The 121,896-nt window shown below is 39.5% G+C and overlaps 2 protein-coding genes across 2 annotated transcripts; both read right to left on the bottom strand.

The window, feature by feature from the left end:
• Nucleotides 1-239: 239 nt before the first annotated feature.
• Nucleotides 240-45,537, bottom strand: TGFBR2 (transforming growth factor beta receptor 2). Its single transcript, XM_032237398.1, has 8 exons — nt 45,448-45,537; nt 44,462-44,774; nt 26,735-26,900; nt 24,113-24,303; nt 11,903-12,702; nt 11,336-11,477; nt 5,382-5,509; nt 240-3,230 (listed from the first exon to the last, which is right to left on the bottom strand). The coding sequence occupies exons 1-8, from the start codon at nt 45,487-45,489 to the stop codon at nt 3,051-3,053; spliced, it is 1,962 nt and encodes a 653-aa protein (XP_032093289.1). The 5' UTR covers nt 45,490-45,537; the 3' UTR covers nt 240-3,050.
• Nucleotides 45,538-63,697: 18,160 nt separating this feature from the next.
• Nucleotides 63,698-64,581, bottom strand: LOC116521152 (ras-related protein Rab-2A-like). Its single transcript, XM_032235849.1, is given in 5 exon segments — nt 63,698-63,792; nt 63,795-63,870; nt 63,872-64,218; nt 64,221-64,298; nt 64,518-64,581. Coding segments are annotated over 5 exon segments (660 nt in total).
• Nucleotides 64,582-121,896: the final 57,315 nt, after the last annotated feature.

The following is a 121,896-nucleotide window of genomic DNA, read 5'->3' as shown; positions in this document are numbered from 1 at the left end:
AAAGGCCTTTTTAGGTACGAAGTTGATATTGAAAGCTAGTATTGTATAAGCCTATTTGCTTATTTCTTAATTAAAATAATCTAAGACATATTAACCCACAAGGCAGAAAGCTTGGTAAGCATCAGAAATGGTTTCTATGAGAGCGTCATTACTGCACTCACAGGGATCATGCTGTTTGAATTATGTTGTTAATCTGGAAATGCACAGTATTTTAATATGAATAAAACTTTAAACAAAAGCATTGAGTACAATATTTATTTATACAAAAATATGGTAAGTGCTTTAAAAAATCTGATAAAGAGATTAGATATGCAAACATTTCTATGTTCATATATATTGTACTTTAAAAATCTTTCATGGAATTTTTTTAAAAAAAATCTCTTTAAATATACTAATACAAAAAAGGTAAAGGATTGTCAGGAGTTTAGTCATCTCTCAGATTTTTGCCAGTGCATGATAGACAAAAACCACACCCCAGTTTCAGTTGGAAGACCTAGCCATGTCTAGGCTGCCAATTTAAATACTGACCTTACTTGAATCTCCTAAGCAAATAGGTATAGAATCAGATGGCCTTTTCAGGAGGCTAATTATCTATGAAAGCCTCCCATGCTGCTTCTTATTTAGGACTGAATTAGAGAAATCAGAGAAATCATCAAAGAAAGCAGATTACTGTATGCACTATGACTCACCACCAAATGGTTTTTAAGATTATTCTGAATCTTGAAATAACATATAGCCATGACTCTCCATTAATAGACTTCTTCCCATAATTTGGTCTAGCCCTCTTTTAGATCAATGTACCTCATCACTGGGAAAGTTCATTTTAAGAGGGGCAGATCTCAACTCTTCAATGGGTTGGGGAATTCTGGAGTCCACACTGCTTAAAGTTGCCTTAATCAGGATACACTGATTTCATTTATATTTAAATGAAGTAAAATTATTTATCTTCAACATATTTGACAGCCCATTCATTCTGTCCTTTGAAACAATACTATTTGGTGACAACTTTAGAAGAACAACAACTTCAGGGAGTTCCGCTGAAGGCCTTTAGGCTGAACACCTGAAATACTGAGGTAAATGGTAAATTTACATTTACTACTAAGATAAATGGCAACAATGTGCTGTAACATTTAAAGTAGGCCACAAAATTAGCAATTTAGGTATGCGACACAGATGTACCTCCCATCCCGTTTGAAAGAAACCTCCTTTGTGAACTGTTTTTCATTCTGCTATTCTAGGCAACCACCACTAGAGGCCGTCAGATCCCATCACTATTCAACATTACACTTTTCTAAAGCCATGTTACTAGTAACTCCCCTTTAGTAGATTGCCTGTTACTTTAAAATCTGGTTTCTTTTTGTTGAGTCTCTGTCCACTTAATGCTTAAATATTTATAAAATGTTTAATACAAATGACAGATGCATAATTATTTTTAAACGTATTTTTTCTCCATAAAGTTTTAAAAATTCCTATATGATTTTTTTCTCTCTATTGGATACACAAAAAAGGAGTTCTTAGAAAAACACCTATCTCCTACATGAAAAAAAATTGCACTTGTAATATATCTTTCAACTCAAAAGAATTGTTTCTGGCTGGCATGGACTAATTCTAATGAAAAACAAAAGGAAAGAATGTGTCCTGTTACAAAATAGTAGCTAACTTTCAAAAATGGCCCATTACCAAAAATATCCCCATTCCAGTGTTCTGTTGAACTCCTGCTGCCATCACAGGTTTGCAGTCCAATACATCTGGAGGACACTAGGTTGGAGAATGCATATCTTGCAAGAAAGCACAAACAATTCAAATCCTGCCATTTAAAATTCCTGATGAAGCCAGCTCCAACACTAAATATTTTGGAAGACTAAAAGAATGTAAGCCTTGCCTGTGGGGAATCAGTTTAGGAATGTATAGCATTTCTAAGTATTAACTGCAGGCAGCGTTGGCTATGATGCATGTTACAAGGACCAAAAGCAATGCATGCCCAGAGTGCGGAACAAATTTTTGCCAAAACATCATAGAAACTCAGGAAGGAATTCATCTGCTATTCCTTCTGGGCACAACATCAAGTGTGAATTTAAGGGCTTAAGAAACTAGACATGATGTTATTGATCCAAAAAAAGATGGAGGAAAAGAGAGAGGAATCTACTTTTTCCAGAATGCATGGCAAATGCAAAACATCTGTTGCAATTATAATTGGTGCTGCCCAATTCCAGGGGGAAGTTGGGGGGGAGAGAAACCTGTAATCAGTATGAAGACTGAGAACATGATGTGCTGGTTGAAAGAAGGGGAGGAATATTAATAATTTTTTGTTGACATTAAAGAACAAAAAGAAAGAAAGAAAACCATTGCAAATTCTTCATTTGAACAGAAAAACAAAGCAACCAAAACTCCTGACTGTGAATGGTCCAACAATTTATAAGTTCTAAATTTTAAACATTCAGGAACCAGCTGAATACCATTGCATAATGTCGTCGTTTTTCTTTTTTCTTTAAAGCTCAAATATATCCAAAAGGTTCTAGTTGCCATTTGGTTTTTTTTTGCCCCTCATCTGGAAAAAAAAGATGTAGCAATTGATACTATTTGTAGTGTAGTTAGCTATAAGTTTTTATGGTTTGAGCGAAGTGAATAATGCAATACTGCTGTCAGCATCATAGCAAAAATTTGCAATTTTCTATCTATTAGACATTTCCTGGAAGACTCTCGGCACAGCTTTGTGTATTTATATTTAGTACTGAGCTTCCATAGTTTTATATACAAATCTTGATAAAGTGCAATTGTTATTGGCATTGTAATATAGTCCTATTTTCTCAGGAAGCACCAATGTAACTTATCTTATGGCACACTTAGGAAAGCAACAACTATGCCTTGGCACTGCACATGGCCCATTATGGTTGCCCCATAAAGTCATTCCTGTTCCCTGGAGCTGCAGGATGGAGGAAAAAGCAGCTATTCATGGTCATAGAAAATAGGTCCAATGGTAAATGTTCCTCTTATTCCAAGGCCAAGCACAGAGAACCTAAAAGTGAACATTCTCTGATTCTTGCCAGCTGTTACTTGGTGCTGTTGCCCGAGCTTTCTTCAGGGATCTTCTCTTCTGAGTTGCTTCTTCCCGAGAGTCCGTCTTGGTAATCAAAATCATTGAACCTCTCAGCTACACACTGTGCTGTCAGCCGGGCCTCAGGATCATGGTCCCAACACTCAACAATAGTCTCACACACCTTCTGGATACCCTGAAAAGAGCATAGAAAGCAATGCCTTTGAATTCTGGAAGACTCAATAAAAAGCAGTCTACAAAGGGTACAAATGTATAAAAAAAATCTCATGTACTTTTCATGTTACAAATAGTAATAATTGTGAAAATATATAATTCTAATTTATACCATATATCCGTGTTATCTTATGTGTTTGCAATATTTAAAGAAGATATGGACAAATTAACTGATGCCTGCTGAATTGTCTAGAATGTTTTGAAGACGTTTTCCTAGCTTGGCTAAAGCAACAGTTACCACAATATACATAACATAGAAGCAACCAAGTTATTTAGATGTTTGAGCAAAAAATCCACCAAACATTTTTGCTGACAATACATAAAAAATTAACAAAATAAGTAACCATCATGTCCATTCATGCTGCCTGCAATTAATATATCCAGGCAGCTCCCACTAATAGTTAACCGTAGAATATGCTCTGGCTATTATTAATTTTGTCAATAATTATGGTATAAAAAAATAAAGCAAACTAAAAGACATGAATTTCAAAATAATCTGACTGAAGAAAAAAGTTCTATCTTTCATGAAAACAAATGAATGAGATTTGCCTGTTTTTTCCACATCTACTTGCCTTGAACTCCTCTGAATCAGCTTTTTTGTGAAATGGTGACCAGAACTTTTTTTCACCTATCCGCCTTCCATTCTTTAGAATTTTAATTGGCAGTATACAACTATGGATTAATAAATCCATAGTTATATACTGCCAATTAAAATTTGGGGTGAATTTTCCTGTATAACATAGAATGATGGTCCATATGGATTCTGTTTTGTATGTGATTATGGAGAGATTCCTCTATCTATTCTTCTCTGAGATACAGAAGGATTCCAAAATATTCAATTGAAGCAGGAATTGATAAAGTGGAAGACCAGAAGGACGTTAGCCCAAACTTTTTTGTGTGCTACAAACGTCAAGTCTTAATGTGATATTTAAGTTATTATGATATTATTTATAATTATACCATAATGGGAATTCTACAATGGATGTTCCATTCTAGAAAAGAATGGCTAATTTCAGCCTTGTCAAAATTAAGTATCGGGAAGATATTACTCATATGAACATTTATGTAATGTTTTGTCTGTAGCTCGTGCATATTAATCAATTAAATCCTATGATAAAAAAATTTGGCCTTTTATTTCAATGGATAATTTTCTTGGCGATAAGAAAGAATGAAAACTAGTCTATCTTTTTTTAATGCCAAATGTAATTGTATGATTTACTTCATAGCTGATTTTGGCAATTGTCAACAGTAGAATTGAAATTATACAAATTATAGTTTTTCTGCATTCTGAAGCTAAATTTAACATTAAGCTAAATTAAATATTAACTTGAAATCAGTAATGTCAACAAATTTCATTATAGACAGGAAAGAGAAAATATGTAGCGTTCATTTCAAATGTATTATGAAAAAGAGGTATATAACAACAATGAAATTTCATGGAAAAACAGAAGGGATAAATAAAGCAGTAATAATTGTTTTAGGTTTAGAATTTTATAAAAGAATTGAAAACCTTAGCAGTAACGTAAAAATACCACAGGCAGATTTTTAGTATAATTTTGACTGAAATCTAATAAAAATGATTATTCCACTAAATATGATCTATGGCAATAAGATGTCCTGGTGAAAGAATAAAAATGAAACCAGTTCCATATTAAGGAAATTGTATCAACTTGACAAACAGAGTTCAGAGAAATAATGCAGCAGAAAATGAATACAATGGAACAGAGCTGCAATCCCTATTATCCCTTTGCTGGAGCAGTGCTTCTAATATCATCACAATAAGTAGCACTCATTTTGAAAGATCTTTTTACAACTCTGATAAATATTAAGGCACAATGTTTATTTGCTTTCCTTTTTATTTTTATCCCCCCCACCTTTGTTTTTATCCCTTACATACAATTGTCCAGTAAAAAGGACTTCAAGGGGAAGCACAACATATAGAAATAATAGTTGGAATTATATTTTAATATTAATTTTAGTGTCTTGAATAAAAGGCATCTACTGAATTATTTAAAAAACTGTAATTATTTTCTATGGTGACATCTATATGTGACATCTAGCCAGTTTTGCCATGAATTATCTTCCTCCAAAAATAATTGAGACACTGTCTTACCTGATGGTTGAGCCATGAACAAGGAATTTCAGGCCGTCCTCTATCCCTCAAAACATTGTCCTTCATGCTTTCTACACAAGGATGTTCTCGCACTTTTGAACCAAATGGTGGCTCATAGTCTTTCACCTCTATTAGAAAAATAAGCAAAAATGAAGACAATTGGTTAGACTAAGAAGATTAAAATCAAGATGTTTGTATTGGCCCCTCCTTGATAAAGTAGAATCTGATCTGGCACCTGCTCTTTATGATCTGAATTCAGCATTGCATTACATTTTCTGTTTCTGAGTCTCACATTTTGCCAATATTGCTACACTATCTATCACTGTCATTTATCTACTATTGAAAAAGACAGTGGGAGGTGTGGGTGCATTTCCTGAAATTTAAAGCTCTGTCCTAGAAGCCTTAAATTATTCCAAGGATTTAAAAACAAGATCAATAGATAGATAAACCACCAAAACCTTCAAGAATCTGAGAGGGTTGTTTTTCTAATTCCTATTTGCTGAGAAGTTAAAAAGATATTTTAAAAAATCAAATAAAACTAAATTCTAACACTAGAGCAAGTCAAGGCACAATTCTGAACAGATTTAAAAAAAAATTCAATCCAAACTCATTGCCCATCCATAACTCATTATAATTCTCAAACTGTGAGGTCCTAAATGATTTGGGGTATATGCTGAAGTTTTTTTTCTTCTTCAAGTTTTCTGAAGATAATTCTGGAACAGACATGAAGACTGAACTAAGACAGATAGAACCACAGGAAGGCAAGGGTGTGCTGTATACAAGAATGTACATTTACATATATTCTAAAAGCTGTTCTGCATTATATTGTATGCTTCAGGTGTAAAAAAAAGCATGAGAGTTTTGAAAACAAAACTTCACTGCAAGTCTTAGAATAGATTTCTTTAAAAGCCAGAGCTTCATTTGTTTGCTGCTTAAATTTTCCCCAACAAAAAAATAATAATGAGGAAACAGAATGGAAAAATGGGAAGAAAAATTAAAAGCAACACCAGTGGCAATCCAGATTTCATTTATGTTGTTTCTGTTGGTGAAGTCTGACAAATTTAGACAAACGTTTTAGCCAGCTACATGACAAACTTAGATACTTTCATATCACATGCAAATGTTGACTAGCTTCAACCCTGTTTTTTTCGTTGTTGTTATTATTTGTATGCTTTGTGAAAACAAGGCGTATTTTGTTAATTTATATTTTAATTGTTGTGTGGATCAAAAAATGTTAAATTCAAAAATCAAGTACAGCACTGTGGCACTGTTGGTTAAAATGCATCATTCATATACCTGGAATGATATAAAAATGCAGCTCAGTATTATTTTATTTATTTAATATCTTGTCTGTATTAATTTTACAAATAACTCAAGGTGGACAACACACGCCTTTTTCCTGACGGTACCTACTTAGTATTTTAGATATGTTTTTTCCCTAGTCCATTTATAAATGGTAGGATTTGAATCAGGGAACTTATGTTTATTAACATAGATGATTTTATATAGAATCCTGCAATATACACGCACCATCTAGGAGGGAAATGACTTGTTTTTCATCCAATGCATGGCAGAGTTTTATTTATTTTTAACATTTAAAATAATTATATATTTATAGCAACAAAAGTCTATTTACAGAGTGCTGTTTCAGAATTTTGTGGGTTGTCATGTGATTGCTCCTGCCAAATTGTAAAACAGGAGTATGGACTCAGAGCCCTGTTCATAAATTTGAGAGGTGTGTTCTAAACAGCATGAAGTTGTACTTAAAATATTTATAGACAAGCACAAACTCATACATTCATATACACACTCATAGTCATTTCTTCTGGGCCTGTGAGAGCTGGACTGATTCTTGTGTTGGGAGAGAAGACTAAGAAAAAGGAGAGCTGGATTCTGGGTTCAGCATTGAAGAAAAAGATGAAAGCAAGCAGGAACTGAAATGGAGAGATGCATGATGGCACAGTTCAAGCAGAAAAATGAAAAGAAAGGAAGAGGGTCAACAAAGGAAAAAGCAGAAATGTGGTGGGAGAAGTAGCCAATGAGGCAAAAGCAAAGGGATGTGGAAGAAACAGTTGGGCAAACAAAAAGAGCGATCCAGAGAGGAGCAAACAGTGCAAGAAGATAAGGAAGAACCATGCTTCGTCTTATAAAAACTCATAAATATTCCAAATATAAGTGAAATGTCTCCACTTGTGCCCTACAGTGGGGAAATTTGCCAGATCAGAAAATAGTTCTCAGAATTAAAAATAAAAGCACACAGTGAACTTTTCTTGGTCTATCTGCCTAGCTGCATAACTCTACCAGTAAGCTACAAATGCTCTACAATTATGCCTGAAACATGTTTTGCAAGTATTTATTTTGGAAATTTTTATTTTCTTGCTTTCCCACGACAAATAGTGCTTGAAATAGCCTTATTTTTTTAAAATAAAACCATATCAAAGCAGAGAAATACGGGAAAATAACATCTATTTAAACCAGATCATGATGGTTTTAGAATTGGTTTCTGCAGGCAATAAAGCGCTTTAGATTAGACCAATATGCTGAACTGAACTGACAAAGACCCAAATCATTGTGGTTTCTCTGAGGAATGATGTTTATTGCATTTAAATGTCCACTTCATATTTGCACATTTTCATGAAGAATCAAGGTCCATCCTAAGGGACCTCATCCAACATACAATTTGTTTTCAGGACACCAATAGGCTGAATAAGATAATTCCCCGAAATCTATTTTTGACATGAAAGGATGCAGGACAAAACTGAAACATGTTCCAATTAACAGACACAAAGTATATTTCCTGGAGCCAGTGTAAGGAAACAAGTGTGACCTGAAGCACAATAGAGGGCATTTTAAAAACGCCAAGCTTTCTTTCGTAGAGAAAAAAAGGAAGAAGCCAATGACTCAATTTAAAGGGAAAGCAGCATGCTTGCATGATAGTATAGTAGTATTATTTCTGCAGAACTCTCATTTAAAACAGTGGAGGCTACAATTCATATGCTTAAGTTTAATTTTAATGCACAACAGTTCATCAAGTAGGCTTATTCTTTAAACAAAACTGTTTGGGATGGGAGGGAGAAATAGCAGCTTTGCCTTCTTTTGTCATGTCTCATCATTTAAATACCGATGTTAAAATAGAGAAAGCCAGTTTGGTGTAGTGGTTAACAGGCTGGAAACCAGGTGATCTTAAATTCTAATCTTGTCTTAGGCACAAAACCAACTAGGGGACCTTGGGCTGGTCACTTTGTCTCAGTCTTAGGAAAGAAGGAATGGCAAATTACTTTTGAAAAATCTTGCCAATAAAACTGCAGGGACTTGTGCAGGTAGCCTCTGAAAATTAGACATGATTGAACCAAAGTCAATTTTAATGAAGTGGGAGAGTAAAAATGTAGCTGCATTTTGTTCTACTACATTTAATGTTTGACTGCTGTAGGCAATGAGAAATTGGTCATGGATTTGTATCTGAATACCAAAAGTTTTGGAGCACTTGAAAAACTGAGTGTAGACTACTTTTCTTCCAAAATATTTAGATTTGTTTTTCCTGCCAAATACCAAAGTCCCAAACCTTTCAACATACCAGTTTTCTATACTTTCTTCCTTAATCCAAATGTATTGTTTCAGACAAAGCCAGAAAACATTTCAAGTAATCCAGCATTGCTTAAAGAAGCTTAAAGAGCATAAGTTTTTTAGAATCGTATTTTTCAAAGGTATCTTTTTGTAACTTGGCTGATTCTGAGTAATGTCATATACAGACAACAAAAATATTGAAAAGAAGTGACTTTGGGAGGGCTGTCAGAACACTTAAGGCTCGCTGTGCTTTCCTTTCTCAGAGTATCCATGTCAGTTGAAAAGGCAAATTGTTTGGATGGAAATGATATTTGTCACAATGCATAACATCTGGTGTACAGCTGTTGTGCTGACTAAACTTTCAAGCAGCCACTTCAAGCTTTCCTAAAAGCAGTATTGCTTTCTAAAGCAATTTTTAAATATGGCTTCTAAACTACTCTCTAGTGAAAAATTGGAAAAGCTATAACTTCTTTCCACATTTTGTCAAACAACCAATTGAATGGTCTTTCCTAAAGTTGTTTCTTCATTTACAAGTATATTGATATTCATATCTTATGTTTAGAGATAAGGCCAGCTCAAAAAAATTAAAATGTACTGAGAATCTATATGGAAAATATATTCATCTCAACTGCATCTCATAGGAACCCACTCTCTTTATTAATACTGTCATAAAATGATTGAAAAATTGAATTTGGTCACGTTGTGACTCAATTTATGACTGCAACAACTTATAATCAAAATTCTGGACTCAATTCTGGTTGTAAGTCAAAGACTACCTGTGTATTATAGACAACAATTGTAACTTGTAACTTTTCAGAAATCCATCCCATTTTCTTAGATTTATTTGACATAAGTCTCCTTGTATTACTTCTTATGTATGTATCTATCATCATAACCATTTGTTATAGATGGCAATTTCTTTGATTTAACAAATTCTAAGCTCACTGTAATTCCAAGCTCACTCTATTGTTCTTCAAGCATATGCCTACTGTGACTACATTTGCATGGTTCATTGTGATGCCTAAGGACCCATTTCTTTAAAGAGATAGATAAAGGATTCTATATTTCTTGATCTAAAATAGTACATTGTATCAGTTTTAGGCAGCTCTGAAACTTTCTCAGTGTAGCTGCAATGAGGGTGGTTCTTTATCTAGGCACTATTCCAGGGTACTTAAACAGAAACAGAAACAGGAAAAGATCTCAGGAATCAGCTATGATGCAAGAGTATTCCTGAATAAACAGTTCATTCATGCCTCACAACAGAGAAACCGTGAAATGCTGTTAGGTAGAGCTCTAAGAGCAATGCCCTTCCCTTGTCCCAACCCTATCAACTTTTCATTTTCTCTATCAGAATGGATGAAACCACAAAGGTCTAACTTGGGTCCTCATACTTTCTGGTACTTTGGTCCCTTGAGATGATAAATGTTTTTTTTATAAACTATAAAATAGATAAAATGAATAATTACGTAACAAATAAATACACCCTTGGCTTTCTATAACTACAGTATGGTTTTAATTTTAATCTCTGGATCTCAAAATCCATATTATTAAATTACTTCCTGTGACTATGCCCAACTGAAGTAGAAGAGTTTTGAGAGTGCTCCTTGTAGAGAACAGTTGAAATTCACTCCATGTTTCTCTTTTCCCTTTAACCGTTGTGTAGTTGCCTAGGCAAAGCAAGCACAAATTTTATCACCAATGTCTGTGCAAGTATGATTAGATTTAAAAAGATGATTAGATCTTATTCTATGCTGATCATACAGCTTCAAAGAATTGTGGGTACAATTCAAGAGCCCCTGGTCTAACTACAAATTACAAACTAAACTTTGATGCTCAAAAGTGTTTAATGGTCTGTATATATAATCTCTCTCAACAAACTAATGTGTTCAGGTCAATTGAATGGGGTTACAGAATGAGCACTGGTACTGCAGTAGAGAATTGTGGGGACAGAGAAGTCAGAATTTTCACAAAAGCCAGCATTGATGAAACCAACTTTGTTGAATAAAACTGCTGGAAGGGAGGAGATCTATTTTCCCATGTCCCAATAAACCCATTCAAAAAAGCTTATTTCCTGCTACCTATGACCTGGAATCTTCCCCCCTACACAAGATGACTTTGCTCAAGATTGATGAGAACAAGGAATGCACAATATGTGCAGATGTTTGCTTGCTAATCCCTGTGCCAGTAAGACTGTCTGCTCTTGGTTTCAAACTTGCTAAATAAGATAGCTTGATGGCTAGCTCAGTAAGTGCTAAAACTGCTTGAAAGGGAAATCTATGAACAACACCACAAGCCTCTGTAACTTGGTAATAAATGTAGCACCAACATAATAGACAATGAGTTATAATAAAATCTGCTTAAAAATACTTAATCTATGGGATCTAGCATACCTCCAACACCATTGCAGCGAGATATCATTTCCCACAGAACCAAAGCCATGGAATACACATCAGTCTGCTTAAAGGATTCAACATTATCCAAGTTCATTCTGGATTCCAGAACTTCAGGAGCCATGTATCTTGCTGTACCAACCTGTCAGCATTTACAAAAATTAAAATGCTTTAAATGGAAGTATCTATTTAGAAAGCAAAACCACCACTAAATATTTTTTCTCAAAAACAAAGTCAGCTGTGTAGATGATAGGAGATTACTGGGTAGGTGAAAGCAGATTCAGTTTTCATGTCTTTAATCCCCACTTAAGCAATACCTCAAAGTGTAATGATTAGGATTTCCTCCATAAGTGGAAACAGGTGCCAGGAAAAAGGCATCACTGGGGATATTAATGCAGTCTGAGTTAAAGTTGCCACCCACTTTCAATTCTCCAGATTTTATTGAAGAGACACTACATGGAATTGCATGCAGTTATTCAAGCCTGTCTCTAGTGACAATAAATCTATCACAAAGCTTGATACTTCAACAAAGGACATTATTTATCAAAATCATCTGTGTCAGCTTACCTGCCCACTATTAGCCAGGTCATCAACAGACAGAGTAGGATCCAGCCTTAGTGATAACCCAAAGTCACAGAGACAGCAAGCCAGGTCATTCTTTACCAGGATATTAGAGCTCTTCAGATCTCTGTGGACAATTGGTGTCTTGGGCCGACCACATGGTGTGTGATCACTATGGAGGTGGGCAATCCCACGAGCCAAAGAGCCACCCAGTTTCCACAGATCCTCCCAGCTAATTATGTGTTTTATGAGATATTCCTGTAAGTTGCCTCTTGAATGGAAAGCAGTGATCAACCAGTATTGTTTGCCTAGATCTGTCTTGCGCTCCTCTGCTGTAAGGAACTGTAGGATGTTCTCATGTTTTAGATTTATATCAGAAAAGATATCTTTCTCAGTCTTCCAGGAGGCATATTCTTCATAGGAGAAGATCTTCACAGCCACAGTTTCAAATTGTTCTGATGTGTTTTGTTTCAGTTTAGCCTTATAGACTTCTGCAAATCGTCCTTTGCCTACCAAAGTGTCCAATTCAATAGGCAGCAATTCGGTATTATGGTTAATATTATTAGCACAAGTAGAACTGATGTCAGAGCGATCATCATCCAGCATAATGGCACAAACGTCACTACAGTCTTTGTGCTTCCTGGACTTCACATTTTTCTCCCATGCCTTGTTGAGTTTCCTCCTCCTCTGAACTCGATAGAAGTAAAAGATAATGACCACAGCAATGGCGATCACCAGCAATGGGACAAGGCATATAACTGCGACCAAAGCAATCACATATTTTACTTCTGTACTTGAGGTGGTATCTGGAAAAAAGATATAAAGCATTAGGTGGATCTGCAACAAAATATAATAAAATGTCATTAAGATAATTGAAGTCTTATAATTATAAAACTGAGCCAATTTTGTTTTGTGGTTAAAGGCAGAAAGCTGGAAACTGGGATATTTTCAATTCTAGCACTGCCCTAGACACGAAGCCACGTCGATGATCTTGACCAGTTACTTTCTCTAGGACCTGGGAATGAGACTCTGGAAGAATAATATTTTAAGTATTTAAGTATTATTAAACTACTTGTAGTATAAATAGTGTAATAAGTATAATAATACTTAAAATTAAGATTAAACACCACAAAACAAAATATATTGGGCCCCAGGTTCCACGAAATCAGGTTTTCAAGGCCTTAGGAAAAGCCAGTAGATTTGGGGCAAATCTGATCTCCGGGGGAATGATGTTGTGGGGAGGGGGGAGCTGAGTGCCAGAACAAAGAAGGCTTTCCTCGTGGGCCCTAACAAATGACACACCCTAAGAAATGGAAGCATGCCACTCCCGATGACATAAGTTTCAGATGTAAAAGAAAATGAATTGAGCAATCAATTTTCTTTGCTGCTGATAGGCAAACTACATTTCATATTCAAGTTCAATAACATTCAGTTTTTTTCTATAGCGAATCTGCTCTCCCATTGCAAGGGTTGATAGAATAGAGAGCCAACTTCTTATTTTTCTATGGGACAGACCTATAGAAGTCTCCAGTGTATGGATTTATATGCATATCACAATTGATTGGTTAGCATTGTTGTTCTTGGAAAATATGAAGCATTTGGGTACAGAGGAGGATCAGAGATTTTCATTAAAATTAAAATGAAAGCAATGTTGTGCCACTCATTCATATGTGTATCAAAGTAGAGATGGGGTGTGTGTCTATCACAGAAACACAATACAGATAGACAAGTCCCCCATACACACATACATTTTTCAATGAAAGAATCATTAAGCAACATCCTATTATTTCTATTTCTATCCCAAAAATATATTTTTGTTGTGCAAAAATGTTTGCTCAGTTGTTGAACATGCTTGCCTACTGAAAATACAGCTCTGCTATTCTGAGTGAAGCATTTAAAAAATAAATAAAGGGGGGGGATTTTGCTCTGGAAATTGACTGGAATCTGAAAATAGGAGCGTTCCATACCACAGCTTTTTGTTGCAGATCCAACTTCTTTAGCAATAGCAATAGCAGTTAGACTAATATACCACTTCATAGGGCTTTCAGCCCTCTCTAAGCGGTTTACAGGATCAGCATATTACCCCCAACAACAATCCGGGTCCTCATTTTACCCACCTCGGAAGGATGGAAGGCTGAGTCAACCCTGAGCCGGTGAGATTTGAACAGCCGAACTGCAGAACAGCAGTCAGCTGAAGTAGCCTACAGTGCTGCATTTAACCACTGCGCCACCTCGGCTCTATCTTTGACTTCTCTACATCTAGAATTCTCAAATGAAAACAAAAAGCTACAAAATACAAACAGCTAAAACAGAGATAAGAGACAACACTGACAGGTGATGTAATAAATTTAAAAAATCATTGGGAACAGAGAAACAAGGATGCCAAAGGGTAAAACTAGACTACAGCTGATATGTAAACGTTCCTATAAAATATCTATAATCTGTGAGATTGTAGATTCAGTATGATTTATCATATCCTCTTGTGATATTCTGAAACCTACTGATTGTCTCTGGAAAATGGTGAATGCTAATGGATTGGAGACACTCAACAGAATACTTCAGTGATATAAATTGGCCTGCAAGAGATTCCAGCATGCCATCTGCTTGATAGCTCTCCATTTGTCAAGCAGCAGATTGGTCTCAATACTTAGTCTATTGCAAATTTCTCAGGATTGCTTGCTGTCCAATTCTGATAGACAATATCAGACACCATTTAGAGTTCATAACGAAGGCGTTTCCTTGCCAACAGCAGTCTTTTCCCTTTCCCTTTCAGCAATGGATCATTGGCATTAAAGAATACACTGAGGTTAAACATCTACTATTTATGCAGTACACATTTATAATGCAGAATAGATATTTATCTCAATGTACTGCTTTAAAAATGTACTTAAAAACTCAATTGCCATTTTAAAAGGAAATCTTAGAGAAAGTGAGAGCTAGAAAGCTATTTGGGTTTGCAAGCAAGGACAGAACAAAGTTAAATGTCTGAAACTATTTAAGCATTTGAGTATGTTTATAAGGTATACTATAATGCTTTCTAGTACAAAGTCTATGGGTCTAATCAGGATTTCAGAACACATGGATAGAACCCTATAGGAGTCCAATTTACAGGAGCCATCACAACCAGGCTTGGACTTTTGAATACCATTCAGTTAAGAAATTTGTTTCATATGATAATTAAGGCATCAAGCTGGAAATCAAAAGGCTCTGAGTTCTAATTTCACTTTGGTACAAATACAGCTGGGTGACCTTTCACTAGTCACTTTCTCTCAGCTACAGGAAGGAGGCAACAGCAAACCACTTCTGAAAAATCGTGCTGTCAGGAACTTATCCTGACCGTCTCCAAGAATTGTCCACAATTGGATGGAATAAAAAACGAAGCTTATGAATCCATTTTGAGCTGCTTCATTTATTTATGAGGCACAAACAATACTGTTTTCTTTAAATCATTATTCAAGGTATGAAACACTGTTTTGACAACTTATTCGACAAATTGGTTATATTTATCATTATGACAAAAATGGCAATGAAATTGTTGCCACTTGCTTTGATTAAAGTATAATGTATTTTCCAGATTGGGGTTATGAATATAAATGAAAGTGACAAAACTCTTTCCTCCACTATGGACTCTGATGTGACTATTATCAGATATTCATTGACACCGATCACAAGATAGCCTGAATTGTCTTCTCTGCTGGCACTGCTGTGTAATATATCCATATAGTTTCAACTTCAAGGATTGTAATTTTATTTTATTTGAAGTAAGTTAAATTATTAAAAGTAAGTGCTATGTTTTTTCTAGATCCAATGAAATTATTAGATTTATTCATAGGGAAGAGGTGAATGCACATTCATTTATCAGAGTTAGATGGTCATAGTATCACAAGATTTGAAAATACTTGACGGTTGGGTTTTTAGAATTATTAGCAACTAACAGTGGTTGTTGCTGTTGTACTGAATTTTTAACATGCTGTTGTCTTATTAAATATTGGACTAGGAGACTTAAGATGATCGGCGACTTAGAACTGGGGCACTTTGTTACTTTACAGTCTATTCTGAAGAAGCACTTTACTTGAACCCTCAACAACAACAAAAGCCTTTTGAAAATCCAAGCAGCCTTAATGGACACATCAGAGCTGCACAGCATGATTTTTCCACTCAGGTTTGCAACTTTAAGTTACTATAGATCTTATATTTATACTCCTTCAAGCTCCAAAATATTTTTTTTAAACTAAAAACCTATGCAGCTCTAATACACATACTTAGGAATAAGGTTTAAGTATTAAGCAGATAAGATTTATTAATCCATGGGAAACTGCTATTCTGAAGCATCATTGTGAAGTGTAGCAATCCAGAGCACAAATGATCTTTTATCAGGATAAGGTCTATCTGCTGGTGTTTCAGTTGTGGCTTCATTGCCTCTAATCGCTTGAAGATGCCATTCCTCACCCAGAAGTCTCTCAAAGTTTACTCATTTCTCACTATGTTTTCATTTCACTGTGTTCCTATTAGCCTATACTTTCCATTCTGCACTATTCTATTATTCATGAAGACACTGCAAAGCATTTCAATATGGGTGTATTGTTTTCATCTGAACATACAATTTTTATCTTCTTAGTAATAATATATTTGGATAGGTTAAACTATAATCTAAAGCTGAACTCTAAAGCCATATAAGCCACTGGACAGGAAATTATTTAAATTCCTTACCTTTTGCCCTTTGCTTTTGAAATGCTTTCTTTATGTTTATCTATCTGTACCCTTTTAAGCTTTTAAGCCTTAAACGAGTTCACATTTGCTGTTTCCAAAGTTTATATTAATTAATAAAGAAAACTATGCTATTGTGGAAATGAAGTACATTCTTTGAAATTACACCTATTCACAGTATAAATCTATTCACAGTGTCTTCATTAATTAATTGGCTCAATATCTTCAAAGAAACAGAACATTTGGTTAATTGTGTTTAGGCAACTATACTAGCATTCAGCACCATATATAAAAATCATTTAAAAAAATAATGTATATGTGAAAAATCAATCTGTTGACAATTCGGACTTTACACATTCAGAAAATGCACATGCTTTATCTTCCTCTGACTGAGTCAATTGAGACAGTACACTAGAAATTACAAATGAATTGTGTCCATATTATTCTTTATGTAGAAAAACTAAGGTAACCCAAAACTCTACTAAGTATATAATGCAAAAGAAATGTAAAGGTTTTGTGCTCATGGTAAAAATATTCATTAAATGACTAAGTACTTCCGTTTACTTAAAACAGACTATTTCCCATATTCAAGTTTATGTTATTACCCTAATTTCAAAATAAGTAAACATACTAATGAATATTGAAGCAAATAAATAAAAATCTTATGCAACATATACAGTCTATCACAGAAGTGAGTATACAATACACCCTCACATTTTGTAAATATTTCTTTTCATGTGACAACACTGAAGAAATGACACTTGGCTATAATGTAAAGTAGTGCATATACAGTTTGTATAACAATGTAAATGTGCTGTTCCCTCAAAATAATGCAACACAAAACCATTAATGTTTAAATTGTTGGCAACAAAAGTGAGTACACCCCTACATGATACTGTCCAAATGGAGCCCAAGTAGCTGTTCCCCCTCCCTGGTGTCATGTGGTTTGGCTATTATAACCTCTACTGACACCTTCCCTGACAATCTTTTCTGAAAAATCATTTTTGAAGCAAACATTGACTGCAGTGTACATATATTTAAAATATACACAATTAAAACATAATTAAATGCTTAAAACTACAGTACTTCTACAATAATAAAAATTTAATAATCCATCTATGCCAGGGGTGGGCAATTAATTTTCTTAATGAACTACATGAGAAACTTTTGTGTGTGTGGTGCTGTCCTACCATTACTGCCTCAATCCCTGCTGCTGCTCCCCACCATTGTGGCCTCTGCAGCAGGCCAGATAGGAAGAGCCCAAGCAGCTAGATATGGGCCACAAGCCATAAAATGTCCAGGTTAGATCTATGCCATTCCATAAAATTCTACAGTGATTATCTTTAATTCACAGTGACTTATTTTTTGTCAGGAAAGATCTTATTGACTAGAATGACCTACTAATTTAGCTAAAAATATACCTAATAATTTAGCTAAAACAGGGATATATACTTCTTAAAGATAATGTGAATATTGATCTGTGAATAATGATCTGGTTATGTCTATATCTTTTATTTCAACAGTACATTTCCCTACACCTTTAATCATTAAAAAAAATGAAAATGTTCTCTTATTCCAAATAGAAGTTGTTTTCTTGTGATTAAATATTTACATAAAGACTGAAAACATATTGGCAGGGTAATTTGCTTTTAGGCATTTTTCCACCAAGATGCCACCACAAAGTTCTAGTTTGTGCCTGCCAGCTTTTCCAATTTTATTTGACAAACAGAATCCATGACCTAACTATCATATGTCTCTCATTTTCAAATCCAGTCCCTGCAAACATCACAGAGACCCACCCTGCCTCAAGTGATTGTGCAAGTGACTCTCTGAGTCAAAAAATGATTCAAAAATTTGGCTTTTCAAAATCAGTAAGTTTGATTAATTTGATTAGTTACAAACTCATTGTTTCTTCACCTACCCAAATGTATGCTAGCTGAAAAATAAAAATTCACCTGAGATCTGGGCTTCATTCTATCAATTTTAAGTAATTTAAAATGAAACCTCCTTGGAGGCTCTCAATAACTGGCATTACTGACCAATCATATTTAAATGGGTAGAAATAAGCCTTTAGTATAGCAAAGCTGACTTCCAAAATATTAAGGATGAGTTATTTAAACTAAATTGTCTGTACTTAAAAACTATTTCATTAGAAGCTAGTGTCTAGCCTCTTAAAATTAGATCCTGCTTTTGGATTCATAATTTTTTTTCTTTAGCCCCAAACAAATATGTGTTTCGGATGTTTGTAATAAATAAGGGTTTTAATATATCTTCAACACTTAAACATTTTCAGTTGATAGAAAATTAAGGGAAATAAAGATAAAAATAATTCAGTGTACTAGGACTTTGATTTAACATTCATTTGTGATACTGTAGGGCCCGTCCCTGATTTCTCTAAGCTGTACCTGGAACAAATGGACCACTTTTATCTGAATTAAACAGAACGAAAAAAATCTATATAAACACACAACACAATCTGCACTCATTAAGCAAACAGGAGCAGGCGCCTGTAATGGTTGGGGCAAGGGTACATATGGATGACAGTCCAACAGACAAAATTATTGCAGGATATTCTCTAGCTGTCTGGGGAGCCGTGGACCAGCTGGCCATTATGTTCTGTTCAGTGTTAAACACAGACAGGAAACCACATGTCTGATACTGTAAAAATAATTTGTCTTCCTGCCAGAGCTAAGAAGACAAGAACCCAAAGGGGATCATTTTCATTTAAAAAAACACTAATCCACAACAATAAAAACCAAATGACAACACATCAATTGTGTAAGGAGTGTAAATGTTACAAAAGGAACCTTTGGATTTTAGCTGAATGTACTCCTAATAGTCTCATGGATTCTAAATTTTTCATCAGTTTCATTGTACAAATATTTTTGAATTTTTCCAATAAAAAGCAACAGTGAAGAGGAAGAATGCTGGGTTCTATAAGGAAGAATTCAGTTCATGGGTCAATCAAAGAAACATCTGCCATTATATATTCACAAATAAGTCCTCATTCAATAGCAGAATAGCATGACACAGTTTCCAAAGACTAGTAGCTGGGCCTATGGCGAGCTAATAGAGTTTTAAGAGGACTTTTTAAAATCAAGATTCTAGATTCCAGTTGCTTAGAAGTCTGGTTGTTGCCCTTACCTAATCATTTACCTGTTACTTAACAAGTCTGTTCATGCCTGCCTGACTACTAGATTTTATTTCTATTAACCTAAGTTTCATTTTAAATTTTACAGACTCAAATGGAACTCTTTATAGGCATACTTTTTTCATTAAAACTGTATTAAGCCTTTAAAAAGTTATACAGATTATCACTCTAAAATATCACTATCAGTTCTTTGGCATTTTTGCAGAACAAAATGCTCTTACTGAAGGCCAAAGCTTTTGATTCCTTCATTTTAAGCAATGAAGCAGGAAATAACTCTACCATGCCAACTGTATTATCTCCAACAGCTTAAGGGGCAATAAATACAATGAAATATTTATAAAAAGTCATTCAACCTCTATAGTAATGTGGATTCTTTGGAATGCAGATTATTCATTACTATATTATTAAACTTACTATTAATTATGAGACACAGATATGTCACAGCACTATAAAATGTTAAGAATATTAATAATCATTCATTTATTTTCATACACACACACACACACACACACACATACACAAACACACACACGTTAACCCTGAAGCTGGCCTAATTGTGGCCATTTTCTTTTCTGTAGCTTACTTCTAAGGAGGTTTCTTTTCGCATTGCTTCGGGGCTGTCACTGCCTGAAGCTAAGGGGCTAGGAGGGGTGTAGAGATAGCTGGGGTGTTATAGCCAAAATAAAATTCTTTCTCTTGGAAACCAAGGGCGTTCATGCAGGTGATCAAAAGATGGAGATTGAACTCACCTAACAACTGGATTATATAAGTTGATTGGACCAGGAGGGACTGGTCAAATCCACAGGGCAGCTGAACTACCAGACCTCCACCACTGCTATCAGTTTGGTTGAGTCTCAATTCTTATGACAGCCCACCCAGGTGCAGAAGATCAGCCAGTCCACAGGATCAACCCCAGTGGCCAACGGGTGGGGAGGTGCCCCCTGGATGGGTCTACTATCCTGGACAAGGCTGGTTCCAGGTCCAGGCACAGTGGATTCTGTCCCACCAGCTGCACCACAACCATGGGAGCTAACACAAATTGGCTTTCTTTCTAAACTGAGCATGGGCTAATATAGACCACTATGGAGATGACTACCAAGATGACAGAGAAATTGTTTCCACTCTCACTGAAAACCGGGATGGGAAAGCATTTGAATAAGTGACCTAACTTCATGTCTTTGCTGGGAAGTTCCAGATTGCATCCATCACTTGTTTTGGATGGCTGTATCAATGCACCTTTGGTGACACCAAAGGAGACCCCAGAGAAGAAATCTAAGAAGCAATTGGGATGGCGATCTAGCCCACACCAAGTGGAGGAGGCATTAAGAGAGACCTCCACAATGCCCATCAAATGCCCCGATGCCCTGGTGTGAATGCTTGGCCCTAGCCTCCATGCCACAAGCAAGAGGTCAAACTCCTGTGAAGCCAAATAGACCAAAGCAAAAGACCATAGGGAAGGGGAAGTTTGCCTGATAAGCCATTGGGGTTTCTCCTCCCCAAAAAGGGGAAGAGGGAATTCTGACCCCTGAGGTCCCATCATTGATGATCAGTGACAGCAGCAACAATAGTGAGGTTGACCTGATGGTAAGTGAAACCATCCATCCCTTCACAATTAAGTAAAAATAAGTGGTGCCAGAGACAGGAGGCCAAGGGGAAGTAGAAGCCATCATAGACATGGCTGCACCCATTGCTTTAGTCCCTCCCTAGTCACTAAGATGAACATAAAGATGAGACCCCTAATAAGCCCTATATGATTCGAGCAGGTCAATGAGTCACTAATAGGGGAGAGCCCAGCTACACTTGTCACTAAACCAGTCAAACTAGAAATGAGACCCCACTGGGAGGTGATTCAGTTTGTAGTGATGCCAAAAATGGCAGACGTCTGCCATATTGGGACTGTGTTGGCTAGACAAATGGAGCCCAGTGATCACCTGGGAAGGGTGCTACTGAAAATTTACTGAGTGACACTAACCGAAAAGAGAAAGCTGTTGCAATGTCAGAGCCGCTCCCAAGACTTCCCAGATCCCAAGAGAGTACCAGGACTTAGCAGAGGTGTTTAGTAAAGAGGAATGCAATGCTCTGTCCCTCCCCCACTGACCAACAGAATGTAAATTGAGTTCATGCTAGGGGCTAAACTACCAAAACCAAATCTGTATTCCATGACTCTTAAAGAAATGAAAGAGCTAAGAGAACATACTGATGCCAACCTAGCCCAGGGATTCATACAATCAGCAAAATCTAGGGTGGCCACTCCTGTCTTGTTTAAAGAAAAGAAAGATGGGTTGATAAGGCTCTGTACTGATTTTAGGGAAATAAATGCAGTGAGCATGGAAAAAATCTACTCACTGCCACTAATGAAGGACATGCTGTCCCACCTAACCAAGAGGAAGGTATTCACCAAGCTAGACCTGTGGGAGGCATACTCCCAGGTGCAGATCAGAGGAGGAGATGAATGGAAAACCACTTTTAACTGCCCACTAGGCAGCTTCCAAATCAAAGTAATGCTGTTTGGATTACAAGGGGTCCCTGCTGACTTCATGAAATTAATCAAGTAGGTGCTACATACATACACAAGGCGTTCTCATCTATTTGGATGACATTCTTATATTTAGTGAAACCATAGAAGAAAATGTAAAGTTAGTGTGCCAAGTGCTGAAAAAATTACCCGCAGCAAAGCTGTATGTTAAGCTGTCAAAATGCGAGTTCCATAAGACCGCTCTAGATTACCGAGGGGGTAGAAATGGACCCAGCAAAATTCAAAGCAGTACTAGATTGGCAGCCCCCTCATACTAGCAGACAATTCCAAAGCTTTCTAGGGTTTGCCAACTTCTATGCACAATTCAGCCCTTCCTTCACCAAAATAGTCTTGCCCATCACAGAACTACTAAAACCCAGGGGGGGGGAACCAGAAACCCCAGGCCAGTCCACCCATAAACTGAACTTTGGAATGTCATCAGGTGTTTGAGACACGAAAAAGACTGTTTGCTGAGGAACCCACCCTCAAACACCCTGACCCTGGCCAGCTTTTTGTAGTGCAAGCAGACAGCAATGATGTTGCAGTCACTGCTGTACTACTCCAGGGATAGTGCTTCCAAAAAACTGACTGACACCAAAAGGAGGTGGGCAGTATGGGAGAAAGAGGCATATGCAGTCCGATGGGCATTGCTAAAGTAGAGACACTTTCTGGAGAGCAGTCAAGAATCGTTTGAAGTTTGGACTGGCCAAAAAAACTTAGAACTGCTCAAAAAGCCAGGAAACTCTTCCCAAAGCATGTTCACTGGACACAATACTTCAAATGAGTTAACTTTAAACTAAAGTACATTTGTTGATGCCATGTCCAGAAAACCACAATTCAACAGCAAACCACAGAAAGTAATCTATGTGATGATTCCTCCCTTCCAACCAGCAGCGCAAGCCACTACTCAGTCACAAACCAAAGGATAAAAACCCAAGGCTGGGGGTGGGGGGAATGATCCAAAACCTCAAGAATGAACTACTAACAGACCCCTGGTACAAAGATAATAAAAGGGGCACTAACTCTCAAAGACAGGCTGGCATGCAAGGCACCCAAAACCTATGTGCCCCATAGTCTACGGCTTCATGTACTTCAAAAAGCCATGACTCTAAACCAACTAGACATTCTGGCTATTTAAAAACACTGAAACAATTTTGGTGGCCAGAAATTAAGAGGACTATGTAAAAAGGTGTGCTACTTGTGCAACCATGAAAAAGAGTCTAAGGAAGATTCCAGATCTCCTCCAACAAGTCCTGACCATGGGAGGAAATTGCTGTGGATTTTCTTGTGAAGCTTCCTGACACCAGAGGGAACACAGTCATCTGGACCATAGATTTGTTTTCAAAACAACCCCAATTCACCACCTGCCCAGGGCTCCCATCAGCAAAAAAGCTAAGCTTTATTATTTATCAAGCAGATCTATAGGCTACATGGAATCCCCCACAGAATCATATCAGATAGGGAAGTCCAATTTACAGCAAAATTGAAGGCAGTTTATAAAGTCCATTGGGTCATCGCAGGGACTTAGTTTAGCTTTTCATCCAAGTATGATTTGGGCAGCAGAAGAAATCAATGCAATGAATGGGAATGTTTCTTTCAATTATTATTTTATGAATAATTCTACTATTGCTACTTTGGAAGAAAATATAATAATCAGAACTCTTTTGATCTATAAGTTTATTATGTAAGTTGCATGGAATATTTCAAAATTTTATTGACTTGTTAAAGCAACCATTCTCTCTCTTCAGGATTGAAAGGCTTCCATGCAAGGTTTCTTTATCAACTGGACAGTCCTGGTCAAAAAGTGGACCCATGTATAAAATGAAATACCATGCACACTTACTTTCTGAAAAAATAATTTCATCATTGCATTCATCATCTTTGCAGGAACACATATATAGCAATCCTCCAGCTCCTTTCTTCTCTTTCATGAAGCATTTTTTTGAATTGAAATCATCCAATTTGTATCCATGGAGCTCTAGTGTAGGATCATGGCATATTGTTTCCAGAGTTATATTCCCATTATTCTTTCTCCTAAAAATGGTAGAAAATAAAAAAGCACAAATTTATTTCTAAATAGGGTTATTACAGAATTTAAAAAATTGCACCAAAATTAAATTTCAGGCAAGGTTCAAGGTACTATAATTATGTAATGATAGTATAATCATTTCTATAATGATTACTGCAGTAATTTAAACTGCATTAAATTATCTAAAACATTAAATACAATATTATCTTCCATCACAAATACAAATATGTATTAACTGAAATAGTGGTCTTGAATAGATTTGTGTAGTGTTGAATCAACTTGGGAATCATTTTGAGGAATGGCTAGTTATACACAATAAAAAATAACAGAAATAGCTTGTATTTATCCAGTTTATTAAATAATTCAAATAAGACTAATAAATGAACCATCAAGACAAAAGCAGTTTAATAACCAGTTTGTCAGGCCTGCAATAATATTCCTTTTAGAATTTTGGCCTGCCACACTTTCTCTTATTTCGTTATGCTGTTTCTTTAAGTATAGTCGATGGAAGGGGGGAATAGAAGGAGTAGGATTGTGGAGTAGGAGTAGGCCAAGGTCATCCTTTGACTCCGCACCAGTACACCTGACCGGAAGAAGTTGGGTATGCCAGCGTGGAAGAAGAATATTGGACCATGTGATGGATTGTGGGTGTGGGGACAAGATGATGAACTTTTAACTGGGTGGAATTCTGATGTCATTTGGAATTCCACAGCAATGTGCCAACATGTCTGTCTTATTCGATTGGAACCTTAAGGGTAGCTCTGCCTTGGACTCTGATTTAATTCTGTATGATATTTGGAACGCTGACACAGTCATTTATAGTCTTCACTGTAATTTATTGGATGGTCATTTAGATGAAAGCAGATGAAAGGGTTAGTAAATGGATACAGGCAATATCCACCTTGGTGAACTATAATATGTACATCCTAATATATTCAACATTGATGTAATACCTCCATAGGCACATTCTTTATACATGAGTTGTTGTACTGTGAAATGAATTTAGCCACAATCACCTTAGTTTATCATAATGAACCTTAGTTAGCACTATGAAAGCCAACAACTGAACTGAGGATGTGAATTTGAAATCACTAGTTATGCACCAATAGTTATAATATGTATGTCAGTGCCATAAGTTGTTGGAATAAAAATCTAAAACAAAGATTGTCCCAGATGCTTGGAGGAATATCTTCTGGTATCTAAGATACACAAATGTGTATCTACAGAATTTTATTTGTGTTAGGAAGATAGCATAACGAACGTGGTAGAAATGGCAGATAGGGAGAGTAAGGCCCTAATAGACTACCCATCTTAATCTTCTATCTTTACATCAGGGGTGGATTTCAACCGGTTCGCGGCGGTCCCTGCGAACTGGTTGGTCGGCGAACCCAGAAGTAAGTAACTTCCGGGAACGGCGAAGGGTCCACCCGCCCGCCCGCGCTCCTTACCGGTCTTTGAAGGCTTCTGCGCTTCCACACAGGTGCATGGCACATACAGCGCCTGCATGATTCTCCGCGAGCAGCTGGATGGCACATACAGCACCTGCGCGAGTCTCCGCGAGCAGCTGGAGCATCGCGCAGGCGCTAAGACGCATGCGTGAACTGCGCGCGTGCACGAGGACACCGCCGGCCTCGTTCCAACCAAACCGGTTGGAACGGGATTAGCAACCCACCCCTGCTTTACATGAATAATCATACTATAAAACTTATTATCAAAGATCTTCTTAATGTACACATTGGAGAACTAATCAACACTGAAGCAACAAGCCAGTATTTTAAAGACAATTTAATATCCTTGGCTTGTTTCAAATCTCTTAACAATCTGGATGGAAGCAAACCTTGATACTATTTAGAAATTCCCAATTTAATTATGTTGTGAGAATTGTAGAAATCATCAAAAATACTTCCTCATACATTATTAAACCACAATATGATAATCTAAACCAGGTAAATAAGTTTTAATTAAATTTTGTTGAGTATCTTTTAAACTTCCATTTTTCAAGCCATGGAATCTATTATAGCTTGTACAGTTCTGTGTTTATAGTAAACAATACTAGAGTGAATTTAAATAGGCATAACTTAATATACTTTAATCAAATCTAATCTATAGTGACCATCTTCTGAAGAGATTGTATCCTAACTCATCTGCTTTACTTCTGTTTCCCAAAGGACTAGAACTTGTTACAGATGTACTGTAAATATCTGAATTTCATAACTACATAGGCCCCCATTTTGCAAAATCTCATGTAATATAAGAAATAAGAATTTCAATATATTACATTGAAATGAATTGAAACAAAGTTTGGTTTTATTCTGAAAACTGTCTTAATAATCAAAAGGTATAGTGGAAGTTGTAGACAAATTTAAAACCAAACCAAACAAAACCCAACCCTATGAATCAAATGCCAATTCTTGCACATAGATAAAATGTACTTACCAAACAGCTGCACAGATTTCATTTTTGTGTTCACAAATAGAAGTGAGGTTGCACTTACTGCAACAATGACCTTCATTGGTGCATGTTGTCAATTTAACATCACAAAATTTGCAGAGTTTCCCCATTTTGAATCCACCACTGAAGAGGTTATGTTCACGATATTCAGCTACGGAAGAAATATATAGATTATAATAGACATAAATATTTTATAAAGAATATAGTTCCCATAAAATACACTTTATTTGCAAATTATATTTTAACATGTATTATTATGAACAATATTTTGTATCATAAACATATACAATAAATATAGTTTGTTTCCATTTGACAAAATAAGAAAGTTGTACTTGTACATTTGATTTTAGCTATTACAGATTTGCATAGATGTTGTCCTGAACAATAACATACTTTAAAACTTATATTAATCTATTTCTTTAATAAACCTACTCTTCCCAATAAAAATTATATATACATATACACACATACATGCATGTACATGCATGGACGCACACGAGAGCACACACACGTGCGCGCGCGCACACACACACACGTGAAAATATTTGGGAAATACTACATAACTGAACTTTTTTTGACCATTTGTTTAGAATTTGTGTTAAATTTTGAGTACTAAGAAGCTCAGTTATGTAGTACTTTAGAAAATGTTATTATAACTTTTGCTCTTTTCACAATAATATTTTGGCTTCATAAATAAGCATCAGCATTCAAGGTCAAACCCCTATAATTAATAGTCTCAATATACAGAACAGCTGAAGAGAATAAATATGAATAGTAATAACATACAATTTTTTTAGCAAATCTAATGGTTTATGTATTTCCTCTTCAGTTGCTAAATAAAGTATGGCAGAACTTCAAAATATGATGAATATTTATTTTCAGGGCAAATAATACACAGTTAAGCTTTTCGACATACAGTATTAGAAAGCAGATTTGATTTTCTAAAGGATAAGAAATTATTTTATTCTACAGTTGTTTCTTTTAAATAATTTGACACCCTCCTCAGAAACTTATCAGCGTGGAACAAAAAAATCAAAGTGCAAAAAAAAAAAAAAAAGAACCAAAGAAGCAGATATCGGGCAAATAAAACTGTAAGAACATGAATTATTAAGAACCATATCTTTTTGCATTCTATTCATTAAAATAGGAACCCATAAGAAACATGGGTTTAGACTTCAGCATTAATGCAAATAATGTAAAAATCTGATATTGTAACTGGTAATCTACACATGTTTTGCCAGACGTTAAATAACTTAAATTGTAGAACTCTACATACTAAAATTTGTTAAGTGATCTGTCTTTGACAGTTACTGAGGACAATTAAATATGACATTCTTCCACAAAGCATCCCCACAATGCTGTTTTGGAAAAAAAGATAATAATTAAAAAATCATTTGATTAGTAATTTTATCAAGCCATTTGAAGACATTATTTTGCTGTTTGGTAACATGACAATAATGATTATTTTATTACTAACTGATAACAGAGAAATATTAATCTAATATACTGGCAGAAAACTGCCTATTATTTTTTGGGAGGGAAAACTAGCCACACATTTAATTTTTATTGGAAGAGATACAAATAAGGGAAGAATCTTCCTGAAAACAACCACTGTAATCATAATATCTACAGGAAACTTAATTATTCATTTGGAAATTATATGTTGTTTTCTTTATCACATTTTTCCTTAGATATTACATGCATTATTATCATAGCAATGATATTTTAAAACTAGTTTTAAACACTCCTATTGTCATGGCAACAGACATTTATTTATAAATGCAAAGAGAACAGAAACCACAAACATATTTTAAAGTTAATTTTGCTAGTTTTTCTAATATTTGTAGTATATATTCATGAACCTCAATCATTTTTAAAAAGAAATGTGTCTACAGATCTTTAAACACAAGTAAGCAATAATGATAAGACTTACCAAAGGCTGCGCCTATTGAAGAAAGGACAATATGTAGTACTAGCTGAATACCCATGCTTCGTTTTGAAACTATGTGATCGGGCTTGATACTTTAAGTTTGAAAATTAATGTAGAATGTTAACTCCTTAACTTGTTAATATAAGGCAACTGGCAGTTGGAAAATGGTTCTTTCAGGTGGATTGAGGTAGCAGAATGTCAAAACTCCCAGCCTGCAGGCCGGATGGGTCACACACTGGCCATGCTCAAACCTGATCTAACGAAGGGGATAGTATCAGAATGTGTTAATATAAGGCAACTGGCAGTTGGAACAGAGTTCCTTTCCGGTGAGGAGGGGTAGTAGAATGTCTAACTTCTTAGTATCAACATATGTTAATATAAACTGTATAAACTGTCTAAAAATACTGATGATCTGATGGTCATTTTGACAAATCCTTTCTTAGCGAGCACCTAGCAGCCAAGAGGAACATACATGCTGAATTTCAACTTTATAGACTTTACAGTTTTGGAGATTTTATGGTGAGTGAATGGTATTTGGTTTTTATATAGAGAGATTTCTTCAAAACTATGTGATTTCCCTATGTTGATGAACATATCATTAAAAGAAAACTACACTCACTTAGTAAATAATGCAATACATTTTTGTGTGTTCCTGCTTTTATGTATAAAAAGTATAAGCAATTTTGCTGATTTATCAACCTGCTGACATTATTCACACATATCTAGATAAAGTGGAATGCAAAATAAGAAAGCATTCTTGGTTTTACCCAAACATGTTTATAGTAAGACATGAATGTCAAAGAACCTTCCATTACAAAGTAGATTTTTCACTCTTCTATTTAATTATCTAATTGTCAGAGATTCTCTGGATAAGTCCCTGCAATTTCCTTAGCAAGGTTTTTCAGAGGTGGTTTGCCATTGCTTCCTTCCTAGGGTTGAGAGAAAATTAGTGGTCCAATATCTCTCAGTTGGCTTTATGCAGGAACTTACATTTTTTGGTTTCTAGCCTGATATCTTAAACAGTGCACCAAACTGACTTGCACAAATTGGGTATACGTTTTTAAAAAATAAATTCAAATAACAAATTTTATTAATCATTTAAAAGGGCTTGCTGATCACAAAATGTTAAATTTGACAATGATAAAAACACGTAAAATGCTTTTATATTAATAGTATACAATAATTTCAAAATGAATTAACAGTATAAATTTCTGAGTGTCCACCTTATAGAGCAGTGGTTCCCAAAGGGGATGGTACCGCCCCCAGGGGGAGGTGGAATGGCTTAGGGGGGCGCTAAGAGGCAAGGGGGTGGCAGAGGAGTGCTGGAGGGCCCCCCTCTAGCAAGCCTTTTAGAACCAGTTTGCTTACTCACCCCCACTCATCCAGAAGCTGCTTGATCACTTGCTCCCCCGCCCATCCGTACTATGCTAGCCCTGCCCACCGCTCACTGATTGGCTGGCTCACCAATCACCCTGCCTGCCTCTAAGATCCCTATTTAAACCCAGTTACCCTTTTTTTCTGTTTGGCTTTCTATAGATAGGGCTCTTAGAGGCGGGCGGGGTGATTGGTGAGCCAGCCAATCAGTGAGCGGTGAGCAGGGCTAGCATAGTGCAGACAGGCATGGAGAGCGACAGATCAAAGGAAGGCCCCTTCGCCTCCCTTCGCTCCCACTTGTGTCTTGATGAGGTCGCCGCAGCTGCCGGGCGCGGACAGATGGAGATAGCCAGAGCGGCAGGGCAGCCCAGGCAGGCGGGCGAGTGAACTGCCTGATCCTCCATCACTCGCCCACTTGCCCGCCCAGGCCACTCTGGCTACCTCCGTCATCCGTGCATGGCAGCTACAGTGATCTCATCAAGACAAAGTGGGAGCGAAGGGAGGTGAAGGGGCCTCGATGCCCTGGCTGATCCTTCTTTGCTCTCTTGCTATTTTGCCTGCAGGGGGCGTCTCGGCGGAAGCCCTTTGCTGGTGGCCAGACCTCCCCTCCCCGGGGTGACGGGCAGTTATTTGCGTGGTGCGGCCAGCACCTAGGAGGTAAGCTCCCACTGCTGTCCCCACCCCCGCACCCATTCTTGCAGGCGGCCATGCAGCCCTGCATAATAATAATTTGTGCAAAAATTATAATATTAAAACAGCAACAAACTGGTGGGAACATCAGCCTGAAAAAGTCACCGAAAATCAGATGGTCAAGATCTTGTGGGATTTCCGTATACAAACCGACAAAATACTGGTGCATAATACACCAGACATCACACTGGTTGAGAAAAATAAGGTCACAATCATAGACATCGCAATACCACCATATTTGGTGGAACGTGGCTTCAGTGGGGTCATCTAACTTCTCTCCAAGCAAAGAAATCGACTCCAGATTACTGAATGTGGTGATTTAAGACTCCTGCTAAGTGACTTAAAACCAGACATTGGGAAACTGGTATCACTTCATCAAGCCCACCCATCATATTAAGAATTTACTGAACAGAGAAGTAGATACAAAATTTTACTAAGTTTACTAAGTTACTAGTTACTAAGGTTCTTGATAAATGATTATCAGACTTTGAAAACCTGTTATCACTGGATCATGTTCAACAATTTTGTTGAATTAACATTAACTACGAAGGTTTTTAAATTGGATTTTGAATAAATGTGCAATTAATTGTTACAGTTTTGAATTTTACTGTTACTATCTTCCTTCCATCGTGCAAATCGCCCAGTCATATGACTCCCCCAGCCACGCCCACCAAGCCACGCCCACTGAACCGGTCATAAAAAAACCTGAATTCCACCACTGAGTGGGGGGGCACTGAGGATCAGTTTGTAGCACCAAGGGGGCAATGGACTGAAAAAGTTTGGGAACCACTGTTATAGAGTAATACTATAACAAAGGAAAATACTTCTGTTCTTATAGTTCATGACTTCATTGTAAGTGGCAGGGGTCAAGCAATATAATAAAATCTTTTGCCTAGAACGTGGGGTAGAATTAGTCCTCACTAAGAAGAAAATTTAAATCAAACATCCAGTTTTACCACTGCAACCATTCAGCCTACCTGATGGTGGCACAACAGTGTTGAATATCAGAAGGCAAAGCGGCACTAATATGCTTGCTTGAAAGGGTATATTCCTGGGAAATAAAGATCTCCTTGACATTAATTTAGCATATCTGGATGATTTTGCATCCAGATCAGACTTAAGGAACACAAGCTAGGGCTGTTACCTCAATTGTTATCTTCACTTTATGTTTGCTTGGGAATACTGACTCATTTAGATTGGTCTGGTGTTTTTTTCTGTGCTGACTGGACCACAAGTATTATTTCCTTGAATTAGACTTTGCACTCTATAACTATGCTTTGTGGCTCCTAATGCCAACCTTTGACAAGACATTATTACAAATATATAGTACCAGCAGTGTCCCCAAATATATATTAAAGGGACACAAAACTACTTCTTAATTAAAGTGAACCATTAAGATTTTACTAGAAATAAGTCTCATATGCTTCATAGGACAATGGAAATTATTCATAGAACTCAAATGTTTAGAATTTGGATCCTCTCTTTGAACCTGGACTTCGAAAAACAGCTAATGGTGGTGAATTTCCAGAATGGTGAATTAAGTAGTTAATCAAAGAAAAGTCATAAAAGGCATACAATTTATATTTCTAACTCTAAAAATGGTTTGACAATTCTGGCAATTGAAAATTGTTATCCAGAAAAATGTCTACTGGAAATCTGTTACATAACTTGCTTAACCAGCTAAATATATTTTCTAATCTTGGCGTATCAAAAATTTTCTCTTAAGCCTTTAAAAATGTATATAATACTCTTTAGTACAACATTTCAAGATGATATGAAACAAGGATTGTAGAAATAAACGATATCAACATGTGTTATTATTCTTTTATTCTTTTTTAGGATTATTTCATCATTTACCCAATACTACACTTTTAACACAAGCTTATTTAAATCTGCTCCTTGGTCAATTTATATACAATTGCACCTGTTTTCTAGGGACACTCAAATAAATCAAAGATGTTTCTTCATGAGAAAGTTTGCCCAACTCACTAGTATAACTATTTCACTAGAACCATTAATTGCATAGACATAATTGTAAAGTAAGCTTGTAAAAATAATATCTGGAGTATAGTATATTATTAGAGCTGTGGTAGAGTAGTGATTAGAATACAGTATTGCAGGCTAATTCTGCCAACTGCCAGCAGTTTGATTCTCACTGGCTCAAGGTTGACTCAGCCTTCCTATCTTTCCAAAGCTGGTAAAATGAGGACCCAGGTTGTTGGGGTCAATATGCTGACCCTGTAAACCGCTTAGAGAGGGCTGCAAAGCAGTAAGAGTCTAAGTGCTATTGCTATTATATTTACAGAAAATATTTGGGATATAAAAATTGGATATCTTCATAACTAAATTGAAACACATACACAATTATCTGATTAGTAAAATACAACTTAAACCAGTGGAATAAACGTCTGCCAGAATATTTTTTGGATTAAACATTTGATATATGCTATACATTTCCTGACTAAGAAACCAAATAAATATTTTATTGTTTCTTAAAAGAAACTGTTCGAATTATTGGAAAATATTGTATATATCCTGAGTTTGACTTATCCTGTGTTTACATCCTGGGTGGTATATTAATCATTACCTACATATATGAGAAAAGAAGCTTGGAGAGGCCTGAAGGTAGTCTTTCTCTTTCCTGATCTCTATTTGTGGAACAGCCAGAACATGGTTGGCAAAAGTGCTGGAATTCTTGGTAACTAAAACAGAGCTTTTTGTGAAGGTCTTTTAAGTTATAATTTGCAGCCATGTAGACTACGATTGGATCGTAGTTATAAATATTTTATTAATTATTAATATTAATGTTTTTTCATCTTGGACTGATGTGAAAAAAATACACTTAATTTGGATTTTTATCAAATTTTTAGTTTTATTATACTGCTATAAATCAGTTTGACTTGGCAGTGTATCAGTAAAATATGATAACTACCATATCTATGGTTTCTAAACAGCCTATGAGACACAAATTGTGGATTTATAAAACTAAATGTAAGTGATAAATATGCCGAGCCATAAAGATTACTATTCTTATTTGGTCCTGTCTTCAAATTACTAAAACAAGGAAACAGGCTTTTCTGTAATCTTTTATTCTTCAGAATTCAGTCATGATTTGTATATTTGCAAGAAATTGGACATCAAAACTGATTTATAACCTTCGCTTCCAGTAACACAATAAACCATAGTCTTTGGCTCTCCTTTTATTTGTTTCTACAAATTAAAGTGTGAAATTAGAAAAAAAAACGATGGTTAGGGTCATATTTGATCTATATATTATTTTCCAATTTTGTTTTCAGGTCCAGTTCAAGCTGGTGGCATAAGATGAGAAACTTTTTCCTTGCTTAAGATTACAGAATCTAAATGACCATCTACTCTGTTAACTCGATTAATTACAGAAACTCAGAATTTTCCTTGGAGGCCTTGTTCAGTTTGTGTTCGCATACAGGAGAAGAGCAGGTGGCTGACTAGTAACACCCTCATTATTTGTAGGTTCTCTAAAATAGGAACTGACTTTTTTGTGCTAGACAACACTTTTCTACTTTTGTTTTTTTAACATTCATCTTTATTATGCTGCAAAAGTGTTTTAAACCCTTTTAAACAAACTGCTGTCTAGAGACAGTTTCAATTATTTTAATTGCTTGCTTCGTTTGTTGTTTATCTTTTATGTTTTGCTGCTGCATCATTTTAACATTTCTAAACTGAGAAAAGAATGTAGGAAGTTTTCAAACGTAAGACAAAGACACTATGAAATAACCTACATTTATTGCCATTTTATTTATATAAGCCATGATGTATGTCTTTGTATGTATGTATCTTAAGTAATCATTTCTAAGTTTTACAATAATACTTTCAAGTAAAAACATTTTATACCTTTAGAAAAAGTCTATCCAAATTCTTAACATAAAATGTACAGTAATTTTACTATGCCTTTACTTCACATGTTCCAATGTCTATAAGAAAACATATATATTTACATTCCTTGCAGAGCTAACACCTTTTGTTTCCTGTTAAAGTGATTTGTTGAGCAACATTTTATCAAAAAGGTCCATTTTGGTGTAAAATTGCAATATAAAATAATACAAATATAATATGTCTCAATGTGGTGCAGGAAAGTTCCAAAATAGTAACACTTCCTAGATGGAATATGAACAATATTTAAGAATGATCGGAAGGAGTGAAGTAGAATAATAGCTCTCACCAGATTACTAGTTTAGCATACACTGTACTTTTCCAGAGTTTTTTGTAATGTAAAATGTATCCCATGTATTCAAACAAATTCAGAAAGTCTGAAATTCCATTTTAGAGATTACTGATGATCTGTGACATTGATTTAAAAGGTATGTAAAAGTACTGGGAAAATCTGTGATGTTTTTCCCATGTAGATGTTTTTCTACCTTCCTATGATAGTAGATTTTTTAAAAAATAGACTCTTCAAAAAAAAAAAGATTACCTTTTTTGCTTTTATTCACCTATCTCAAAAAATGGGGGAATTTTAGGGTTATTCTTATCTGGCGATTTTGTGTTTAAGAAACAGATACGTCCAAATAACTAATATCTAATCTATTCCAGTTTACTAGGCACATACTTGTTTGCTATTTTGAACTGTTTCTAGAGTTCAGACTGAAACATTTTTGTTGTATTTTCTAATCAACTTTACAGCGAGCCTCCCGAATGCTAATAGCTGCTTATCTGCCTTGCATGAAAGAGAGGGAGGGAAGAAAGGAAGGAAGTTGCTCCTACTTCTAATATTTTTTTGGCTGACGTTTATCATTTTTTTCTCTATTTAGGTAAGGAGGTTTCTCTGAAACAATGACCCAATACAGCAACTTTTTGAAAGTGGGAAGGCATCCTGAGATTAATAAAATTAAAACACAGATCTAAAGTCTCCACTTCTGGTATATATGGAACAATATCCATACATTTACATAAATATACAAAAAAACTCAAAATGGGAAGCAAACAAGAAAATGCATCTAGCTCTGTAACCATCTTTCTCCAGTTCTTGAAGTAAGAAATGCAGCTGTTCCAATGCTGCCTTTAGAATGAGAACAATATTATTTGGCCCATGGAATATGAACAGCTGAGGTTGATTGTCAATGTTTATAGAGTGACAAGAGATAGATGCAGTACTGTATGAATGCTTCTGTCTTCTAACTTTTCTGAGTTCTGGAATTGAGCATCAAACAGAACTTGAGATTTTAAGGAATATTGGGTTGTTGTTGTATGCTTTACCAGTAACATATTTATATTTTTGTCATCTTAATGTAACTTAAGGTTTCATCTTAATGTTGCCTTTTAACTAAGAACTAAGCTCAAGAAATTCATGCTGTAATTTACAAGACTTGAAGATATAAAACAAAATAAGTCCTGGAGAAATTGGAGAAAAGTCTTGACTTACTATATTCATTTGAAATTTTGAGCATGATCAATATTACCTTAACCAGCCCCAAAGCTCAGAAGGAAATGACAGTAGCTAATTATTGGACCAGATAATTATATAACATGGGAATCATGTCCACTTCTAAATCTTATATTGCAAGGGAATGTTTTAAGGGAATCCTTTCCACTGGTAATAAAAATTACAGATTATATAAATTATATAATAGATTAGTTAATTAATACAAGCAAATGCACTATATTATGTAGTTGGAGATTACTATTTGATTTTAGCTTTTTGATGACCCATCTAACATTACAACAACCAGCCTGTTTTACTTAGTTGCTTCCATAACAGAGAGAGATAAATTACTAGGCTGAACAACTCTAAAAATACCCTCATAAATGTAGGTTTCTAACAGTTTTTTAATCTCAATATCTATTTAAATAGCTCAACAATTTTTTAGAAAAAAAATCTTAATTACGGCATATTATAGAGCATCCAGTAAGTTTTTTTTCAAATAGCTTCATGAGGCTACTTTGCCTCTGTACATTATATCATTACACAAACTTTCCAATTAATAATGAACTATTCCCTGTGTTTCTAAAATCAGCCATTTCTGTTTATAGTTATAATGATAATTCAGAATACAGAAGTTTAAAACAAGAAATTTCAGGAAGTGTTCTGTCTTCTTAGAAAAACGCTTTCCCATACGGACAAAAATATTTCCATTTTATTTTTAAGAAAAAAACAACTCATAGCAATTATGATTCCTAATTTAATTGTCCATTCCAATTATTGCATGATTCATTTATTGCAAATTTAGACAGTTGTCTACTGCAATTTATTCTACAAAAAAAATCTACAAGAGATGCCCCAAATAAGAATGCTACAAGGCTTTAAATGTTTCTGCACGGTTGCATAGTTCCCCATTTTTATTTGCAGTAGGTAAATGTAAAGGTTCACCTCACACATACTGTATTTTTGGACTATAAGACGCACTGGAGTATAAGACATACCATGGTTTTGAAAGGTAAATTAAAAAAAAGGTTTTGCACTCTGCAGGCCTCCCAAACTCTCTGCATGCCTTATTTTTGCAAAAAAAAGGGGGAGGGGGGCATGCAGAGCTTGGGGAGGCTTGTAGAGTGCTCTCAAAGGCTGGGGAAGCAAAAACGAGCAAAAAGAGTCCATTTTTTTTGCAAGAATGGATCACCCCCCCCCCAAAAAAAAGGGCATGCAGAGGTTTTGGGAGGCTTGTAGAGTGTTCCTGGGGGCTGCAGGAGGGAACTAGCAAAAACTGCCTGTTTTTTGCTCATTTTGCCCTCCCCAGCCCCCAGGAGCACTTTGCAAGCCTCCCAAACCTTCTGCACGTCCATTTTTGCAAAAGGGGCAGGATTTCAGTAGACCAAAAATGCTGTATTCTGTGTATAAGATGCACCCAATTTTTCACCATCTTTTTTGGAGGGAAAGGCGCGTCTTATACTCCGAAAAATAAGGTATGTGCTAGTCATTCCCAACTCTAGGGGGCGGTGCCCATCTCCGTTTCAAAGCCAAAGATCCAGCGCTGTCTGAAGACGTCTCCATGGTCATGTGGCCAGTATGACTAAATGCCAAAGACACATGGGATGCTGTTACCTTCCCACCAAAGGTGTCCCTAATTTTCTTCTTGCATTTTTACATGCTTTCAAACTGCTAGGTTGACAGAAGCTGGGACAAGTAACAGGAGCTCACTCCATTACACAACACTAGGGATTCGAACTGTCGAACTGCCAATCTTTCTGATCGAAAAGTTCAGCATGTTAGCCACTGAACCACTGCATCCCTGTTTATTTGCAATACACCATACCAAAACAAAGGTAGACAAATAATGACTTATTTGGGATTAATTAGATCTAAGGTTCTAAATAATGAAAACTATATCTTTTACAATCTCTATTATTATATTAATTTCAGAATAATGATACTATGAACTGATCTTATAACATTTTAATGTCATTGATATTTTCATTGATTTGGTCTCTAGAGATAAGAATTTATTATTTTAGAGAGCCTCATAAAAGCTTCCTTATTCCTATGCAAATCAACATACATTTCTTGAAGATGTGATAAAATTACATATATATTCCACATTAAATTAGCAATACAGCAATTGTCTTCATTATAAAATCATGGTAACAGAACTATCTGGATCCAGTGAGTGTCTCTTTCCTCTCAAGAACTTTCCCCATAACAGTTATCTCTGAAATATATTTGTATTTGCTCCTTATTTCCCTCATTTTATTATGGCAGATCTTAATGGGACAGCCAATGTGTGAGGTTCTTCATAGCTTCTCTGAGGCATCCCATGATGGTTCCTAGTGACTTTGTGCTCTACACAGCTGTTTATCAATCTCAGCAGAGGGATTCTTGACCCCGTTACTGGGCACTACTGCCCAGTACCGCCTACAGACTATTCAAGGTGATCTCTCAGTCATGCCCTGGATACTAGTAGCATTGCCTATAAATAGATCCAATCTGTGTCTAGTGATATAATCAAGGTATCCCTGTAACTGTTCTGTGGGTAATTCTAGCAGACAACAGTATAATCAAAAAGCCAATCCACTGACATCATAAAAAACAGCCATGCAGAACTGAGAGGTCAGCATAAACCCTGTTGCAGTAGTCGACCTCTGAAGAAGTCAGTCTAACATATGTCAGTCTATATTTATAAGTCTTATAATATAAGTCAGTCTAATATTTACAGTCAGGCCAGTAAAAAAAGTCATGTCAAGTATCATGAGTTCATAAGAATCACCATGACCTAGTGAAGCAAGACAGCAACTAATAGAGGAATATTACACAGACAATCTAACTTCTTAAAAAGCACACTTTACACATGCACAAAAGCCTGGATATTTAAGTCATGGATAATAAGACCACAAACAGGCGGAATAATTTATACTGCAATTTTTGGTTACTCATGACTGTTCATTAATTTTCATTAGGACACTTAATTCTATAGTGCCTCTTTTATACTGCAACATTGAAAAACAATAATGCAAATGTTTTTCCACCCAATTTTAGATAGGAGCAATTAAGATAATTATCTGGTCTAAAGTAATAATATATTATTTTACACAGGTATTTTTAAAGCGAAGACCCATAATAGCCTAATGGAGTCTACTTTATTTCCAGCATTATTAGTAGAATGTACTCAACAATAGAGGTGAGACGTAAGGCTGTCTATCATGTCAGCAAAGTGTCTAATTCATAAAATTACAATCACTTTGTTTATTGCTCCTGCATTCAACTACAATTTTACAATTCTCTGGCTGGTCATAGATTACAGGAGTGTGTGTGTGTGTGTGTGTGTGTGTATCTTATCAGATAAAAATATTCCTAAACCCAGAGGTATTTATAGCAGGCTTTCAAAAAGTTTTCTGATTGTAATGTATTATGTCAGGGTCTCATTTTTTTCTAGTTGCATGAATATCTGCCTCCAATTATTGATTGAATCTATATCTTGACTTGATTGTGTGACCCTTGGTGGTTTACATGATGTGGGGGGGAAATATTAGACCACAAAAATAAACTAAATAATAAAATTACTGACCAATGCATGACATAAAAGCAACAATAAAAACCCCAAGAAACAAAACTAGAAAAGTCTAAAGCAGCACAACAGGTAAGCAATGGAAATACTGTCTTGAAAAGCTAAACAATCTTTTTAAAGTCATGAAGGAGGAAATCAGCCTGATCTCCATGAGAGAACATTCCACAAATCCAGCTCTGAATCAACAGTAACACTTTCTAGCTTAAATGGCCCTGACTATATGGACCACAGTGAGTTTTAATAATCTAGTAGGTTGAACTGGTACAGTTTAGAGGAGATTCTTCACGTACTTACGTACCAAATCATAAAACACTTTATAAGTAAATACTGTAGTAACCATAGAGTGAAAGTGCGTCAATTCAAGGATCAAAATTATGGCACACCAGTCATGAAATTATTACTTAATTTTTATTAAATGTTTATCTTGCCTTTATTATTTTATAAGTAATTACTTCTGTAAGAGTGTAAAGTGGGGGGGGGGCATTCTAATCTCTGGGAAATGATGTACCAAAGAGAGGGAGCCACCATGGAGAAGCCCCTTGTTCTGGGTCCCACAGATGTATCTCCCTAGAGATGGAACCTGCAACATTCCTTGCCTCCCCTCTTTAGTGGGTCAGGTAGATGTAACTGGCAAGAGATGGTCCCTCCGACAACCTAGTCCCAAGCCATGAAGGGCTTTAAAGATGACAACCAGCATCTTGAATTGTACCCGGAAGCAAATCAGCAACCAATGCAGCTCCCGGAGGAGAAGTGATAAGAGAGTGCACCACAGCTTGTTAAAGTGCTGGGGCACTACCCCCGCCTATAGGGAAGCATTAATCACTGTCAGAGTCCACCTACCTGTAACATTCAGGGAAGCTTTCAAAAGCTAGGAGGGACATGGTCTAAAACATAGGTTCTTGTGCGCATACTCCCTAGGATCCTGACCACTTCCTCAGGAGCAACAGGTCAAGCCCTTCCCACATAGCAAGGCAAGAACCTGCCTTGGGAGCTTCCATCTCACCAGCAACGAAGTTGAGCAATTTTGTTTTCCAGAAGATCTGCAAATTCCCCAGGGCACCCCTTTAGGTGGAGTTCAATCTCCTGCTTCACCAGCAGGAGGTAGAACTTGCAATGTTCCAGAGTTCCAGTGTACTTGCATGCTATTCCACATTTTTTCTCATACAGAACCAGGAAAAGGATTGCTAACTATCTTAAGAAAGCAGACTTATATTTAACTTCAGAAACTGATTTGTTTTACAATAACTACAGTCATCATCAGTGTTTCATTACCTGGGATAATAGACACAAAAATATTCCAATCTCCTTTCAGCTATGCTTGAAATACATGTCATTTAGCATGATATTAATGTAAAATATTGTCACTGATTTGTTATGCAAAATTTCACATGGCTAGTAGTTACTTTTGGATTGCAAAAAAAATTAATTTTCTTTGTAAAGACATTCTACATGCTTTTCCTTAACTCTATATCAGGCATTTCTGACTTCATGTTGTTTTGAAATCTGGAAAGGTTGACATGTAGTCAAATCAGACTGAATCTGAACAAGTTACCATCTACTTCCTTATCCATGAATTATCTTACACTGCAAGTAATTGAAGGTGACTATCTCACAGAAAATTGCTGGGTGGTGCCATCCCATTATAAGTTACTGAAGACAATTTCAAACAAAGGCATTCCACTGAATATCCAACAAGTATTTAAATGATATCTGAATCATTTTCATTAGTTTAAACTAGTCCCTGTAAAAAATAAAAATGATGGACCGAAGAACTTTCATATATGTTTCAAAGAACACAAAGCAACTTTTATTAACAAACTGCAGCTTTCATACATGCTTACCCTTTCAAAAATAGCAACCTCAAAATTTAAACTGCTATTTTGCACTGTTTTTTCAATTAATTTACTTTTCTTAATAAAGATTATTTAATGATCTAAACCATTTTACATATGTAATTTACACTTGATATATGTTTTGAATTCATTGTTAGTAATGTTAGGCAGCTATAACAAATGTATATAAATGAAGAAAATATAACCACCCAAAATATAACCAAATAAACATTTCAAAATTACTTGATGCTTTTGAAGTCAGCCTCCATGTTACATATCTGTTAAGTACTTTAAATTACTTTAGTTTAAATTAGTGACATAAGGAAAACAGGAAGACAGACGAAAACAAAAGTGTGCATGCCAAATAATTGTTAACTAAACTTTTCACATATCCCAATCATATCCTATGAATTTTCAATAGAAAATTATCAGTTATCATTTATAACTGATAACTGATAACTGATAACTGATAACTGGTAGTTGGAATGGTAACTGGTAACTGGTAGTTGGATAACTGGTAGTTGGAACTGGTAGTTGGAACCCATTCCAACTACAATTTGGGGAGAAAGGCAAGCTTGTTTATTATTTGGTCATGGGCACTTAATTTTAAACTATCCAGCTACATAGGCCAAAACTCAAACAGGTTTGTGTATGGTACTATAGGTGTCCTGAATCCTGCTCCAGAAACTCTTCAATTTTCAGGAGTAACAGCAAAATACGGTAACTATTATTTTAACCTTTTGATTTATTACCTCTTTAAAGCTCAATTAACTTAATTAATACATTCTAGTTCTCTAGCAAGACAAGCAATGTATACATTACTATAAGCGTTTTTTTTTCTTAATAAGATGCATATATTTTACACCATAATATGAAGTCTTCAGTGAGCCTTATACTTTAAAATTCAACCACATGACAATACCACCTACTGTGGTGACATACTCTACATTATCATTATAGGAATAATATATTGAGCTATGCGAGACGTTGATCAATTACAATAACACAAGTAATCTATGATTATGATTTGTCCACATACATTTTCTGCTCTAGTAAGAATAAAACATTTAATGTTCTAAAAATAACTTGCAGGATGCTTAGTATTATTACTGGTATTAATTTAAATATTAATAACACAATTTTCCAGCAGATTAATTTGTATTAATCATCAGTTTTCAAGAATCATAAAAGCCTCATTACGGATGAGGAAAAGCCTCATGTGGAATGTCGTAATATGATTTCATTTATAAAATATATAGGGAATGGTTGCAGTATAGCATGACAGTATTGTATAGGTGAGATACTTGCTCTGCTCTAAAGAACTTGAAGTCTGAATTTTTAGATTAGTAAGGAAAAATGAAAGTAATCAAATGAATATGCATGAATGTGTGTTCAAACTTTTGAAGTGGGTCTGAAGGCGGGGGCAAGGGAAAAGTGGTTTTAGCAAGGTATTTCAGATATAAAATGAAGGAAACGAAAACAAGCATAGTAGAAACTTTCAAGAGGATGGCAAGGCTTCTAGACAGTTATTGTACTATTATATAATACAGCTCCAGAACAATTTTTCCTTAGCTAGACTTTAAGATGAATGGATCACAACTTCCATAATGCTGGGCAATGATGATAATGGTTGTAATTCTATTCATCTACAGGACACCAAATTAGGAAATACAGTAGGTTTTTTTCAGCCTAAAATATATCTAACCTCATACATTCTTACTGTTCTCCAATCTAACCTAATTACAATTTTGTTTCCATAAACAATGAGATAACACAATCAGCATATACCACAAACATGATAAAAACTCAAAATCTTAGCTTCTGTGGAAAGTAAATACTCTTTATTCATTTTATCCCTACCGTAATTCACAGAACTAATACAACTATCGCATTTTATATATCAAAAACTTTAAATATTTATCTCTGAAGTGATACTGTACTGAAGTATATTGTATGAATGCAAAGATCTGCTTCTGAAAAAGACAGAAAGCAAAATGGAGAACATAGAGATGCCTTAGATCCGAGACCAAACTCTCATACACTACTTTGATATGTATTTAGCATCAGTATTTCAGAAATGAACTTACCAGACTCGTGCTTTCAGTAACAAAACTGCCACATATTTTTTCATGGGGAGAGGGGGAATTACTGCTAACAACTAGCTGTGCAGCCTTTATATTTGTATAGGACCAGTTTTCTGTACAGATTACTGTGTGTGTTTGCAAAATTAAGGCAACTTGAAAACTTACTTCGAAACAAATTTGGGGATTTCTGAATTAGACAACATTAGCACATAATACAGTTCCTCTATTTTTGTTGCACTGCACCCCAACTCATCAATTATTGCCAAAACTGGAAAAACTGACCTATGCATAAACAGCAACTCATCCACCCTAGGTGTGGCAACAGCTAGAGTGCAAAATAAGGCAGCTGTCTCTGATAACCAAAGGCCAAGATTAAAACTTGTGAACAACATTTTACTGAAATGCCAGCCCCAAATATATGCCCAGTTAGAAAAACAATGGTGGTACTAAGGATGGTGCCTCTGGAGTTCTTTAGGATTAAGAAAAGAACGTGGGGTGGGGTGGGGAGTTAACATTAGAATAAATTTGGACAAGAGACAGATTAACCCCAAATAAAGACTGTCTAGAACAGACTCTCTAAACCTGTTATGTTCCAGATATGCTCGACTGTGACTTTGATAATGAACCCAATAGACATGCTGACTACTGGTGATGGGACTTCACACACATCCAGGGGTGCTAAGTCAGGGGTAGAGACTTAACCAGTTCTTTAGAAGTGCGGTGTTAATGTTAGGAGGATATTAAGAGAAATGTGCTGAGAGCAAAAGGGATGGGGAGGAGAGACCATCCAAACAGACAGACATCTCAGGGAGGAAATCAAAGTCCACGTTTACCTGTTACCCGTCCCAGTGGGTGAGCCGTACTGTGCAGAAGAGTCCACAACAAAATGTGTTTAGGAATCCAGCTCATTGTATCTCCCTCCACTCTGAGGCGGCCTTCAGACTCGGGATAAAAAACAGCCTGGCCGAGACAACCCTCGGGAACGAGGAGAGGCGGGCGGAATTCAGGACTAGGGCGAAATATGACGAAGCGGCTCTGAAGTAAACGTGGGATGGTGGGGGAAAAAGAGGCCCCAGCGGAGGCAGCGGTAGTAGTTGCGGCTTGGGTACTTCTGACGTGCGTGTGCGAGTCGCTCCCTTTCTCTAGCTGTAGGGGAAACAGGAAATCTTAAAAGTTCGCAAACAGCTGGGCAGGACTTTCTTAACTCTTACAGTAGTTTCTTTTCTGGCCCTCCCTCTTCCCAGCTTCTCCCCACTCCCCGCCCGTTTCAGTATGAAGCCTCTTTAGCTCGCTCTGCGTGTCAATCATCGGCCCTCTCTTGTCTCAAGCCGTTTCTCCACAAGCTGAAGAGAGGGAAAAATAATAAATGTATGAGAAGCCTTGCCTCGGGGTTAACCCGCCGCCTGGTTCATAAAGGCGTTTCAACCCACAATTATCTCGCCCATGCTTTTCTCTCCCCGACTCAGGAAAGCTCAGATCACTATACGCCCAGGCTCAGAACCCTGTTATTAGTTCTAATATCCGCAATACATTTTGGTATTGCGCCACATGTGATACAAAAGAGAATGATCGAAAACTCCTACCTTAACGCGTATTTCCGGAGCTCAGTATTTGCTCGGTTCAAAATGGTTTGCATCAAGGTATGTTAACCCCAGATGCCATGTAGCCTAATCTGCAAGCAATTTTCCACATTTTACTCTGCCCTAGTTTCTGTATCTAATATTTATAAATCATGTTAAAGGTTTAGCAACACAATAAAATTAACATGTCTGTATAGTTAATAAAACCAATGTTGCAAATGTTGACCAAACTTGCTTACCTGTTGTAAGAAACCTGATGGTAAAAGAAATAGAAGCACCATTCATTTTCATGTATGTGCTTTGGAAATGCATCTGTGTACTCTAGTAAAGTTTTTAAGTCATGTTCGGTTTCCTGGTTTTTTTACAGTCGCAGCTATTTAGTTTACTTAGCCACCACACAATACAGAAATAGCCTGCTATTGCCTTTTTCAGGGATTTTTCTCTCGTCTAGACTATATTCCTATTTCCTAGTGTCCCTCATCAAAATATTAAATAAAATGGAACCTGTTGCAGTTTTGTTCTCTTTTTGCTTCTTCTTTTGCAGACATTTCATTAGGCTAGGTAATATTTATTGCAAATATTGAAAAACGTAACAATTCAACCCAGAGTTATTTACATTCTCTACTGTAGCAAGATTTGACTTTGCCCAGGTTTTTGAGGCAAGTCAAGATAGGTCAGCTTTCAATATATATAATTCAGATAGTCAGTGGCTGTTTACCTACTGATTCACTTACAATTTTTGTTATGCTTCCTTATGGTGCAAATGTAGACATGAAACATAGTAACTTGTAAATAAAGACTGTACTGGCTGCCAGTTTGGCTTATGATTTAAAGTATTGGGTTAGGGGCAGACAGGCCCAGGATCAAGTATATTTTCAATTGTTAAACATAGGTGGTTCCACATTTTCCTCACTGCAACACATGGGTACTTCGTAGATCTGTGCATTAAAACTGGCCTAATGTTCCTTTTTAGTTGTTGATTGTTAAAAGGAGACCTGAGTGCCAGGAAGTGGTGAGTTTGGGATGGATGGATGGAAAGACAGAACGAAGACTGAATAAAACTCATACTATGTTGAGGGTTCAATAGTGCATTAGTCAGAATAAGTTGTACTATGCTTAACATTATCCTGGAGTTAGTAATAAAGTGGATGAGGACGAAATCTAAATCCAGAAATAGTTCTTGGGTCCAGAGAAGCATACAAATCAGTGGTGGGTTATGACCGATACGCTCCGATACGGGCATACCGGTGCCTGCAGGAGCACTGGGTACCATTCTGGTACGGTGCTCCAGAGCCCCCCCCCCCGCCGTCCATATCTGTATTTGAGCTTTTCAGGGCTTCCGCGCACGTGCATGGAGTATACAACTCTTGCACGACGCTCCGCCAAGCAGCTGGAGTGTTGCAGAAATGTTATGGAGCATTGCAAATGGTAATACGCATGCAAGCACTGCACGTGTGCGCATATGAACTACATGTGTTCATGTGGTGGACGCCAGGCTCAGTTGCACCGTAGCGATTGCAACAGGATCCGGAACCCACCACTGATACAAATGCTATAATATAAATTATACCTAAACACCATATGATGTATATAATTCCTGCTATGGCAATGGAAATATAGTTTGGAGCTTCTTTTTGATTCCAATGTGGCAGTAGAGGAATCAGATGGTTTCAGTGGCAAAGAGAGTTGGTGCTGATACATTAGTTATAATTCTATCTGGACTCTATAACCTTTCCTCAGTTATCCATACCCTCATAACTTCGCAACTTAATTATTGGAATTTATGAGACCACCAGAAGCTAAAATTGCTGAAGAAGCAGCTGTGTAATTGTAAGTGAGGTGGTTATTGCTTAAAGAGCTGCATAGGTTGGTTAGTCATAAGATCCAATAATATATTCTGACATTTGTCTAAATGAGTGTGTTTATCAAGTCTTAAATAATATTGCTTTCCCAGTATTACCCAATCCTGTTTATGATTTAATTGGGGCTTCAGCTCACAGTCCAATGGCCATAATGTGCTCTTTTCAGTGGCAGAATTCCAAGTACTATATGAAACGCTCCCCAGAGTACACCTAAGTAAGCTGATTCCCTCCCACCCTTTAGTGCCTGATTAATTTTGGAAGTTTAAGTCCATATATTTTAAAGTTGCCAAATTTGAAAATCATTGGTTTAAAGTATGTATGTTTATTTACATATTTATGGGAGAAACAAATCTAGTTCTAGATCAGGCTGTCTTTTAGATTGCCTCTTATACTGCTTTTTAAAAGGAAATTCTGTTTTGATGTTTGTATTAATAAATTGTATGGATTGTTGACTTTATTATGAAGGTTTTAATTAAGTCTGCTTTCATTTTTTGCTTTGTTTTGTAAATTGATCTGACTGTTCTAAAAGGAAGAAGGAATACAAATATAAAATAAAATGTTAACTTTCTGTTCTTATACCTTGGTGTAAGTGGAAAAATAGAGGAATAATAATCTAAAATCAATTAATTAGAAGCAGAATTCCGGAAAAAAAGATAAATGCAGCACTGATAAATATTGCAATACTATTGCTCTTGTAATAGCATTTCTACATACTATAAATAGAAACCTAGCTGGGTGATATTATACTGTCAACTTCTGTTTCATTTACTTTCCTCTTTTTCAGAAGAAGAGGTAGTTCAAGGAAGTGTTTACATATCTTCCAAGGCTGAGGTCTTGGACCATAACTTCCTATTTCTCAGCCAGCATAGTATTCGGTAGCTGAGAATTGTAACATCTGTAGTCTAACAAAACTGGAAGACACATCTAGGGGGAAGGATGCTTTATAGACTTAATTTTGTTGATTTGCTTTGATACTTGGGAAGAAAACTGCCCTATAAATGTGGAATATGCAGAGGCCATAAAGGCAAACTAAAATAGCATCTGTAGGGTGAAAACTCTATATCCAATTCACAGCAGTATTAGCTCAGTTTACAGTGAACTCTCAAATCCTCAAAAAAAAAAAAACTTGTAGAACTCTTGCATTGTATCTCTAAAAGTACTCTGACTTATGACCACAATTGAGATTAAAATTTCCATTGCTAAGCAAGACAGTTGTTAAATGACTTTTGTCCCATTTAAAAACTTTTCCTGCCACAGTTGTTAAGTGAATCACTGCAGTTGTTAAGTTAGTAACATGGTTGTTAAGTGAATCTGGCTTCCCCATTGACTTTGCTTGTCAGTTGCTTGTCAATATCATATGACTCTGGGACACTGTAACCATATAAATATAAACCAGTTGTCAAAGTGTCTGAATTTTGATCATGTGACACAGGAATGGTGATAAGTGTTAAAAATGGTCATAAGTCACTTTTTCAGTGTCATTGTAATTTCAGTCACTAAATGAATGGTTGTAAGTCAATTTCTACAATACTGTTGTTGCCCTCCAGCGGCCAACAGAGCTGGCAACAGATTCAGACAGTGAGGAGGTTGTGGAGAAACATGGGCCAGTCCTGGAATCTAGAGAAGTCTCTGATGAAGGCTCTGTGTTGGAGGAAGGGGGGGGGGGGCAGAGCCGTGTGCCAGTTATCAGCTGCCTTCAGAGTCAGACATCAGTGAGGCAGACGAACAGCTGGAGCCAATTCCCAATATGCACACGTGCAGAGTTGCCAGACGAAGGGAACAGCTAAAGAACAGGGGTTGACTTGGGAGTTTGGACCACAGGTGGATGATGAATGGCCCTCCCAGAGGAAATAAAAGAGGAGCAAAAGGGGAGCGGAGTTTGCAGGAGACAATTAGTTCACTTAATTGGTTTGTGACTCTCCAAGACTCCTTACCAAGTTTTGCAGATAACAGCCTATAAGCTCTCCAAGCCAGATAAGGTCTGTGATTGTAAATCCTCCCTTGAAAGCCTTTGCGTGGAATGAATGAGCAGAATTCACAGTAACTTAATAAAAAGGGTTGGTTTTTTTTGTCAGGACAAGGAATTGCTTCATGGTTTGGGGAAGCCAAGGTCCAAACAAATACCTATACCATATATAGGTATCAATACCTATACCATATGCCATCCATCTCTCTCTGCAGATAACCTTCCACTTCAAACTGGTTTCTGACAATGACAATCATGACTTTCATTCTGGGAGTCAGGATCTGGGGAAGAAACCAAATGAAGTATCATTTATATCCCTAGTGAGAGAAAAAGCAATCAAAAACCTTGAAGTTTTGCAAAATAATGTCATCTTACAAGGAAGCCTTACTGAAGCCTGGCACCATTGATATTTTGGGAGACTTTAACTCATGCTGCAAATAGTACAGCAATCAGTTAAATGTTCAAATGTGATGAATGGGCGCATCTCTCTTATTTCTTTTTAAGTTAATGGAAGTTGTAACAGATAGATTTAAAAGGGTGTGTCCTAAGTGCTAGCACAAGGCTGTCTTTGTATTTTTAATTACATGTCTCCTATCGTATTAGAACTATTGTGTCATCTTGTTCTGCACTTACTGATAACTGTAACAATTGAGTGGTGATCCTATCCTGACTCATGTAATGGGATTAATGATGTAATTTCATAGGAGAGGATAAAAAGATTTACTTTTAATACAGTGGTTATTTATTGGAACATTGATTGGGATGTTGTGTTAGACAAATGGTATACTTTTGTAACAAGAGATTGAGCCGGGGGCACCAAGTGCCTCCTCCACTGAGTGCTATTGCAGAAGTGGTAGGGGGCCCAGGCCTATCTCCCGTCCTAGAATGGTTGAGATAAATGTCCTGTCGGAGAGAGCGGAGGCTATGGGAGGGGAAATAGGGTCTACGGGTACGGGAGTGGACCGGAACATTATGGTCATGATGGGGAGGGGCAGGTACGGTGGGAACAACCAAAAACACAAACTGATGAGGAGGCACGACCCAGAACCAGAAGCCAGACTGCTAAAGCACAATCAGCCTCTTCAAAACCCCTCCTACCCTCACAGGAAACACAACCCCCCAAACAATCAGAACAGAACACCCCTCCACCAAATAAGGACACACTTCCACCTAATCAAGACACACCCAAGCCCCCATTCAATCAGTTTTAATCCCCTACTGGCAGTTAAAACTTAATCCCCTACTGGCAGTTAAAATTTAATCCCCTACCAGCAGTTATAAGGAACAAAACAGCCAAGATCCCACACTACTCCTGGAAACACCAAACCTGAAGTAGTCAGCAGCAGCCTGAAGATGACGAATGTGACTTCGTCGAAACGTCGCCAAGACATCTCCAATTCTACGTGGGAGAAAACCCGAACAACTAGAGACCTACATATATATATATATATACATACATATATATACATATATATATATATACATATATATGTGTGTGTGTATGTGTATATATATGTATATGGATACGGACAGAGGCAGGGACGAGAAGAGCTGGAAGGGGAAATCGAGAGAAGAATTCGAGATGTGTTTAAATTGTGTCATAGAGGAAGGAGGCATAAAAGGGACAAATTAAGGGTTTAACAGACAGATATTTAGATAAAGAGATAAGGCCTCTAGCTAGAGAAGAATTCTACTTGGTTAACTTATTTGGTTTTAACATAGTCTGAAAACCTGCAAGTAATTAATTAATTGAGATTAGGACTGTTTAACTTTTTGTAGTGATAAGAAGCTGAGCTCAAAGCAGAGAGTTTATTGACTTTTTTTTTCTTTCTTATTCTTCTTTTCTTTTACTCTTTTTTTTTCTTTCAACTTTTAATTTACTTGGTTCTAATATACTCCAGACTGTGTTTGATAAAAAGTTATACCGGGTATGGGATCTGGGAAGTCGGAAGGGGGGAAGGGAGGGGGGATCATAGGGGGGAGGGGGGGAGGGGGGAAATATAGTTTATGTCAATTTTTAAAACAATAAGAACGCACTTGTATACTGTTGCTTTTTTTTTCTTCTTTTAATTTTAGTATAAAATAAGAAGCCGAATACATTGATGAATAGTAGGAATACACCGAAGTGAGGAGTAGAGGGAAAGAAGAGGGAGGGGCAGAGAGGGAGTGAGAGGGGAATGGAAGGAGGGTGAAATGGAAGGGAGGGGGAGAAAGGAATGTTAGAGGGGGAGGGGAAGTAGAAGAGGGGAATGTTGAAGGGGAGAAAGGAAAGTTGGAGGGGGAGAAAGAAAGGGTGTATGGAGGGTTGAAGCGTTATGTTGGTTTTGTATTTTGGAATATAAGAAGAGTTATGTTTATTGCTTAATGTTATATGGCCTCAATCTTGCACAGTATATATGTGATTATATAAAATGAAAATGAATAAAATATTTTAAACATGAAAAAAAAAAAAGTAATGACTAGCACCTTGAAGCGGATATGGAGACCAATGGGAAGCCAGTGCAGCTCGCGGAGGATAGGTGTAACGTGGGTGTACCGAGGTGCACCCACAATCGCTCGCACGGCTGCATTCTGGACTAGCTGAAGTCTTCGAACACTCTTCAAGGACAGCCCCATGTAGAGCGCGTTACAGTAATCCAGTCTTGAGGTGACAAAGGCGTGAGTGACTATCCGAAGGGCCTCCCGGTCCAGATAGGGTTGCAATTGGTGCACCAGGCAAACCTGGGCAAAGCCCCCCCTGGTCACAGCCAAAGATGATGTTCTAGAGTCAGCTGCGGATCCAGGAGGACTCCCAAATTGTGAGCCCTCTCTGAGGGGTGTATAATTTCACCCCCAGGCTGAGAGATGGAATAGCTGGACCATCCTTGGGAGGGAGCATCAGTAGCCACTCGGTTTTGTCGGGATTGAGCGCAAGCTTGTTCGTTCCCATCCAGACCCTGATAGCCTCCAGGCACTGGCGCATCTCTTCTACCGCTTCACTGAGTTGGCATGGGGCGGACAGATACAGCTGTGTATCGTCCGCATATTTATGATATTTAATCCTGTGCCGGCGTATGATCTCACCCAGCGGCTTCATGTAGATGTTAAATAGGAGGGGGGACAGGACCGAACCCTGCGGCACCCCGTAATTGAGGGGCCTAGGGGTCGATCTTTGCCCTCCAACCAACACTGACTGTGACCTGTCCGAGAGGTAGGAGAAGAACCACCGAAAAATGGTGCCTCCCACTCCCACCTCCTGCAACCGTCGCAGAAGGATACCATGGTCGATGGTATCGAAGGCCCCTGAGATTTCAAGAAGCACAAGGATAGAGGAGTGACCCCTATCCCTGCTCGCCAGAGATCATCGATCAGCGCGACCAAAGCAGTTTCCATGCTGTAACCAGGCCTGAAACCAGACTGAAAGGAATCCAGATAATCGGTTTCATCCAAGGACCATCGGAGTTGAAAGGCCACCACTTTCTCAACAACCTTCCCTACAAAGGGGAGGTTGGAGACTAGACGATAGTTACTCAAAATGGCTGGATCCAGAGAAGGTTTCTTCAGGAGGGGTCTCACCACCGCATCCTTTAGGAGGTGCGAGAAGGACCCCTCCCGGAGAGAGGTGTTAACTATCGTCTGGATCCAGCCACGTGTCACCTCCCTGCTGGTTGAGACCAGCCATGATGGACACGGGTCCGTTATACAGGTGGAGGCACTCACTGCTCCCATGGCCTTGTCCACTTCCTCAGGAGCGACAAGTTGAAACTCGCTCCATAAAATTCGCTCAAGATGTTCCCCCGGTACCTCGGCTGGTACCGTGCAATTGGAGTGCAGATCTGTCCAAATCTCAGCGACTTTATCCATTACAAACTGAACAAATTCCTCAGCTCTACCTTGTAAAGGGTCATCCGCATCCCTCCCTTTCAAAGGGAGCGGGCTATTCTAAACAAGGCGGCTGGGCGTGATGCAATAAGAGCGGCAAAATGCACACATTTCGCCACCCATATTGCCACGAGATAGGTCTTGATAAAGGCTCTCATCAGTGCTCGGTCTGACTCGGAGTTACTGGCCCTCCAGCGGCGCTCTAGGCGTCTCTTTTGGCGCTTCATCTCCCGGAGTTCCTCGGTGAACCAAGGAGCTCTCCTGGATCCACTACCTCAGAGAGGCCGTAAAGGCGCAATCCGGTTTAGGGCCTCCGCCGCCACTGTATTCCAAGCAGCGACTAAGGACTCCACCGGATTGTGGATGAGAGCGTCAGGTATTTCTCCAAGCGCCATCTGAAATCCCATAGGGTCCATCAGGCGTCTGGGGCGGAACCACCTAGTCGGTTCCTCCTCCCTGCAGTGGGGGATTGGCCTCCGAAAGTCAAGCCTCACTAGGAAGTGATCAGACCATGACAAGGGCAAGATCTTAATGCCCCTCAAATCTAGATTACGTCTCCACTGCTCCGAGAGGAATACGAGGTGAAGCGTGTGACCTGCTGAGTGAGTCGGACCCTGGATTACTTGGGTCAAGTCCATGGCTGTCATGGAAGCCATGAACTCCTGCGCCCCATCAGAGCATTCACCGAGCGAAGGCAGGTTGAAATCCCCCAGCACCATAAGCCTGGGGAACTCTACCGCCAGCTCGGCTACTGACTCGAGGAGCGAGGGGGGGGGCTGTTGCAACGCTGTTTGGAGGAAGGTACGTTAACAACAAGCCCACTTGACCCTCAAGGTCCAACTTCACCAACAAGGACTCACACCCGACAAGCTCTGGAGCAGGGATCCTACGAGGAACTAATGACCTTCGGATGATGACAGCCACTCCCCCACCCCTTCACTGGGGTCGCGGCTGATGAAGCACCTGAAACCCTTCTGGGCACATTTCAGTAAGGGGGACTCCTCCCTCCGGGCCCAGCCATGTTTCAGTAATACATGCCAGGTCTGCCCCCTCATCTAATATTAGATCCAGGACGAGGGGAGCCTTGTGAACCACAGACCTGGCATTTAGCAACAACAGCCTGAGACCAGGGCCCTGACCATTCTCGCCATCTGGTCCTGGAGTGGAACTAATAGGGCCGGAAGGAGGGATCGCTGTGACATAGCGGACCCTCCTTCCCCGGTAATGGCTAGCCCTGAAGTTCCCACCGTACCTGCCCCTCCCCATCATGACCATAATGTTCCGGTCCACTCCCGTACCCGTAGACCCTATTTCCCCTCCCATAGCCTCCGCTCTCTCCGACAGGACATTTATCTCAACCATTCTAGGACGGGAGATAGGCCTGGGCCCCCTACCACTTCTGCAATAGCACTCAGTGGAGGAGGCACCTGGCTGTTCTACATACATACAATCTTGTCATGTCATTATGGGCTCATTCCTCATTTTATTCTCACATGAACAGCTTTCTGATATAGGCTGGTATGAGAAAAAGATACTAGTCCAAAACACTTAGTGAGTTCCATATTTGAGTGGGGACTTGAGCTAGAGTTTCCTTAGTCCTAATCTGATAGTCTAACCACTACGTCAGAATGCCTTTCCAATGTATGTGTCAGGTACATAAATTGTCATAAAGGAACTAACTTTTTATGAGAAGCAAATTAAACTCAGTACAGTAACTAAAGCTTTATGATGTGAATCCAAAGTATTCATCTATAAAGGAAATTACCTGCAGCAACTCTGCAAGTCACTTCCATTTTATTCTTAGTGAGACTTCATAAAGAAGATTTTGTCTAGTTCCACATAGTACTTTAAAGAGTATCAGAAGATAATTAAGTAAATTGTCAAAGTAGAAAAAAGTTATATAATGAAAGGTTAAAATAGCTGAATATATTTAGTGGAGAAAACTACTTCATAGTGAATGAAGAACAAGAAAATATTCTTCTGTCACACAAAGGATGACAAATATTTGTTCCCTAGTGCCAATCAGTGGCTTTGAAACACTGTAATAATAGAACAATTAAAATTAAGCATTCTCCAATGTCAAAGAATAGGAAATGCTTAATTGATGAATTTATGTGGTTTAAATTTTGCTTTTCTGCCAAAAAACCAAACATACATATATTAAAAAACTCAAGAATACATTTGGGTCTTTAAAAGTCATAGGTAAAGGCAGACATCTCTAAGAAATGAGTTCTACTATTGAGGTGACACTATAGCGTCTTTTCCATTGTTTGCTTTAATGTAACTCCTAATTTCAGTGACTCTGTAAGAACTACAACAAATCCAACAACTTCAAGTCATAATAGAAGATCAAAAGCATGCTTTTTCAGTCACTGATAAATAAGAATACTCCAATGTACAAAATGAACACTAAGTTATCTGCGAATGTTTGTTCTTTGTAATGTTCTTTTTTTATTTCCAAATAAAATTTGGAATTTATTTCTTTTATTTCTGGATCTTGTGTAATCTTTCTAAGCAAAACTTCCAGGCTTAGTATGAATAATAGAGGAGATAGTGGACATCCTTGCCTTGAGCCTTTACTTATGCTAAAAAAAATTGTTGTCTCCCCGTTTACTAACACTTTCGCCGTTTCTTTGGAATATATTACTTGGATCGTATTTACAAAGTTTTCACTAAGTCCATACCTTTCAATAGTAATAAACTCCCAGCTCATATTATCAAAGGCTTTTTGTGCATTCAAGAAAAGCAACACTAGCTATTTTTCAGGATGGGCTTTGTAATATTCCAATATGTTCAAAATAATGCTCATATTAATTTTTAGATGTCTTTTAGGTATGAAACCATTTCCATCAGAATGTATAAATTTGTTTAGGAATCTTTTTAATCCCACTGAAATTATAGAGGCGTATATTTTGTACTCTACATTTAATAATGATATTGATCTGTAGTTTTTTTTTAAAATCTGTTGGGAATCTGTATCTTCTTTTGGTATTAATATAATATATGCTTATGTCCATGTAGGAAGTTATCACCCAGCCCTCTCCCAGAAAAATGAAATATCCTAGGAAATATTGAAAAGGCAGAATATTTCTCTGGATGTGAAAAGGAAGAAACATGTTTTAAAAGACAGAATAGCTCCCTGTAGCTTCCTGCCCATCCCCACTTTGTCAATGGGCCATTAAGAAGGCCAAGCTAGTCAACTTTACATAATAAAGAGTTCTCCCCTTCAGCTCCGGGGGATGGGATTAAGGCATGATAATATTGGCCCATTACCCATCTCGCCACATGGCATCTGAGAACTCAACCAAACCTGGATTCAAAACGCAGCCTAGAGAGTTGCTCCTGCATGGCCCCATGGGAGTCTGACAATCAATCAGAATACAAGCTCAAGATCAAAGGCCAGAGGGGGATAAAACTAGGGACTCAGCATCTCAGTCGGCCCTCTCTCTTCTCCACCAACATTGAAGCATGTGATCACCTTTTCTGTTCAGGACTCAAGCCATGTGATCCTGTCCTCCATTAAACCATCTTTCCAAGCAGCCTCCATGTCTCCAGTGTCTTTTTTCCCCACTTGGAGCCAAACCCAGAAGGACATTTCTTTCATCACATGTTTTGGGGAGCTTGGTTTTTGATAGCACTTCATTACAGACCTTCAGCCTTGACAGTCCTACTGTCTCTTGTAAATGTTTATAGAATTCTGCCAGAAGCCCATCTGGTCCAGATGTTTTGTTGCTTTTTGTCTTTTAATTGTTCCTGTTATTTCCATTGTTGGAATGGAATATTATTGTCGTTATTCTTTTGTTTAACATTGCTCTCAACATTTTTCCAAATGTTTTATTGTATCTTCTGCCATTTTTTTCTTGACTGTAGAATTTCCTTAAAAAAATCCTGGATCATTCTTTTTTGTCTTCATTGTAATAATGGAGAATTCCTTTCTCATCTATCAGTTTGTGTATCATTTTCTTCTCTTTCTCTTTTTTTCAGTTTGTATGCTAGCCATCTGCCTGGCTTATTTGCATTTTCAAAACAAATTTGTTTCGCCATTTTAATTTTTAGTGTGATTTTCTCTTGTACTGTTAGGTTCAATTTATGTTTTATTAGATCAGTGTTCTCTTTTTTGGGGGGAGGAGGTCATTTTGCAATTCTGTCTCCAATTTTTTAAGCTGTATAGTGTATTTTGCTGTTTTTTTCTTTCCTTTTTCTTGCTATATATGTTATTGCTAATCCTTGGATATACACTTTTGCCATGCCCCAAACAGTTTGCAGTGATGTTTCTTTTTTCCTATTTTCTTTGAAGAAAATTTTGTCCAATGCAAGGGCAGCGAAGGGCAGCCCTTCTGGGCAGGAAGAGCCGGCGAGGGGGTGGCGGTGGCATCTTCGGCGGCGGAGCAGAGTCGCAGCAGCGCCATCAGCTGGGCAGCCTCCATTGGGCAGATGGAGATTAGAAGCGGGGCGGTTGCTGGGGCTTTGGCTGCTCCTAGCTCCCGCGCCACTTGTTGGCTGCCCTTCGCTTCCCTTGCATTGGAGATAGCCAGGATGCAGGCATTTGCAGAGGATCTGGAACCTTTAAAAAAACTGAGCGATCGGGTTGATCGGGATTTTTTAAAAAAAAAAAACGCCGGATTCCTTGAATGCCTGCATGTGTGCACAACGCAGCTAGGCAGGGGGAGCTCCGCTTGGGATGACCTGGCTATGGAGGGGCAGCGGCAGGAAGCCGGGCAGACAACCCGCTTGCTGATGAAGACGCACTGGATGCGGCAGGGGCCCGCAGCCGGGAGCAGAGCCAGCCACTGCTGCGGGGATCGGGTGCTGCTGGGTCCCTGCAGCGGCAGCAGCAGCAGTATCAGTTCCCAGTTGGGACCAGGCGCCCTTAGCGTAGCAACCCCGCATTGCTCGTAATCTTGAGGCTCCACGCGAAAGGGCCGAATGCGGAGGAAAGGAAGGCGCGTCGGGCATCCAGATCGCAGCGAGGAGGAGGAGGAGGAAGGGAAGGAAAAAGGTGAGGGTGGAGGGAAGCAGGCAGAAGCAGCTGCAGCAGCAACAACCATGCTGCCTGGGGTGGGCGTGTTCGGCACCAGCCTGACCACCCGGGTCATCATCCCGCTTCTAAAGGATGAGGGCTTCGCGGTCAAGGTGCTTTGGGGCTGCACTCAGGAAGAGGCGGAAGAACTGACCAAGGAGATGAGCGTCCCCTTCTACACCAGCCGGATAGACGAGGTCCTGCTGCACCAGGATGTGGATTTGGTCTGCATCAACCTGCCGCCTCCCCTCACCAGGCAAATCACGGTGAAAACTCTGGGTGAATCTCCGTGGAGAGCTTGGCGGGCAGCTGGCTGGACTTCCAAGAGATGGGGGGGAGAATGAGGCCGTGGAAGAAGCAGCAGCGCCTTGAAATGGAAAAAGGCCTGCTGCGTTGCACACACATGCGAGCATTCAAGGAATCCGGCGTTTTTTTTTAAAAAAAATCCCGATCAACCCGATCGCTCCGGCTCTTCCCGCCCAGACGCCCACCGCCCAGGAGTCGCCCGAAGCTTTCCAAGAGGTGGGGGGGGGAGAAGGAGGCCATGGAAGAAGCGGCAGCTCCTTGAAATGGAAAAGGGCCTGCTTCCCCCCCCCCTCAATGGTGTCCCGCTTTACCAATTTTAAAATCTGGTCACTTTATTTTTGTAGAACTCTTTCTATTGTTTGGAACATATATTGCAATCAAAAGGATCTGTTTCCGCTTTATTGGAAACTCTACCATCAGTATTCTCCCTTCTTTATATTTGTTTGGCTTTTAATGACTCTCTAACATATAATGCCACCCCTCTTTTCTTTCAATGTGCTAATGCTGAATATAGTTTCCCGATTTTGGGGTATTCCAATAAGTTGCCATGTTGTTTTTTAATATGCACTTCCTGAAGACAAATTATATCCAATCTTAATCTTTGTAGTTTTCTTAAGATTTTTTCCCCTTTCCATGTGGGAGTCCAATCCATTTATGTTAATAAATAACATCTTTGCTTCTTCCATCTTTTCATTTGTATATAGGTCTTACCCTTCTAGTTTTATCTCCCTCTGTCATTTTATTATTGCACTTTCTCATTTTGCCCGCTCCTTTCTCCCCTTCTCTCTTTCTTCTTGAGTCTTTTTCTTCTATTTGTATTTCCTCTTGACTTTTACTTTCTACCTCCTCTCTGCATTCCTGTTCTTCATTTGCAGTGAAATGCTGTTCAAAGAATTCATGTGCTTTATTTAATGGACCCACTCTAAGTTTTGCCAGGTGACCAGAATTCCTTCTGGTATCAGCCATCTGAAAGTCGTATTATATTTAATCAATTGTGCTGTCAAAAATTGGTATTGTCTCCTCCACTCTCTAACTCTCCTGGGGATCTGATTTAATCTGATTTCTCTCCCTTTATACTCCAAGGGGTTCTCTCTAGTTCTTTTATATATTTCATCTCTCAACATCTTTTTAGTAACTTTTTGGGTAGTTTGTGTCTTCTTGCATAATTCGTATGGATTCTAAATATTTCATCAATTTTCCTTTCTATCTCTTGTTTATCTTTCTGTAGTAGTGCAGCCAGCAATCCTGTCATCACGTCAGCTAGGTCTTCCTCTTTCACGATGTTCTGAAATCTCAAATAGTAGCTTGCCTTCTCTATCTCTAGAAAAATTACTGTCTCTTCTAATTCTTTGTTGGCCTGTGATACATTTTGGTCCATTTCCTCCATTTTTTCCTGTTTGCTCAGCCTTTATTTCCATTTTCTATATCCTCTGTTCATTCTTCACTATCATTTGCTGAAAATTCCTCATCTTTTCATCCATCTTCCATATATCTCCCTTCATCTCCCCCATATCATTCTTAATCTCATAATGGTTTTTTGACATAGCTTCCTGACTTTTGGTCATTGCTTCTTGGATCGATAGTAACATCGCTTGCATACTCTGAAGTGAACTTGTTTTCTCCAGATCTAGCATACTTTATTGATCTTTGGTTGGATGGGCTTGATGTTGCTGCTGCTGCTGCTGAGGTATAGATGCAGCCTTCTTACATTAGACATATTTGATATATTTGTTATCTCTAATAATCAGCGGGAAGCTTGTCAGGGGAGGAAAGACAAAATGGTTATATCTACACAGAGAAAAACTTTCCCACACACCTCAGTGTACCTTCTTCAATTCTCTGGTATTGTATCTGTAGAAATATACCCACAATCTAAATTTTCCAATCACCACCATTTAACAAAAAATAAGTCTTTGATCTACAATACTAATACAGTTCTGTTAAGTCTGTTAATTACTCATACTTAAGGGTATAAGTATAATCTTTATTGTCATTGTACTTAAATACAATGAAATTGGTGTTTCCTTTATTCGTCTTCCTTCAACAATTAAATTTATAATCTAAATAGATCTGTCTATGCTGCTATTGTTATATTCCTTTTACAAATCCTTTTAAGAATTAGAATATATAATCCATCAAGGCCCCAAAACCCATCAGGTCACTGAGCTTTCCTTTCAGAGAAGTACTTAGATGAAAACACAATTTCCAAGTTCACAAAGAATATTTCTTTTTTCACTTTTCCACAGCTCCAGCTGTTCACCAATTGTCTCTGGATATCTCAAAAGTCGTTATGGAGTCTTTATAAATCTGACCACACTCACGTCTTACAGTCTCTTCTGGACAGTACATGGCCCTCTTATTCTCTTTTAAATGCTCAGAAAGTTAGCCCTCAAATGTTCCAAATCCAAAGTCAATCCCCAAAATAGTAATCAATCCAATAAATACTAATAAATCCAATAAGTATTAATAAATATATTTCTACTGATCTTCCAATATTTAAAGTTCTTTCAAGGTAGTTCACCCAGGTTTTCTTTTCGTTCAGGCTTAGTTCCTTAATTTCTCCCATTCATTTCCAGATCTATCAGTAGCTCTAAAAACTTATTTGCCACTATTTTTGGGGAGCAGATATCCTGTTCCACCATTTTTTTGAGTTCCACTTTTCACAAGGTTTTAATATTAAATCAGAATAGCTTCATTTGCAGAAAGTTAGAAATGTTTCACCCAGTATAGCCACATTACTCTTTGATTCTTCCTTTCCTGTCTTTCACCAAGCTGTCACAGCTTCGGGTCACCATGTTGACTGTCTTCTCTCCTGTCAGCTCCAAGGGGTTTCCCCTCATTCTAGCGGGAGATTGCCTTTCTCCATACAATCTTCAGGGCTTCCCCTCTACCTTCGTCAACCCCTCCAGGGTTAACTTTTACCATTGAAGATTTCCAGACAGGCAAAATCGGATGGGAATAACAGAGTCCCATTTCCCCCATCCACCTCACTACAATGTCACTACCGGAAGTCCTTTGAGTTTCTTTCTATATGGCATTTTTTTACTTTCAAAACTTGGCATTTGGCTCAACCTGAAGACCTATCCTCTGGGGAAACCTAAGAAGATTCAGCACAAACATGAGGCTATCGTTTCTAAATCAGAAATTATATAAAGATTTTAGAATCAGAATAAGATTTGAGACCCAATCCCTACACTAGATTGGGTACTGGAGGAAGACAGAACCATTTTTAGCTCCCTGTCTATTGAATTTATATGTCAACTGGTTAGCAAAGTAACTCTCAGATCCAAATTTCCATCTGTTTAGAATTGCAGTTATGGATATTATGCAGATAATGCTTTATGCTATTATCTAAAGATCCCAATTGGCCTGAGATACACAATCAAATTCTAATGTGCTAGGACAGTGAAAAAGATCTCATCTGAAACTTCCACATTAATCGTCTTCACTAAAATATTCAGGAAGCTTTATTAAGGCAAGAAATTGAGCAGATGATTGTATTCAAATAGTTAAGTGTTGCCTTACAAGACTCAGAGTTAGGAATACAAACACCAGTGTGGTGATTGCATAGGTTCAAAAAAGTTGTTCAGCCATCCTATTCTTCAATACAAAATGTAGAGACTCTATCCCTACAGCTCTCAAATTATTCACAGCAAAATCCCTGGTTCAGCTGCTCTTTAGTTCCCAGTTAGGCCCCTACCTAAATTACACACAGATGTAAATTGTGCAAACCAAGTTTACAAAAACAGTATTCCAAGCCCTAGAATGCATATCTAATGGAATTTTGAGATTAGAAACTGGTCAGATGATTATTGAGATTAGATTTTAGATTTTAGATTTTATTTGTGATTTATAGGCCGCCCTTTTCCCTGAGGGGACTCAGGGCGGCTTACAATTCATGGGAGGGGGAGTGCAAGACAAAACATAAGACAATACGTGAATGAGAAAAAAATAAAGCAATAAAACACAACTTTCATTCAACATTCGGGTGGGGCGAATTAGAATCTTATCCCCAGGCCTGACGGGATAGCCAGATCTTAAGGGCTGTGCGGAAGGTCTGGACGGTGGTGAGGGTGCGAATCTCCACGGGGAGATCGTTCCAAAGGGTCGGAGCTGCTACTGAGAAGGCTCTCCTCCGTGTAGTCGCCAGTCGGCACTGACTGGCGGATGGAACTCGGAGGAGGCCTAATCTGTGCGATCTAATAGGTCGAAGGGAGGTAATCGGCAGGAGGCGGTCTCTCAAGTACTCCGATCCACTACCATGGAGGGCTTTATGGATGGTAAGTAGCACCTTGAAGCGCACCCGGAGATCAACAGGTAGCCAGCGCAGCTCGCGGAGGATAGGTGTTATGTGGGCGAACCGCGGTGCGCCCACGATCACTCGCGCGGCCGCATTCTGGACTAGCTGAAGTCGCCGGATGCTCTTCAAGGGCAGCCCCATGTAGAGCACATTGCAGTATTCCAGCCTAGAGATCACAAGGGCTCGAGTGACTGTTGTGAGGGCCTCCCGGTTCAGGTAGGGTCGCAACTGGCGCACCAGGCGAACCTGGGCAAATGCCCCCCTGGTCACAGCCGATAAATGATGGTCAAGAGTCAGCTGTGGGTCCAGGAGGACTCCCAAGTTGCGAACCCTATGTGAGGGGTGTAAAATCTGACCTCCCAGCCTGAGCAATGGAACACTGGCCAAATTATTGGGAGGGAAACACAACAGCCACTCGGTCTTGTCCATGTAACCATGGTTATTAATCTTTTTTTTTAATTTTCAATGTTTTCAATGTTTTCTCTATTTTTATTCATAATATGTTTAACCGACACAATTAAGGCAAGCAGTTAATCCATTTCTGAAGAGGTGTTATGTAAATTGTGAGCAAATAGCAAACATATGGCTTTAAAATAGGTAACACTTAATATACATATTATTTTGGTGAGATGGGGACTCTAGAATAAGACAACAAACATCTAACATATCAATAAATTTAAAATTCAATAGCTACGCAATTTCTAATAATGCTTTGCACTTCCAAGCTCTCAATGTATTGAATTTATGCAAATGTATTAAAGAATTATAGCTTGGAAAATACATCCCAGCAGATTGTTAAACTATATATACAGAAAGTAAATGATAAATACAGGATTAAGAATCCTCTTTTTTTTTCAGATCTGACAATGGACAAAATTGAGGACAGTTCTACAATAGTAAACATTATATAACCACAGTAGCAGGGCCATCTAACTATATAAACTGAATAAAGTACTCAGATGACTTTGTATTGTTTAATACAGTTCGTAGTCAAGAGCACAAGACAATCTTTGACAAAAGTAATCACAACAATGGACTTCAAATGCAAATATAAACATGAATACAATTTCCGAAACCTGTATTTTAAGTGAATGTTAACCATTTATTCAAAGTTGTACAAGATTTGAAGAATAAAGTCTTCCGCAACATGATGCCATTTTACAATAATTTCGTGTCATAATCTGAGGGGAGGATGAAAGTTAGTAGGTCTCATCAGGCAGCTAGGTTCAACAGCAGCTTGTTGTCCTCCTTGATTGTCTGCAAGTGTTCATTAGTAGCAACATGCTGAGGGCCGATTTTAATACCATTTGCCTTATTATTGTCAAAAACTCCCTCCTGTATTTTTTTTATAGATTTCCTTTCCTGTGTTAATAAATGGCTCTTCTACATTTGAAGCAGTTTTGGCAGATGTTTCCATAAAGATAAGGCCATGCTCTCTTGCAAATGCTTCACCTTCTTCTTTTTTCACTTCTCTTCTAGCCTCTAAATCATTTTTATTTCCAATTAGCATAACCATATTGGAATTAGAATGCTGGCAGGCATCTTTTAACCATGTTGTCAAACGATTGAAAGTATCCCTCCTTGTAATGTTATACACTAGTAAAGCACCTGCTGCCCCTCTGTAGTATGACCTTGTGATGGAACAGAAGGCCTCCTGCCCAGCTGTATCCCATATCTGAAGTTTTATCTGTTTCGGTCAATGGTTATTATTTGAGCACCAAATTCTACACCTAGAGTAAGGTCATTAATTGGTTGAAACCTTTTGTCTGTTTTGTCTGCGGAGAGTTTATGGCTGCCTTTGAACAGCGTAGGCACCAATTTCTCTCCTTCCTTCCCCCCACAGGAATGGTGGCCATTTTCTGGGCTGTGTTTTTCTGCATGCCCTTTTTATCTGGCAGGTTTTTTCCCACTTGCCTGTCTCCAAGCAGATCTCCGCCCAGTGGCTAGCTGGCCCAGTTCGGCTGGGTCACTACCACCTCTACCTCTACCCCTACCCCGGACAGAGTTGTCCTTCGACTGGACCCTGCCTTCATCCCAAAAATTAACATTTGGTTTCATAGGGTGCAAGCGGTAATTTTGCCTAACTTTTGTCTGTGCCCAAGGCATCTGAGGGAACGCGTCTGGCACACTCTGGATGTCAGACAGGACTTGCGGAGATACATCAAACGAACCACAGATTTCTGCAGATCAGAGGCCCTCTTTGTGTCATTTCAGCTGGGGTCCATGGGACTGAAAGTCACATCTTCCACTATCGGCAGGTGGCTGAGAGCGTGCATTGCGACTGCAGATGAACATCAGTCCAGGACAGTGTTTCGACACATAACAGCTCATTCTACATGGAGCGCCGCCACCACAGTGGCCTGGGCAACTCAGGCCACCACAGACGAAATCTGCAGGGCGGCTACATGGTCATCCCCATCGCCCTTTGTCAAACACTATAAATTGGACATGTTTGCCTCGGCTGAGGCATAGTTTGGCAGGTAGGTTCTCCAGCGGGTTGTTTCTATCACCGAATCCCAGGACAGACTTTCTTCCTGTTCTAGTGACATGTAATTTGGGTATGTCCCATTGCTTGGACTCTCCAAGCAGTGCACAGGAAAATGAGATTAGATTACCTGAAGGGTCTTTTTCTGTGCACTGTGGGAGAGTCCAACCCGCCCTGGGTCTTCGGGTCCAGGGATTCAGATCCATCAATTCACTTGGACTTCCTTCTACTACATCATCACACCTTCAGCCTACACTGGTTCCAAAACTCATCAAAAATCTGGCATTGAAGAGCACCAGGAGGTGTGGCCAAGGAAAAAGATTTCTCAGTCCTAGGGCAACCAGACTAATTTAACTCATTGCTTGGACTCTCCCGCAGTGCACAGAAAAGGACCCTTCAGGTAAGCCAATGGTCATTCCTTTTCTTTCCCCTGCTTTTTCGCCACGTCTCCAAAGAGGGTCATAAACATCCCAAGTCGAGAGATAGGAGCGACTGAGGGGGGGGAGGGCTGGAACAACAACAGGCAGTAAGGCTTCTACATGGTTTGGCAACATCACAAACTGCTTTTTGCTGACCCTGAAGTGTTCAAACCCTCTGCTGCCTCTTCTGGGGGGGGGGGGGGAGGAGCCTTCGGTTATTAATTTTTAATTAGTGATTTAAATGCCATTATTTTCCAGTTGGCCTAATTCTATTCCCTCTACTCCAACAAGTCCTTGGATTCAAGCAGTACATAAAAACATTCAGTCATGTGCCATTCCTAAGGTGACCAGATGTCCCGATTTCAGCGGGCCAGTCACGATTTATAACAATTTGTCCCGTGTCCCGGGGCGTTTTTAAAAAATCCCAATTTTCTGGCTTCATGTTGAAAGCCCAGTGGATTTGCTTAAGAAATCCTAACCGGGGCAAGACAAAAGACACTCTGTCTAACCTCTCTCTCTCTGTCTCAGTACTTTCATTGAAGATATTAAAACTTTAAAGCAAGAAAATGGACCCCCCCACCCCCTTTACTCACTTTTATAAGAAAAGATGACCCAGTACCATAGAGCTCCAGGAAATACTTGGCTAGAGAGGTAGCGAGTGTTCCTACCTGGATTTTCCGGAGGGGAGGGGCACGGAGATTGGAGGTTGGCTCGTGTGGAAAAAATGGTGGCAAAGTTTCTTTGAAAAATATTTCTCTGACTAATTTCACCATTTTAATTTGCTCAGTTCTTTGTATTAACATCTACATCATTCTGGATTGACTTGGAGTGCTCACTTGTGCCTGCTGGTAAGTGAGCTGGGTTTTCTTCTTTTATTTTTTTAATGTATTTTAAAATAATATTTTATTTATTGTGCATAGGATTTTTTAAAATAGTGTTATTCTGTGTGGATTCTTTTTTTAAATTGTCTTAGACTATTTAAAAAAAGATTCTATCCAAAATACAAAATACCAGCTGCAGTTATTCACTTAAGAACTGTGTCAAGAAAGGTGATATAGTGACCAAAATTTCGATGTTTGGCAACAGATTCGTATTTATGATGGTTTCAGTGCCCTGGGGTCATGTAATCACCTTTTGACAAAGTCAAATGGGGAAACCAGATTTACTTATGTTACTAACTTATCAGCTGCAGTTATTCACTTAAGAACTGTGGCAAGAAAGGTGGTATAGTGACCAAAGTTACAATGGCATTGAAAAAAGTGACTGATGACCATTTTTCACACTTAGCGACCATTTTCACACTTAGCGACCGTTGCAACATCCTCATGGTCACGTGATCAAAATTTCGATGTTTGGCAACAGTTACAATTTATATTTGTAAATTGTAGTTATGTTGAAATAAAAAAAAATTACAATATTATTTTTGCGTATGAAAATTTTTGTTGCTCCATATAAAATTTTTAATCAAGCCCCCCCCCCCCCCCCGGTCAAAGGTGTCCCTCTTTACCAATCTGAAAATCTGGTCACCTTAGCCATTCCCCTTAACTCCATATATGACTTATCTTCTTGATTTCCCTCAGGCTAGGATAGTTAATAAAGAAAGAATTTGTAGACAGTGAATGAAAGAAAACTCAGCCAAAATTCGGTTCAACCATGTCAGTGGAAACCAACCAGCTATATAAATTACCTATAGCCCAGCAAAAGTTCTTCAGAACCAGTCTACTCTCCCAGTATTTTTATATGGGAGGTTTAATAAAAACCACAATATTAGCTGAACTTCTTTGGGTTATTGCTGCACTGCTTCTATTACAAAAATATATATTATTAGAATCATAATAATAGAATCATATTTCCTCTTTTGCTTAATTCTGAAGAATTTCATGCTAATTTCCTCTTATGAGATAAGATTTATCACCCATAATATAGCAAACTTCTCTATAGGTACTGTGAATATTCTCTGATTGCCACACATGACTAATATCCTCATACCAGATTCTGTTAGGTAAGAGTTAAATACTGACTTCCATCACTCTACTACCTTATTTAATACTTACTTTGAGCAATTACTTTCATTGTATATTTATACAAATATTTATTTTTTTCATCTTTTTATGATTATGTGGATGTGAGGCTATTTTAGCTATATTTTATTGTTTTATACAATAAATATAATAAAATTATACAGTAGAATACAATAAACATTTATTGTTATTTTATTCATTATAGAAGACATTGTATCAGGATTCTAGGATCAGAGTAAGATTTAGCTGCAGTCTAATTTCATTGTGTTTTATCTGATCCTTTGTCCAAGCCTCAAATATATGACTCTATCTATCTGAGAGCCAGTCTGGTATAGTGATTAACCTGCTAGAAACTAGGAGACCCTCTAATCATTTGTTAGATTCAAAGCCAACTGGATGACCTTGGATCAGTCAGTCCCTTTTAGTCCTAGGAAGGAGGCAATGGCAAACCATTTCTAAAATCTTGCTAAGAAAACTGCAGGGACTACTCCGGCAGTCACCAGTAGTGAACTTGAAGGGATACAACCCCCCACCCCCCACACAATCTAATTTCATTTTATATTTGGGAGTTACATTCGCTGTTACTCTTTTCTGCAATTCTGTGGTATTTTTATCAGTAGTTTCCATGAAAGTAGCAATTGAAATATTATTTTAAGTGTTATATTTGTCTGTATTAAAATACTTTTTTTTCAGGATTCCAGAGTTTAGCCATATGTGCCATATTTAGAATATTTTAAAGTCCATGTGGATATACTGCAGAAAACTGTAATAATCGGTAAATATTTTAATGCAAAAAATTCTTATATTATTTTTACTAGTTAAACATTAAATTATGAAGGTTTTTGTAGAATAAAGTTATTCTATTTTTTATTAATTAATGGTTATCAGCAATAAAATAAAACAAGTGTTTAGAAAAATATGCATAGAAGGATAGGATAGGATAGGATAGGACAGGACAGGACAGGACAGGACAGAGTTGATTAGATTTAAATTATAAAGTTTGAAGTATCATTTACAAATATTCTTTTTTTTTGTCTGATCCAGATCAAATTAATCCTACGTAAAATGAGCAGTTTAAAAAACTGTCCTAAAAAGATGGTCTGATAAACAACAAATAGAGGAGAGAACATTAATACTTTGTAATTGCATGATACAGTGAACCTACCTTCTGTCAATGACAGAATGGGGAGATTTTGATTTTAATCAAAGTTGTAGGAATTACAATCTCCTTTCCACTAATCTGATCCAAACTAATCTGTCCTTGTTTTCTTAAAAAGATACCCAGGTATATTAAATGCAATGCACATTTAATGTTTCATTGAGGTCCATGATGGCGAACATACGGCACGTGTGCCACAGGTGGCATGCAGAGCCATTTCTTAGGGCATGCGAGGCATTGTCCTGTCAGCTCCAGCACGCATGGGAGGGGGACCCGCTGCTTGCAATCGCTAATATTCTCCCGCCATCATGGAGGCGAGATCAAGTTAAGCTCCTCAATACAGGGGCAGTGTTCTGACGCCTCCAACTTTCCCAGCTTTCCAAAATCCTTCTGCTTCCTTCCATTCAAATAAGTACACCTGGCAGCTTTCACCCTATTTAACCTCCTCCATGAGTTTTACACTCCCAACACTCCCAACACTCCCAACAGACGGGGCGGGCAGGAGGAGAGGGGGTGATCACTGAGGAGAAGGGAGCGTAGGAAAGAGACAGCTGGGCAAAGCCATGTGCAGAGTAGACAGAGCAGTGGGTGGAAAGCCCCTGAAGGAGGATGGGTGAGAGGAGGAAGGAGAACTGCAGGCAGTCCGGGGTGCCTTTTTTTCGCTCCCAGCTGGTCAACTCCCCTGGTGCTGCCAGCTTCTTTAGCGCGGGGTGGCTGATAGCCATGTGTGTGTATGAGTCCTGCCACAGAAACCACTGCTGCTGCTACCTCTACTACTACTACTATTGAGACTGCCGCTGGTTTGGCTCTGTGTTGGGTTTCTTTCACCTTCAGCAAGTAGTGCCGAGGCTGGCACTTGAGGAGATAGGTCCCACCAGCCGGTTTCGGCCCAGGAGGCAGAGGCAGCAGCAAAATTCAGCAACAGAGGCGGGCTAAGCAAAAATGTAGTCTTCTCCCTCCTGTGGTGGGATGGGAGGGTGTGAGGGTCTCTGCGCACAGACAGGTGTGGGTAGGTGGGAATGGCAAGCACAGGAGCCATCCCTGTGGAGCTGGTGGCCCCATTCCTCTTCCCCTCTATCTGCTCTTGCAACGCCTGCAGGAGGAAAACTCGAGGATTCTGTATTTATGGTCCTGTACTTTTTTTTGCCTTTTTGAAAGGACTGGGAGGTGTACTTGACATGGCCCTTTGGTGAAGGGAGAAACATGCTGTCTCCTGTGTCTGTTGGGAGTGGAAAACTCAGGGGGAGAGATCTTCAATATCTTCATTAACAACTTAGATGAGGGAATAGAAGGAGAACTCATCCAATTTGCAGACGATACTAAACTGGCAGGAATAGCCAACATCCCAGAGGCCAAACTCAGGATTCAAAAAGATCTTGAAGAACGATGGGCCATATCCAACAAAATTATTTTTATCATGGAGAAAAGCAAAATTTTACATTAAGGCAGGAAAAATTAAAGGTATGTATAGATTAGGTGAGACCTGGCTCAAAAACAGCAACTGTGAGAGGGATCTTGGAGTCCTCCTGGATAATTACTTGAATATGAGCCATCAGTGTGCAGTAGCAACCAAAAAAGCTAATACAATCCTTGGTTGTATAAACAGAGGGACAGAATCAAGATCATATGAAGTACTGGTACCACTTTTTAAAACCCTAGTAAGTCCACACCTGGAAAACTGCAACTAATTTTGGTCACCATACTACAAAAATGATGTTGTAACTTTGGAACTGTGGGTGATGTGATAGCAATATTCCAGTATTTGAGGGGCTGCCACAAAGAATAGGGGGTCAAATTATTTTCCAAAGTACCGGAGGGTAGGGTAAGAATCAGTGGTTGGAAACTAATCGAAGAGAGAAGCAACCTGGAATTAAGGAGAAACTTCCAGTGAGATAATTTAACTAGTGGAACAACTTGCCTTCAGAAATTGTAGGTGCTCTATCATTGGAGCTTTTAAAGATTAGATTAGACAGTCACCAATCTGAAATAGTGTAGGTTCTCCTATTTGAGCAGGAGGCTGGACTAAGAGACCTCTAAGGTTGCTTTTAGCCCTGTTCTATTCTAATATCTTAATTTGTCTTCTAGCCTATTAAATTGCCCATTATTAAGTTATGTAGGGTTTTTTTACATTAAAGATAAGATCAGCCCTGATTTGATTTGAATTTAAATTGATTCTACAGATAGTCCTCAACTTACAATCATAATTGAGCCCAAAATTTCTGTTGTTAAATGATAGGTTTATAGGTTTATAGGTTTATATGCTCCCCTTCTCCCAAGGACTCAGGGTGGCATACAACATAAAAGAAAACACAAATTACAAAAATTAAAAGGGACATTAAATAAAGTATCCAAAAAAACCCCAATTGATATTTACAATAAAAATTAAAAACTTAAATTAAAATTAACAACCAAATTAATCCTATATTTTATTTCATTCAGGCCAGTCCGGCTTGCTGGAAAAGCCAAATTTTACCCAAAATTAGACAGTGAAATTACCCAAAATAGACCTCAAATTTGCAGGAAAATTCAAGGAGAAAATATATAAAAATTTGAGAAACATAATTCTGGCATCAAGAGCAGTCTGGGGACTGCTAAACAGTATAGGAACACTGAGATTTACAATAAATTAAAGATAAACATTACAGTCAGTTTGGTGTAATAGTTAATGCATAAGACTGGACCATGAGTTCTAGTTCTGCCTTAGGCAGAAAGTCAGCTGTGTGACTTTTAGCCACTCACTTTTTTTCAGCCTAGGAAGGAGACAAGGAGGAGAAGGTTGCCAAGGAAACTACAGAGACTTGCTGAAGCAGCCTCTGAGAATTAGACAGAAGGAAATAAATAAATGTAGTGGTAGCTGTCTGAGAATTTTGAAAGCATTCTGAAATTTTAGAACTTCTTATCATATAGCATGTCCTTAACATTGGCCTCTTAGGGAAATATTACCCATGTGTGGCCCTAACATTAAAAACAAATGTTCCAAATAAATTAGTGAAAAGATACAGAATCATTAAAAAAAAATTACAGCCTCACTTTTTACAATTGTTTAAGGGAATGTAGCTGGAATGATGCAATAGATAATGTTTGCTTCAGACACAAACATCACTAATTCATTCTAACATAATAATCACTAGAACAAACTGATGAATTTGTTCAGAAATTGAATGTAGAGAGTAAAAATAAATTGTCCATTCTTGGAATATAAGAAATAGAACTGCCAAATAAATTCTTTTTTAACCTAAAATTTTAGCCAAAATCACAATCTTGTGAGAAAATACAAGCATAAATCTTGTAAGATTTCTTTTTTTTTCAAGAATTTTTTTTTTTATCTTTCAAATTCATTTACAGATATATACTCTTATAATTATTTTTAACATTTATCTATTCATCATTAATCTTTATCATTATTTTGTACAAATATATAGAATACAGTTTGGGTCAATTTCTTGCCACCCCATACCTCCATCTTATTTTGCAACAATCTTGCTCCTTCTCTCTTCTCCACCTCCCTTCTCTGCCTTCTTCTTTCCTCCTCTCCTTCTTCCTTTCCCCTTCCCTCTCTTCCCCCCATCCTCCTCTCTCTTCCTCCTCCTTACCCTCTCTCCTACTCTTAATTCCCTTCCCTTACTTCCTCTGCTTTACCCTTTCTTTCCTTTCCTCCTCATCCTTCCTCCATTCCATTGTTGCCCTTGCTTATTTATTTTCTCTGATGGGTTCTCAGGTTGGCATTTCAGCAATCCAAACTTTATATTTTCATACAAAATAATTTTCTCTGTTACATTTTATTTCTAATAATAATTCCACTTGTATCATTTTTTAACTTGTATACTTGCATTTTAATACTTTCCTAGTCCCCCCCATTTAATAATTTGTCATCTGAGTTATTTTTTATACTTTGTTCCTTTCTCTTTCTATTTGTATCTCTTTTCTAACCAATCATAAAATCGCCCCATGTCCTGTAGTACACTGATATCCTTTATTCTCAATGTCAATCTCTTCATTTCTGCACCATCTAATATCTTTTTTATTAACTCTCCTTCTGCTGTGATTTTAGCTGTTTTCCAATTTTGTGCAAATATAATTCTAGCTGCTTGATTATCTGTACAATCAAATATGAATTTTCTTTACTATATTTCTCTTGTAGAATATCCAATAAGAATACTTCTGGTCTAAACTCTATGGGCTAATGTATCATTTTCTCTAACCATGTTTGTATTTTAACCCAACAGCTTTTTGCGTCTCTGCATGTCCATCACATGTGATAATACAATCCAAGGTACCACCTATACTCTACCTGTGCATTTCATTTTTCTTGCCTAAATGTAGAACCTTACTCTTTTTACCATTGAATATTAGATAGTGCCCAATGTTCAAGTTTGTCAAGATCCTTCTGTATCTTAAGCCTATCTTCTGGAGTGTTGGCTATTCTTGCCAGCTTGGTGTCACCTGCAAATTTGATGAGTTCCCCATTTATTCCCTCATCCAAATCATTGATGAAGATGTTGAAGAGTACTAAAACAGAGCCTTGGGGTACTCCACTGCATACTTCCCTCCATGTAGATGCAGTTTCATTGAGGACTACATGTTGAGTGTGGTTGGTTAGCCAGTTACAAATCCATCTGGTGGTGATGCTGTCTAACCCACATTATCTAGTAGTAGGTTATGGTCTACCTTGTCAAATGCCTTACTGAAGTCCAAGTAAACTATATCAACAGAATTCCTCTGGTCCACTAATTTTGTCACTTTGTCAAAGAATGCAATAAGATTAGTATGGCATGATCTGTTTTTGACCATGTTGGCTTTTAGCTATTACTTTGTTTACTTCTAGTCCTAGTCCTAATTTGTTGCTTGATTATCTTTTCCATAATCTTTCCTGGTATTGAGGTCAAGCTGATAAGTCTATAGTTTCCTGGATCTATTTTTTCCCTTTTTTGAAGATGGGAACCACATCAGCTCTTTTCCAGTCCTCTGGCAGTTCCCTGATGCTCCAGGATCTCTGAAAGATATAATTCAGTGGTCCTTCAGAGCCCTGGGGTGTAATCCATCCGGTCCTGGTGAACTCATCTAGGGTAGACAGGTGCTCACTTACCATTTTCTTCCCTAGTTCAATTTGTGTTCCTAATCTGATTTTATGGTGATGTTTTTGATAGGTTGGACTGTTTTATTACTTTGTGTAAAGACAGATGCAAAAAATGAGTTAAATAGTTCTGCTTTCTCCCTGTTGCTTGTCACCTTCTTGCCACTTTCTCCCAGCAATGGACTAATTGTTTCCTTAACTTTTTTCTCGTTTTAACATGTTGGAAGAAGCTTTTTTGTTATTTTTTACTTTTGTGGCAAGCCTTTCTTCATTGTGAGCCTTAACTTTCCTCACTTCATCTTTACAAGCTCGGATTATTTGTTGATATTCTGCCTTAGTTATGTCCCCCTCTTTTCACTTTTTACACTTACTTTTTTTGTCTTTCAATTTGTCAGAGAGTTCTTTATGCAGCCATGCTGGTTTCTTTTGGGAGCTGTTATTTTGCTTCTTCATTGGTATTATGCCAGACTGGGCTTTTGTAATCTCATTTTTCAAAATTTCCCAAGCTTCTTGAGTTGTTTTCCCCTTGAGGATTCTCATCCATGGAATTCTTCCCCAGCTCTCTCTAAGTTTATTGAAATTAACTCTCTTAAAGTCCAAGACTCTAGTTTGACTTTGTTCTACTACTTGTGTTTGCATAATGTTGAATTCCAATATTGCATGGTCACTTGACCATAGGGTTCCTGTGGCTTCAACACCTTCTATCATTTCCTCTCTATTAATGAGAATTAAATCCAATATGGCCGATCCTCTTGTTCCCTTCTCTACTTTTTGGGAAACAAAGTTGTCTGCTAGGTTTTTTAGAAACCTGTTGGATCTTCTACTTGATGCAGAGTTTGTTTCCCAGTTGATGTCAGGGTAGTTAAAATCCCTCATTATTATTGAGGTGTGCTCCCTACATACCTTAGTTAGCTGACTCATGTGTTCATGTGATTCATCCTGCTTCTTTCACTGTGGAAGTTGATTTGTTTTTGACTCTGTGATAAAAGAAAAGTCATTTATTAAAGGTCCATAAGGACTGCATCTTATCATTATGTCTCTGAAGACAGATGTTATAAACTTATCTTCTTTATTATATCCCAATCATTAAAATATCCCTATACACATGTAATAAATGCTCATATGTGCATTATGCCAGTCTGATTATATTCATTTCTTATATAAACACAGCTGATGCAATCAGAATAAAACATACATTTGCCTGTTTTCTGTATCAGGGCAATTGCTGAAGACTCCTTGAAATCACATGTTGGTAGGCTTTATGCTATTTGGTGGGTAAGGCCACAACAAATGATGGTGGAATCAAAGCTAAAATATGAATGGCCATCTCTCTCCCTCCCTCCCTCCCTCCCTCCCTCCCTCCCTCCCTCTCTCTTTTCCCCATTCTCCTTCCATACTACTATTGTAGAATTCTGAATTAATCATTTTCAGGATTAGACCGAGATCTGTCTTAGATTTTTATCTTGCCTTTATTATTTTATAAGTAACTCAAGGTGATGAATATACTTAATACTTTCTCTTTTTCCCCCACAACAACCACCTTTTGGTAGTTGGGTAGAGACAGAGCGACTGACCCAAAGTCACCCAGATGGCTTTAAGGCTATAACTTGCTCACTTCTGCTCTTTTGATACTAATTAGTCATTTGATACTAATTTATATTGATCAAAACTATATATAGTTACCATAATAATTCCTCAAGCAAGAATAGGCAGAAAAAGACAAAGGCATGACTAACATTCTTTTCCATACTATAGACTTAATCAGAAGTAAATGCTAGAAAGTAGAACTATAGAACCTTAAGTACAAGTAACTCATAAAGCTTGAAGGAAATACAATAATACCGAATGATCTAGATAAGCTGCTTATATCAATCATGTGTTATGTTGGATGAAATAAAAACTCTATTTGCTTTAGAGAAAAAAATGACATTTAAAATTCATCCTCAAACTCATCTTACACTGTATTTAATTGGGACATGAAGATGTGATTCTCCTTCTAATGGAACAACATTCACAGAATTGTGCACTCTTTGAAATATTCACCTTTTGGGCTTCCTTTAGAGGACTTTGTTGATTATAACTAATGGAGGAGCTTCAAAATAACTTGGCCTGGATACATACTGTAATTGGATGTGACTTTGGGAAACTCCAAATCAAGCAAATACATTGAAGATTTAGTACATTCTGTCCTGTGGCTTTAAATTCAATCCACTTTATAGGGTGTTCCATTTTCTTAAAATATGCTCTCAGAAAATATCTTAAACAGAGGCAAAACACTCAAAACCCAAATGCATAGTATGTTCACACACACACACACACACACACACACACACACACACACACACGAACTACCACTGAATTTAATGGAGCTTACTCTACAGCAGGGATGACAAACTCAAGACCCAGGGGGGCAGATCTGGCCCACAGGATGCTTGGATTTTGCCCATGGGGCTGCCTTGGAAACAGCAAAGGACCTGGGCCTCTTCAAGGGAAAACGAAGAGGGTTGCAGGAGGCCATCACAGGCAAAAACAGAACTTAGGTGCCCATTTTTGCTGGCAGAGCTCTCGGGCCACCACAGGTGCCCCCAACACAAGTGACATTGAGCTTGCCACGCCCACCCTGCTCATGTCCACCCCAGCCCCATAAGGTCAAACACAACCCTGATGCAACCCTAAATGAAATTGAGTCTGACACCCCGTTCTACACTAAGAATACACACACACACACACACACACACACACACGATTGCATTCTATATGGCAAAGTAAAAACAAAATCTATACCAAAATCTCTACATATTATCCTGATTGCATGCAAAATATATGTGCACTTAGCAGCAATTTAAATTTGCATTTTCTGATATCCCTGCTGAGACCATCAAAGATGAAACAGTAGGTTTGAGCATAATTCTCTGCAGAATCTACTCAAAATGCTTTAGCTACATATACAGTTCTTGCAATTATTTTTATGAACGCTCCTTTACCAATTGCCAATTTAAGCATTTTTAAGTGGAAGAGGGAGGTAATCTCTAACTATTTTGAACTTTATTCTTAATCAGCACATAAAAATCTAATGTGCCTTCTCCCACACCCCAAATATATATCTGCCATTTTGTATAAAGCATGTCAAATGACCAGAATACTCTAAAGATAAAATCATGGAAAATACAGTGATTAGCATGCTTTTCATAGGACAATGCATTGTCAAATAATTGAACAAATTCCTATGAGATGAGACTCATGGCCAATTAGAAAAGGCATATTTTGCAATTAAAATGGGGCATCTCAATTTATAACTTGAAATAGTTTGGAACTGTAACACAGGAGGCACAGAGCAGCTGTCAAGTAAGAATGGTGCTTCCTTATGAAGGTACCTCTCAGAATACCAGTTATACTTCCAGTATTTCTATACTTTTGCCTAGTAGGAGATTTTAAAATGATTCTTAATTGGCAATATAAATCAGAAAAATTCATAACAGTACAGACAACCCAGGGTTAGTTTAACATGTAAAAACAGCTTTTATTTGCTCAAAAGTTTTTCCAATGCATTTGCATAAGGATTTTTATGAGTTTGTGCTATATAACAATAATGGATTTTGTGAAGTGCTAGCTCTTCTCATTCTGAAATGGATTTGCCATAGTGCCTTTTCATAGGACAATAGGCTGGATCTAGATGGATGAGCTTGTAGTTGGTCTGTCAAATTTAGGGTTATCTGCCTCGTCATCTCCATAAGGAGCCCTTCCGCCATCAACAAGCAAAGGATTCAATCAGCACTCTATTTCAAGTATCATACTAAATGGGATACTTCATGAACCAACAGTTACTATTGTATTTCTACTCTTACTATTACATTCATTTCAGCCTAAAGACTGGTGGCAATGACATTGGGGAAAAACATAGTATCTGTCTGCAACTCTTTAAAGCAACTAGATCAATTTTTGAAATTCCATATTACAGATAAAAGGGGACAGTAAGACAGGGGCGGTAGGCATCCTGGTACATTTATGCACATCCCCTTTATGGATCTCTTAGGAATGAGGTCAGGTCAACAATTTGAGATTGAAGCTGTGGGTTTGAGGCTGTAACAATGGAGTCGGGTAGAGCACTCCAGGTGTTGATCACTGTTGCTGAAGACGTAATTTCTGCAATCGAGTTTGGAGTTTGAACCTTGAGTTTCTATCGATTGTTTGCACATGTATTATTGTGGTTGAAGTTGAAGAAATCATTAATAAGTAAGATGTTGTAGCAGACAATTTTGTGTAGTATGTTTAGATCGGACCGTGGCACAGTTCCAGATTGACCAAGCCCAGAATTTGAAGTCTGGTGGCACAAGGGATTCTATTGTGAGTAAAGGAGTGGAGTACTCTTCTTGTGAAATACCTCAATCGTGTTAATGTCCAATATACAGTGTAAATTCCAGGCGGATGAGCTGTATTCGAGAATTGGTCTGGCAAAGATTTTGTATGCCCCAGTTAGCAATACAATGCTACCGGAGAAAAAGCTTTGCAAGATTAGGTTAACAACTCTTAATGCTTTTTTGGCAATGCTTTACAGTGAGCTCAGGGGCTTAGATCATTTGAGATGAGTACTCATAGGTCCTTGACAAAGTGAGAGTCATCTATGAGAGTGTTTCCACCGAACTTGTATATGATGTTCTTATATTATTTGACAATGTGTATGATAGATTATTTATTAGTTGATCTTTGGAGTTGCCAATTGCACGACCATTCTGACACATAGTCAAGGTTACCTTGTAGGGTAGCAACATTGTCAGTGGTGCCGGGAGATGCGGGGGCCATGGGGGTGGTTGAGGGGACCAGAGACACGGGAGAGGGTCGGGATATTACAGTCGTAACAGGGAGGGGCAGATACGGCGGGGACTTTAGGGCAGGCCATTACCGGGGAAGGAGGGTTCGCTACATTACAGAGATCCCTCCTTCCGGCCCTATGAGTCCCACTCCGAGACCAGATGGCGCAAGTAATCAGGACCCTGGACTCAGGCTGCTGTCGCTAAATGCCAGGTCTGTGGTACATAAAGCTCCTCTCGTCCGGGACTTAATTTTAGACGAGAGGGCAGACCTGGCATATATTACTGAAACCTGGCTGGGCCCAGAGGGAGGAGTCCCCCTTGTAGAACTGTGCCCAGAAGGATTTCAGGTGCTGCACCAGCCGAGAGCCCAGGGAAGGGGTGGGGGTGTGGCCGTTGTTATCCGGGAGTCGTTAGTTCCTCGTAGGGTCCCTGCTCCGGAGCTTGTCGGGTGTGAGTCTCTGCTGATAAAGTTGGACCTCAAGGGTCAAGTGGGTTTGCTGTTAACGTACCTGCCTCCCAACAGCGTTGCAGCAGCCCTCCCCTCGCTCCTCGAGTCGGTAGCCGAGCTGGCAATTGAGTTCCCTAGGTTGATGGTCCTGGGGGACTTTAATTTGCCGTCGCTCGGTGAAAACTCTGATGGGGCGCAGGATGGCTTCCATGACAGCCATGGGCTTGACCCAAGTAATTCGGGGCCCAACCCATTCGGCGGGTCACATGCTCGACCTCGTATTCCTCTCGGAGCAGTGGATTTGTGACCTTGGTCTGAGGGGTAACGACATCATACCCCTGTCGTGGTCAGACCACTGCCTACTGAGGCTCGACTTCCGGAGACCAAACCCCCACTGTAGGGAGGAGGAACCGACCAGGTGGTTCCGCCCCAGGCGACTTATGGATCCGTTAAGGTTCCAGACGGAGCTTGGGGTCATTCCTGATACTTTCGCCCACAGTCCGGTAGAGACTCTGGTTGCTGCTTGGCACTCGGCAGCATCGGAGGCCCTCGACCGGATTGCGCCACTACGGCCCCTCCGAGGCAGCGGATCCCGGAGACCTCCTTGGTTCACCGAGGAACTCCGGGAGATGAAGCGCCGGAGGAGATGCCTAGAGCACCGATGGAGGTCCGATAAGTCCGAATCGAACCGAGCAATGGTAACCACCTGCACCAAGGAATACACCAGGGCACTTAGGGCAGCGAAAAGATCTCACATAGCCACCTTGGTTGCGTCCGCTGAGTCCCGCCCAGCCGCCCTGTTTAAGATAACCCGCTCCCTATTAAATAAAAGGGAAGCGGGGGAACCCTTGCAGGGCAGAGCTGAGGATTATGCCCAATTCTTAGCGGACAAAATTGCTCGGTTTCGGTCGGACTTGGACTCCATCCCCGCAGTTCCAGCCGAGGCACAAGAGGATCAAGTAGAACATCTCTGGGTTGAGTTTCAGGATGTTACCCCCGGGGATGTGGACAAGGCCATGAGGGCTGTAAGTGCCTCCACCTGCGTACTGGACCCGTGTCCCTCATGGCTGGTTACTAACAGCAGTGAGGTGACACGAGGCTGGATCCAGGCGGTTGTGACCGCCTCTCTTCGGGAGGGGAACTTCCCCGCCGCACTGAAAGCGGCGGTGGTGAGACCCCTCCTAAAGAAGCCATCTCTGGATCCAGCTGTTCTTAATAACTATCGCCCAGTCTCCAACCTTCCCTTCCTTGGGAAGGTTGTTGAGAAGGTGGTGGCCTTCCAGCTCCAACGGTCCTTGGAGGAAGCAAACTATCTTGACCCCTTCCAGTCAGGCTTCGGACCCGGTTACAGCACAGAAACCGCTTTGGTCGCATTGACCGATGATCTCTGGAGAGCCAGAGATGGAGGACATTCCTCCATCCTGGTCCTCCTTGACCTCTCAGCGGCTTTCGATACCATCGACCATGGTATCCTTCTGCGACGACTGCGGGAGGTGGGAGTGGGAGGCACCGTGTTGCGGTGGTTCTCCTCCTACCTCTCGGACAGGTCGCAGTCGGTGTTAGTGGGGGGGCAGAGATCGTCCCCTAGGCCCCTAACATATGGGGTGCCTCAGGGCTCGGTCTTATCCCCTCTACTATTCAACATCTACATGAAACCGCTGGGAGAGATCATCCGTAGGCACGGGATCAGATACCATCAATATGCGGACGATACCCAGTTGTATCTGTCCGCCCCGTGCCAACTCAATGAAGCGGCAGACGTGATGAACCGAGGCCTTGAGGCCGTTATGGACTGGATGAGGGTTAACAAGCTTGTGCTCAACCCAGCAAAGACCGAGTGGCTGTTGTGTTTCCCTCCCAAAGATTCGACCAATATTCCATCACTCAGGCTGGGGGGTCAAATTTTATACCCCTCAGAGAGGGTCCGCAACTTGGGAGTCCTCCTGGATCCACAGCTATCGTTTGACCACCACCTGACGGCTGTGACCAGGGGGGCATTCGCCCAGGTTCGCCTGGTGCGCCAGTTGCGACCGTACCTGAATCGGGAGGCGCTCACAACAGTCACTCGGGCCCTTGTGACCTCTAGGCTGGAATACTACAATGTGCTCTACATGGGGCTGCCCTTGAAGAGCATCCGGCGACTTCAGCTAGTACAGAACGCGGCTGCGCGAGTGATTGTGGGTGCACCTTGGTTCACCCACATAACACCTATCCTCCGCGAGCTGCGCTGGCTACCTGTCGATCTCCGGATGCGCTTCAAGGTGCTATTAGTCACCCATAAAGCCCTGCATGGTAGTGGATCTGGATACTTGAGAGACCGCCTTCTGCCAATTACCTCCCTGCGACCAATTAGATCTCACAGATTGGGCCTCCTCCGTATTCCATCGGCCAGCCAGTGCCGGCTGGCAACCACAAGGAGGAGGGCCTTCTCAGTAGTAGCCCCGACCCTTTGGAACGAACTCCCCGTGGAGATTCGTACCCTCACCACCGTCCAGGCCTTCCGCACAGCCCTTAAGAACTGGCTAGCCCGTCAGGCCTGGGGATAAGGATAGCCGCCCCTCCCGAATGATGAATGTATGTTGCTTATTACTTTTATTATATGTGTCTACGTCATTGTTTGTATTCCCCCTCCCTGATTTTATGTGAGCCGCCCTGAGTCCCCTCAGGGAAAAGGGCGGCCTACAAATGTTAATAAACATCTCAAACAAACAACAAACAAACAAATAATTTTATGTCATCAGTGAGAAAGACACAGTTGCTTTTAGTATGTCAATGATATAAAGCAGAAAGAGTGTGGATCCTAAAACCCTGCCTTGGAGGACACAGCTGTTAACAGGTGCCAGATTAGATTGGGCCCTTCCTATTTTGACTATTTGTTGTCTGTTTGACAGGAATACGGCTATGCACTTGTGCAGGGATCTGGAGATACTGTAAGAACTTAGTTTCAACAGTAGTTTGTCGTGCACCACTGAATCAAAGGCTTTACAAAAGTCTATATAAATTGCATCCATTGCTTTACCCTGGTCAAGGTGTGGGGTCCAAATGTTTCCACAGTGTAGGAATTGCAGGACACATTTTTCCTAAAACTTATTAGATAACAGGTTGTTTGTCTCTAAATGGAGGGTGATGGATTGGTTTATAATTGATTCCATAACTTCACAGATGACGCACAGTGAGATTGGTCTCTAATTTTCTACTAAACTAGTATCTCCCTTTTTAAAGATAGATATAAATGTAGCTAATGACCGTAGGTCAGGCAAGGAGCCAGTTCTGAAGGATACCTCTTAGATTGTACACTTCTGTTCAGCTAGGGCAATGGCAAGCTTTTTAAAAAAGCAGGCACATAATCCATCAGGGCCAATAGATAGAGATGGTTTTAGTTATGTAGTCCTGTTTCAACATTATCTACTGTAAAATCAATATGTAGTAAATGGTTACAATTAGTTATGGTACGACTAGGAAATGAGAAGACAACAGCCATTGCTGTTGACAATGACTGAGTTGAAGAACATATTGAAGACGTTGGCTTTAGCAGTTTCATTGTTACAGTCTTCTCCATTAGGTCCTTTTAGGTATGGGATAGTTTTTGAGCCTTTATGTTTGACATTTATGAAATTATAGACGGCTCAGGAGGAGTTCAAGTTTAGCAGCTCTTCCTCCTGTTTGCACTGGTGATTAGTACATTCAGACTTTAAATGGGGGCATAAGGCTTTGTAGCAGTTTTTAAAGTTGGCTACATAGCCAATTTTGTTTTCTTGCCACAGAGGTGTTTTTTTTAATTGTAACTTTCTTATTGTTATGGGTAATTTGTGGGGGGGGTGGCTTTAGGGGTTATTTTAGGTACATATAGATTAATGACTTGATTGACTTTGAGCAAAAAAAGTGTTCTGATGTTGTGAACAGAAGGTGCCAATCAAGAGATGCGAGAAGCTATGAGATCATAATTGGATTTTTTAAAGTTCTAATTTGGAGTCCCCTCATTATGACCCTCTTTGCAAGGACACAAGTTGAGACAAAAATCAATCATGCTGTGATCACTGTTGGGAAAAGGGTCTTTAACTTGTAGGTCATAAATTGAATTTAAGCTATTACAGAAGATTAAATCTAAGCAATTGTTGAGCCTAGTGTTGCTCGTTACCAACTGCTCCAGGCCTAGAATTGTAACAGTATTTAACAGGATTGCATGTATAGGTTCAGTTGTACATTTGTTTAGGATCCAATTAATAAGTGGCAAATTGAGATCACCAAAAAAATAAGGAGGTGCGGGCAGGAAGCTGCCCATTTAATGGTGCAGTTAGCTTGTTCTTATGATCAAAGTTGTAATTGGGGGCTCTATAAAATAGTAAGAAATGAACTGTGGTATTTAGGGACAGTTCACAGACAATGGTCTCAGGAAGAGCAAGCTCTTGTGTAACATTTATCTGTGGCTGGACTATTGCCTTCAGAAATACTGAATATGATCCTTGGGCACAAAAAGTATTTGTCTCAGACTTGAAAAGTATGAATAGATTTCACATGACCTGATTTTTATCTACAGTACAAATATTTACCGTATTTTTTGGAGTATAAGAAGCATCTCCCCCCCTCTAAAAGAGGGTGAAAATTTGGGGGCGTCTTATATACTGAATGTAGCCCCACCCACATGCCGGCCCCAACACTTTGGCCTCTGCCTCCCAGCAATTTACCTCTTTGCAGCAAACGGGGGCTTGCGGAGGCTTCAATAGACTATAGCAATCCCTGAAGCCTGAAGCAGTTGATTATTGGGAGAAATTGAAAGTGAAACTTGCTGTTTGCTCCACGAGGCAAATTGCTGAGAGGCAGAGGCAGATTTTTTTTCTTGTGCTAATCATTTTCTTGTTTGCTGCAAGGAGGTGAGTCAACAACTTGTTTGCTGCAAGGAGGTAAATCAACAACTATAAATGCATATAGAATGTTCAAATTATTAGACTTATTTTTTCCACCTCCTTTTTCCTGTAACTGCACGTGCATGTGCATGAGTGACGTCAAGGTGGCTATGCCCAGTCAGACACATGTCACCCCACCTAGCCACACCCACAGAACCGATAGAAAAAAAAATGAAATCCACCCCTGCAGCACAAATATCTGTTTCTTCTGTTTTTCAGATACAAAACATTGAAAATTCATCAGAAACTATGTGATTGCTAGGTGTTCCTACCAGAGCAAATGTCCTAGTTTTTCCACCTGGGATATACCTTATTTTTCAGACTATAAGACTCTCTGGACTATAAGACACACATTAGCTTTAGAGGAGGAAAACAAGAAAAAAAAAACTGCCTCTGCATCCCAGCATCCATCTGGTATTCATCTGGCTAGCGTCCTTGTAGCAAAAATACCCCAAACAGCCTTGTCAGCTTCATCATGTTATTGCCGCCCTAACACATGGCTTGTCAGGGCTTCGCTCCATTGTTCCGACCAGCGGTCAACTGAACTGAGCTGCCACTGCTGCCAGGAAACACTGGTGACTTCGCTGCCAAGCACCGATTGGCGATTTGATTTACCTCCCAGAATACCATACCACCTATCAGCTATTCTAGGTGGCAGAAATCACAGCCACCCATTCTTTGCCACCACCACAGCCTGTTTTCTCCAGCCCATTTGCTGCAATCTGTTTGCTGCTAATTGCCAGTCCCTGCTGCCTAGAACAGCTGATTGGCACTGTATCAATCCCCCTCCCCCATCACAATATTTGCTCTATAAGATGCACAGACATTTCCACTCACTTTTTTGGGGGTGTGTGCATCTTATAGTCTGAAAAATACGGTACCTCTGGTTTGTATGAAGTAAATGGTAATCTGGCACTCAAAGGTTGCAATCAATTTGCCCCTCAAAAAGAGGCAGCCTTTTAAAAATGTTTACTTAATATGTGCCAATTTTCTTTCATCTCTTCCCCACCTCTTCCTGCTGAAAGTGTTTGCTAAAGCAGGTCTCTTTGTTTCATAAATCAAGGGGTAAAAAGGTGGTATAGAAGCATTTGCTGCTAAATAACCATTGGGCAACTTTTTTCCCCCTAAGGTGGATAACTCCCAATGAAAATGTTGCCCTACTGAAAGTCAGCAAATGTAGAATTTTAAATCTTAGCCTCTTAGGAATCTAATGCTGTATTAATTCTCAACCTATAAAAGAGCAATGTAATCCTCCTCCTCCTCTCCTCTTCCTTGGCTAGGTTCACATGTCACACTAAACTAGATTAAAAAGGAAGACAATTTGTTGTACCATAGCATATTACGGGATTAATAAAGCTTTTGTTTGGATTCATTAGGAATGAACTCAGTTGTTGAAATGATGATGATCAACTGTTGATTCCCAAAGGACTGGTTGTGATTTGGGTTGCTGAGATCTGACAACGTATTGAATGTTGGCAAAGCAAGTATTGGATTGTGTGTATCAATTGTTACTTCTGTATTCACTATTTTACCACAGATAAATGCCTGTTTGTATTTACTTTCCAAGAAATGTCATCCTCTTTTTGGAGCAGGCCTATCTAGAATAAAGACTTGTGCTTGGCTTTGATTTTAAATTTTGTATTAATGCTTATCATTTGCCTAATATTCCTGGTTCCCTAATGTTTTTGTAGATACATGGCCTCCCTCCAGAGCTTTTGCTCTCTGACCCTTACAATCAAGACATGGCTATTTTTAAACAAGTGCTAGACATAGAATAGGAAAGTTCTATGTTTGTTATTCACAGTATTAGGAGTGTAAGTCTGAAGTGTAGTCTATATATATCACATAACATTTCAAAGGCTTCTTCCAGGCCCAATTTAGCAGTCTTACATGCATTCTGCTGAGGTAGATTTCATAAGATCCTATAAGAAGCACATTTGTTCTAATAATTCTGAGTCTTATCAAAATATCTGAAGATGTCATGGCACATTCTGAAAATTATAAAGAATGAGATAGTAATATCTCATTCTGGCCCTATATTTGGCCCTATTTACCTTCTTTCTTGATGATAGGCAACTTACTATAAGGTAGCAACATTGTGTGCAACAATCTACAAAGTATGGCAATAAATAATGAAAAGTTGCTAGCAGAAGAGATGGTCTAAAATAAATAATTCATTTGTTTCCAGCAGCACATCAATCTTTTTCTACAGAGTACAACATAGTACTAGGTTTTTATTTCCAGTCCCCATATGATTCAGATCAAAATTATTCTGTCCACACTCAACAAACTGGCCAATTTGTTGTTTATCAGTTCTTGCAAAGTGGCAGTAGTTTGTCAATAGACAGGATATCAGAAACTAAATCTCTTTCATTAAGACAATCTGCATAGTCTTACTGTCTTCTTCCCTTTACTTCTCTTCCATGGACAAGAAGAACATTTGCTTGGTCTTCCAGGGTCTTGAATTTTCTTTCTGGATCTTTAAAAATCATAGTGATAGAGTAATCCCTATTATACACAATACTTTTCTCTATCACATGGAAAGGATAATTTTCAGAACATTTAATAAGCCTTGAAAGATGTCTGTCATATCCCTTGTCCCTGTTCCTAGCAGACAGTACCCTTCACAAGATGATCAGTCCAACTGGCACATCACAAGGAGTTACCAACTATCACAAATATTTTTAGTTTTCTTACAGATAGAAGTACATCTCCTTTCCTCATCAGTAATGTATTGTCCTATCTCTTGTTCCTCTGTATCTTCTTCAAGACCCTGAAAAGTTAAGGTAGTAGACACCAGTGGTAGGTTCCTATCAGTTTGGACCAGTCTGGCGGAACCGGTAGTAGCTTGGTGGCTTAGGTCGCTGGCACCAGCAGTGACCCAGGCCTGCCACACCCCTGAACTGCTTCTCCCAGTGGCCCCATAGGCACCACCATCTTGTTTTTGGCTTCTGTGTATGCACAGAGCAATTTTCATTGTACTGCACATGCACGGCGCGTCCCTGAGCAAACCGGAAATAACAGCTTCCGGAACCCACCACTGGTAGAGACTATCGCCTATATCTTTATATCTAGTTGTCCTTGCATGCTCTATATAGCAGTAACTATTTCTACAACTTCTATAACTTATAAAATTTAGAAAAGATCACACTCCTCTAACCGACCTGATCTGTTGTTTATTTCTCATCCTTATTGAGAGTTGAATCTTCATCAAATATCAATTGAAATACATATGTTCACTGTTGCAAATTTATACTTATTGCATTTATTAAGTAAAAACAAGAACATGCCCTAGGCATTGCAATTCACAACAGTAAACTTTTATCATTCACCTTCACTTTCAATAATTTGCTTACAGGGGAAAATGTTCAGGAATGTAACAAAAGCTTCCTGTTAAATTCCTAAGCTCATCTCATGTAACCTGTCTGTCTTTTACTTCACCTTTGTTTATTTACTTTTGAACATGCACAAAATGGCTATAGCTTTGGTTGCAGAAAATTATTGTTTTCTTAAAATAATTTAAGGTCATAGGTTGCCTCATGGTCAAACTATTAAATTGGATAAGGAAAATCAGGGTCTGAAAGAGATATTGAATTACTGTGATTTTTGTCATAAAAAGAGGAACAGGAACATAATCCAGACCATCTCATCCACTTTTAAAAGAAAGCTGGAAAAACAATTTCTAGATGTGAAGTATTACAGGTAGTACTTGACTTATAACCACAACTGACCCCAAAATGACTGTGGGTAAGCAAGACAATTGTTAAGTAATTTTGCCCCAATTTACCATCTTTCTTGTCACAGTGGTTAAGTGAATCACTGCAGTTGTTAAGTTAATAACATGATTGTTAAGCTTCCCCATTTATTTTGCTTGTATGTAGGTGGTCATATGATCCTGGGACACTGCAACATTCATAAATACATGCCAGTTGCTAAGCATTCTATTTTAATAACCTGACACAGGGATGCTGCAATTGTTGTGTGAAAAATGTTCATAAATTTTCAGTGCTGTTGTAACTTGGAACAGTCACTAAATGAATGAATGATTGTAACTCAACAACTATCTCTACTACCATGTTTTTCTGAAAATATGACCCTAAAAATAAGCCCTAGACTGGGGTTTTTTAAACACATTTTACACATGCACCTAATATAAACCCTACTCCAAAATTAAGCCCTAGTGAAGGGGAGTGGGCATGGCCAGCATAGGAGATGGCGAGCATGCACAGGCCGATGGTATCTGGCAACAGCTGCAGCCCAGGCAACACAAGTGAGTTGAGTACCTGTGCAAGCAGCAGGAAGAAGCAAAGGAAGGGGAGAGGCAGGTGATCTGGACATACTGCATGGACTGTGGGAAAAAACTGAGTGGCAGGGGGCCAGAGCAGTGCTGGCCACAGGAGGCTCATCTTTGCACAGCAACACTGGCAGCAGGCAGAGACAGAGGCACGGAAAGGAAGCAGGCATCCAGATGTACCATGCGGGCCATGGGAAAGCCAAGCAACAGTAGGCCAGAGTAAAAGGCAGCCACAGGAGGCTGATCTTCATGTCTCTTGGCTTGACTGCAGCCCACGCAGCACATCAAGATTGCTTGCCTTCTGTTCTACATTTGGGATTGCCTGCCTTTTGCTCCATGCCTTCCACTCTGCGCAGCCCCTGAGTGCATCAACCAATACCATTGGTTCCAATGCACTTGTTGGCTCTTGTGTTTGTGCCGGGGGAGAATGGGATGCCCAGTCAGTCTGATCACCTTGATCATATTTCCCCAAAAATAAGCTCTAGTACATATTTTGGAACCCATAATAAAATAAGACTGGTTCTTATTTTTGGGGAAACACAGTAGTATTCACCGTGCTGTGGATGCAAATGGAATAGATTCAATCTGATCCCAATGTAACCATTCTGTCCCTGATCTTATGAAATGTGTTTCCTCAAGTATGCCTTTCCTTAGATCAATGTTCCATAACTGATTTTAGAGTTGTTCTGTATTCTACGCAAGGGCTGTCTTATAAACAATATGAGACTAACTGGATTTCAAAACAGTTATACAATAGTCATACATTTTGGGTTTATTTCATTGAGGCTGCAAATTCAGTTCGGATGTAAACATGTTTCTTCTGCATATATATTTGTGCTTGAGAGAGAGAGGGAGGGAGAGGGAGATGGAGAGGGAGAATGTAAAATCTGAATAGGCAAAATAGTTATATGAAAGTGTGGTTAAGGGTGGAGGCCGATGGAGTCTACTCCCTGAGTGGAAAATAATTTTTTTGAAATGTGAATACAATAGCAATATTGTTGCATTCAAAATACCAGTTGAGGCATCAGTGATACACAAATTTTAACAATGTATTCATGTAGTTGGAAAATAGAGGCTTTGTATAGTTGGAAAATACATTTTAAAAATAATTAAATGAAAGTACTTTTCATTTCCTTTTTCCATGCATTCCTAAAGGATTAGCAAAATGGTGAAAAGCTACATACTGGATCAAATATCAGCATTTCTTGCATATGAAACACTATAGAAATGAAACTATAGCTTTGCTTCATGAGGAAATTCCTCTGCCCACAGAGATATAAAGCTATACTCCAGAGCAAGAACGATGGATTGCATTGTCAAATAATTGAACAAATTCCTATGAGATGAGACTCATGGCCAATTAGAAAAGGCATATTTTGCAATTAAAATGGGGCATCTCAATTTATAACTTGAAATAGTTTGGAACTGTAACACAGGAGGCACAGAGCAGCTGTCAAGTAAGAATGGTGCTTCCTTATGAAGGCACCTCTCAGAATACCAGTTATACTTCCAGTATTTCTATACTTTTGCCTAGTAGGAGATTTTAAAATGATTCTTAATTGGCAATATAAATCAGAAAACTTCATAACAGTACAGACAACCCAGGATTAATTTAATATGTAAAAACAGCTTTTATTTGCTCAAAAGTTTTTCCAATGCATTTGCATAAGGATTTTTATGAGTTTGTGCTATATAACAATAATGGATTTTGTGAAGTGCTAGCTCTTCTCATTCTGAAATGGATTTGCCATAGTGCCTTCTGTGGAACTTAAAACCCCCTCCACATATATATAGTTCTGAGCATTATTTTCCATGACTGCTTTGGGTAGTAAGTTGTATTTGTTCAAATTACACTCTCCACTGTACGAAAGAGATTTCTTTTTCCACTTCTGCCAACCCTAAGGTGACCAGGCATCCTGATTTTGGCGGGACAGTCACGATTTTGCACAATTTGTCCCGTGTCCCGCTGCATTCTTAAAAAGTCCCAATTTTTGTGACCAGACCCGGATGTAAGCCTGCCCCGCCCCCAGCCCTGTATATCCGTCCCGGCCGGATGGTATTTTGTCCCTTCTCCCTCCCCTTTGCTCAGAAAAGCAACTTTGGGAAGGTCCTTTGCTATCAGGCAGGTTCTACGACGCCTGCCGCCACCAAAGGACCTTCCCGGAGTTGCTTTTCTGAGCAACGGGGAGACAGAAGGGACACGAGGGCAGTAGGAAGACTAGGACAGGGATCTCCTCTTGGCTCCAGCCTGGGAGAGAAGCAGCAGAGAAAGGTAAACCAGCATTTTATATTTTATTTGTTTATTTGCTTTCGGCCCGAGCGGGGCGGGGAAGACACCTTGCCAGAGGGTGCTGGAGAACTCTTTCCGAAGAGAAGGTTTGGGAACTGGGCGGGCGAGATTGGAACAGGCAGGCGGGGAGCGCACTTGTTTCCCTTTCCCATGGCCCGCTTTTCCCCACGGAGCCTGTGGACACAGCTGCTGGCTGTGCAGGTGTCCTGGAGGGAAGCCCCGAACCTCCTGGCGTGGACCTGGCATTGGAGATCCGCGTTTCCAAAGTGTAGCCATCAGTGGGAAGCCTTTGCTGGCCTGACGCCAGCTGCAGCTCTGAAGTTGCTTTCCTTTCTACTGAAGTCCCCGCTCAGCAAAGAAAGTCCAGGGAAGTCCTTTGCGCTGGCTAGAAAAGGTCTGCTGCGAACTGGGAAGCTGACACCCCCCTTCTCTCTGCCCCCCCTCGGCAACCCCGGATGCCCTCTGCCGCCGCGCTGGAAACATGGGAGCACTCACCAGCCGGCAGAACGCCGGAGTGGAAGAGGTAGATGTCCCACCCAATTCCCTCTACAGATACCCCCCGAAATCTGGTAAGACGGAGCAAGCGGGGGGGTGGGGGAATATGCGACAAGTTTGTGGGGAGTCCCAAATGGCAGGATTTTGCACGCACTCCATACTCCGAGTTGAGGGAATGGCGAGCTGTGGCTGCAACCCCAGAACTCAGCTATGCGAGAGCTTTAAGGCGAGCGGCGGGACGGACCCTTGCTGTCAATCCCCCCCTCCTTGTGCCTTTTCGCAGCCGTCCCATCGTTCCCTGCCAGTGGGGCTGCTCCTGTGATGGGGTCCCCCCCGGTGGCTGCGAAGGAGTTTCCCAAGAGTTTTAGAGGGTCAGAAGTATGACCCTCATTGCAACATCGCCCTTTGCAAGCTCCGGCTGCTTGGAAGCGTGGTTATTTATTTATTTTTTTCTTCCCACTTCCTTTTTCTCGCTGGCATGCAAGGATGGTGGTGGTGGCTCAGATGGAAATAGTGACATTCATGGCATCGCGCTTGGGGTTAAAAGCTGCTTTTCGTTCGTGGCAGCAACTGCTCTTTGAGAATTCTTGCTTGAAAAAACAGGACTCCCTTGCACGGTCCTGAATTGAGATCCATCTCCCTCCACCCCCTAATTAAAAACTCCCTGGTAAATTCTTGCCTGTCCGGTGCCACTTGGCATGCCTGTCTGTTTAGTTGTTAGTGCACTGATTGCATTCTAAAATACCCCATCAATCTTCCTATGTAACATTTAACCATCCCTGCTGCTAATGAGAGTTCGCTCCTTCGCCCGCCGAGCTGGAGTCAGCGATGGGACGCGCGGGGTCGGTCGGTGGCTCGCTCGCTCCTCCTGCCATGGCACCAGCAGCAACGGCACATGGTCGGGGAAGGGAGAGCCAGAGCCACCTGCCTGGATTTGCACTCCAGCCGCCACCACTGCTTCTGCTGCTGCTGCTGCTACCAGAGACTCCTTCCCCTCGGCCACCCGCATGGGGTGGGGAGTGAGCACACGAAAGGAGGAAAAGGAAAGGGCGACAGCTCCAGGACCCAGTGACCCATGGGAGCGCCGGAGGAACCGGCCAGAGGTTGGGATGGAAAGGATTTCTTCGCCTCCATCCCACTCTCCAGCGGCTTAAAGGGGCAGGACCCGGTTACCAGGCAGCCGGCGCTGTGGTGGCAACCACTTTACCACGGGCTTTGTTACAGATGCACCTGGGCTTGGCCCAAGAAGCGACGCCTCCAAAGGGCTGTCACCTGAGGCCGCCTCACCTTATTTCCTCTGCCCCGCCAGGTTGCGGAAAAATGAGCAGCTCGATTCTCCGCTCTCATTTTCCTCAGGCTCTGCGCTATTGGTGTGTGTATGTGGGAGGGGGGGTTAAACCATCGCCTTGCGCCAGAATTGATAGGAAGTAAAAGGCTGAATTGTTTTTAGCCTACTTACCTCCCCAATATGCAAAAAATCACTTGGAGTTAAGTAAGACCTTTAAATGATATTTGCTTCAAAACGCTTAAGAAACTTGGTTTCCCTACCTTTCAAGGAAGGCTTGGCGTTTAACTAGTTCTAATCCATCTCAGTAACAGATGATATTTCTTCAGGCAACCGGCAAACTATGATTTAGGTTTAAGGATTGCATTCTGAAACGTTTTGCGAAGATGGCATATCTGCCAAATCAAGGAACAAAATCATGCCCCCTAATCCCAAGAGGTTATCTTTTAGACTCAAGGTACTTTTCTCCTCTTGAAAATGCTTGTTTAATTGCTTTTTGCGCTTATCTATAGATAGGTATGATAAGTTAATGAGTATTATTTATTTATTTATTAAATTTATATGCCATTCATCTTACTATCCCAAGTGATACTGAGAAGCTTATAATACAATAAAACAGCAATATAAAACCATTAAAATTAACAGGAACTTAGATAAAATTAGGAACCCAATATATGAGTGACAATAGGTGGAAATTTCACTTTTATAATGCTATATGTATATGATATACTGTGTACATAAACACACACACAAACACAATTGTAAGTCAATTTGAATTCAATATGGAATTGTATTCACCTAATTTCTTTATATTAACATGAAGTAGGGTTGTGGGGAGTCAGAATAGTCAAGATGCTGGTTCCAGCCTATAATTGAAAACTATCTTTTTTATCTCCTATTGCATATGTCCCCATCTTGAAGGCTGTGATATATGTTACAAGGGCTGATCAGACTAATGGTTATGGGAATATATGGTTACAGGTTTTTTGTTTAGAACAGTACAGGTAGTCCTTGACTTACAACAGTTCATTTAATGACTAATCAATTTACAATAGCACTAAAAAGTGACTTAGGATCAGTGGTGAATCTTACAGATTCACAAATGTGAGCATGCCCACGTGAACAATTTGATCCGTGTCCCGATTTTTTTAAAATTTTAAATCAAGAACACCCCCCCTCCCGTCAATGGTGTCCCTCTTTACCAATGTTAAAATCTGGTCACCTTAGGAAGAGCGGTCTGGGCAGCACACACAGAGCGGGAAAGGCAGCACCAAAGCCTGGCCGCGAGCGAGGGAGCGCGCGGCGAGCAGCGACGCCGGGCTGCTTCCTCCTCCTCCGCCGCCGCCGCCTTCACTACCCAGCAGACAAAAGCGAGGGCGGCCGGCGGGGGCTACTTTCGCTGCGGCTGTCATTCCCGGCGAAGGCCGCGCGTTGCTTAGCCGCCGGACCCGTCCTAGCCCTTCTGGAGAGCGCGGCGCATTTGCGGGAAGGTCGGAAGGAAGCACAGGCTGTGCTGCGCTGGAACGGGCGGCGAAGGAGAGCGAGGGAGCAGCCGCCCGAGAACTTCCACGTGGTTCCAGAGCTTTTGCCGCTGGCACAGGCGGCAAAGCTCTGGATGGAACCACAGGGGCTGGCTGTGAACTCCGCAAAACCAAAGGGAAGGGGGCTGTCTCCTCCCCCCAGCGCCTCCCGATTCCCTCTCTCTCAATTTTTCTTGGCTTCCAGCTGCTCTCGCCTTCCTCCCTTAACGGTTAGATATCGAGATGTCCCCTGAAGCCCCTGAACCATGTGGAAGTTCTCAGGCGGCTGCTCCCTCCGGGGCAGGAGAGCTGGGAGCAGCCGCCTGAGAACTTCCACGTGGTTCCAGAGGTTTTGCCGCCCGTTCCAGCGCAGCACAGGGGCTGGCTGCGAACTCCGCAAGGGGGCTGTCTCCTTCCCCCAGCCAGTGCCTCCCGATTCCCACGGTACCAAATTAGACAATACAAAACATGATTTACTCACCACCAGTGAGTAAGCGCAGCTGCCCAAAACAAAGACAAAATAAAATGGAGACTCGCGCATGCGTCCTCAGCTAAGGAGTCCAGCCAATCAGTGAGCTGGTTGGCCAGCTCACTGATTGGCTGAAGTCCAGCCAATCAAATCAGTGAGCGGCAGGCTGGGCTGGCTTAAATTTGTAGGTGGTAGCATAGAACAGAACGATGAGCCAGCCCAGCAGCTGATGGGCGGGAGCTGCGAGCGCCAAAAAAAGCGTGCCTTTTAAAAAAGCGGGCGGGATGCGGGAAAATGCATCAAAAAGCGGGGGTGTCCCGCCAAAAGCGGGACGTCTGGTCACCTTAATTTATGGGGCTTCTTGACAGCTTGGGAAGAAGAGACAGTATTCCTGCAGCACCAAAACTCTAGAGTCTTCTGAGAGGAATGACCAGGTTGCAGAGTTGATAAAATCTGTTGAATTTCAATTACGACTGCTATTTATTTGATATACTACTGTGCTTTAAGATAACTGCACATTTCAATGCTTCATTTAAGAGAAAGAGAAATTGACAACAGCTACTATTCAGTCAAGAGGAACTGGAGTCAAGTACCACTTCATGAAAAAGAATTGTTAGCGACAGAATATTATGAAACATTTGACTTCCAACTCTGAAAAATAATACTGTTGTTCACACAAAAAGACAGATGTAGTTTTATTCAGATTTCAATTTTTCAAATGGATGCTCACCATAACTGAAGGGCCAGTTTCCTAAAATAGGAATTTTAAATTTGATGACATGAAAGGGTCTGAAATGTATCTTCAAAGACATTTGACACCCTCTTTGCCCATTAAGAAGATAAGATTCCATGATAATCTCCAATGCAAAATGATCCTGATCCCCAATTTTTTAAAATTATTTTAATAATGAATTAATTTTGATATACAATATAATCCCAGAAAAAAGATTATGGGTTGAACATAATGTTCTAAAGGTTTGGAATATCTTTCTATCTCCAGAAATTCCTAAAAAAGCTTTAAAAATTTACTACATAAAACATATGTAGGAATTTTTAAAAAAAACTAAAAATATTAACGTTAACATGAATATCTTAATATTGTGAAAAAATGGCTGATGACTAGAAATGGTTGGAGTCATTCCACGGATATAAGCAATGCTGGGTTTGAAGGAAGTTTTGAAGAAAGATTTTGAGCAAGGATTATTAGGATTCTGGGAACATATGTTTTATTATATTTTTATATTTCTCATCTTATTGGGAATGTTTAGAGGGAACATAAGAGTTACAGAAAATGAGTGTGTCAACTTCTAAAGCGTGGCCATGACTATTATCAGGTTGGCATTTGAGGGAGGATTCCATGCATACCTTCGGCCAGAGTTGGATCTCATATTTCTACAACCTAGTTTGTGAATATGATCTATGATACATGACACAAAGGAGGAGATTTGAGGGGTAAAGTTCAAATGCAATTAAGCGAAAGCTAGTTTAGGGTCCACAGAAGTCCGTGCGAAGATGTTAGTCCTAATAAATGAAAGGGGGTTTGTTTGAACTCTGTCTCGAGGCTCGTAAATTAATTAGGTCATCTCTTGGGAACTTCACAGAGTGTTGAACAACATGCGCCATGGTGGCGAAGTGGTTAGAGTGTGGTACTGCAGGCTACTTCTGCTGACTGCCGTTTGACTGTTCAAATCTCACCAGGCTCAAGATTGACTCAGCCTTCCATCCTTCCAAAGTGGGTAAAATGAGGAACCAAATGGTTGGGGCAGACAATATGCTGATTCTGTAAACCACTTAGAGAGGGCTGTAGAGTACTGTGAAGCGGTATATAAGTCTAAGTGCTATTGCTATTGCTATGATGGCCTTTTTCAGAAAATTTCTCTGAAGAATTTCTGGGAAAGAAAAAAAGTTTCTGACAGTAGTTCTTGAGAGCAGCTGTGAAAATAGTTACTGTATAAAAAGCCTAATTTGAATTTCAGAATTTGGAACAGTCCCTCTCTCTCAGTCCAACCTACCACAGGAGGTAACAGGAAAAAATAGGAACAATATGTGTGCCTTCTTAAGCTACTACAAGAAAAGTTAAATTTAAGTCTAATAAATGAATAATTCATTAAATGCATCTATAGTGGTCCATCTTGGAGCATCAGTTCTAGTTTTGGAAAAAGAAAACTATTCAAGTTCAGTTCATAAATACATTTTAAAATTAAATATTTTATGAACTGTTCATTTAAATATCACTTTCTTTTATCTCCTTGTTCTATGTTTTTTCTTCAAGTGAGCTTGCAATTTGATTCAATATTTGAATTAACTATCAATTGTATATCTGTGTAATTTAGAAGATGGCTCACCATTGCAAAATTGGGCTCTCATTGTTTCTTATGTGAAGTCTTTCAAAGCAGCAAGGACAAAGGCGATACAGTTATGGTATATAGCTCACTGTGGTTAACAGCAGAAAATGTTCATCCGGACATTCTTCCATTTGGGAAACAATGATCTCTTTTTCTTAGGAAAAAAAAATCTGTTTTGGCAATCTAATAACTTAAAGATATCATTGTCCTTCCCACACAGTCACATATTCCCCCCCAAGCCCTGAAATGAATGTTATTCAGTGGGAAACAGCACAATTATACAAGGAATTAAGGAGTGAGTATAATTCCTTCTGTCTGCTAGATCTTGATAATGTTTGTGAATTTCTTTTCTTCTTTGTACAAGTTTTCCTGTTCCTGTAAATATAACAATTCTTACTGCATTTTGTTATTTTAGAAGCATCTCTACATTTTTCTTCAGAATTTTAATTGCAGCCTTATTCCTGTCAAAAGCAAGCAAGCCTTCAACAGGTTTGCTTGCTTTTTATTTATTTTTAAATAAATTAATGTATTTATTTTTTTAATGTTTTTCTAACTGGCTACTGAAGCCTAACTGCCATTTGCACTAAAAATAGACTGAATGAAAATATTAGGATAGTAGGAAAAAATAATTTAGAACTATTTACTCCTAAAATCTTGATTTTAAAAAAAAATGTTTTACAATACCTTTTAAATGACAACAAAAGACGTTCCTACCATTCAACAGAGAGTAGAGACCAGAGACAGTTACCAAGAAGACTTGATTCTTATGATCCTTCTGTTCCATACCCCATGGTCATGTGACAGCGATTTGGATGCTTGGCAATTAGTGTGCATTTACGATTGTTGCAAATCTTACAGTCATGTGATTATGACCTTCCCAAACAGCTCCAACAAGCAATATCAATTGGGGAAACTGGATTCAGTTAACAACCATGTGATTCACTTAATAATATATGGTTATAAAATGGTTGTAAAATTGGATCCAGGTACATGATGAGTTATTTAACAATTATGTCACTTAGAGATTGAAATTTCACTTTCATGTGTGGTCTATGTTGAGGACTATCTGTTTATATAAATATCTCAGATAGAGAACTTTCTAGTTCACATGAGTATAAGAGGAGAAGCATAATCAGACTTGCAAGATTCTACTACTATAGCTCATCTTAATAAAACTAACTGTAGATTTCTGTGGAATTATATTTTGGTTTAGTCTATATTGTGGGGCTGATTATCACACATGTTATGCAAAGAACTGTGTCATGTCCACCATCTTGATTTCCCATGGATTGTAGCCTTAATTTTATAATAATAGGAATCCATTGCTGTGAATAGAAAAAAAAAACATGGGACTGTAATGAAGAGATGGACGTGGGAAAATTTAATTTTACCATACATCAATAGAATTATGTCTATTTGTTCTAGACTGAAAAAATCTAGATGACCACAAAAACTAAAAAAATCTATTTTTTTTAGCCCTAGAAGCTGCTCATAACCAAAAAAGCTACTTTGTCAGAGAGATTTATTAACCACATTTATGAAAGGATATAAGATTCCATAAGGCACAAATTCCTTGACCTTCAATTGATAAATACCTGTTTTATTCAGTGAGAAGATGATTATCAAAATTTACTTAGTATAAAAGGAATGTGCAGAGGTTTTGGACCAGTGGCGGAATTTAATTTTTTTAAACTATTGGTTCTGTGGGTATGGCTTGGTGGACATAGATGGCTTGGTGGGCGTGGCAGGGAAGGATACTGTAAAATCTCCATTCCCTATCCCCTCCAGGGTAAGGTTACTGCAAAATTCTCATTTCCTCCCGATCAGCTGGGACTCGGGAGGCATTTCCTCCAAATCAGCTGGGACTCGGGAGACAGAGAAAGGATGAAGGCAGGGCCAGTAAGAAGTGGTATTTACCGGTTCTCCGAACTACTCAAAATTTTCACTACTGGTTCTCCAGACTGGTCAGAACCTACTGAATACCACCTCTGGTTTGGGACATGTAAAATTTTTACAAACCACCATTCTCTTTCTCAAAATCTGAAAAGGTCATTATATATTCTGTCTAGAGGTTCTCTGGGCTTTACCACATATAGTGGTGATATAGTAGGCTTGACACTTTCAAATTATACAGTAAAAGGTAGGGACAAACATAAAGACAGACCACTGATATTGAATATATCATAATTTTTGTCCAAAGCTCTTTCAGAAAAACTAACCTGTTAAGATGTTCCTAGTATACGACAGCGCCCCTAACTGTTGGGCACCAGGGACTGCTTCTGTGGAGAGAGGTTTTTCTGTGGACTGAAAAGGTTATGGTTTCATGTACTGACTGCACCCCACAGATAGGGCTTTGTTTGCCATTCCAGTTTCTGGAATGTTTGTTTGCCATTCCAGTTTTTGGAATGCTGTGGACCAGGGGTTGGGGACCCCTAATATAGGACATACCTCGAGTTTTTTACAGCTCAGAACTAGAAGTACTTCTAACATTTGTGATTACCTATGATTAAACTATATAATTCATTTTGTTGTTGAACATCTTTCCCGCTTTTCTGTTTATTCCAGTATTAAAAGAAGCTTATAATTATATGTATTGTTTAAAAACTAAAAATTAATAAACTTATAATATAATTAAAAAATAAAATAAAATCATTAAAATGATTAAAAGTTAAAAGCTTGCAGAAAGTGATGTATTTTACTAATTTCTTAAGCCAAGCATGCCTCTTTAGGCACTCCATAATCTGACAGTAACAAAAGACTGTTGAGTGACCACCTGACTAAATAGATATGAGCTTTCCTTTTTTTAAATTGATGTAGGTTATAGTTGTAGACCACAAACATTATAAAATGGGTAGAAATGCTATATCCCACCAAAGTCTTTGAATAAACTATTTTCATATTGCACATTTGATGGGAATTTGAATTTCAGGGCAGTAAGCTTAAAAAAACAATTCCTGCTGAAGCAAAGAATGTATTAAAGGAGCTCAATTCCTTCTTTTAAAGTGTCAAAACAATTCCCCACCTTAGAATAAAGAAACCAGATATACATAAGTCAGGAAAACAGCTATAGCTAAGTGGAATGAACTGTATGCAAATATCAGGCCAAACAAAGTACACGAAGGCTTTTTTTCTCAGGGAATATGGCAATATTATGCATCTCACAGCATGAGGCCTATTTAAGTAAGTTTGTGCATTAATGAGTCCTACTTTGCAAAAGCTTAATGAATAGTGTGTCTGTATTAATTTTGTATAAAATCTATGAATGCAGAATTACCTTTAAAAAAGATTTCTCTGTTATGAGCTTCATATAGTTATAGTCCCTACAATTATTCTCTTATTGATAAGTGGGTGCTTTGAAGTTAATAATATAAAGTATAATATATTATTGCAAACAAGTATGTTTTCTCTAAAGACATCAATACTGACTGGATTTTTTGCAGCTTCCATAACCTCACTGTCTCTCTCAATCAGTCTACTGCTGGGCACCAAGGAATAAACCACTAGTTTCTGTCTGGCAATGGCAATCAGAAACCAGCAATGTGGAACAATGAAAGAAATGAATTTTCACCATTCTCAACAACTTTGCCTTAGATATCAGAAAATGCTTAGACAATATGTTTATCTTATAGAGAAGGATACTTGGTGTAAAACTGTGCTGTTATGAAAGACTGTCCACTTCAGAGGTGGGTTCTGCCTGGTACGAACCACTATGGGTGTACTGATGGCAGAAATTTGCCGTACTTTTGTGTACACATTCCACAGTGGCGTGGCCTCGCCCCAGTACCAGTACGCTCTCATGCCCCACCCCCGTTTGCAAGGTGCTTCTCAAAGAGAAGGAAGTGAGGGCGGGACTTCTTCAGAGGACTTGAGACAAGAGCAGTATTGAAGCCTTCTCTGAAGCAGCTGGAAAAGGTACATGTGGGTCGGGGGGGGGAGGAAGAATTCAAACTTTATTCTCCTGTTGTGGTGCGGGGCTTTGGGCAAAGGCTGGAAGGAAGGGCTCTGGCTCGCTTACGCTCTCTCCCTCTCTCCCTTCCTCATGTAGTTTGATGCAGCCTGAAGTCAGTGAAGCTGGGAGCGCAAAGACACAGAAGTTGGATTGGATATTTCTTTCAATGGCTTGAAAACAGCTCCTCTGCCATCCCCCCATTTCCCTGCTGCCTTCCCCAAACACCTCCCCCATTGCAAATACAGCATGCTGTTCAGGTGGGAAAATGCCTAGAATGCAATAAAGCCCACCCACTCACTTCCTGCTGGCAGGCTGGGGTGAGAGGAGAGGCAGAGAAGATGAAGGGGAGCCGATTGAGACTTCCAAAAGAAGAAGGCTGGGGGAAAGTGTGTGTGCTACAGCATGGTCCTTTGCCTGGCTTCCTGCCTCCTCTTGTGGTCTCCTCAGTGCTCACTCATGCTCTCCCTCCCCAAGTGTAATTTGATTGCAGGCAGAACCACATTGCTTTTTCAAACCTGTAGTCAGTGAAGCTTGGCTGGATTTTTACATAGCTTTATCCAGGTGTGTGTGTATGTGTGTGTGTGTGTGTGAGAGAGAGAGAGAGAGAGAGAGGAGAGAGAAAGAGAGAGAGAGAGAGAGAGAGAGAGAGAGAGAGAGAGAGATGTATGCGGGCCTGAGGAGGAAGTCATTCCCCCTCCCCCGACAGCTGGATAAAGATATGCCAAAAGCCAGTCCAGCTTCACTGACTACACATTTGAAAAGGCAACATGGCTCCGCCTGCAATTAAACTAGACTGGGGAGGAAGAGCCCCGTTCTTTCAGAAGGGTTCAATTGGCTCCCCTCCGGCTTGTCTGCCTCTCCTCTCACCCCAGCCTGCCAGCAGGAGGTGAGTGAATGGGCTTTATTGCATTCCAGGCATTTCCCACATGGACAGCATACTGCATTTGCAATGGGGGAGGCAGCAGGGGAATGTGGGGGAAGGCAGAGGAGCTGCTTTCAAGCCATTGGGAGAGATATCCAATCCAACTTGTGTGTGTGTGTGTGTGTTTGAGAGAGGGGGGAGGGAGGGAGAGAGGGAAGAAGGAGGGGAAAGGAAAAGAAAAAGAAAAAGAAAGAAGGAAGCTTCTTTTGCAAAGGAGAAAAACAAATGCTGTCACTTTAAATCAGAACTGAGCGTGCCTGGCTGTGGAATTCTGGGAGTTGACATCCACAAGTCCTAATGCTTATACCTTTCAATGGAAAAGGTGCAGGGAACTACAAATTGGTTATATGTCATATGGTTATATGTCATATGGTTTTAGGTTTTTGAAGTTTTGGGGTTTGTGTAATATGAGCTTTGTGTTTCCAAAAGGGTTTGGATGATTCCCTGCTTGTGAATGGAGCCAAACTTTCTCTAGGGTCATTATCGCATTATCTCTATCTAGCAGGAATGTGGAATGAGCCTCAGTCAGGTTTGTTTGTTAGCAGAAAGAAAGAAAAACAGCACAGAAATTTAGGGCTAAAAGTCTACTCAGAGGTCATCTAGTCCAACCCCCTGCTGCAGCAGGAAACCTTACATTGTCTGGATTATTTTGGTGCCTCTAACAGAGAGGAAAATCGCCAGAAAGGAGAAGGAGTTTACTACAACAAGGCTGCCATACAAAGGAAGGCAGAGATGGTCCTTGACTTATTACTACAATTGAGTCCAAACTTTTGGTCACTAAGCATTGTTAAGTGAGCTTAACCACATTTTACCCAATGAGTGACATCAAGTTGGCCACTCCCACTCAGTCACATGATTGCCAAGCCACTCCCACCCAGTCATAGGACTGCTAAGCCATTCCCATAAAACAGGCCCCACATACAGAATAGATTCTAAAAAAAAATGAAACCCACCACTGGTCCACTTCAAATACACTTAAGAAATATTCATATGAATATAGACTGGATAGATAGAGTGAATTTGCTCAATAAAGATTTTGCTCTTTGAACGAGAGTTGTGAGTTTAGGATGTCTTCCAAGATACACACCATGTCTGTTTGGGGCAATGAAACCCACTACTAAAAATAGCATAAAGCCTGATCTGGAGGGCCCCCCAATCTAAACCCAGTCTGGGGTTCAGCTGCAGCCTTTTGCTCCCAATCCAGATCTCCAGAGCTTCCAGGCACTGGAATGGAACATCAACAGCATTGCTTTGGCAGGGGCAAAAAGAAATGATTGGGTATTGGCACTGTACTGATGATATCCTAATCCCATGGTGATATGTGTTATTTTCAAGGAGGGCTTATTTTCAGGGGAGGACTTATTTTAGTGCATGCACTCAAAAGCCCAATTGAATTTATTATCTGGGGAGGTCTTATTTTCAGGGAAATAGGGTAAGAGCAGCTAACAAGCAATTTCCAAATTAGAAAAGGATTAGATTAGAAAAGGAACTACTCAAATTTAGTGTTCCTTCAAAGGTGCCAATCACAGTTTGAGCAACAAGGTTATTCCATCATCACAATCCTAAAGACCTATGTCTTTTAGTCCTTTCACAAGAAGCAGTTATTTGGATATCTTTAGGTGATCTCAAGTCCTCTCTTATCTGGATACTAATTATTGAAATGCCAGTCTAGTCTCTGGCTCTTTATGCTCATATTTTCTAGAACCTCTTCTCGGGTATTTCATCTGTATGACCAGATGAGATCTTTGCACTTGCTCACTTATTGTATAAGGTCCAGGAAATCTTAATTTAATCAATATTAGCATACTAAGTTCTAGTAGAATAACTTACATTTAACCTAATAGGGAAGCAATAGTTTCATATGAGATTTAATTGGGTATATGGTTAATACACAAGGCTAGAAACTAGAGATCATGACCACCATCATCTGAGTGACCTTGAGCCAGTTGATCTTTCTCAATCCTGGGGAAAAGGGAATAACAAACCACTTCCAAAAATCTTGCCAAGAAAACTATAAAGCCTGGTCCTTGCAGTCACCAGGAATCAACATTGATTTGAAAGCAAGGGCACTCACTCAAAAAGGTTCAATGTAATGTTTACCTTACTGTTCATCTTACTAGTATTTATCCCTTTGGCTGTTTTGTGGCTGTTCTATTTTTTTTTTTTAATTTTGATCAATTTCTAAATAAAAGTTATTTTATTTGAAATTTTTACTATTGATTCTAACTATACCTTTAGAGGTATAAGAGCCGAGGTGGCGCAGTGATTAAATGCAGCACTGCAGGCTACTTCGGCTGACTGCAGTTCTGCAGTTCGGCTGTTCAAATCTCACCGGCTCAGGGTTGACTCAGTCTTCCATCCTTCCGAGGTGGGTAAAATGAGGACCAGGATTGTTGTTGGGGGCAATATGCTGACTCTGTAAACTGCTTAGAGAGGGCTGAAAGCCCTATGAAGCGGTATATAAGTCTAACTGCTATTGCTAATGCATAGATAAGACGGCTCTGAAGATCAGCTGTGGAGCGGCGTTTAGATCAGCTGTAGACCGGCTTTTTTGAACTTGGTAGCGGCGGCAGTGGCAGCGTTAGGTCGATAAGCCTAACAATAAGACCCTAACTCCTGGTTAGACTTGGAGAGAAGAGTGGGGGAGTGAGGGGAGCGCTGCAAGGGGAACTGCTTTAGCGACCCTGGATATTTGAATGCTCTGGAGACCTGCCCTTCCCCCATGCTGGCTACGGAAACTGACGGCGGCGTTTTTGACTGCGTTTTGACTGCGGTGCATGAGCAAGGAAGACGTCTGCCGAGCTTACCACTCTGGCTTTGCTTAAGAAAAAACTGGCCTGGAAGAGACGAACGGTGCCCGGGAACCAGCCTAATTGAAGGGCTGAGAGCGAATATTCCATCAGGGTGTTGCTGCCAGCAGTGAACTGGGGTGATACTTGCTCCCCAGAGCTGCCGTGGTTACTTGTGGGAATCTGCCCCATAATTGGCCAGGTAGATTAGCTGAGATCAAGAGAATAATAAACTATTTGAATTGATCCCAGTGAACATTTGCCAAGAGCCATATGGAAAAAACAGTCCTGGGAAAGCTTTTAGATAAGAGAAAGCCGAATTCATTTCAAGTGTTTATGTGAATAGCAATACACAGATACACACAGGAATGAGAGGCCTCTATTATCTGAGATATAAACACACAGAATTAGCCTTGCATCCTTTTGCCGCTTCATGTAACAGATCAGTTACTCCCATATGCCTAATGTAGCTCTCTGTGTGATTTACAATTCTATACCTCCTCATTTCTCCTTATCAAAGCAACAGTAAAACCTTTTGTTCCTCCTCCCTGCCAGGATGTGTAATCAAGAAGTGATTTGTAACATACTGTGAAATCCTTTGTTTTGTACTAACCACTGATGAACCAGTTTCTTTGAACTTTCCTAATAAAAGGTGCTCTGGTATAACCAGAAATCCACCATTTTCACCCAGCCTGCAGTGTGCGTGTGTGTCTCATTGCCAAAGCAGCCTAGGAATCAGAATTCGTGGAATGGTCCATCGGATTGGGAGAATTATTGCATTCTCAATGCAAGCTTATTCTTTCAGTTACTGAGACCGATTGAGAACATTGTGGCCTGAGGTTGCCTGGAGACTGCCCTGGCTCTGTTTTCAGACTCTTTTAGAAGATACTGTGGCTCAGAGGCTTTGGAGGGGCTCTGCTGCCTGTTGCCTAGGGTTTTTGTGTGAGCCCTGACCCCACTGTGACTGCCGTTAAGCGCTGCAAATACCCAGAGAGGATACTGTGGAATTTCTTGGGTCATTACTCAAGTGGCTAGGCAAATTGCTTGCGAACATCTGTGGGCCACCTGTGGCGCGAGGCGGGCGGTGACTCCCAACCACCGGGGCCAAAGATACCTGCTGGAACCTGGAAGAGCAGGCTGAGACTGTCTGGCTGCCATGGAAGTGGCTATCGGTGATTGTTTGGGGGGACCCAACCCCCCCAGGTTGTCTGACGCCTCCTCTGCTGTTGTGCTGCTGTAAGGGTCAGGCTAGGGACAGGGTAGGGCTAAATTAGAATCTTAGGGTGGGGTTAGTTTAAGCTAACTTAGGTTAAGGTTAGGGTTAGGGTGAGGGTGGGGGTGGGGTTGCTAGCCTGATGGCCTACCGATGGGCTGCTTCCACGGGTAGTGTCACGGTACAGCTGGGAGTGGGGCTTCCCCCCCTTTACCGTGGGGTTATCCCTGGCTCCCAGGTGTTTTTTGTCCCCGATGGGGAGGGGTGTTGCTGGCCGCCGTCTCCCGTGGCTGGCCCTACAGCTTTCGCCGTTACTTATAGCCTGCAGCCTACTTGTCTCTCAGACTTTCCTGGCTTCACTCTGGATTACTGCTGAGTCATTATTATTATTCTATGCCTCCGCTATTATCCTTGGATTCCGGACACCCGTGTGGGAGGCTTGGACACTACTCCCTGGGCTCCTCGGACTATACAATTAGCTGGATTGCGCAGACTCATAATTTTTATATATTTGTAATTTTTACCAAATTTTTATAATTTTAAATGTATGGGGAGTGTATGGTATGATTGTGACTGACTGAATGTTCCCACTTTTTATTATAATATTGCTGTTTTCTGTTTTTAACGTACTGTGGGGATTGATTGGTTGCATGTATGGGTATGTTTGGTGGGCCAGGAGTTTAGCCGGGGCCTCCTGCACTGAGTGCTTTAGCAGAAGTGCTAGGGGGACCCAGGCCTGGTTCCGGCCCTTGGATGTGTGTGTTGAAGGGCCTGCCGATGAACCCGGTGGCTGGGGGAGAGGGTGGAGGGACCACAGATGCGGGAGTGGGCCGGAACATTGGGGTCATAACGGGGAGGGTCAGATATGGCGGGAACTTCAGGGCAAGCCATTACCAGGGAAGGAGGGTTCCCTATATCAGAGGGATCCCTCCTTCCGGCCCTGTGAGTTCCACTCCAAGGCCAAATGGCGTGAGTAGTCAGGACCCTGGTCTCAGGTTGCTGTTGCTAAATGCCAGGTCTGTGGTTCACAAGGCTCCCCTTGTCCAGGACCTAATTATAGACGAGGGGGCAGACCTGGCATGTATTACTGAAACCTGGCTGGGCCTGGAGGGAGGAGCCCCCCTCACTGAAATGTGCCCAGAGGGTTTTCAGGTGCTTCATCAACCGCAACCCCAGAAAAGGGGCGGGGGAGTGGCCATTGTTATCCGACAATCCTTAGTTCCTCATAGGATCCCTGCTTCGGAGCTTGTCGGGTGTGAGTCCTTGCTGGTGAAGATGGACCTTGCGGGTCAAGTGGGCTTGTTGTTAACGTACTTGCCTCCCAACAGCGTGACAACAGCCCTCCCCTTGCTCCTCAAGTCAGTAGCCAAGCTGGCAGTTGAGTTCCCCAGACTTATGATACTGGGGGACTTCAATTTGCCTTCGCTCGGCGAACACTCTGATGGAGCACAGGAGTTCATGGCCTCCATGACAGCCATGGGCTTGACCCAAGTAATCCAGGGTCCAACTCACTCAGCGGGTCACACACTCAACCTCGTATTCCTCTCGGAGCAGTGGAGCTGTGATCTTGGTCTGAGGGGTAGTGAGATCTTGCCCCTGTCATGGTCGGACCACTTCCTACTGAGGCTCGACTTTCGGAGACCAATCCCCCGCTGTAGGGAGGAGGAACCGATTAGATGGTTCCACCCCAGGCGTCTTATGGATCCCCAGGGTTTCCAAACAGTGCTTGGCGTTATGCCTGATACTCTCGCCTGCAGTCCGGTGGAGACCTTAGTTGCTACTTGCAACTCGGTAGCATCTGAGGCTCTCCACCAGATTGCGCCTTTACGGCCAATCCGCGGCAGTGGATGCAGGAGGGCCCCTTGGTTTACCGAGGGCCTCTGGGAGATGAAGCGCCAAAAGAGACGCCTAGAGCACCGCTGGAGGGCCAGTAAATCCGAGTCAGACCGAGCACTATTAAAAGCCTGCATTGGAGCATATCTATCGGCAATGCGGACAGCCAAGAACAACTATATTGCTGCTCTGATAGCGTCCGCTGAGTCACGCCCTGCCGCCTTGTTTAGGGTGACCCGCTCCCTCCTAAATACGAGGGTTGCGGATAACCCTTTACAAGGTAGAGCAGAGGAATATGTCCAGTTCCTCACGGACAAATTGCTCGGATGGACCTGGACTCCAATTGCGCAGAGCCAGCCGGGGTACCGGGGGAAGGTCTTGAACGACATCTCTGGACTGACTTGATTAAAAAATTTATACGGAGAAACAAAATTTTTCATACAACGCAAAAATAGTATTGTAATATTTTTTTTATTTCAACATAACTACAATTTACAAATATAAATTGTAACTGTTGCCAAACATCAAAATTTTGATCACGTGACCATGAGGATGCTGCAATGGTCGCTAAGTGTGAAAATGGTCGCTAAGTGTGAAAAATGGTAATCAGTCACTTTTTTCAATGCCATTGTAACTTTGGTCATTATACCACCTTTCTTGCCACAGTTCTTAAGTGAATAACTGCAGCTGATAAGTTAGTAACATAAGTGAATCTGGTTTCCCCATTTGACTTTGTCAAAAGGTGATTACATGACCCCAGGACACTGAAACCATCATAAATACGAATCTGTTGCCAAACATCAAAATTTTGATCACGTGACCATGAGGATGCTGCAACAGTCGCTAAGTGTGAAAATGGTCACTAAGTGAGAAAAATGATAATCAGTCACTTTTTTCAATGCCATTGTAACTTTGGTCACTAAGCCCATTATACCATCTTTCTTGCCACAGTTCTTAAGTGAATAACTGCAGCTGATAAGTTAGTAACATAAGTGAATCTGGTTTCCCCATTTGACTTTGTCAAAAGGCAATTAAATGACCCCAGGACACTGAAACCATCATAAATATGAATCTGTTGCCAAACATCAAAATTTTGATCGTGTGATTATGAGGATGCTGCAATGGTCGCTAAGTGTGAAAATGGTCGCTAAGTGTGAAAAATGGTCATCAGTCACTTTTTTCAATGCCATTGTAACTTTAGTCACTATACCACCTTTCTTGCCACAGTTCTTAAGTGAATAACTGCAGCTGGTATTTTGTATTTGGATAGAATCTTTTTTTAAATAGTCTAAGACAATTTAAAAAAAGAATCCACACAGAATAAATTGAAGTAAAACATTTCAAAGTATTGTGCATAGAATTTTTAAAAATGGTTTCACTTCAATTTATTTTGTATAGAATCTTTTTTTAAATAGTCTAAGACAATTTAAAAAAAGAATCCACACAGAATAACACTATTTTAAAAAATCCCATTTTTCCAACATGAGCTGACCTCCAACATCCGTGCCCCTCCCCTCTGGAAAATCCAGGAAGGAACACTCGCAGCTTCTCTAGCCAAGTATTTCCTGGAGCTCTATGGTACTTGGTCATTTTTTCTTATAAAATGAGGTAAAAGTGGTGCGGGGGAGGTCCGTTTTCTTGCTTTAATGTTTTAATATCTTCAATGAAGGTACTGAGACAGAGAGAGGGATTAGACAGGGTGTCTTTTGTCTTGCCCAGGTTAGGATTTCTTAAGCAAATCCACTGGGCTTTCAACATGAAGCCAGAAAATCGGGACTTTTAAAAAACGCCCTGGGACACATTGTTATAAATCATGACTGTCCCACGAAAATCGGGCCATCTGGTCACCTTAACCATAGTGGCCTTTAAGATCCACTGTACCAATGGAAGCAAAGTAATGGAAACTTACAGCCAGCCTTAAAAACATGACATAGTTAAAAGGAAAGCCAAGGAAACTTGCTTCCAAGGAATTCATTTACGCATTAGTGGGCTTTTTGGATATTCTGTATTTATTACTTCATTTGACCTTATGTTCATGGCATAGAAACCAAGGGGACCTTTTCACGGACAAATGGATTTTCTGAAATGTAGATATGGTTTTTTTAGTCTGCTTATGGAGTAGTTTACTGTCAACCTGATCACATGAAAAAAAGTTATTAATGACATGCTTGTTTTCCTTTATAAATCCTTTCAATGAATCTCAGTAGGATATATTAGGAAACAATAATGCAGAGTGTATTATATTAAGGTTGACAGCACCACTATTTTAGTAAGTTTTGTGTTTTAATAAAGCAAATGTTTAAAACTGATTTTACTAAGAGATCAACTGTAATTAAATGACATTCTCAAGTATTAGGGATATATCTTCCAAAGAAATGTGTTTAGTTAATAGTCCACTTCCTTAAAGAAAAATGTTAAATGTCTCTGATATTTTACCTAAAATTCTTGTAGAGTCCAATTTAACTGAAAGCAAATTATGCATATTACTTACCTGGCTACCAAATTAATTGATTAAAATCTGATTGAGTTTTACATAATGAACTATATTTAGATCCTATAGCTTTATGCTTTATTCTTCATCCATATTTACTTGTCTGTAAATTTTACTGAAAAACATAAAATCTAAATAAATGCTGATTTGGAAAGAATAACAGAAAAATTTGCCACATGCTTCATGCATTCTTACACAGTAATTAATACCCCCAACTTTAAAAAATAAATTACACTTGTGTATGACAACAGTGAACCAAAGTGCTTCAAGTTCCTCTCTCTTGTCTCTTCACATCAAAGAAAGAAAAAAGTCATTCAAATGTTGATAAGGAACTCATATTAGAAATCAATTGTTGTATAACAAGGGCAGATTTTTCCACTAGCACATAGCAATTATTTTACTATTTCTATGCAGAAAAAATTAGATCTTCATGACTTAATAGATTCTTAAATAGTAGAGATTTGGTCAAGAATTACATGCAAACTTGGCAAGTATAATCTGTGTAAATTCGTATTCAAAATCTTATTAGTTTAACCTCAAACAAGCAATATTAGGACATGGCTCAATTATATAGACTAATGTTACATCTCTTAATTGGAATTTCCCTCAGCAAAGCAATTGTGATCAACTCCTATTAAAAATTTACTGATATATCCAGTATATGTGATACAATTTTTTGTTTTTATCTCTTTTTTTAAATGAAAAAGCAATAGTTTCATATTTTAAAAGCAATAATCCATTAATTTAAAAGTAATCTTGCTGAATACAACATTCAGTTCTATTATTTCAAAGCCCATGCAAACCAATGCCTTCAACTTCTTACAGTGGTACACTATTAGCTTTTGATCCATAATTTGTTTATCTGAAAATGGAATGATGTGTTAAGTAGACTACAAAAAAGTAAAGCAAAAGATAGAGATGATAGATAGATTATAAATAAACAAACAAACATTACTGTAAGGTTATTAAATATATCATTACCACTGACAGTGTCCTGACAAATTGTTACAATGCACTGATAGCCTGATTTAAAAGAAGTTGTATTTCAAGCATTAGACTAATTGCTATTTTAATTTTCTGTATCCATAACTGGATAATATCTTAATTAAATGTATCAAAATCAGTACAAAAGCAGCTGATAGTTAACAAAAAAAAAAACTGGGCACAAACAAAACAAAAGACCAAAAAATGAGGTATTCACAGTTTAAGTCAGTGTTTTTGCTATTAACTTCCCTTTAAACTTTTAGCATAACATTTGTTATTTTTGTTTCAAGTTAATTGAAATTTTTACATTTGTAAACATGATAATACACAACCCATTCTGAAGATTAAATCTCTGGTCCTGATGACTGATTCAACTTTACAACCCACTCTGTTTAGTTCTGTTTGTGTGTCTGTGTGTGTGTGTAAATGTTTCATGATCATAGAGAAGGAAAAAAATAAAAGGAAAAGAAAGATATGTACATCTTTAGTATAACTTTAGGATATGTGTGTCATCCACTAACACACTAATATGTGTGTCGTCCATTGTATAAATTACTGTTGTGTGTAAGAATTATTTTTACATGTATCTCCATTTCTTTTAAATTGCAATGATAAACAAAGAAAAAAACAATTTAGAAGTAAACACTGACCTCCTGACTCAAAGGTGCTTTTTCAGGAGGCAACTGGACTTTCATGTTTTTTTCTTTGAAGATGTTTCTCTTCTTATCGAAGAAGCTTCTTCAGCTCTCACTGGATGGTGGGGAATGGAAGGATTTATATTCCTTGCAGATAGCTGGTCATTTGCATTCTTTTAGAGAGTCGTTGAGGCCACTTGGAGGTTATCTGTGTCCTTAGGGTCATTGAGAAGCAAAAAAAACAAGAAAGTACAGTTGTCTCTTCAAAAAGCATCTTTGGGACAACAATGACCTGGATGACTAAAAATCTCTATAGACTGACCTCCTGAGAAATATGGGTAGAAAAGACAAAATGTACTTGTATATAAATGCATATAATATTTATAATATTTAAGGCCATAGGGCTATGGTAGTAGCATTGCAAGAGACTGTACAATGTTTACCAACACATGCCAATTGGTTAATAGTAACATAGCTGCATGAACATTCAACATATATGAACTTTGCTATTGTAGCCTGGAAAAATGTTGTTGACAAATGTACCATATTTTCCCGAGTATAAGATGCATCGGAGTATAAGACGCAGCAAGGTTTTGAAGAGGAAATTAAAAAAAAAAGGTTTTGCACTCTGCAAACCTCCCAAAAAAGGCCCATTTTTCACAAAAACAGGCCTGTTTCCCCCCCAAAAGGCATGAATAGCCTTTAGGGAGCTTGCAGAGTGCTCCTGGGAGGGGTTGGCCTCCTAAAAACTAACAAAAACAGTCCGTTTTTTGCAAAAATGGGTCCGTTTTTCATTTTAAAAAGGGATATGGATAGCCTTTAAGAAGCTTATAGAGTGTTCCTGGAAGCTGGGGTGGGGTAAAATTGAGCAAAAAACAGACTGGTTTTTTTGCTCATTTCTGCCCTCCCCATCCCCCAGGAACTCTCTAAAAGCTTCCTAGAAGCTCTGCACGGCCATTTTGGTGGTAGGAGTGGAGTTTTGGGAGGCAACAAATGCTGTATTCAGTGTATAAGATGCACTCAGATTTTTAGCCCCTTTTTTGTGGGAAAAAGGTGTGTCTTATACTCCGAAAAATACAATATATGCTTCGCAACTTCCTATTAGTTTGGTTCATATATCATTTTTGGAAGAAATATATTAATTTTTAAAAGGCTATATAATTAATTACAACACAATAATTGGTAATGGGATCTTGGAATTCATACTATATCCGAAGTATTAAAGGTCTGGGCTGAGTAGGTCAAATACCTCAGTTACTATTATGCCACCCTGATCAATTATGTACACCACAATATCTTCTAGTAAAGTGATCCTGTAGTAGATAAGAGCAAAAATATTTTCTTTGCATGTTAATGACAGCTTATTTGTGTATTTTTAAATATGCATTTTTAAAAAATGCACCATAATTTTCCAATCAGAAATTAGTACAAAATTCTGTAATTATATAGAAAACTATATCTATTATTAAAAATAGTGCACAAATCCACTTTTAGCTTTTTTTACACTTTTATGTAGATACACTACATAACATACTAAATACAGATTTAAACATTAAGAAAAAATGCATTAAATGCACATTAAAACTATATGTTGATATAAAAATAGAAGATTCATTTTAAAATTGAAAAAGAATAAGACTCTGAAGGACATTAACTTTGTATATTCACCATATCATTCTTGTATCACCTAGTCTAGATTAGCACATCATTGTCAAGCTTTGTTCAATCTCGTGGGGGAAGCAGTGTTAGACTGTTTTAGAGTGAATCATTCCTTCCAAAAATTATACTTCCAGCAAGAATCTCCAATCTATATTTAGTTTTGTAGAGAACATTTTGCAAAGACCAAATGGAACTGTGTGTTCTTTTTTCCCTGACAGTATTCTACTGTGAAAAGACTTGGAGAGAAGTGGAAAAAAATGATAGGGAAAGAGGAGGGATTCCAAAGGTTTTCTTCTAAAGATCTTCATTCTCTCCATTTTTCTTTAGTTGTTTTTATTATAAGAAAAAGCTGCAAGGATTTCCACCATTTCCCCTACAGAATGACTGAGGTAGGGGATATATGACTGAAAAGGAAAATTTCAGCAATCTTTTTTTCTATCTTCTCTATTTTTATTGTAATTGTGGCCTGTAACGGTATGCTTAATTAAAAACAATAACAAATATAAAACAAATGGGAAATAGGTGACACGTGACAGTGCTTCTTGTTTTGGTTTCTTCCTTGATATTCTTATCAACACAGGATGTGCTTTCCATGGGCAAATCCTCTTATGCTACATTTATCTCTCTCTGTCAAACATGTTTTTGATACAGATTATTGGAGAGGAAGGAAATGGCTGATATTTTTTTGGAATCACTTGTCATTATGCATAGTGTTAATGTTTCTGTACATCAGGTAAACTCAGAAACTTAACAATGGATTGATTCAGTTCTCATCCAATCTATCAATTTTATCTCTGCCAATGTGACTGTTTTTCTTCTTTTGTAGTTTTTATAAGAAAGTTTAACATTGGTAATTTATCATTTCATGTGTTTTACTAGATTCCTCTCAAATGGCCTTTATTTTGGCCTCTTTCTTGTCTAAGTTAACTTTTTTCTCCTGCAATAAAAAGTTAACTTCCTGTACTTTAGATTTAACACAATAGTAGCAATGAGGTATGTCTTTCTCACAAAACTTTTTTTGTTTTTGTAAAATATTACAGGAACTGTTCTGTAAATTCCCATGCAAAGATCTGATTTTTCCAAATTGATATTTCATAATGTCTAGAAAGTGTGTACTTGAAGGGACAAATGATGAAGCATGCATTACAATACTGCAACACAAACTCCATTTTTGATGCCATGACACAGGTCCTTTAAGGACATGCCTCTTAGAAAAGCAGGACTCTTGAAATGGTGGTAGCTCAAAAGGAAACTTTTACTGAGGAAAAGTGACTGAAGAGAAGTCGGGTGGAATCTAAAGTTCCCACACTATTTTTCCCTCTTCAAACCCCACCCCATTTCTTTAAACCCCACTCAGCCAATAATATGCCACAAAAGTAATTTGAGAACTCTGAGATGTTAGCTTGATAGTAGATCCTACTCATGGTGCTTGGATCTTGGAAAGATGGAACCAGCTGGGGGATGCAAAGCACATCTATCATCCGCTCCCTAAATCCCACATGTTACAGTGAAAGCGAAAGCATGTAAATAATTTGGCTCCAACAACCTGTCCCCTCTCCCCTCAAAATTGCAGCATCCCTAAGGGGACCTGACAAGTACTGAGTATGGGTCTTGATATCATAATACATACTTCCACATTTTGGCAACTTCATCATCCTCACCATCCACCATCTACTTTTGGTGCCAACTCCTCAAGAAGTCGTTGTGGTCACCACCACTGTTTTGGGTATTTTCATCCAGATTCCCACCTTCCTTTTTTAGGGAAAGTAGCTGAGAAGATTATAGTATTGCAACTTCAGGGAATCCTAGAGTAAAAAGATTATATTTTCAGTCAGGTTTCAGGCCCAAATATGTTCATGTACACATGGATGATTTCTGTGGGAGCAGAATGGAAGTGGTACATTTATCCTTGCTCTTCTTGATCTCTCACTGCACTGGTGGGTTTCAAAATTATTTAGAATCTATTCTGTAGGTGTGCCTGTTTTGTGGGAGTTGCTTGGAGGTCATGTGACTAGGTGGGAGTGACTTGGCAGTCATGTGACTGGATGGGCATGGCCAAGTTGGAAAATGTGGTGAAACTCACTTAACAATGTTCTTGCATAGCAGCCAAAATTTTGGGCTCAATTATGATCATAAATTCTCTCTCTCTCTCTCTCTCTCTCTCTCTCTCTCTCTCTCTCTCTCTCTCCCTCCCTCCCTCCCTCCCTCCCTCCCTCCCTCCCTTCTTTTTTCCTTGTGTCTCTCTCCCCCACTTATTTTCTTTCTTTCTCTTCCTTCCTTCTTTCTTGTCTCTCTCTCTCCAACTTTCTTTCTCTTTCCTTCTTTCTCTTTCTCATTCTCTCTCTCTCACACACACACACTCTCTCTCTCACACACACACCATTTTCCTCATGTCTGCCTGACAGCTCTCAAAGAGAAGGAAGTGTAAGGACTCCTGCTTTGGGAAGGGATTGGACTAGATTACCTCCATGTTCTCTTGTATCCCTCTATGTTCTCTGTTCCATTTAGTCACAAACAGCTCCATTCACTTTAAAGTTGGTTGCAAACTCCACTCACCCTGCACGCCCCCTGGTCCCACCCAAGGAGGCAAGCTGTAGGATGGAGGAAAGGGGGGAGTCTGTGGCTCCATATATCTTGGTCTTCTTCTTCAAACAGCGGAAGAAGGAACAAGAGGGAAGTTTGGCTGTTTGAAAAGCCCCATGTGGAACTCCCCTCCAGTTCTTTCTTCCTTCTTCTGCTGTTTGAAGAAGCCACATGGGGCATGCTCCCTTGTCTTTCACAGCCGCCTCATTTCCAATTAGGGGGGGGGGGAAGAAATCCATCTTTGTCCTCTCTCTCCATGAATCCCCCCCAATTGGAAACAAGGCAGCTGAGAAAGACAAGGGAGCTCACCCCACGTGGCTTCTTCAAACAGCAGAAGAGGGGAGTTTGGATGTTTTAAAACCCCCGCATGGAACTCCCCTCCTGTTCCTTCTTCCTTCTTCTGCTGGGGGAATCCATGCAAAGGGAGGAAAAACATGGATTTCTCTCCCCCAATTGGAAACAAGGCGGCTGTCAAAGACAAGAGAGTGCACCCCTTGTTTAAAAAGCAGACAAAGAAACAGGAGGTGAGGATTTGTTGGACAAGCCCACGGGTGCACGCTGCTCTCTCCTCTGACAGCTGCCTCATTTCCAATGAAGGGGGTGGGGAATCCATGCGATTTCCTCCCTCTGCATGAATTCCCCACCTCCTTCATTGGAAACGAGGTGGCTATCAAAGAGAAGATGGGCTTGTCAGGGCTTGTCAGGGCCTCCGGATGAACAGGTATGCTAAGTCACGCTAAAGTTCACCAACCGGTACACCCGTACCGGTCCATACCAGCTGAAATCCATCCCGTCTCACTGGTACCAATTAATGATACCATACTATACTATCAAGCAACAAACTTGATGTGGATTAAGGAGTGGATATCATAAAAAAACTCTAGATTATTGAATGTAGAAGGTCATGATTTATTGTTGGGATGGCATGCTTTCTTATGGTATAAGGGAACTAAAGCACATGGTTATTTTAGAAGACATTATATAAGGGAGGCGTTGCTATTAAACTGGGAAAAGGTAAAAAGATTACACTACTTAAAAATTCCAGTCTGGATATCAACAATTGAAGCATTTTCATATCCAATAATATAAAAAGGAACAAACAGTTAGATATATTGAATTATTGAATGCAGAGGATGAACTCAAATCTATTCAAGAGTTGAAACAAGAAGGGATAGAAATGAACTGGTATTCATATGTACAGATACAATCTAGATATAATGAAGATAGAAAAACAAAAGTTTTTTACAATAAAATGACTGAGTTAGACAAAATTCTAACAGGTACTGATGAAAAAGTAATTTAAAAACTATATGGATATCTATTGGAGGTTAAATTGCAAGAAGAACAAGTTAAAGAAACTATGATAGCTTGGAGAAAATTTTTTAGGTATGGGATTGACTTAGAGAATTGGCAGAAATTGTGGTCTCAAAATTATAAAATGACAATGTCTACTGCATATAGAGAAAACTTGTATAAGATGTTTTACAGGTGAGTTATGAGTTATGAAAGTTTATTTATATGTCGCCCTTTTCCCTGGGGGGACTCAGGGCGGCTTACAACTCGAGGGAGGGGGGAAACAAACATTTAACACATAAGAACAATACATAATTAAAAAGCACAACATTCATACCATTCGGGTGGGTTACAATCTTTAGCCCCAGGCCTGACGGGATAGCCAGATTTTAAGGGCTGTGCGGAAGGTCTGGAGGGTGGTGAGGGTACGAATCTCCACGGGGAGATCGTTCCAAAGGGTCGGAGCTGCTACCGAGAAGGCTCTCCTCCACGTAGTTGCCAGTCGACACTGACCGGCAGATGGAACTCGGAGGAGGCCTAATCTATGTGATCTAATTGGCCGCATGGAGGTAATTGGCAGTAGGCGGTCTCTCAAGTACCCAGATCCACTACCATGAAGGGCTTTATGGGTGACAAGTAGCACCTTGAAGCGTACCCAGAGATTGACAGGCAGCCAGTGCAGCTCGCAGAGGATAGGTGTTATGTGGGTGAACCGAGGTGCACCCACAATCGCTCGCGCGGCCGCATTCTGGACTAGCTGAAGTCGCCGGATACTCTTCAAGGGCATCCCCATGTAGAGCACATTGCAGTACTCCAGCCTAGAGGTCACAAGGGCACGAGTGACTGTCGTGAGAGCCTACCGGTTCAGGTAGGGGCGCAACTGGTGCACCAGGTGAACCTGGGCAAATGCCCCCCTGGTCACAGCTGACAAATGGTGGTCAAAAGTCAGCTGTGAGTCCAGGAGGACTCCCAAGTTGCGGACCCTGTCTGAGGGGTGTAGTGTTTGACCCCCCAGCCTGAGAGATGGAACACTTGCCAAATTAGTGGGAGGGAAACACAACAGCCACTCGGTCTTATCTGGGTTGAGCACAAGCTTGCTAGCCCTCATCCAGTCCCTAACAGGTTCAAGGCCCTGGTTCATCACGTCCACCGCTTCATTGAGTTGGCACGGGGCGGACAGATACAACTGAGTATCGTCCGCATACTGGTGGTATACTGGTGCCGCCGAATGATCTCGCCCAGCGGTTTCATGTAGATGTAGGTGGCATCTACCCCCAACTAGAATTGCAAGAATGTTCAAGAATAAATCAGAAAAGTGTTGGAAATGTCACCAGATACCGGGTTCATACTACCACATGTGGTGGACTTGCACTGAAGCTAAAAGATACTGGACTAAAATCCACATGTCTTTGGAGAAAATGACACACAAACAAATAGACTTTAAACCAGAGGTCTTTTTATTGGGGATCATACCAGAAATGTACAACAAAGACTTAAAATATTTGATTGTAAATGTGTTAACAGCAGCCAGAATTGTATTTGCAAAAAACTGGAAAAATGAAACAATACCAAAACAGGAAGAAGTTATCCGAAAAATAATGGACTGTGATGAAATGAGTAAATTGACACTTGAAATTAGAGAACAAGAGGATGAGCAATTTTATAAGATATGGGATTTGTTTTATCGGTGGTTAGGGGGAAAAAAACTTGGAAATGAAAAATGAATGATACCATTGACCATGGTATCCTTTTCAGCTGACTTAGGGATTTGGAAGTTGGTGGCACAGTTCTGTGATGGTTTACTTCCTTCCTCTGAAGTTAGTCCCAAATTGTGTTGATAGGAAATGAGTTCATGACCCCTGCTTTGTGAGGTGCTGCATGACTCAGTGATTTCTCAGTTTCTACATTTACATGAAATCACTCGATGAGATCATCTATCACCATGGAATGAAGTATAATCAGTATGTTAGTTCCTAGTTATGACTTCCACCTATTCTTTGACAGATCTATATCTCTGTTCCAAGTGAAGAGAATAATACTGTTGATGTTCTTTTGTGATGCCTGGAGGCTGCAGGAGCCTGGATGGATAATAACTGATTTCAACTAAACCCTGAATGCAGTGGCTGTGGGTGGGATCCCCTCTCTATCCTGGAGATATCATTACCCCAGACTAACCTAGTGCATAATATGGGGTCATCTAAAACTCATGGCTCTTGATCAGAGAACTGGTGAGTGCCATATCTTGGAGGACATTTGCTCAACTTTGTGTTATGCTCCAGTTACATTAATTCCTGAATAGGGTGATTCTGAACTTAGGCACTCATACTCCGGTCATCTTCCATTTAGACCAGGGGTCTGCAAACACTCAAAGAGCTATTTGGATCCATTTCCCACAGAAAAGAAAACACCAGGAGCCAATAATTTAACAACCAGTGTGACTGGGTAGGCATGGCCAACTTGACACCACTAACTTCCACCCATTCATATGACACCTCCCCAGCCATGCCTACCCAAATGGTCATTAGAACAGAGAACCGGTTGTTAAATTTGCCCCACCTGCCCCCGCCTCACCACTTCCCTCTCAGCTACCTGTTGCCTCACCCGGCCTTGGGTGTGTTGTTCACCCCCCTCTTTCTTTCTTTCTTTCTTTCTTTCTTTCTTTCTTTCTTTCTTTCTTTCCTTCTTTCTTTCTTTCTCTTTCTCTTTTTTCTTTCTACCTCTGTCATTTTTTCTCTCACTGTCTGTCTGTCTCTCTCTGTGTCTCTCTCTCTGTGTGTCTCTTTCTCTCTTTTTCTTTCTTTCTCTCTTTCTCTCTCTCTTTCTCTATATCTGTCTCTGTGTGTGTGTGTGTCATTGTCTCTCTGTCTGTCTCTCTCTCTCTGTCTCTCTGTGTCACTGTCTCTCTTTTTATTTTTATTTCTCTTTCTTTCTCTCCCTCCCTCCCTCCCTTCCTTTCCCCCACTCCCCACCCCCATTTCCCAACCTACACACCCAGGGAATAACTGTCAAGAACTTTGGCCACTTCCTCTCTGTCTCTGGAAAGATACAAAAATAAACCTTACATTGCAAAAGGAATGACTGTCAGACTGTTACATTACAGCACCACAAGGTTGCTGCCTTAGATCGCCGCACGCACTTCAGAGAAACAGCAGTACACTCACACAGGGACACATATGCCTCCTGCAATTCAGTCCAAAGAGTCTGGAAAATATAGTTGCTGGGTACATCCAAAGATGCTTGGCAGGCAAAATACAGGACAAACACACACACCCCCAATCATCAAGGCAGCGTCTGCTGAATGCTTGCAAAACACCTTGCAAAGGTGGAGAGAAGGGAGCAGACAGAGCTGAATTGAATCAAATCTGACTCTCTCTGTGTGTGTCTCTCTCTCTTGCTGCCTGACACTGTAGGAAACGCCTGGCTGCTACTTCCAGCCTTTGTTGGTGCTGGACACGCAATCTGCTTTCTGCCCTGAGACACTGCCCTGCCCTGTGGCCAATGCTGCTGCTGTTGCCAGGGGCAAGTGGGGCATGGTCACATTGTAGCCTCACATTGTAATGGGCTCCAGGAGGAGGAGAGCACCCTGTCTCCTCCATTGTGAAGAGTGCTAAATTTCACTGTGCTGCACAAGGTGCTGTGAGAGCAGTGGGCAAGCCATAGAGGCAGCAACAGTAGCAGTGTCAGCAGTTTCTCTCTGCAGCAGAAGGATGAAAGGAGGGAGCCACAGCAGAGGGTTAAAAGAGTCACATGTGGCTCCAAAACCATGAGTTGCCAACTACTGGTTTAGACTATTGTAATGTGTTTTATAATGTGATACACTTGAATAGTATCAGAAAGCTTCAGTTGGTATCAAATGCAGCCGCATAAGTAATCTTGGGTGCCCAAAGAATGGCACATGTAACAAATCTGCTGCATGAGCTGCACTGTGTGCTGGTTTGATTCTGTGGCCATTGGATGTTGGTTTGATTCTGGGTCCAGTTCAAGGTGTTGATTATGATCTTTAAAGCCCTATCTGGCTTTGGGCAGGCTACCTTAAAACCATCTTCTCCCAGCTGGTCAGCTGGTCTACCCAGTCACACAGGAATGTTGCAGACCAAGTCAGTGAAATAATTCTAATGGTGGGAGCTTTCTCTGTCATTTCCCCCCACGCTTTGAATATTCTCTCCTCAGTGGCAAAGTGGCCCCCTAATCTCTTGGTCTTACCAAATTGTCTAAAAACCTGGCTCTGCCATCTCATTTTGATCTCACAGAGAAGCATGCATCCATAGAGTTGGTTGGCACCAGAAAGCTCTCTCCGTACCTTTTAATTAATTTTTAATGTTGACTTTTAACTTCTTTTATTTTAATTTTTTACATATAGTTTTTATGTTTTTATTATTTTATATTGTATATCACAGAGTGATCTGTGAGGGAGATGGGCAATTTCTAAATTTGACAAATAAATAAATCCAGGTTAGCAATGGATACCTAAGGAGTTAAATGACATTCATTCAAGTTATAGCAAATAATTTGAGTTTACTGAGTGATATTATGCATTATGAAAATATTCAGAACAGAAATGCATCTTATATATTATATTTTCCCAATTATTTGCTTTGCCAGATATGTTGGACTATAATCTTCATAATTAGGAAGCATATCATGAAGTTGTGGCAGAAAAGAGATGAATTGAGGTCTTCCACAGCACCAATTCTGTTGGTAATTCTATACTATAAATTATAATGGGCTTGTGTGTCCCTGAAATTCAAAGGATGAACTATAATTAATGACCAATCAAAAATGTACTAACTTACATTTGAGGTTAATGATATAAAGGCAATATAATAGTAAGCACTTGACAGCGTATGGGGAGTGTGTCAAATAAGAAGCAGTAATAATCTGTGAAAAGGTATCAAATGAATCAGTTCAGTGAGAGAAAGCCAATGAGGTCAGAGAGTATAAATTCAATTTAGTAGGAGAAAAGGATGGAATTCACAGAGTAGCACATTTAGTTCAATGGGGAA

This window comes from Thamnophis elegans, chromosome Z (genome assembly GCF_009769535.1).
Source record: "Thamnophis elegans isolate rThaEle1 chromosome Z, rThaEle1.pri, whole genome shotgun sequence".
Lineage (NCBI taxonomy): Eukaryota > Metazoa > Chordata > Lepidosauria > Squamata > Colubridae > Thamnophis > Thamnophis elegans.
The sequence above is the reverse complement of the archived record's forward strand: the minus strand, read 5'-3'. Positions and strand labels throughout refer to the sequence as shown.

Coding starts and splice junctions, on each gene's coding strand:
- TGFBR2 (XM_032237398.1), bottom strand. CDS start 45,489: ATGGTGCTTCTATTTCTTTTACCATCAGGTTTCTTACAACAG. Junction 44,775..45,447: donor CATCAGGTTTCTTACAACAG/GTAAGCAAGTTT, acceptor TTTCCCCTACAG/CTAGAGAAAGGGAGCGACTC. Junction 3,231..5,381: donor GTTCATGGCTCAACCATCAG/GTAAGACAGTGT, acceptor TGCTCTTTTCAG/GGTATCCAGAAGGTGTGTGA.